This window comes from Podarcis bocagei (assembly GCF_964188305.1).
Source record: "Podarcis bocagei genome assembly, chromosome: Z".
Lineage (NCBI taxonomy): Eukaryota > Metazoa > Chordata > Lepidosauria > Squamata > Lacertidae > Podarcis > Podarcis bocagei.
This window is the reverse complement of record NC_138140.1, coordinates 41,427,933-41,538,784: the sequence shown is the minus strand read 5'-3', so window position 1 is coordinate 41,538,784 and position 110,852 is coordinate 41,427,933. Positions and strand designations below refer to the sequence as shown.

The window sequence follows — 110,852 nt, the reverse complement described above, 5'->3', positions numbered from 1 at the left end:
TGTTTTTAAAAACTTCCCTGCACAGGATTGCCTTCAGATGGCTCGGGAGTCAGATAACTCCATATCTTCCAACATTTCTTTGATGAAAATCAGGACACCCTAAGGAAAAGTGGGACATTCTGGGATCAAACCAGAAACTGGGACTGCTTCTCTAAATCAGGGACGTCCCTGGAAAATAGGGACACTTGGAGGGTCTGAGGTTGCCAAGAAAAGTATTTTTCAACCATCAAAAGCTTGAGAAGGTTATGTCAACACCAGATAGGCAGCAGCCAGCAGTGGCACCATAATAAGGTATTTCCTGCTCGTTGTAGGGCCTGAGATGCTTGGTGCTGGACGAGGTGCTATTTTAAGCATTTTTAAACAGTTTTCAAGCTGTTTAGGGCTTTGGGTTGTTGAATACCACCCCAATCTCCAAGTGGTGTGAGATTCCAGAGGTTCCAGGCAGTCACCCAGGGGTTGGTTTCCTTGGAATGAGGGGCAGTGGAGACTGTAGTGTTTTCATGATATATGGCTTAATTATACATACAGTCATGCCTCGGGTTGAAGTTGCTTCAGGTTGAGCGCTTTTGGGTTGCGCTCCGCGGCAACCCAGAGTAACGGAACACATTACTTCCAGGTTTTGCTGCTCATGAATGTGCAGACGTTCAAAATGACGTCACGCGCATGCACGGAACCAGCAAATCGCAACCCGTGCATGCGCATGCGCAGGTTGCATTCGCTTATGAATGCGAACGGGGCTCCGGAATGGATCCTGTTCGTATCCAGAGGTACCACTGTATATACAAACTGAGGCTATGGTGGAGGGGTTCACAGCATTAACACCCCAAGAGCGTTTTGCTTCTCCCAGCCTTGGATTCCAACAGAAATCAGGCATGATTCTGTCTCCCAGCTGCCCAGCTTGCTGTCCACAAACTTCTCATCACTCAGCTCTGCCTTCAATGGTCTAAACTGAGACCACCCTTTAGATCCATCTCAGCCAAAAGAAGGGAATTCGCTTTGAAACTTACTTATGGATGGTACCTAACACCCCCTTCTCTCCCCTCTTATCTCCCCGCCCCCCGTCACACTATCTATAGCAGTAGTGTCTCAAATTGACCTGTAAAATGCATTCTATGAACTGAAATTGGAGCCGCTATATGTACTTTTTATAACCCTAAAATCTTCCAATAAAAAAATTTAAAATAAAATAAAATCTGCCTTTGTCTCTCTAACTACCCGCCGTAGGCACCCCAGCCAAGGAGGGCACACGTCTGATAGTTGATCCTTTATTGAAAGCACTGACAGCAACTCCCATGGTGCTCTGGGTACACATGCATCCATACTTCTATCCCCTAGGCAGCTGGCCCCAGGTCTGTGCCTTGCAGAGCAGTTGCAGCAGCCGCAATGGGACCACAGCCTGCCCTCCAGCTTATGTACCCTCATCTGATAGGGCGTGCACATGCAACATGAGACTTCTCCTACACAGAAGCCATCCCTCTTCAAGTTCCTCCTGGTTCTAGGACACAGCAGGGCTAGGGATGGCATGGCAGGGAGTTGACTGGCCAGTCCTTCACCTGAACAGTCTCTTCTACCTCTGACACATCCTCTGCACCTCCCTCCATCTCAGACTGATTAGATCCTTCCTCATCCCCCCACCTTGGCTCTGGCCTTGCAAACAGCACCAAACCCCAGAAATCACTGGCCCCTTCTCCTGGGTCAATCCCCTGGCCCCCTACTTCCACCCCACACTTCAGAGCCCTGCCAGTCCCTGACAATGGGGATCCACCCATCTATCGTCTGGCACAGAGCCATTTCCTTTGTTACCTTGAATAATCCATGCTTAGTAATTATGATAATAATAATACTTTAATAATTTTATTATTTATACCCCACCCATCTGGCTGGGTTTCCTCAGCCACTCTGGGTGGCTCCCAACAGAACACTAAAAACAATAAAACTTCAAACATTAAAAACTTCCTAGCTGCCCTGGACACAGAATTGACCTGCACCTCCATGGACAGCTGCGCACCTGGTCTTTCAGGGGCACAGTTGCCCCATTCAGGACCAGGGAGTCCCCCACATCTAGTCGCCACCTGTCCCCCCAAAAACAGTACTTCTGTCTTGTCAGGATCCAACCTCAAGGCCATTACCTCACCAGGAAGCTTGCCTGCCTATTCCAGGAATTTGAATCCTTGCTTAGATTTTAGCACTTTCTGGATCCAATAATTAGAAGGTTCTTAACATGCAGCCTAATGCGTGTGCGTGCGCACCCCCCCCCCAAAAGAAAACCCTCACAACAGTATGCTAGTACTAACACACTGAACTGGGCCTGATAACTAACTGGCAGCCAGGGCAGTACTTTCAGGTCTGGTGGTGGTTAAAGGGACCCCTGACCATTAGGTCCAGTCGCGGACGACTCTGGGGTTGAGGCACTCATCTCACTTTATTGGCCGAGGGAGCCGGCGTACAGCTTCCAGGTCATGTGGCCAGCATGACTAAGCCACTTCTGGCGAACCAGAGCAGCACACAGAAACGCCGTTTACCTTCCCACCATTGTGGTACCTATTTATCTACTTGCACTTTGACGTGCTTTTGAACTACTAGGTTGGCAGGAGCTGGGACTGAGCAATGGAAACTCACCCCATCGCAGGGATTCAAACCACCGACCTTCTGATCAGCAACCCCTAGGCTCTGTGATTTAGACCACAGCACCACCTGCGTCCCAGGTGGTGCTGGTACAAGGTCCCAAAGGGCTGCCTCATTTAGCAGCCTAGAAGAAGCAACCTACACTAGTGACAGTCTCCTGATGGTCTTCAAGGGCAGCCCCACATACCGCACATTACAGTAGTCCAGGCAAGAGGTCACCAGAGTATGAACTAATTTGGCCAGTCTTTGGAAAATCTTTGACTGTTTTGATTGGGAAGAGAAGCTAACTTTCAAGGATGATATATGCCATTTGTGAGGCCAGCTCAATAAGGCAGAGTGAGGCAGCCATGGGGCAGGGATGGAGGAAGGATATGTGTGCTACATGCTCTTGCAATGTGCCCCCTAAGCTAGCCTACTCCCTGATTGCCAGTGTTGAAGTCAGGCTCAGCTGTCATCCTGGTCAGCTTTAATACAAGGCCTGAGGAGGCTGATTGAGGGCTAAAGTGATCTTTAGTGCCATTTGGAATGCCACAACCGCCATCTATTAATGTAGGAATTTGAGGAGATGCAGAAGAAGTCAAGAGTGATACCTCACTCCCCCACCCTGTTAAGATTTGGCATTGACTAGAACTTAAGGTAAAGGTAAAGGGACCCCTGACCATTAGGTCCAGTGGTGACCGACTCTGGGGTTGCAGCGCAGGAAGTTCCAAAAGAAGTCCAAGGGCCAATCGGAATGTGCCGGCTGCGGAGGCAACCATTCCCATGCCAAGTGTTGATTCAGAGATGCCATCTGTTGGAAGTGTTCCAGAAGAGGCCACATCGCTAAGGTCTGCCGATCGGCTCCGTCTGACACCCCCCCCTTCACCGACTCGGAAGTCCAAGTCTTCACTCCAGTCTGCCAAGGAACCAACTGCCGCTGCCCATCTGGAACCACGATTGGCCAAACCGACTCGCCTACGCGACACAAGCTGAAGTCACGGTTCTCATTGAAGGAGCTCCATGTGTCATGGAGATCGACACCGGGTCTGCCCTGTCCATCGTGTCTTGGAGCACCATCAAAAAACTGGTATCCAGAGTGTCCAAAAGGCAACTTGACTCTCACCGCGTACACCTGAGAGACTACCAGGGAAACGACATTCCCGTGGTAGGCGTTGGCCGGTTCCAGATCGCCTTCAAGGATTTTTCGGGCCTGCTCCGACTGGTGGTGGTCGAAGGTCAGCGGCCAAGCCTCCTAGGGTTAGACTGGTTTGATGCCCTCGGCCTGGAAGTCACCGGCATCAACTGCATCTCTAATGCAGAGACTGAGGGTCTGGTCAAAGACTTTGCCGAGGTTTTTGACGGCACTTTGGGCCAATATACAGGTACGCCCATCTCCTTTAGCCTTGATCCACAAGTTGCCCCCATAAAGCTAAAGCCACGCCAGGTTCCTTTTGCTCTCAAGGGTAAGGTGGATGAACAACTGGACAAGCTGCTCGCCCAAGGAGTTTTGGAGCCGGTTGACCATGCCAAGTGGGAAACCCCCACTGTCACGCCTGTCAAGCCGGACGGGTCGGTGAGAATCTGCGCCGACTACAAGTGCACGATCAACAAGGCACTTCAGCAGCACGCTTACTCGGTTCCTGTTGTTCAACACCTGCTGCATTCCTTGGATGAGGGTAAGGTCTTTGCTAAGCAGGACCTTGCCCAAGCCTATCAACAACTGCCCATCGTTGATGCCACCGCTGAAGCCCAGACGATCGTCACCCACCGAGGGGCATTCCGTTGCCGCCGTTTGCAGTTCGGGGTGAGTGTGGCTCCTGGCATCTTCCAAAGCCTTATGGAGCATCTCCTGCAAGGGCTTCCGGGCGTGGTACCATATTTTGATGACGTCTTGGTGTCCGCAGACTCACACCAGCAGTTCGCCTCCGCGCCGTGCTGACCAGGTTCCAGGAGGCCGGGCTCAAAGTAAAGAGGGAGAAGTGCCAGGTAGCCATTCCACAGGTGGAGTTCCTGGGCTATCTTATCAACGCCTCTGGCCTTCACCCAACCACATCCAAGATCCGCGCTATCCAGCAGGCCCCCATCCCAAAGAACAAGTCGGAGTTGCAGGCGTTCCTGGGACTGCTGAACTTTTATAACATGTTCCTGCCTCACAAAGCCATGGTGGCTGAGCCTCTTCACCGACTCCTCAGCACAAAGACACCTTGGTCCTGGGGTCATCGGGAGACAGCAGCCTTCAACACGGTCAAGGCTCTCCTTTCATCGGACAGTGTGCTGGTACAGTACAGTGAAGCCAGGCTGCTGGGCCTTGCCTGCGATGCCTCACCTCTTGGCATAGGCGCTGTCCTTAGTCACCGTTTTCCAGACAGAAGAGAAGCACCGCTCGCCTACTTTTCCAGGACGCTATCTCTGACTGAACGGAATTACAGCCAGCTCGACAAGGAGGCACTGGCACTTGTGGCTGGAGTGAAGAGGTTCCATGAATACCTCTACGTCAGGACTTTCAACCTTATCACTGACCACAAGCTGCTCCTGGGCCTCCTCGCCGGTGATCGACCAACTCCACCAGTCCTCTCGCCGCGCATGCTGCGATGGACTGTTTTCCTGGCTGCTCTACCACTGGCCACTACCAGCTCGTCCATCGCCCGGGGAAATCGATGGGCCATGCCAACGCCCTCAGCCGTTCCCCTCTTCCAGCGTTTGTGGAAGACCCGGCTCCTGCTTCATCGCTCCTCCTGATTGAGGATCTTCCGGCAGCGCCTGTATCGGCTGCCACTGTGGCCTCCGCATCTGCCCAGGATCGCACCATCAGCCATGTGCTCAACTGGGTGTGGAGGGGGTGGCCACAAGGGCCTTTTGCATCGGAGTTCCAACCGTTCGCAACCAGACAACATTAACTCTCGGCTCATCGCGGCTGTCTGCTGTGGGGAGACCGCGTCGTGATTCCACAAAGACTCCGTCAACGCGTCCTTGAGGCTCTGCAAGTTGGGCACCCGGGAATCATCAAAATGAAGGCGTTGGCTCGGTGTTATGTCTGGTGGCCTAACATGGACAATGCCATCACTGCCTGGGTTTCCGCCTGTCAAGTGTGCCAAGAATCTAGGCCTGCGCCACCGGCAGCTAAGGGACACACCTGGGAGACACCCAAGACACCCTGGTCGAGGGCGCACATAGATCTGGCCGGCCCCTTTCGCAGCCGGATCTTTATGGTAGTGGTGGACGCCTATTCCAAGTGGCTGGAGGTGACCCTGATGCCCTCCACCACTACCGAGGCCGTCATCCGGGTGCTGCGAGGCCTCTTTGCGACGCATGGGTGTCCTGATGTCCTTGTCTCTGACAACAGACCACAGTTCACGTCAGGCACGTTTGAGCGGTATCTTTTGGGACTGGGCATCCGCCATGCCTAAACGGCACCATTTCATCCATCCAGCAACGGGCAAGCGGAGAGAATGGTGCGCTCGGCAAAAGAGGCCTGGACTGGGGAGACTGGCACGAGCGGGTCACCGAATACTTGTTCGTGCAACACATCACCCCTCATGCAGCCACAGGGCGGAGTCCTGCCGAACTGCTTATGGGGCGCCGCCTCGAACTTTGCCATGGCTGAACCCCCAGGCTGTGCCAACGCACCATGGTCATTTGTTCCAGGAAACCAGGTCTTTGCCCGGAACTTTGTGGGGGACATTCCTTGGGTGCCAGCTACAGTAGTGGGAGTCACTGGGCCTCGCTCGTACCAGGTGGCACTACAAGACGGATGCTTGTGGCGCCGGCACATAGACCAGCTTAGACGCAGGGTTGGGGACTTGGACACTACCGTAGCACCCCCAACTGCGCTCATGGCTCCGGAAGAGACACTTACAGATGGTGAGGCTCCACCTACACCTCTCTCGCAAACTGCCGGCGTGGAGCCGAACCAAGCCACTTCAGAGAGTCTGCCAGACTTACCACAGACTCAGACCACTGCCGTGCCTGACATTCCGCCAACTCCACTTGCGGAGGTTCCATCCACAGCAGCAGATCCAGGGGACTTGGTTTCAATGCCACCTAAGGTCACACCACAGCCTCAGCAAGAATTGGGTGACCCCCCGGACTTGGCTACCAGTCCCCGGCGGTCTGGCAGATCTTCCAAGCGCCCAACTTATTTAAAGGACTATGTTGTTGGACATGTATCACTGTTGGTCTAAGTATGTGAAATGTAACCGATCTGCTTTTGTGCCTAATTGAACCATTACGTGTAGTACTGTATATAAGGAAACCATTACGATTGTAACTAACGCCTTATCTCGGTGGGGAGGGGTGTTATGTACTGAAGTTCTCACCCTGGGCCAGCAGGGGGATACTGTAGATAGTTATGCAAATGAAGGATCGAAAAGTGACATTCAGTGATTGGATAGTTTGTATGCAAATGAAGGATCAAAAAGTGACGTTCAGTGATTGGATAGTTTTAGAAAGTTGCAACAGTTACACTGTTCTGGAGCTCTATATAAGCAGGCTGACTGAGCTCTTCAGTTCAGTTCAGTTCTGGCCTCAGAATAAAGAAGAGCTGTTTGAAGAATCGCTGTGTCATCTGATATGTTCGCCCACAACTTAACAGGGACGGTTTTCACACACAAACACGACTTAAGACGGCAAAAAGATCAGTGCAGTCATACATCGTGTCGCTTGCAAAGCAGCGCTTGGTTTTGTCAACCCGATTTGGAAGGAAGATGTCTTTGGGATGGTTGGTCTGGGGCTCCGTCGCTTCAGCCCCCCTAACCCTAGCCTTGTGCTGCAAAATGGATCCCCACATCAATTTTCTTGATCCCCTCCCCTAAAAACTAGGTGCGTCCTATGGTCCGGTGCGCACTATGGTGCGAAAAATACGGTAATTATACTAAATAATTGCACTGGGCGAGAGCTAGCAGATGCAATGGAGGCCGAGAAGACAGACTTCTTAGTGGCCTTCACTGCCATCTCATAGGTTTTCATAAAAAAATATAGTTCTCGAAATTGTTTGCGGAAAGTAATGTGCTTAAAATGTGTGACCAGGAGAGACTCAGAAACAAGTTGGTGGTTCTACCTCAGCAGCCTCCGTCAGTTTGGTGACCTAAAGATGTTTTGACTGGGGCTCCTGGAACATTCCTGGACACCATCCATGCTGTCTATGGCTGATGGTACTTGGAGTCCTACAATATCTAGAAGTTGGGGAAGGCTGGCGTTGTAATGTAATGTCACTGACTTTCAGAGTTTGACAGCCCTATAAGAAATTCACTTACAGATCAATCTAGATGAATTGGATTCCTTTCTTTTTAGGTTGGCTTGGAAGAAATCCCACCCCCAAGCTGCTTTAGAAGGCAGAGGTGTTTGTCATTGGCTTGTGGGAGATCAAGCCAAGGCTTTTTGAATGATTTGTGGGTTCCTTTGCCAATATTGGCTTTGAATTCCAGAGAAGGGCAGCACATGCAAGTTGCCAGGAATCAACAAATGTAAATGAAAGAGCTGCATTTTGATTTCTAGCCAATAAATGAAAAGCGTTTACTGAATGTTCAAAGGCTGTGTTGAAAAGCACCACTTGCCACAACCAGTTAAATGATTTCCAAAGTGCCCAGAAGGTAACGGGATCCAAATATAGGCTGAGCAAATTAAGAGATTTTGTCTGATGGGGTCAATCAGTGCCAGAGTAATCCAAGGATGCCAGCAAACTATTTGCCTTGGCTTTTCATCCCCGTCAATTTAAACCAGGCATGGGGACCCTCCAGCTTGTGGGCCAAATGCAGTCTGCCAGGGGTCCTAATTCACCCTGTGTGGCTGTTTTTCTCAAGCCACAACCACCTGCCTCACACTTGACATTATATGACATCAGGTGTCAGGCAGGGAAAGCCACTGGTGGAAAGGAACAAGAAGGAGCCTTGAAGTGTAGCTTCCATTTCTCCACCCATGTGTTAGGCTTGTGTTTGCTGCTTTTAAATCTGGCGCCCAACGCAAGTCATGCCAAGGTTGGCTGCGTGCTAGGGAAGCACCCACCCATTTTAAACCATAGTTACGGTTTGCAGACGGTGTGCATGCTGGTGCACAGGGTGAAAACTGAGGGTGCTTCACTCCCCAGACAAACCATGAGTGGCAAGATAAGAACATTGTTAACAACTTGTGGTCTCTTTGGAGAGAAATAACTCATAAGCCCGAGTTCAGATGCAACACTTGGAGGTGCAGAGGAGAAAAGCACTGTGCACTGGCAGGCTGCGTGTTCAACTTCAAAACTTAGATTTAACTATGGTTTCAACTAGTGTGCGAACCAGGCCTCTATCTAAGCACGTGAGAAATATGCTGATTTATGACCAATCTGCATATTACAAACAAATGTAAGACAATCAGGCTGCGGTCACATGGGCCATCATGCAATGTGAAATCTGGAATACTTTCTGTCCCAAATGAAGTCTATTTAGGCTATACCAGAGTAAAGTTTGTCCCTGGTCATCTAAAATTTAAAGGTTTCTTTTACTGGCAGTGAATTATTCAGCGTAGCTATAAATCCCTTGAAAAAAATCATTCAGCTGCTTACCAGGCATTACTTTAGCGAAACATGTTTTACAGACACTTTTTAATGAAATAAGTACCTCCAAAATACAATTAGTATGATGGTCAGCATCCCCCAATCCAAATAATTTTTTTGAGGACCACATTCTTTGGGCTTTAACATATCTTCCACATCACTTCAGTTCCTAAATGAAGTGGAACTTAAGGGTAAATACAGTTCAATATGCTTGACTTGCAGGGGATGGCAATTTCCTTACTACCCTTTCTTTTTGCACCATGTCAGGAAAGTAGGGGAAATGCCTGCTCTGCATTCCCCCCCCCCAGCTTTAAGACAAGGCTATAGACTTCTAGAGATGCAGACTACACAGCCTTTTTATTTCAAGCACCATAAAAGGGAATAGTTTTTCAGATTAAAAAAAAACCCACAAGAACAAGCCAACAGAAAGCTTCAAGTATGATTTGCTCACACACACACCCCCAAAAAAGGCCTGGGGTGTTGTGTGCAAAGAGCAAAGGCTGCACACAATTTAGCTATTCAAAGCTCTAAATGGGGGTATCTCTGCTTCCCGTATTTATTAAAAACCCCTACAAAGACAGAAAATTAAACATTTAACCTATTACGTCCCCTCTCTGCTAGAGAAATCATTACAAATTAGCTGGAGAGGAGTCTGATTTCTAGACACTTGTTTTTTGTAGGCAGTCCATAATTTTATTTTCCAGACTGGGTCAATAAAGAACAATCTCTGTGCGCACAGCTGAATTGATTTTACTGAGTCTCAACGGCCCTTGGTTTAAGGGTGTGTCTTTCTTAAAAACACATCCAATGCACAAGTTGCTCTTTTTAAAAAATGGGTTATGGGTTGCTCTTTTTAAAAAGCACAGTATGGGCCTCAAACACTCAGGATAATCCAGCCAGAACAATTCAACACCTGTTGTTTCTCCTGATATATCCATGGCAGTCATACACAAAGCGAAACAAGCCGGTTGTATTTTTCCTAACTTCAATTACAAATCCGCTCTGAAAGTCTTCGCCACCACCCCCTTTTTAGCAGTTCTTGTGAGTGTGCTAATCATAAAAATGGTGGGATACACTTCTGTGGAAGCTCTTTTGTTGTATGAGAACATCATTATAGATGCAAAACCTACATAAAGCTTAACCTTTGCAGCCCTTTTATGCTGCTGCAGACGAGACAATTTTCTCTTGGTGCTCTTGACTCTGCTCCCAACCCACTTCTTTCATTATAGACATAGATATTAAACGTCATGCTAACGAACTGGCGTTTCTATCTGCTCCTCTCCATCCTGTATTGGTCATAAAGACAAAACTGTTTGGTTGAAATAGAGGATGGATGACACATCAGGCAAAAAGCTGGGTTTTTTTATCAAAAGGAGAGGCAGAATTTATGTAAACGATGAGCGTAACAGAACTCCAGCAAGGGACTCAGCTATACAGCTGCAAATGTGATGTTTTAAGTGCATTATACAAATGTGACACTAGATGGTAATGGTGAGCTTGTGGCAAATTTGATATATTTCCCCAAACCCTTAAAAAGCAAGCAAACATTTGCACAGCGTTTTTTGTGACCCTGTTTTTCATTGCTTTAGGTGTAGTCCTAGCTGCACCACTGCTTGGGCTGCAATATTCCCTAAAGCTTATGAAATAAAATAAAATAAAAATATATTAGGTGTCAAAGTGGACTGAAGAGGACAAAAGTATACGACAATTAGAAATTACAGTACAGAACCACCTGAATAAGCAACACACACAATGATTTACGACCCATTGAGAAAACTATTGTTTATTTAGAAAAAAAGGTTACACTGGTAGAATTTCAGATAAAAAAATTGTTTTACTTTTCTTAGAAATGTCATTGTGAAACTTTTTTTTCCTGACTAAAGTCCAGCGATACAAAGCTCCTGTAGCTGTAATATGAAAACCTAATTCTTAAATTTCTGTTTGGAATGAAGTATTTCCCAATTTCTAGAAACATTATGACAAACATATAAGGTGTAGCAGGGAACAATAAGTGAGGGTTCCTTTTTTTTCTTTTTTTCAACTGGTGAAATGCTGTGCACATAATATACAAATAATTCTTAAGCACCGCACAAAAACAATGCTCCCACTTGGTTTTAGTTATTGATATTAGAAACAATAAATAAAAACTGGATTTTAAATGAGGTAAATTCCAAAGGTTCAACAACTGTTTATTTGTTGGGTTTTCAAACACAGCAAATGTTTCAATTCCATCTGAAAAGGATTACTGAAATCAGGCAGTATTTGGGTAACCTAATGTGAAACTCTGTACACGTATAAACCTCATTTGCACGATGGCAACAATTTGCAGCACATTGTGCTAAAATATGGAACATGTAACACTTTCAGCCAGGTACTGAAAATAAATGTTTAAGAAGCTAACCAACAAAAATACAGTAATGTACAACTCAACAATCAAATCTTCAGCAATGGGAGGGAAATAAAGCAGAGAACTGAATAATTTAAGGAGATGCAGATGGGTCCTCTTCATTCGCAATCTTCTGTGCAATGTATATTCCGGAAAATACATATATGGTCACACCTCAGAATCTTCTCATTTTCAAACCTGCCTAAGAAAGAGAGAACATCAGGACAATTAAATCTATTTCATAAAGGATCAGGAGCTGAAACTAACAGAACTAAGATTGCAAACAAGCAGAATGGCGTGAAGTTGCTCTCACTCAAATAAACAAAGCACATGAAAAAGATGCCCAGTTTTTACAGTGGCATGAAGCCCAAAATGTATTAGCATGGGTCATGACATGATGCTCTACTTCCCATAGATGAACAGGAGAGAATTCTTACTAAACCCTCTTTGAAGAGATGAAACACTGCACAAAACTAAGCACCACGTGTCCCCATTGTGCAGCTACAGCCCTAGTATCAGCCCAAGAGCAAAAGTAGAAAAAGGAGTCTGTGGTAACTTAGGGGGGGATTACTTGATACAAACGGAATTTAATTTAATCTGAGAGCAACGCCATCTGTAACACAAACCTTATTTTATATATAGTAAGAGTGCAACTTTTATGTTAGAAGTGAAACGTGACAAGTGGTAAGATTGCCAGTGCCCCCCGGAATTCCTAAATTAGATAAATGGATCAAGAATAAAAAAAGTGAGATAGCTCCCTTCACCTCGTGAATGCCCAAAGTAAGCATTGTTTTGACACTTACAGAATACCTGGGCAGCCACTGATAGCTGAAGCAGCATGTTAAAGCTTGACATCTGAACATGTTGACTTTTAATCAGAAATGGACAAACTTTTACCATTATTATTTCAAGTATTAAAATACATAATTCTATCTTTTGACTGAAATGGAATTCATGATTTATAGTAATATCAGCATTTATCAAAGTTTCAATGACATTTCTTTAAATAAGTCCTATCCCCACAAATACGTATGTGGCAATACAAAGCCATCCCATATTGGTGAGACAATAACCTCAGGCAGCATGATCCACAGGGGCAACAGATCTCTGCTGCAGCAGCCGCCAGAGTGGCAGCTACAGATGTGGAGTGCTCCTGGAAACCAGATCTGTTGCCTTCTCAGCATCCTCTTGGCAAATAGGAGGCACTGCTGGTTTCCTCGCACTCCTAGTGAGAAAATGTTGGGGGTTGCCCTCCAGGATCACCTGTCCAGCATGTTTCATAGTAGGCCCTTTCTTCCAAACAACACCCTTTGATTCACACTTCAACCATCAGATAAGGTTGCTTTTTTGGGGGGGGTACCATTTTGTGGTTCGCCTCAGGTGCCAAAATATATTGGGCTGGCCCTGCCACAGTATGGTCATTTCAATAGTAGTAGTAGTAGTAGTAGTAGTAATAATAATAATAATTTATTTTTACCCCGCCAATCTGGCTGAGTTTCCCCAGCCACTCTGGGCAGCTCCCAATCAAGTGTTAAAAACAATACAGCATTAAATATTAAAAACTTCCCTAAACAGGGCTGCCTTCAGATGTCTTTTAAAAATAGGATAGCTGCTTATTTCCTTGACATCTGATGGGAGGGTGTTCCATAGGGCGAGTGCCACTACCAAGAAGGCCCTCTGCCTGGTTCCCTGTAACCTACTTCTCGCAATGAGGGAACTGCCAGAAGGCCCTTGGTGCTGGATCTCAGTGTCCGGGCTGAACGATGGGGGTGGAGATGCTCCTTCAGGTATACAGGACCAAGGCTGTTTAGGGCTTTAAAGGTCAGTACCAACACTTTGCATTGTGCTCAGAAATGTACTGGGTGCCAATGCAGATCTCTCAGGATCAGTATTATGTGGCCCAGGCGGCCACTCCCAGTCATCAGTCTAGCTGCCGCATTCTGGATTAACTGCAGTTTCTGGGTCACTTTCAAAGGTAGCCCCACGTAGAGCACTTTGCAGTAGTCCAAGCGGGAGATAACTAGAGCATGCACCACTCTGGTGAGGCAGTCCATGGGCAGGTAGGGTCACAGCCTGCGTACCAGATGGAGCTGGTAGACAGCCGCCCTGGACACAGAATTGACCTGCGCCTCCATGGACAACTGTGAGTCCAAAATGACTCCCAGGCTGCGCACCTGGTCCTTCAGGGTCACAGTTACCCCATTCAGGACCAGGGAGTCCCCCACACCCACCTGCCTCCTGTCCCCCAAAACAGTACTTCTGTCTTGTCAGGATTCAACCTCAATCTGTTAACCACCATCCTCCAACCACCTCCAGGCACTCACACAGGACCTTTACCACTTTCACTGGTTCCGATTTGAAAGAGGTAGAGCTAAGTATCATCCGCATATTGATGAACAGCCAGCCCAAACCCCCTGATGATCTCTCCCAGCGGCTTCATGTGGATGTTAAAAAGCATGGGGGAGAGGACGGAACCCTGAGGCACCCCACAAGTGAGATCCCAGACTCATCCCCCAACACTACTTTCTGGACACGGCCAAGGAGGAAGGAGCAGAACCACTGTATAACAATGTCCCCAGCTCCCAGTCCCTCTAGACGGTCCAGAAGGATGTTATGGTCGATTGTATCAAAGGTCGCTGAGAGATCCAGCAGAACTAGGAAACAGCTTTCACTTTTGTCCCTAGCTCGCTGGAGATCATCGACCAGCACGACCAAGGCAGTTGAAGGGATCACAGGTTAACCTGGCTACCTTGGTAGAATTTTTCTATTAACTGAACAACTTGAGAGTTCTTTTTGAAAAATGACTTATGTTAATGAACCTAAAGCTAGAGTAACAGAAACTTCAGTCTGCACAGCAGTTTTTGATGGTATAGAAAGCTTTCATTTAAAACAAGTGACAGAACGAATCCATGGGTTACTGTATGATTTTAGTCTTGGCTATAGAGACTTGCTCTATAGAGCAACCTCTGAGACTACTATTTGGGATTCGGCACTATTTTTTTACACATATAATGTGGTTTGACATTATATTTGTATGCTTTTTTGCAGTCATTCTCTATGAAGGAAGAGAGAGAGAATGTTTACATTTTTTAACATCAATATGATGTTAAAGGAGCTGGATTTAGGACTGCTGAGTTTTTCAGTTGGCATTAACTTGGCTATCAGCAACTACGTCTGCCACAGATCCACAACCCCATACAGTGGTACCTCGGGTTACAGATGCTTCAGGTTACAGACTCCACAAACCCAGAAACAGTACCTCAGGTTAAGAACTTTGCTTCAGGATGAGAACAGAAATCGTGCGGCGGCAGCAGGAGGCCCCATTAGCTAAAGTGGTACTTCAGATTAAGAACAGTTTCAGCTTAAGAACAGACCTCCAGAATGAATTAAGTTCTTAACCCGAGGTACCACTGTATTTAACAACTCGCCTAGAAGCTATAAGCAGTCAGGAATTTCATGCAGGTGGGTAAGCAGGCCAGAAGAGGAGGAGCCGATTGCTCCATCCCTCCTCTGCCAGTCCACCTTATTTTTGTGCTAGCTGCAGAGAAAGGAAAGTCTCTTCCTCCACAAGAAGCCCAGAAATGTAGCAGACTGGCAAAGGAGGGAACAGATCACTCTGTACCTCTTCCATCAATCCACTTGGCAAGGAAGATTCTTTCCCATCTCCAGTGAAGAGAGAAGATCAAGAAGTTATTCTCACCTTGGTCAGAACATTGTTCATTATCTGTGTTTGTCTGAAGACTTATGAGTAAATCAAAAGATTAAGGGAAATTTGGTTGTTTTAAATTTTTGGGAAACCAACAGACACAAAGACTAATGGCACAGTGAAAGGATATTGTTTCTTTTCTTCTTTTCCTCCAGTACTATCCCGTTTCTCTTTTTTCTCTGTTTTCTCCTTATCATGTCTGGACTCCTACACAAAACAAGTTTAAAACATGAGGAGAAATAATAACTTATACATAACACATTTGATTCTTCTTTCACAGGAGTGGGAAAGGCCGGGTTAGTGAAAGGAAAAAAAAGAACAAGCTATTTACTCTTCCTAATCAAAATTTCTGGTTTGTTGTATTCTACTTCATACATTAAAATGAAAGCTTGCATTCACACATACACACACTCATTAAAAAGCTACTGATCTGAACTCTATATTCAATGCAATTATTATTATTATGAAGGACAAGCTTCATATGCAACCTAAAATCCACTGAACAAGACAATGATTTTACTAACGGGGGGGGGGGGGGGGGAGGGAGTCTGACTTGCCTTTTTGCTACCAGAGCTTTTCTCCATCTTTTCAACTTTTATTGAGTCTCCTTTCTCTTTGCCGGAAGATTTTGATTTGCTTTTGTCCTTTTCCTTCTCATTGGAGTGAGGAGAATCTGAAGGACTTTCACTCTTACTATGTTTGGAAGAACCAGCTGGAAAGATAAAAGCTACATAAATAGAGCCACTCATATCACCACCTAGGCATTGTCAAAAAAAGAAAAAGCAGGAAAGAACGTACTTGTTCCATTTTCCTCTTTGCGACGTTTGGTTGAATCCTGAGGCACTTCCCGATCACTATTTGAATGATCCTAGTCAGATACAACATTAATAAATTTAATACACACAGATCTCCAAAACAATATTTTAAATATTATGCTTAAAGAGAGCTGGTTTGTTAAAAGCTGCTTCTTCCTTTGAAGTGCCTCCTTGCACCACAAATTGTAGTAATTTGCTCCCTGTTTTGTCTTAGTGAAATCAAGAAGCAGTCATTAAAAACTTTGCTGAAACCTGTCGTCATATTTTAAGAACCACAGTTTAAAATTGTTATGTATAAGTCACAAACCCTTTTTCGATCTTTCCTTTCCTTTTCCTCTTTCTTCTCTCTCTCTCTGGATCTTTCCCTTGACTTGTCCAAATCTTTCTTGTCCACTTCTCTCTCTTTACTCTTGGACAGTGTTGGAGTTGAGTGGTTAATGTAGTGCTGTTAAATTAAGGCAACATTACCAAGGATTAAAGCTTATCTGCCATGACGGTGCACTAAAATAATTCTCTTTTGCAGAAATCCAGAAATATTTATTTTTCATCTCTAGCAGTCTCTCTGCTTTTCCTTATGTACCACTCTGAAAAATTCCTTGAATATCTCGAATTCAAAGTAAAGCTGAAAAAAATATTTTCACAATTTTATTGTTTTACTCAGCATTGTGACTTACTACATACTGGAATCCTGAAATTTCAGTAACAGAAGGACAACAGACAAAAGTGGTGTTCAAGCATGCTTGCATTGTAGAACTCCAAACTTAATTGTGAATCCAGTCTATTTAAATAATGAGAAACATTAATGATGTAGACTACACTTGCTTCCTAAAAGATTTGTTATCAAGCTCATTTATAAAAGGTACATAAAACTGTATGCTACCGTTTGCCTTTATTGTTGGTGATTATATGAAATAACTAAGCTTCGGTGGCAAGAAAGAAGACAGCGCATGGAAATGTTGCATGAATATAATTTTTCATTTAAGTTCGGGGATGGGTTAGCACAGAACTCATAAAATTACTTACAATAATATTGCATAGTAGCTAGTTCCCTATTTTAAAAATAACTGCACAAAGCACTTAGTAGAAAAATAGAGCAAGCCTTGTTCCAAACTTAGTACAATATAGAAGATCTGTAGTTAGGATATATCAAAATTTTCAAAAATAAAATAAAAGCAGCCACACAACAGGGGCAGGTCAATCTGATCACATATTTAAACACATATTTAAATATGCTCAGTTTTTCTCTGTTTAAACTGACTGGCCTGGCATTTTCCCACTTTATATTCCCCACATACCTATATGGGTTTTTTCCCCTGCAGGGCAAATAGCTTCAGGGAATGAGGGAATTTAAACCGTAAAAAATACATGAAGAGAGTTATCAGATTTTCCATACCTGGCACCAGTCTCACTTGCTCACTCACTCACTCTCACTCTCTCTCTCTCTCTCTCTCTCTCTCTCTCTCTCTCTCTCTCTCTCACACACACACACACACACACACACACAAAACACCCTTCATGGCTGCTTTTAAACAAAAAAAAATTGTAAGGTCTTGTTCAAGGATTTTCCATATCCACCTAGTTTAGTCTTCACATTCTGCATTTCCCCAACTTTTGGGTTTTTCTTGAAATAGCATTCCCCACGGGAGCCATTCAAGAACAGAAATCTTTACCCGGGCCCGCTATTTCTAACCATATGCAATTATTCCCCAAGAGAACCTATTATTTCTGGCTTTTCTGAAGTACAAAAAAACAACAAAACCCCAAATAAAATATACTGGGAGCAGAGGGTTGCAAGTTTAATCTCGGATATATCCATAAGCAGATCAGTAAGTCTCCTCCTTCACCTGTCAAAGCAACTTTGCCCCTTCCTAATGGAACCATAAATGTTGCATCCATTATCATCTCATACTGACTGCCACACCTAAATCAGTGTACAGTGGTACCCTGCAAGACGAACGCCTCGCGAGACGAAAAACTCGCAAAACGAAAGGTTTTTTCGTTTTCGAGTTGCCCCGCAAGACGAATTTCCCTGTGGGCTTGCTTCGCAAAACGAAGCTTGCCCCGGGGACAGCGGGTCTTCTCTTTTGAAGCAAGGGGCGGCGGGGAGAAGCGATCTTCTCCCCGCAGCCCCAGGTCAAGCGGGAAGCGCTTCCCGCTGCCCCCGGACCTCTTTTGAAGCAAGGGGCTGCGGGGAGATCGCTTCTCCCGGTGCTCCGAAGCGGGGCGGGGGGGAGGGAACACCTGCCCCCACCGCCCGGCTTCGGAACGCTGCTCCGAAGCGGGGCGGGGGGGAGGGAACACCTGCCCCCGCCGCCCCGCTTCGGAACGCTGCTCCGAAGCGGGGCGGGGGGGAAGGAACACCTGCCCCAGCCGCCCCGCTTCGGAACGCTGCTCCGAAGCGGGGCGGGGGGGAGGGAACACCTGCCCCAGCCGCCCCGCTTCGGAACGCTGCTCCGAAGCGGGGCGGGGGGGAGGGAACACCTGCCCCAGCCGCCCCGCTTCGGAACGCTGCTCCGAAGCGGGGCGGGGGGGAGGGAACACCTGCCCCAGCCGCCCCGCTTCGGAACGCTGCTCCGAAGCGGGGCGGGGGGGAAGGAACACCTGCCCCAGCCGCCCCGCTTCGGAACGCTGCTCCGAAGCGGGGCGGGGGGGGGAGGGAACACCTGCCCCCACCGCCCCGCTTCGGAACGCTGCTCCGAAGCGGGGCGGGGGGAACACCTGCCTCAGCCGCCCCGCTTCGGAACGCTGCTCCGAAGCGGGGCGGGGGGGGGGCGGGAACACCTTCTGAAGGCGGGCGGGGGGCGAAAGTCTTTCTCCCCCCTGCCTGCCTTCCCAGGGGCTTTTAAATCGCCCCGGACAACGGAGAAGTCCTCCGCTGTCCTGGGGCGATTTTAAAATGCCGCCCGCCAGCATTTTAAGATCGCCCTGACAGCGGAGAAGTCCTCCGCTGTCCCGGGGTTTTTTAAAATGCTGGGGGTGGGAAGAAAAGCCCTTGCCCCCCCCAGCCTTCAGAAGAGGTTCGGGGACAGACTGTCCCCGGACCTGGTCTGAAGGCGGTTTCCCTAGGAACGCATTAATTGATTTTCAATGCATTCCTATGGGAAACCGTGCATCGCAAGACGAAAAACTCGCAAGAAGAAGAGACTTGCGGAACGAATTAATTTCGTCTTGCGAGGCACCACTGTACTCCCTATTCCTTCAAGAACCTAAGAGCAGCCCTGGTAGATCAGGTGGGTGTATCCTGGTTTCCCTAGAGGCCAGTCAGATGCTGCTCAGAAACCTGCAACCAGGACCAAGAGGACTTCTGCAACCAGGACTTCTGCTATTGTTCCCTAGCAACTGGTATTAATTAATACAGCTATCCCCCAAGAACCTGTCTAATGCCTTTTTAAAGCCAGCAGCCATCGCATCTTGCAGCAGGGAACTCCATAAATTGTTTTAACATGTTTCTGAAGCGTTGTGTACTATTACTGTTGGGTGTGGTGAAGAGAGAATGGCTTACTGGATAGACTATTTAGATTAAGAGGGAAGGTACAATATGGGAGGGAGGTCCAAATGAGATTTGTCAGTTAAAAACCAGTTAATGGGACTATCAGGAGGAGATGGAATTGATGGGTTCGGCACTTACTAGCCATTCAGATTTACAGCTTCTAGGTCAGACAAATCTACCTGCATTTTAAATTTTTTAGGTTAGAGCACTGGCCAGGTCTGCTTTTCACCCAACCCCAAAGCAATCCTAGCTTTCTGATTCAGGAGATTGCTTCCAAAGCCACTAGCTGCAGTAAACTTGCCCTTTGAAGGGCAATCCTTGAAGACAACACAGAAGTTTCAGCTTGTGCACGTAGATGGAACTGCCGCTTGCACAAAGAGTAAATGCTTTTTCCAACTAAAATCTCGTGAAAAATAGAATAATTTAAAAAACCCAATTTCATTCAGCATAGCTGGCAGTTGAGGAAAAGCATAGGGGGAAACGCATGTAACTGCAACAATTTGGGACAGAAATGCTAGATGCTGCTTTCCTAACAAGCAAAAACTCTTTAGAAAAATATGGCACAAATACATTATAAAAGCTTAAGTGCAATCAGGGGGATTTAATGAACTGACAGGAGGGAATAATTGCATCAAAAGTGCTGAATCATTCCAAGCACCTCGGTAAAAGACAAGCCCCCCTGGTTGCTCATATGCCACAGTGGTTATCAAACCTTTTTTGCCTTCAGGGAATACTTTCAATATTGATCAGACTATTGAAGAATGTCTACCACAGAATAGTTGTAGAGGATTCTAGCGCATGTTCTAGGAGGATTGACCATGTGGGGGCCTGATGTGCCCCAGGGATGCCCTGCTTTAGCTGAAAGTGTGACCTTGAACTAAACAATATGGAAGAAGCCCCAAAAGGCTTTGTAGGGCTTCCTAGAATACAGTCCGAAAACCAGTCGGCATATTGCACTAAAGCAGTGCAGCATGTTGCATTAGCCAGGTTTGCACAATTCATACATGGCTTGCAATGCATCTTGCGGTGCTAACGCAGGCAGGGTCTACACAGATATTAAAAAATGCTATTAAAAACTCCTATATATCTATATATCCAGTGCTTTTTTCCTAAAAAAAAGTTTAGGGATACTTCTCATTTTCCTACTCATATTGAAATACTGCCCCACAATGAGGCCAAACTTAGATCCACAAAATGTTTAGGGGTATGTGTACCCCCTCCTCCAGAAAAAAGCACTGTCTATATCTAGAGAAAGAGAGAGATCCCAATGCAATTTACCATTGACTTTGGATTGCAGTACTACAGCGCCACCTGGTGTCATATTTTTATAATGTACTCCATGTTATAAAATTGTCACAGCTGAACCTGCAAAAAGCATTATTTTTTATTTATTTTCTGTGAGTGATTGAAAGATTCAAACCTTTGCTGAAGAGTCCTTGAGTTCGCTGAGGTTGTCCTGTAGAAAATGAATGGAGATGACACGTAAGGTCGCACAGTTCTCAGAAACTCAGGAACTTGGGGAAGCAGGGCCATACCCTTGAAACAAAAAACAGCTACTCCTTCTGGGAATAAATGAAGTATTAATACTTCTCATATGCACTTAAATAATAAGAACAACCTAGCTACAAAATAATGTGTTTGCCAATTAGTTTTTTTAAAACACCCAAACCCACATTATATCTTAATTTTTTTTATTGAAGTGCTATATTTTTAAATAATAGCTATACAACTGGGTTGAGGTGGGGAGAGAAATTCTCTACCTTCCTGACTTAACATTAAACATGTGAAAAGCATTCCCCTAAATAGCTATAAATGCAGCTATTTAAATAGATGCACAGAAAACAATACTATTATAAATGAAAACTGCAATCTTTGCCACACGTTTGCCTGGGACCAAATTCCACTGATACCAATGGGACTTGCTCCCAAGCAAACATCTCAAGGATCAACATCCCAACTATCTATTATTACTCAAAATCTTTAATGAAATTGTACTACTCCATCCAGCTGCTCTACACCTCATGCCAACGTCTTAAGAGATAATTTTTTTAATGTTGGCAAGATGGCGACACACCCACATAATCCATCCCAGTTTCTCTGATGACGCATCGGTAACTTACAGTTTTAAAGCTTCAACGTACTGCAAATTCAAAGATTCCATGAGCTTAGTTGGTTTAGAAATAAAATTATAAACATGGAGCAAGGAATTGCTACCCTGAGTCTTCAAGAAGGCTACAGCCATGGTTTTGTGCTGCACTTGACTGCTGGGGGTTTTCTCTTTGCTGGGTGGAAGGTTTTGGCTGCCGCATCTGGCTTAAGCGTAACGCAGAGCTCAACAGGGTGGGAACCCACTGGAATATAAAAAACCTCGCAGGAAAGGTGCAACAGAAGCTGCCTGCTCACTGAATATACACAACTACAGGAGAACTGATCACCAAGGAGACTTTAAAACGGGGCTCCTTTTCAAGGCTCCTCCTTGGAAGGCACACCGTGGTATGAAGCTCATCAAGAAGCCTGGTGAATTCAGAGGTATCGCATATCCCACAATCCTCCAGGAACTCTTCAGTGCTACAGATTCTTCAACATTAGTGCAGGAAAAATAGGCTCCTCTCTCTGCGTGCTGCAAGACACTCGTTTGCTTGTAGCTACCACTGCACTCCAAAAATATATCTGACTGTTTAAAAACAGCGAGGCACTTTTTGGTTTTAAAAAAAAAAATCTTGACACTTCCAAATTCTATTTACAACATTTGTGCTAGGTCCTTGAAGCTTTTAATTTCTTTTTCTAATTTTTTTAAAAAATATATTTTTAAAAATTTTAATATGAAAAAAGAGTCCACCAAACCAAGAAAAATAACGCATTTCGTAATGCAATATAAAACCTCCAATGGCTCCAGTTGGCACAAAACTTGAAGGAAGTCGAACACTGGCATTCCAAACACCGAGAGCCTAAAATGGGCGCTGCCTTCCTCAGGCTATACTAACCTTTACTGTTGAGGAATGTGATGGAGAAGAATGGGTATCAACTTTGCGACGTTTTTGTTCTAGAAAAGAGAGAGCGAGAGAGAGAGGAATGAACTAATTTATTAAATCATTAATATCAACATGAGTCAGGTCATCAGTGCTTGGAAATTCACAAGCCTCAGATCTTCAAGATGGTTTACCAATTTTATGGAGCTTTCCCACGAAAAACAAGTAATGGCTTAATCTGTTAACTGGCACGCAGCTTCCATTAAAAAAATCAAAATCAAAACCTTCTACCCTATTATGTGTTACAGTTAAGGAAAGAGAAGACCACAAGAAAGGAGGTAAGCTTACCCCTTTCACACTCTGATGCTTCTGATCGGGGAACAGGTGACTTCAAGGACCCAGCTACTGGAGCCTTCTCTCCTCCTCCTCCTCCTCCTCCTCCTCCTCCTCCTCCTCCTCCTCCTCCTCTAATGTTTTCCTTGGATTTCACATCCTTGGTTACTTCTCTCTCTCTGGACGGCTCCTTCTCTTTCTCCTTTTCTGCAGCTGACTTTGACTCAGCATTGGTCACAATGATCTTGGATTTTTCATCCTTTGACGACTTCTCTTCTCTCTTGTTCTTTTCCTTCTCTTTATCAGACTTAGGTGTCTTTTCCTTGCTATCTCTTGCTTTGTCTTCTTTGTTCACTCTTTCTTCCTTTGGTTTATCTTTCCCATCCTTCCCAGGTGTTTTGGCCTCAGGAGTGGCAGCTGGAGTTTTCTCTTTTTTCTCCTTGTCTTTTTCCTTCCCGCATTTCTCTTTCTCTTCTTTTTCTTTTATAACTTTGCTACATGAAATAAAAAGGAAATCAGTACTAACACGAAATGTGATTTAATCATCCTTAATTTAAAACATCCCTCTCTATAGAGTGCAAAAACCCTTTTAAGTTCTGCTTTTCCTAACCATGTTAACAAGAGATACTCTCACTTTTTAAATTTAAGTGGTGAGTGGCATCAAAAAAAAAATTCTGGAGCAGTGGTTGCTTCAGTTAGTTAAGTGGGCTACCTCTCTTCCTTACTAATCCCAAAGGGACTGGTGGTCTTGACTGCGCCAGGGATCAGCATAATTGAATTCTGTCACATCCCTACATTAGAGGCCCATAAAGTTGCATTACCCCATCCCTACATGGCCTTATGGTCATGTGCACCAGTGGGAGGTCTCCATTTCATCCCAAGCAAAATGGAAACATTTTAACCCCAGAATTCTGTCGTCCTTTGAAGATACAGTCAAGCAGTTCCCAAATGGCTTCGTTTTGGAATGTTTTGGCTCGCAATCACCAAAAACCCAGAAGTAAATGCTCCAGTTTTCAAAGTTACTCAGAAGCTGAACATCCAATGTGGCTTTCTGCTTGAGTGCAGGAAGCTCTTGCAGTCAATCAGAAGCCGTGCCTCGGTTGTCGAACATTTTGGAAGCCAAACGGGTTTCCGGAACGGATTACATTTGACAACCGAGGTTTGACTGTACGGATCTTTTCCCAATGTAATTTGGATTCTAAAGAGAAAATGGTGGCAGTTACTCACCTGTTGGAAGCATTGCTCCCATTGCTCGTGGTCAGCTTTGGTGTTGCACTGGCAGCTTTATTAATCACTTTAACAGCACCCTGAGATTTCTCCTTTAATAATTTATCTGTTGAAAGAAAAAAAAGATACTGACAATGAATAAACCAATAGACTCACTGAAGTATAAAGTCTTCAAAACAAATTATACTGTGCTTAACACCCAAGTAAAATCGTATTTGTTTTACAGAGAAACAGTACGCATCAATAAGTATTTGTCAGTAACAAAAAAGTTACACTGCAGATAATAATAATAATACCACTAAGATTAACCTCAGCAATTATTATTCATACAGTAGTAACATGCATAAAGAACTATTATGAACACTGATAGTAGAAGATAGATAGAAGATTGATAGTACAATGCTATAAATGTCAAAAGTTAAATCTCAATGAGCTCAACAGTGCTTGCTCTTGGGTAAGGTGGTGCCTAACTTTTTCACCACAAAGAAGGCACTTTAAAAAAATCAATTCAGCATTATTTAATGTATAGCACACATGCATCTTTCCCTTCCTGATAATACTGAGCTAAACAAGTAGTAGAGCAGGTTCACACATGTATGTGCATAAAGGACCAGAATTCTATCCATGAAAGAGCATTAACTCACTATCTCAGTCATAAAGTGTTTCAACGGAGTAATTTCTCACTCTTGCAGGTCATCAGCAGTTTAGCTGATAATACAGGTATGCATGTGTAAACTGGCCCTTATCTGTTCATGTTTTTAAACTAAGAAAACATCAGTGTGAATTCCCACCATCTATACCGCTACTTTTATGGTAACTGACATACCAGTCTCCTCAGCTGTGCTTTCTTCCAGTTTAGCTGCATTTACTGTGAGTGAAGAAGGAAGCCCAGCTCCTCCGGGCCCATTTTGGACTGTTGTAGGTACTGCATTCTTGGTGGGTGGGTCTTTGTGGTGGAAATCATTTTCAGGGATCATGCAATGTTTTCTACTTTTCAACTGTCCAGAATAGCTGTAAGTCGCATAAAGTGTTAAATATGCACAACACACACACAAAAACAAACACAAGAAGTGGATAGCCGCTTGAAAAGATAAAGCAAATGATTTAACTGTAGGTCGTTTAACTAAGCCAAGTTAAATACAAACATTTAATTTTGTAGAATCGCATAGCTCTCTTCAAATCAACTGTAACAACTCAATCCTTACTGTGATTCTCAAAACCTCTGCCACCAAAATATTTTCCCCTCGTTCTGAAAAGAATAACCAATCACTGACACTATGAATGAAATGCATTAAAAGTTTTTTCTGGAACACAGAAAGGAGGTTAGCATGTATAAGAATGTAGTACAAAATGCAAAATACATGAGGATTTAATCAAAAAAGTCTGAAAGTTCAATATGTACAGAATAACACTTTCTACCCTATCTTGATATTATACTTTTAATCAACTTGCTCTTATCTGCCAACTTTGTTAAACTCTAGATGTACTATCTAAGTTTACGCAAACGTTTTAAGGACAGGACTTTTGAGTTTAGTGTGCCCAAGAAGGTTCCTGACAAATAAGCCATCTACAATAAAAACCCAAAGTTCCTCTGAAACCAACAGATACACAATCTTTCAAGGTAAGGCAAAGTCAACCTAAAGTAAAAAGGTGATCTATAAAAAAAACCTCAGGAATGCTTTCCTTGTATTATTTAGTAATGTTTTTAAATGAAGGATTTGTTACCCCATCGCTAATGCATATAGATCAGGTCTCTTCTCTTTCTCCTCTTGACAGATCTTATGGACTCTTCTCTCCAAAGCCTGGCCCAAGTTCAAAACTTTGGGGTACCATGGAAGGATTTTGATCAGCACTATCAGGATATTTCTGATGTGTGTATATTCGCCGGTTTCCAGGCAGTGTACAGATGCCTAGGAAAGGCAGAGAAAGATGTTGCCAAGAGGCTCTCAGCAAAACTACAAAACCAACAAGCTTCACAGTGTCGTTAGGTTACCTTGGTTAACTTATAATGCCACTTGTGTACCACATGCCGAAAATTTTCATAATCTAACTGGTCAGCTTTGTTCCCACCATCAAAACCAGTTGCCCGTAATATGGTGAGGAAGCCTGGATAGTTGCCACACTCCTGCATGTACACAAAGAAGATATTTAAGCTTATTCAAGAAGCATGTTAAAATGAAAGTGGTTAATACAAAGCTATTGAAATATGAGCCTACTGGGGGGCCAGATATTGGTATGGCTAAGGCTAGACAGGGGAAGTCAAGATCTCATGGGTATATTGCTACTTAAAATACAACGACAAGTTTTCCCCAGGCTAGGATTTAAATGCAGGCCTTCTAGAGAAGCTACTAAACATAGTATAACACTCTACAAACATGTATCAGTTTTTAGTTATGATACAGTCCTTCCGAATGACACCAAGCTCCTATTATCTGGGCCGGCAAAAGTTTCTACTTCCTTTAGTGGGAAAAACACCTGCAACACTGATACTTCTCTAAGTATGACAGGTTTTCAAATGAGCATTTTAAACATTTTACATACCTTTTCATATATGGCTCTATCACTATGCCACCGAGTTACAGTATCAAGCATGCAGCAGAGAAACCTCCCATATCGACTAGCTTCATTTTCAGTACAGCTGGCTACAGTATAGATTATATCAGAGAATACCTGCAAGAAATTTTTTTTTATTGACACATTACAATGCTATGAAACCAAGTTTTTATACTTGAAACACTGGATTTTATTCCAATAATTTGTTGAAGGAAATGAAAATGAAATCCCCAATTATCCTCTCCACTCCAGTCAGGTTTTGTTTCTTGTGTTAGTGTAACCTGATGTCAAAAAGCCTTACTATTACAAAAGTTAGAGAACAATTGTATAATAATTTTTTAAACACTGAAAAATTAACTTTCCTGATTTCATTAGTATCCTATGAAGACAACAACTTTCTCAGTCTTTTAAAGCTACCAAATCATCAAATAGCTTTCTGATCCAGAAAGATTAGGATTCTTTTTTTCCTGCAACCACTCATTTCAAGTTTCCATAATATGTTTAATCTCTATTAGTGAAGGAATTGACATTATTACCTATACTCTAAGAGTTACAATTCAGAGAAATACGTCTTTCAGCTAGTGCGTCTTTCCTTCCTTGATGGAAAGGGTTCATCACTATTTCTCAAAGAATAGTATTTCTCATAATAATAAACAAGAGCTACTTACTCTGTCATAACAAAGAAGTGTTGAAAAGTTTGGTGTTTTCTGTTGATGCACCAGTTCCACAAAGCGAGCGCAGTAAACAGCATCAATAGCAGAAAATATACACCGAGGAAATATACACAACTGCAGAAATTTTGTTATAGTCTCATTTTTGGTGGACTCTAATAAACAAATAAGAGGTCATCATTACGTCACCATCTAATCTTCAGTAAAATTAATTTGCCACATGCACCATGCACAAAAAGGCATTTAAATTTACTGATAAAGGGAAGAAATAAAGTGGGAGTACTTGGGTGCACAGCGTGTGCTTGCCTGATGAAGCCATCAGATTGAGATAGGTAGTCCTCAACCAGGTATCTCTATCTTCTCCCCAGAGGAAATCCCCCCTCCCCAATCTTGAAAAACTACTAAGAGATAAATGGGTACCAGTGATAAGACAGTTAAGCCTAAACCAGTAACCTACTTACTGAAGACAGGTTGAAGTTGGGCCGTAAAGAGGGATCCTATACCCATTTAACACAGGATGAGAGAATGTGCTATAGGAAGGGCAAAAGTTGCAAGGCTGGTACTCAATCTCTTGGGCATTATTACAATTGCATAGGCATTAGATCTGCAATTGCCCTAAGATATGTTTACAAGTAAGGGAAACTGCCACCCAAAGTGCCAAAATTCTGCCAACTTTTGGGTCTGCATTCAAGTAATGAATTTTATATTCATTACAAAAAAGTAAGAATGAACAGTCACTCATTTACAAATATTTATCAAATCATTTACACAGATGCTGCCAAAGTCAGAATGCTGCAATTCTGTGTAAGTGGCTGGTGATGAAAAGGTCTATCCTACTTACTTGCAAGAAGCCAATTATCCTTTTCCAGCTTCAGTCTCTGCAGCACTCTTTGCACGTGCTCTAACTGCTTCTTTTCCTCTTCAAGAAGCTTGTCCTGAAGAGCTGTACAGCGTTCTTTTTCTTTTTTCTTTTTGTTCAGAGGCTACGAAAAGAAATGGCGTGTTCAGATGTGATAGTGTGCTTACTGTCCTGCGGGTGGAGCTGTGGACGCTGGTGGCACTGTGGTCTAAACCACTGAGCCTCTTGGGCTTGCCGATCGGAAGGTCAGCAGTTCAAATCCCTGCAATGGGGTGAGCTCCCGTTGCTCGGTCCCAGTTCCTGCCAACCTAGCAGTTCGAAAGCACGTCAAAGTGCAAGCAGATAAATAGGTACTGCTCCGGCGGGAAGGTAAACAGTGTTTCCATGTGCTGCTCTGGTTTCACCAGAAGCGGCTTAGTCATGCTGGCCACATGACCCCGAAAAACTGTCTGCGGACAAACATCGGCTCCCTCGGCCAGTTAAGTGAGATGAGTGCCGCAACTCCAGAGTCATTCGCGACTGGACTTAACTGTCAGGGGTCCTTTACCTTTTAAAATCCTGCTAAACTGCTATTTGGGGGGGAAAGTGAGCAAGCACTTTATCTTGCAGCCCACTCCTTTTCCTTACAGGCGATCTGCAGAATTTTAACACTCCTAGATGCCCATTTGTGCTCATTTCTGATTGTTGGATCATCTAAAGGAAGGTGTGTATGGTTGTTGTTTCTGTCTATGATTCCCCATTCAGTTAGGTAAATGGTTATGGAAGCCTACTTCTACCATGGTGCCCCTAGCACCTACATGTCAGGGGTCCTTCTGTTTTACCTTATACCATCTGACCACATGGATAGATTCAAAACTGATCTTTCACAAAGAGCTGGCTTATTAAGCTGGTTTATTATTATTCCTTATATTTCTATTCCACAAACCATATCAACACAAATCACCAGGGTTTGATAGTCTCCTATGTAAGGTCCATTTAAATGGCTGGGAGCTGGACAGGACCAACATCTGCTGGGTTATGGCCAACACTGGCACTCCTTGTAAACCTACATACCACATTCCTCTGCCATTATTCTGCTGCTAACAGAGCCTTGTAAAGCAATTCAATGCCATTGGAAAGCTAATACAGTCATGCCTTGGTTGTTGAATGCCTTGGCCCCCAAACGCTACAAACCCGGAAGTGAATGCTCCGGTTTGCAAATGTTTTTTGGAAGCCGAATATCCAAAGCAGCTTTTGATTGAGTACAGGAAGCTCCTGCAGCCAATCGGAAGCCGTGCCTTGGTTTTCGGATTCTGTTTGAGAACCAAGGTACGACAACTGAAAGGCACTACAACTGAAAATAGTGTTATTCTCCTGTGTCTAGTCACTGTATAGCTCGATGGTGGAGAGGTCTAGAATGGCCCCAGAATTGCAGAAATGCAGTGCTCAGGCAGAATTGTATGGAATATTTTTTTTTATTTAGAGAGAAGAGCAAGGTAACTAAAAACCTCAGAGCAGAAAATGTAATTGCTTAAAAAAAAACTATTATCTAATGCTGTCAACTGTTCTTGGTCAATGGTTTTCATGAACTGATAAGATTCTTAAAAATGGCAAGTGAACATACATTTAAAATGATACATACCATTTCCGGATTGTCATCAATAGCTTTCATCTGGACTTTGAGTTTGTTGACTTCCCGTTCGTAGCTACTATGTGGCACAGCAAGGTCATACATTGTCAGTGACCAGAACGTAGCATAGAACTGTGGACTGATATCATCCCAGACCTTTGGGATGTGCAAGGAGATCACCGAGTCATGAACAGGGGCCATCACAAGCTCACACGCTGTAATGTATTTGTGAACTTTCTGCTGCTGTTTGTTTCCTTTCTCAGCCTTTTTCAATTCATCATATTTTGACTAATAAAAAGAAGACACAAGTACTCAATTATCCACTTCTCAAACAGAAAACAAAATCCCTTTTTTATTAACTCTATTAGATTTAAATACAGTGGTGCCCCGCAAGACGAAATTAATTCGTTCCGCAAGTTTTGTCGTCTAGCGAATTTTTCGTCTTGCGAATCACAAAATCCCATAGGAATGCATTGAAAATCAATTAATGCGTTCCTATGGTCAAAAAAAGTCCAAACAAAGCCAAATTTGGTACAACAACAGTTTATTAACTGCTCTTTAAAGTCACACATACTGTAAAGAGCAGTTCAAAAACTGAAGGGAAAATAAATTAACTTTATAAACAAAACATGTCTTTGTTTTTAGACAAAGGAAACAAAGTCGCGAGACGTTTTCGTCTTGCGAAGCAAGCCCATAGGGAAATTCGTCTTGCGAGGCAAATCGAAAACGGAAAAACCTTTCGTCTAGCGAGTTTTTTGTCTTGCGAGGCATTCGTCTTGCGAGGTACCACTGTACAAAACTAAGTCCAAGAAATTAAGTCAGCTAGATTTTAAACCCAGTAACCGAATGAGGAGTGCTTTCAATCTCAGCAAGGTCCCTTTAAAAGAATCAGTGGAATGACAGGTTTAATTTTCTATACATCTGTGTGTTCTGGATATACAGACTGAAAGCTAACTGAACATCTGTACTTACTGAAATGTGATGTGCATACATAGGCCGTGAAAGGAAAAATGCAGCATCGTGAGGGGTGTGGAAGTCATTACAGAGAACATCAATGGAAGGCACTCGCTTAATATAATCATCTGTGCTTAAATTGGAAGCCAAAAATCCACCAAATTGTACCAGAGTATCATGGCACTGAATAGAAAAATAGAGAAGTATTAGATCAGACTTTTCAATGAGATTTAAATATAATGTTAACATTCTAAAAATCAAGAAAATAGCTGGAAAATCACTACCTTTTGTAATAAACATGCAGTAATACTAATGAGAAAATGTTCCTCAGTAACAAACTTTATGTATTTCTTATGAATACTCAAGGCAATTTCAGATATGACAACACCATATAGTCAACTAAATCTGTAGTCACTTCTGAATCTGGTTAGCAGTACAGTACAAGATCACACCTGAAACAGAACTTACAGAAGCTATGCAGGCCAGTGGAATCTTGTCAAACAATGTGACAGCATTATGGATGGTAAGGGATTGCCATGACTGAAGCTACTTAGTTTTCCTTTTTGTAAATTTCATGAAGAACCCAAAACACAAGTAAAACAAACATCTATACCACAAAATATAAATTCAGTTTTCTGAATGCAGTATACATGGCATTTCCATGGAGGTTTGTTTAAAACAAACACAAATGTGATCGTTTTACTTGCCTGATCATAGAGTTTTCCCACCAGCTTCAAATGTTTCTCTCCTCCTTCTTGAAATATCACTCCATTTCTCTGTTGAGCCATGAGAAGGCACAATGGAAGAGCAAGATCGTGGTCCAAAAGTGCATCTTTTAATCTCTGGGAAGATTTCTTAGTGTTTCTGATCTGCCCAAAATATCCACCCTGCTCAAAGAAGTAAGAAATGTAGTTAAGATACCTAAACTGAGAAAAACAGCAGAGGATGTAAATTAAGGTGTACAGTGCCAAACCCTGTCAGTAAATAGCCTTCAGGAAACCTTGAGTTAGAATGTTTCTTCCTCTCCAATTCCCTAGCATGCTTAGAGAAATTTGACATTTCCTGGCTTACAGTAGGATCTGGGGTTAAGAAGCTTTTTCAGGCTGAGGGTGACAAACCTTCTTGGGCAGGCTTTGAGGGTCTACATGCCAGTATATGCAGGCCCTGCTTTCCAATCACAATGCATTCCAAGCATTTGCATAATGAGCTGATGATTTCGATTATTTCTAATCTGTGATCTCTCTCCCCACTCCCACCTTAGTTTCTTCCTAAAACGGCTGCAGCCAACCAGCAAAAGTGAGACAAAGGAAAAACTGCTTTGTTTCATCTCTCTTCACACCTCCCTCTCTTCCATGGTTTCTGACCGAAAATGCACAAGCAAGTCAAGTAGTGGGCAAAGTCTGGCTGCTTGGGTATCTCAATCAGCCATGCACTTGAGGCTTGGGCGTAATTCTTTATGTTTGGATAACTGAATCTGCAGATGAGCATTCTGATAGCAGCACTTGCGTGTTCTGAAACTGGAAGGCCATGTTAACATGCACTTCTCCTCCTTTCCTATGCTATGCAATGGTCCAAATACCAATCTTAACCACCGTTGAGGCAAACAGGAAAGTTCACTGCTAGCCAGGATTTCACAACACATTTGAAGGCAGGTTTCGAATCCCTGGTTAGCAGCAACCCCCTTGTTTATTGCTTTGGTAAGAAGCAAACGTTAAAAAGGTAACTGAACAATGCACTGTTTATTTGTGATTTTGGATAGTTTTCTCTCTCTATGCCATATTTAAACTAGTCCATTGTTATACTGGTGATGGGCTGCACATGCTCCAGGGTGGGTGAAGCCTTGGACAGACAGTTGGTGGTGTGAGCAAGGAGGCGGCCAAGCAAGCTGGGATCGCATCTTTGGTTTAAAGTAGGCGAGTGAGCTGGGTCTGTGAACTAAATGACAGGAGCTGTGTGGGCAAGTGGAGCGGGCGAGTGAGCTGGGCTTGCAGCAGTAGCAAGCTGTGGAGGTTTGGTGAGCAAGGGGAAGGGGAGCTTTGTGGAGGTGGGGTGAGCCAAGTGAGCAGGTACTTGAGCCCCAGTAAAGTAATAATTAATTTAATTTAAAACAAAGAGTTAACCATATTTAAAGATGGTACCAGTTAAGAATGCTTAAGGCCAGCAGTGAGAAACTTGTGTGTGACAGAAGAGGAATAATCCTGCTAAACATTCCTGTTTAACTGCTGCTAAGAATCTGAAGTGTTACACGTAGATCAGGCACGTGAACACGCTGCTCTAGATTGCTACTAAAATTATTTCCATAGTTGTTATTGTATTAATATACCTTTCAGAGGTGTATCAATTATTCATCTACCTTAAAAAATACAGCCGTACCTTGGTTTTCGAACATCTTAGTTCTTGAACGTTTTGGCTCCCAAATGCTGCAAACCGGAAGTGACTGTTCCGGTTTGCAAACTATTTTTGGAAGCCGAACGTCAGACGGGGCTTCTGATTGGTGAAGCCGCACTTTGGTTTCCAAACATTCTGGAAGTTGAACAGACTTCCAGAATGGATTCCGTTCGACTTCCAAGGTACGACTGTACAGCAGGTGAAACATCCTAAGCTACTATGTATGTATTTTTGGGACATCTATTTTTCTTTTCTCTCTAGCTTCAAACACACCTCTGCTTTCAGCTGCTCTCCACCAGTCATGGCCTCTAGCTGGTCCATTGTCATCTCTTCAGTGATTTCTATTCCAGCCATTTTTTGTACCACCTCTTTCAAAATAAGCAGGTCAAAGCTATGGAAAAGAATGAGAACAAAAATGGGCGAGGGGGCGGGGGGAAGAGAGAAAGAGTGAAACATAGGCAGGTAAAACCACTGCTCTTGAACTCTACTGAAAGTATTGTGAAAGGTCTAAGAGCCCATTACAATATCTTTCTGAAATTACTTGCACATGAAGCACAAACCACTTTGTCTCCAATCCAAGTGCATCAATGTCAAGATGTTGTAACAGCAACATGAACAGCAGACTGTATACATGAGCACTTCAATGCAGTTTCACAATGTAGTAGGCACTCTGTGCAATTTCCCTGGGAGATGTGAATGTAACCTAGCTGCTCGGTGCAAATTACCCAACTGTTTATGTCTTAGTGTATTTTGAATCCTAGGATTTTCATAAATCTTAAAGATTGCAAAGTTATATTAAACACAACTTATCAAAATATATTAAAATACTCCAATGAGGGCAACAAAAACTTCCAAACTGGCATAGTTTTTGAGATCTAAAGTAACCATGCTCTACTTACCTTTTCCCAGCCTTTAGCTGGTTTGCTACATACTGAAGTAGACCAGCTAGTTCTATAGGGTATTTTCGAAAAACAGCACCACAGAAGCTAGCTAAACCTAAAATAGATGGGAGGAAAATGAACTTTAATTACTGTCACTGAAATATAAGCTTTCCTGCGTCATGCACATTCAGTAACATCACATCAACAGACTATTTCTCATGCGTCAAAAGCAAGTTGCCCTTAGAACCTGTTTTTCACACTTCTTGGTGTGCAAATGACATTCTACCTGGTCCCTCCCTCCTGCCCTCTCTTCCTGTACTTAAGGAATCGTGTCTGCAACCATACATTTCCTGGCTCAAATTTTTATTCAAGTGCCATGAATTTACAAGCAAGTGGCTCCCAAGCTGTTGCCAACAACAGAGGTTCTTGGAGGCCCTCTCTTCTACATTCCTGCTCTTTCTGAATTGTACTAGGGCTACTCAGGCCTATGGAACTCCCATCCTAGAGCCTTGTTGATTTTCAGACAGGTGGCTAAAGCACTCTTTTTCCCCCTGTAGCTATTTCAGAATTGTATTCCAGATGGCTCTGGAATACATTTGCTCTGTGTGTTTTTTGAAATGCTGTTCCCCCTTGATTTGTGTGTGTGCGCGTGCACACACACTTTAACAACCATTAGCCACAACATGGATTTTTTTTAAAATAGAAAGGCAAGAAACAAATGTTTTAATTAATGAATTAAACACGTTAGCAGGTGCTAAGTAACAAGAGGACTGCATTTCTAATTAAAAATAAATAAAACCCAAGTACTAACTTTGAAGCCAACTGGAGATTGTGGTGTCATCGTGTTTCATCCTCTCCTTCTCAGGATTAGCCAGTGCTTCAATTATGCAATCTTTGCTGAGGCTAAGGAGGAATTCTTCCCCAAACATAATTACATGCAGTATTAAGCATTTAATTATTTTGCTTTGTAAATTTAACAATATTTTGAGACACCTGGCATACACTACTACTTGTGATATTATAGCAGAAACCTAAAACGATGAACACTTCAGGAATATATCTTTGTGCTTCCGAAGTGTTTTGAGTTCTTGTTCACTCAAATTCCTTTTTCTCACACACCTTTAACCACAACTCAAACAGGATAAAGCAAAGAACAAGGAACACCCTTAGGAGTATTTACTCCTCTTCTGTCAAAAGCTACAGCTCCCTAAATCTATGACACATGGCCAAATGAGCAGTCAAATACGGCTTGGCTCTTAATGATTACACTAACAGCAGTTCATGAGTCTGAATATTTAGAAATTTACAATATATGATAAAGGGATTACTACTACTGTGCTACAATGGCAGGATGATTTTTTTTTTTAAAAAAAAAAATGCTTTCAATTATTCAATTTGTGCAAGGAGTAGGCCTGGGCAATATGGTGACAGATTGTTGAAAACCAGCTTTAAATCCACACGTGATAACCCATTCAAAATATTTGCCCAGATGGTAAACCATTCAAAGCCAGAGGATGCTTTTGTCTCAGCACTCCCCTGCCTCCCGCAGAGGGCAGCAAATCACAGAGCAGGCGCAGGCCAGGAACTTTCATCTGGCTAGAAAGCAGCTTGCTCAGCTGAGCTGTTTAAGAGGCACCCCTGTACCACAAAGGCGCTTGCTCAGCTGAGGCAATGATTCTCATTGGAGCAGTAAAAAAAAAAAACTTGTGTAAGATATAACCATTGGGTAACTAGCAGTTCTAGGAAGTTAGCAAAAGGATACATGCCAAGACATCATAGTTCAAGGAAGTGAGGTATTTCAATGAGTCGACAACAGGGGTGATTAAATTATCATACTTCTGTATCTGAGACAAAATCTGAAAAAGAGTGAAAATGAGTTTCCCAAGTATAAGAAGAAGCCAGAAGTCCTTAAAAACTCTTAAAAGAAACTACTGTTATGGTTTTCAATCTGAAGAAAAAACAAGTAAATAATGAAACTTCATGCACACATCTGTACAGTGGTACCCCGCAAGACGAATGCCTCGCAAGACGGAAAACCCGCAAGACGAAAGGGTTTTCTGTTTTGGAGGCGCTTCGCAAGACGAATTTCCCTATGGGCTTGCTTCGCAAGACGAAAGCCCATAGGGAAATGCTGGCGGTCGGGAGCAAAGACTTTTGCCCACAGCCGGCCTTCAGAAGAGGACCTCTTCTGAAGGCCGGCGGGGGGCAAAAGTCTTTGCTCCCCCCCGCCTGCCTTCCCCCCGCCTGCCCCGGGCGATCTTAAAATGCTGGCGGGCGGGAGCGAAACGTTCGCTGCCGACCTCCAGCATTTTAAAATCTCCCCGTGTCCCGGGGAGATCTTAAAATGCTGGGGGTCGGGAGCGTTCGCTGCCGACCCCCAGCATTTTAAAACGCTGTTCCGAAGCGGGGGGCGGGAACATCTGCCCCAGCCGCCCCACTTCGGAACGCTGTTCCGAAGGGGGGAGGGGGGGCGGGAACATCTGCCCCATCCGCCCCACTTCGGAACGCTGTTCCGAAGGGGGGAGGGGGGGCGGGAACAGCTGCCCCATCCGCCCCACTTCGGAACGCTGTTCCGAAGGGGGGAGGGGGGGCGGGAACAGCTGCCCCATCCGCCCCACTTCGGAACGCTGTTCCGAAGGGGGGAGGGGGGCGGGAACAGCTGCCCCATCCGCCCCACTTCGGAACGCTGTTCCGAAGGGGGGAGGGGGGGCGGGAACAGCTGCCCCATCCGCCCCACTTCGGAACGCTGTTCCGAAGGGGGGAGGGGGGCGGGAACAGCTGCCCCATCCGCCCCACTTCGGAACGCTGTTCCGAAGGGGGGAGGGGAGGCGGGAACAGCTGCCCCATCCGCCCCACTTCGGAACGCTGTTCCGAAGGGGGGAGGGGGGCGGGGACACCTGGCCCATCCGCCCCACTTCGGAAAGCTGTTCCGAAGTGGGGCGGGGGGGCGGGGACACCTGGCCCATCCGCCCCACTTCGGAAAGCTGTTCCAAAGTGGGGTGGGGGGGCGGGGACACCTGCCCCAGCCACCCCACTTCGGAAAGCTGTTCCGAAGTGGGGCGGGGACACCTGCCCCAGCCGCCCCACTTCGGAAACCTGTTCCGAAGCGGGGCGGGGGGGCGGGAACACCTTCTGAAGGCGGGCAGGGGGCAAAAGTCTTTGTCCCCCCTGCCTGCCTTCCCAGGGGCTTTTAAATCGCCCCGGACAGCGGAGAAGTCCTCCGCTGTCTGGGGCGATTTTAAAATGCCGCCCGCCAGCATTTTAAGATCGCCCCGGACAGCGGAGAATTCCTCCGCTGTCCCGGGGTTTTTTAAAATGCTGGGGGTGGGAAGAAAAGCCCTTGTCCCCCCCCCCAGCCTTCAGAAGAGGTCCGGGGACAGACTGTCTCCGGACCTGGTCTGAAGGTGGTTTCCCTAGGAACGCATTAATTGATTTTCAATGCATTCCTATGGGAAACCGTGCATCGCAAGACGAAAAAACCGCAAGACGAAGAGACTTGCGGAACGAATTAATTTCGTCTTGCGAGGCACCACTGTATTAATGTGTGCACTTTTCCTAACGTATTATATGAGAAGAGCCCTGCTGGATTAAGCCAATGGCCCATCTAGTCCAGCTTCCTTTTCTCAAAGTGGGCAACTGGACGCCTATGGGAATCTCATAAGCAGAACCTGAGCACAACAGCACTCTCCTCACTTGTAATTCCCTGCAGCTGGTATTCAGGGGCATACAGCCTCCAAAAGTGGAAGCAGAGCTAAGCCATCGCGGCTAGTAGGCATTTACAGCCTCATCTGCCATGAATTTGTCTCACTCCCTTTTAAATCGATCCAGGTTGACAGCCATTGCTACATACTGTGGGAGTGAATATAGGGTCTTTGAAGAAGCACCTTTTCCCCCCGTCCTGACAACACAGTTTTACTGGATTGCCTCAATTTCTAGCATTTTAGAGGGAAATTATCCATTTTCTCCACACCATGCATAATACTATATACCTCTACCACGTCCCACCACCCCCACCCCCATATCAAACACATTTTAAAATATTCAACTTGTTTTTCGGAATAAGGTAACTTAAATGGGGCTACTAGAAAAGCAAAGGTAGTCAATACTTATCTTGCCACATACATAATCAAATAAAATGGTTGGGTTGCTGTGGCTCAGTTTTCCTATTTGTCTTCCAGATGGCTTTACGTTTTCCTTGGTTAGACGCCTACAAGAGTACATTCACATTTTAGTTCCTCTCTTTGCAGTCTTATATTCACATTTTTCTAGTCACGGCTTTAGATTAATCTAGTTTCCTGTAAATGTAGATAGACCTTCCCAATTCCCCCAGGGAAAACTCATGTTACAGGCAACTTTCACATACGATTTCTGTATTCAGCTTGGAACAGAGGATATAAAATACAAATAGGCAAACTGTAATGAATTAACGCTCTGGGGCAGAAAAGATTCAACAAGGTTTGTAAAGCTAGTGTATTTTCATTTTATTTAAGCTGCATTCTTTAAAATAGCACAGTCCCAACAGCTAAATTTTCTGACACACCTACTACTCCTATGGTAACCACCTGTACCCAGGGTCCTAGCCAACACATTTCCTTATGGGGTGGGATAATTACTCTCTTCATGGAGCAAGCTTCCATGCATGAAAAAGGAGCTGTGTTCGTGAAAGGACCCATTCCATGAATCAAATTCTCCTTCTGTAAATGGAAACTTCTTCGTGTACAGTAATTTATCTAACCATATAATGAAACTGATTTAATATTAAATTGTAGAAGTCTTGTCAGCCTGCCCAGCTTTCTAAGTTAAGGCAGTATTGTTTGTTAAATATAAATTACAGTTTAGGAAGTTTTATTTAAACACGGTATTACTTGGTAATAGCAGGTAGCATTTCAATCCAATACTTAGGCTGCAATCCTAAGGATACTAATCGTGGGAGCCAGCTTCATGGAACCCAATGGGACTCACTGCCCTGCTACAATTTGTTCTATAGTCTCGTCAACATTCCCCAGGAGAAAACAAGTTTCAACATAACTTACTTCATAATGTATTTGGCTCGGTCAATTGTCTGAGCTTTAACTCTCACCAGTAGTGGGTGGCTATTGTATGTTTCATTCTTCCACTGTCCATAGAGGCGATACCTATAGGAGGTTCCAAGAAATCAAAATATGTATTTAATGCCTCTCTTAGATAATTTGATGAAGAAATTCTGATGCCACATAGTTTTTACGGGTAATTACTCACCGATACTGGTATGGAAATGTTTTAAACATCCCCCAGAGTTCCTCAGACATGCATGCATTACAATCCATCAAAGAAAGAGAAGGAAGCAAAACCTGGTCGGTGATACTCAGCAAACAGCTGAATAACAACTCCTGAAAGAAAGGAAAGGAGCTATCTTATTTGAAGGCAAAATCAAAGGGTAGACATTCTACAACTTTATGAAGCAAAGTCTATGGCTACTAGTTTTACATTTTAAAAAAGGATTAAATTCTGTCAATTTTCTGTTATATATTTTTGAATTTAAAAAACAACATGGCTTTAAACCATTAAAATATGACAATATACAGAAGCTGCTGTTGCAGTACATTTCTATGCCACCTTCCCACTAGACTTGTGAAGAAAACAAAACAGCAAAAATTAATGAAGTCACTGTGGCAACAGTGGGGTCATCTGGTTTTATTTTTTAAAGACAGGTGTTAAGTGTCTACAGTCCCATTATTCCAAGGGAGAAGGTTCACCACAGTCTTACTAGGCACTACTAAATCAGGATACATTTGTCCTACTTGACCAATCACCTGCTTTTTCTATTCAGGCAACCAGGTAGAAAAGCTGTACAGTGGTGTCTCGCAAGACGAAAAGAATCCGTTCTGTGATTCTCTTCGTCTAGCGGTTTTTTCGTCTTGCGAAGCAAGCCCACTGACGGATTAGCGCTATTAGTGGCTTTTAGCGGCTTATTGGATCAGCTGATAAGCGGCTTAGCGGCTTAGGAAAAGGGGGGGAAGGGGGAAAAACCCGCAGGAACTCGCAATACATTTTCGTCTTGCGAAGCAAGCCCATAGGAGATTTGTTTTGCGAAGCACCTCCAAAACGGAAAACTCTATCGTCTAGCGAGTTTTCCGTCTTGCGAGGCATTCATCTTGCGGGGCACCACTGTATTTGGCAGCTATGACATGTGATGTACAATAGGAATAGACATTGGGGAAAGTGGGGGGGGGGGAGGCAAGAAAGGTTGGTGCATATATAACATCCTCCCACATCCCCTCACCCTGTTGGCGAACTGCTCTAATAACGCAAGCTCTGAAAACTTTCTGCACTGAAATGAATGGACATTGTATGTGAATATCTCAGTGCACATTTGAGGCCACACAAGTGTTTGGGTCTTCAACAGTACACTTGAGCCCTGGAAGCTAGAGAGGCTTTAGAAGAATTGTGCCTCTTGCTTACTTTGAAATAGTAGTATGCCACACTTCAGGGTGAAGCCCATCTAAAGTATCTTACAACATTAAAAATGTTAATACAACAAATAAATTACTATTATTATAGAAACAAAGAAGTAAAACATATTCAAAGCTTTTGAAACCTTCCTTGGGCTTCCAAGACAGCTAGAGGGCAGGCTACAGGATCAACACTGAGTTGCAGCTTTTATTATAGCTGTTCCACCTTTAAGCCGCATTACATAGACTATCCAGATATATGGTGGTCATTTCTGCCACACTTATAATCAGGATTGGAAGGGGGGGGGAGAGAATCAAGAATACATTTTAAAACAGCTCACCATTTTCTCTTTTTCCTCTTGCTTGCCTGCATCTGCTTGGTGCTAAAAACAACAACGAACAATCAAATACTACTAAAATGCAATGGTTTCATATCAAAGACAATCTTGAGCAAGTCAGGTTATTCCCCTTCCCAAGTGCAGGGATTAGCTGAGCTAGAGCAAGGTCTGCAAAATTGGATTCCTTGGTCCTCTGCTGCTGAAGAGAAAGTGGGGTACTGAATAAGGTGAATACAAAGCTGAGTAGTAAGGAGAAGATCTCTTTACTGCTGAACTCAGGAGGGGAATGGTGTTGCTCCAGCCACAACTGTCTGTAGCAGTTCTCCAGAGTATGAACAACCACAAATGTCTGGACACTCTTGTAAGTATACTTCCCTCCCTTTAGAAGCCAATAGCCAAGTTGGGCTTAATACTAAACCAGTTTAGAGTTACATGAATGGGCCTTGGGTTTGTGAATTCCCTCCTTCCCTCTGACAAGACAGCAAGAAAATTAGAAGAATCTCCTTTCTGTTTTCAACTAATAATTATAAATTAACCTATGGTTAATTACTTTAAGTAAGGTATGTTGACACACACTAGGATCAAACTGTAATTTAAGACATGACTTCTTGTTGTTAAAAAAATATATACAGTTTTAAATAACCAGAGCCTGCAGTTTTGACATAACAAGCAAACTCTGATTAGTTTAATCCAGGAACAGATGCTTCCAATCTCCTTTCTGTGGAAGCGCACCAAAGGAGAGGTTCATCTACTCTTAAATAATGTGTGAACTGCAACCTTGTCACTTTGAACTGTGCTTAACATGTTTGCAATTGAACACTTCAGACATTTTACCATTACTGGGGGGTGGGGGTGGAATCAAGTCTCAACAGTATGCTTGATGCTTTCTGCAAAAGATATTGTGCCATGCAAGTGATATTTACAGAGACATTTGTCAAAAACTTCCAAGGATTTAGATTTGCAAGTGCTTATCCAAGTAGTTAACAGATGCTTAAAAACTTGCAAGTGTTAGAAGACATATTTTACTGTACTTTCCATGGAAAGTACTGTGAATATTTTCAGCTGTTTAACAAGGAAATTACACAGGGCACTTTTCTGTAAGAAAAGGGTCAACATTTTCTCTCAATGGATTGGCAACAGTACATTATTTGTACAAACAACTTCTTATAAAATAATCCCAAAGAAACACTCCAAAATACAAATGGCATGAAAGCTTCATTTTGGTAGCTGTTTACATGCTCTTTGTTTTGTTTTGTTTTTTTAGTCAGTCGGAAATAGCATTTTAAAACCATGGAAGTGTGCATTGCTCACAATTTACAACTGAAAAGATGAAAAGTAAAATATGGAGTAGCAGGTTAGGGAAAGAATAAGTGTTACAAGACTTACAGACATCTTGTTACTAAACTTCCTATATCCCAAACATCTACTAAAGTTCAATTTTTTTTAGAGCACAGTTGCCAACATTATACATTAGCATTACTAGAGGAGAGCAGGTGTGGGCCTCTGGTTTGTAAACTCCCTTCCCCAAGCCCTTCTTTGCACATGGCAATTAAAAACTTCCAGTCATTTTCTTTGTAGCAAATCATAATTTGCTATCCAAATCTGGAAGACCTGAACATGTATACATAGCTGCACTTCAATTACCCAGGCCCTGGTATCCTCTCATTTGGATTACTTCAATATGTTGTATATGAGGCCGTCTTTAAAACAGTATGGAAACTTTAGCTCACAATCCTGCTGCCATACTCTGAACTAACTAGGACTGGGCATTAAAAAACACATTATGCTGAAGTTCAGTCATCTCCAGCAGCTTCCATTCCATATCTGGGCCCAATCTGAAGTGCTTGCCTTTATCTTTCAGGATCTTTGGGGTTTGATGCTACAGTAACCAAGCAATGAAGGGCTCTAAAGGACTTCAGGGCAGTTCAAAATCACCTCTTACCGCATGTGCCAATTCAGATCCTGACATCTTCTCCAGAGAACTTTTTAAAATCCTGTTTTAAGTATTATTGTTTTACTCTACACGTCTTGTTTTTTAGGCTGCATCATTTTTTATTGTTACTTTCTATGCTACTATCACGTAATCTTTAGCTAGTTGTATTTTATCTTGTAAGTTTGCCAAGGAATCTTTCGTTATAAAATAGCTTATAAAGGCTGTAAGTAATTGTTTCTTATTTGTGTTTAATAAGAAATATATTCTCCTATCCTTATTCAACTTTCAGAACGCTAACACCTTTCACTTTAAATAGGGACAAGATTAGGCCATCAACAGTTTCCTTTTAAAATCTTTTCAGGAGCTCTTTGATCTCCCACATATGCATGCTAATATGTACAAAGCTACAAAATATACTTCTGTAGGGCACAGAAACAGTTTTTGGGAAATTTTGTTCATTAACTATAAGGTAACCAACCTCTTTCATAAATGCTTTTCCAAGACGCACTACTTTTGCAAACAATATGGGGTCATGAGAGAGATGTGGGCCAAGGTAACAAAGCATGTTGATCACTTCCTTTCTTAAATCTTCAAAACTTTCTACTTGCTTGGGTGCTCTCTTGTTTTGCAATGGAAGAATTGGTGTCCCTTTGGCACCTTTGGGTACTCCAACCCTGTAAATGAGAGGCAGGTTTTACAGTTAGGAGCAGTAGAAGTTGCTGTTTACCGAGCCAGACCATTGGTCCATCTAGCTCAGTATTGCTTACACTGACTGGTAGCAGTTCTCCAGGGTGTCAGGCAGGGGATATTCAGAGATTCCAGTGATTGAACCTGGGTCCTTCGGCATGCAAAGTAGCTATGGCCCTTCCACAGTTTATACAATGCACTTTAAACATATCAAAGTACTTTCTTCTACAGTTTCTGTGCATTACTTGTAATTGCCACATCCGTGCACTTGTCAGATTTCCTCCATATAGTGCACAACCAACCCCAAAATAGAGGACCTAGTGAATATTAGGCACAGGGATATGCATTCAGTAAGCAACTTCTGCAGACAATTTCCATGTAGCACAAGAGGTGCAGGTATAGAATGAATTTTTTAAAAAATACACCAGACCAAGCAAAAATATTACAACAAAAAAATCATACTGTGAAAAAGCTTTTCTGCCAAGACCTTTTCAGCAACACTGCTATCGTTGCCTACTAAGGGACAGTGTGACTGAGCAGGATTTTTCTCTTTCTTTTGGATCTCTTTCCATCCACCTGCCCCCTTCTATGGCTTTACACATTAGGAGAATAGAAGGTCTGAAACTAGGCCCTAACACAGACAATGCCTACCTAAGTATTAGTACATTTGTTTTCATTTTAAGACTTGGCATCCCTAAACAACAAGCAGCCTCATTGGCCTCCTAGCTTTGGGCACCATGTGTGAGCTTTTAGAAAGTTTATAAACATTTCCTAACATCTCCACAGATGAATCAAAGGTTAAGAAGAGCTCATTTCAATCAATCACAGCCAGATTTATGCATGGTTAGCTTGTACAAATATTCTCAGTGCACATATCATCTATTCAATTTCTTTACCTTCGGTAGAGAGGTTCAATCATCACATGAAGAAGCTGACAAAGAGCAACAGCAATAGGTTTGTGTGAAGTTGCATAAAATGGAGGCATCTGATCCATAATGTTTTGTGCATGTTGCCAGTCACCAATTTTTAACATTGCTTCTAATAAGCCCAGTTTCTGGTTATCAGGTGGCTGAAAAGATAAGCAGGCATGCAAGGTTGTTTAGTGCAGAAAAACTTTTTATCCTCCCAAGGTAAGAGGAAGAACTACCGTACCCATGCTTTCTATGTACATTTGCATCTCTTACATACATGATAACTGGGAGGAAATATTAGGGCTGTCACTTGTTTAAAGGAAATCATAGCTGATTAATAGCATATGAAAAAGTAATGAGTTTTAATCAATTAAAGCTGCAACCAGACTTCCAGTGAGACAAGATGGCAAGCGTCACTGCTGCAAGGAGCTCCTAAGGACCGCCAGCACCAACTGCGCTGACTAGTTGGTCCCCACACTGCCACCGCTGGGGGGGGGGGACCAGGGTGCTCGGCTTGACAGCTAGGGAAGCTGTGCGGAACCCACAGCCCACCCCCCCTGTGGCCTCGACCACGCAGGGACCAGCAGCACCCTGATAAGGGGTCTGGAGGCCTCCGGAGTCAAGAAGAAAACAAAGCAAAGAGCAACAAGGAGCCCCACCCCCAGTTGAGCACCAGCCTCTGAATATACAAATAAAAACATCAAATATCTATATACATATATCTCCCCATCAATTCTCAATAGTGTGTGTGTATTCATATTCTTGTCTTTTATCTCCTAACTTGAATCCACAATACACGATATTTTTTCTCTTCCTTTTCCTTCTTTTAATGACAATCCTGTTAAGCCTTTAAATTTTTAATTCTTCATGGTATTTACATACATGATGCGTACATAAACACCATGAAACCACACATTGCCTTCCTACAAGAAGTATACAATCCACCCAAAGGAAGCAAACTCCTGAGCGAACCCCGCTTCAGTCAACAATGGGTGGCACCTGACTCAGAAAAGGCCAGCGGAGTAAGCCTAATACTCAGTAGAGACCTAAATTTTAAAGCCACAAGTGCTAAAAGACAAAAAAAAGGAAGACTCGTTTTTCCTAAAGCGCTATGTACTAGATGGCAAAACAAAAGCAACAATTGGCTCCATATATGTCCCAAACACAAAACAACTAGAGTTCATCCAGAAAACACTAAACAAATTCCTCTCCTTCTCCGAAGGAGAAGCAATCCCCCTGGCCAACCTTCCTCAGATGGAAACCACAAACACTTAGAGACGCCTACAAACTACTGAAAATGCTAAAAAAACATAGGCCTTTATTGACATCTAGGGAGAAAAGAACCCAAGAGACTCCAACCACACATTCCAGTCTGGATGCCACAGCACAATGTCCAGAATGGAGAGCATTCTGCTCACACAACGCCTGATCCCCCTGGAAGAAACAACAAACACTGGTAACATTAAAATCACAGACCACACCCCAGTAGAAGCTACCCTCAAAATAGGAGAGGAAGCGCAAACTACCCCATCATGGTCTTTCAGACCCATCCTAACCACAAACCAACTAGCTAGAGAGCCTCTTGAAAACTCTCCAAAAATACTTTAAGGACAATGATGTGGATGACATAACAACTCCCCTCCTCTGGGACACAATGAAAGCAGACATCTCCTCCTGACAGCAGAGGGACATGAAAAAGGGATGGCATTCACAATATACAAAATACTGCTCCAAAATCCCACAAACCCCCTTGATGCAATCAAAGAATAATAGGAGCACAACAGACTATGAAATTAACCCCATCCAATGGACTAGAATGTGGTCTAAACCTCCTTTTAAGTCCATATCAGCCAAAAGAAGGGAACTCACTCAAACTCACCTACAGGTGATACTTAACACCACAGAAACTGGTACTGATACGCCAAGGCCTCACTTCCACATGTGTTGGGAATGCCCTAAAATCCAACATTTCAGGACAGCATCCTACAAGAGGTATGCAAAATAACTAAACAGGTATTAGAACTCACCCTAGAACTGGCCCTACTGAACATCTTCCAAGATCATAATGGCCACTCACATTATACAGAGCTTATAACCCTCCTACTCTCAGCAGCCAGAAGCCTCATAGTCAGACACTGGAGGGACCTGTCAGGTTTAAACACGAACCAATGATATAAAATTGTATGGGAAACGGCCTTACTAGAAAAGCTAACCAATAAGCTGAAACTGACATGGGGACAAATAGAAAAGAATGCCTTCACCCCAGTATGGCTCCCCTTTTTCACATACACAGCCCAACAAGAAGACAAGAATCCACCAACAGCATACAAATCAATCTGGCATACCTGACCCAACACGTCCTTCCCCACTCACAAATGCAAACAAATCCCACTGCAGACAACTACACCCTGCACCCCAATACCTCTCACTACCAAGAAAATGTAATAAACCAATAGAAAGAACCTACCCAGTTGATGCTGACACAAAACCCCACAGGCACACTATACAGTGGTGCCCCGCAAGACGAGTGCCTCGCAAGACAAAAAAACTCGCTAGACGAAAGAGTTTTCTGTTTTTTGAGTCGTTCCGCAAGACGAATTTCCCTATGGGCTTGCTTCGCAAGACGAAACGTCTTGCGAGTTTGTTTCCTTTTTCTTAAAGCCGCTAAGCCGTTAATAGCCGCTAATAGCCGTGCTTCGCAAGGCGAAAAAACCGCAAGACAAAGAGACTCGCGGAACGGATTAATTTCGTCTTGCAAGGCACCACTGTACAAAAGAATATAAGCCTCCCCACCCCACCCCACCTCTCCCCTCTCTTCTTCCCCAACCTTATACTGTACTCAACACCAAGGACTCATAACAAATGTAACTGATCTGTAAGAAAGACTATACAACCTGAAAAAAGAGGCAAGGCATGTTCTTTTGTAAACCAAGAAAATCTTTAATAAAAATGTATTTAAAAAAAAAAAAGCTGCAGCCCTATGGTCACTGGGAGGATGTTTCAGACCTCCCTCTCCGAGTGTAGAGAGAAATTTGCCATCAGTGAAATCTGATCTTGTGAAGCTGCTCCCTGCTGCTATGGAAACCTTCACATCCCTTGCTTTACCAACATCAGAGCTTTAACCTCAACAGAAGTATAAAGAAGGCTTGGCTGAGGGCAGACTGGAAAAATGATCCCTGATATGGCCACAAAATGGAGGAAACATACCAGTCCTGGAGCTGGCATATTTATTCTTCCCTTCCACTGTTTCCAATGGGAGCAATACTGCTAAAGGAAAAATCAAAACCTTGGAAAGAGGATCAATACTGCCACTTTGTTCCTGCTTTTCCTCTGCTGCCACAAACCCAGTAGTGTGTTTGGGGAAACTGGATTGTCCACCTTTGGTTCTCCCCATCCTGCTTGTTGAATTGCTCTGTAATGCTGTGAACACCCGCACAGTGGTTTTGAAAACCATACAAAACTCTTCCCCTCCCCCACTCAGTATTGTCAACTATGTCTCACTGACAGCAGCTCTGTCTCAGGTCATTCCTTCCTCATTATCTGCTACCTGATCCTTTTAACTAGAAATTTGACTTTTGTCATTCTGCATGAAAAATATATGCTACGCCACACAGTCTCTTTAGAAATCTTTTTTTTTTTTTAAAAAAGATGAATATAGAAAACAGATAAACAGATATAAATACTGAATTTGAACTGTTCATTCTAGTCACAGAGTTTGGGTTTAATGGGCACACAGCTTAACAGATTTGTCCAAGAGCTCTGAATTAGTTACAAGTGCTTTTGTTTTTCAACAGCTGCATATTCCCCCCCCCCCCATCTCTCAGCAAAATAGATTTCTGTAACTGCAAAAAAATGTGCTATTTAACTAAAGTTCTGCTCAACTGAGATGTCTGGATATCTGTGCTAGATTTACAACTCTAAATATCCTTAGAACTTACTTTTTCTGTTTTCTCCTCTTCCTTTTCCTTTTCCTTCTCTTTCTCTTCAGTCTTTTCGGAAGACAATACAACCACTGTGAGTTTCCTCACAATTAGTTTGGCTTCTCCAATTTCTCGTTTATGTTCTTCAATAATAGTGTTGTCTGCTGGAAGAAGCTAAAGAGACAATTTGGAGATTCTTATAAATAAAGGTGTTTTACTTAATTGTGAATAAAGATGCCTACTGTAATCCTCAGTAAAACTCCCCAAAACAGATACCGTATTTTTCGCTCTATAACACGCACCCGACCATAACACGCACATAGTTTTTAGAGGAAAATCCGTAGGCATGCCACTCATAGGCATTCCCTCCATAACATGCACAGACATTTCCCCTTACTTTTTAGGAGGAAAAAAGTGAGTGTTATGGTGCAAAAAATACGGTACTTGAAATACTGGAGCTGAAGATTACGAGATTGAGAACAAGTATTGTGTCTCTGGGCTATATCCTTACCCCTCCGCCCACATGTGCCCACTTTCAAGTACATATATGGTTTATTAGTGTCAGTTCCTCATGATGTCTGAGCCAGAAACCAGTTTAAGCCAGGGTGGATAAAAATCAATGTGTTTTTTTTAAAAAAATAATCATTTTTTTATTTAAATGGCATTTTTTATTTAGGGTGAGGCAGGGCAGATTGATGCAGAAAAATTCAATCTCATATTTTATGTAACAAAAATGAGTCAAGTAATATTTTTTTGTTTTATGCATGGCATGACTAATCAATATTATAATAGCAATCACAAGAACCATTAAAGTTAGAAGATAATGAGGATATAGTGACTTGAGTAAAAAAAAAAAGGGTTTTGTATCATTCTGCCCCACCTACGGGGCACTTTGATACACCGGATGGGGCACTTTGATACAAAGCATAAATTATATGAGAATCGTAATTATTTACAATTTTTTTTAAAAAAAACCTTTTTTATTGTGAGAAATCAGCCTTACCATTTGTTACTCAAAACCTAAATTATGTAGCAAAACAAAGTGTTTCACACATATCATAGACTTTATGGCAGGTTTTCTTAACAAAACATCAAAACCTCTCTTAATCTTTCCCCAAGACCTATCCATTAAAAAAAAACTTTGCAAAAACTTAAGTATAAGAACTCACATTAGGTAGTCAAAAAAATAGTAATTTAAACAAAATGCTTACAAAAAATAAGATAATAACATTTAGCTTCTATTGCACATTATATCCACTGAAGTCAATAGAAAAAGTATAAAGAGATGATATTTGAGATGTGCCCTTAGAGAAATTTGTTTTTCGCAACTGCAAAACAACATCCCTGAAATCAACGCTTGCCTTATCTTCTACAATGGGGAAGACAAACATACAAGATCCTAGTTTTCTCCTGAGATATGACACTGAGATAAACTTACCATAACCAACTAGATGAACAGTCTAGAATGCAAATGTGCACAGAAATTAGCAATGAGATACTGTTGTTGTTTTTGTAAGCCACAAGTAACAATCTCAATAAAAATAATTCATATGAGCAGTTTTCACTTCAAGAAAAATAACTTACATGGACATAAAGGTCTTCCAAATCTATCAGATTGCTTTGCAAAAGTACTGCAGCAACTCGATACAAAGAAACAGGTGTCTCTCCATTTGGCTCCTAAAAAGAAAAGGCTAGCTTTAGAAAGTCAGTTCAGAGTGTTACAGAACATTAGAGGGTCCTCCATTTTAAAAGAAAGGTAAAGAGGGCGGAGGTTTAACAGAGAAGGCATCTCCCATGCAAGAACTTGCACAGTCGTGCAATAAATCAGTTGTTATATTACCACTGCTTTTAAAAAAAGTCTAAGCGCTTAATCTTCTGACAGTTCAATTTTCCTCAATTTTCTGTAATAACTTCTATAATATGGAGTTTCTCCCAAATTAGCCTAGTGTGACTGCAAAAAACATAGATCCATTGGAGGGGGGATCACAAGAGGGGAAGAACAGAACAAAGAAGATTACGTTCTCCTCTCCCTATACCCACGTTTTTCATCTCCTCCGCAGAGCCAGTTATGGTGACAGCTGCCCCTCTGCTTGAGCCAGAAACTGGCTTCAGAGGCAAAATGGTATTGTGATGAAGATAAGGATCAGCCATCACAGGGACTTGTCAGGCTCAGAAGATAAACAACCTTCACCACGGGAGAAAGATGAGCTCATCTCCCAAGTACAAAGCACTCAAATCCTAGCAATGCCAACACTGGGGAGGGAGGAGTTTGCTTCATCTCCCTTTTGGCACTTCCAAACATATTGTAGGTTGGGGTGAGAATGTGATGAGAGAATGCACGGTATGATGTCCTCTGTGACAATTTCACATGGTTTGATGCTTAAAACTATTCAGCACTGATTTGCAATCTTACTGCAAAATCACTCCATTAAATATGTATTAAATTTATCTCAATGTACAAATTTTCAAAACATTTTATTCTAATATAAGCATTTTAAAATGTATTTTTGTACTGTTTATAAAGACAAGAACTGTATAAAACAATTTGAAGGAGTGGAAAACACAAAGGATATTTATAAACTGATCTGCATAGTAGCTCATTAAGAAGCATGAACATTTAAGGCTATGAGGCTCATTAAAACCTTAGGTCCAAGTAAACAAAATGTTAGCCATGATTACCTTTTCACAGTCAGCTCAATGAGGCTTAAGTACAACTAACTGGATCCAACACAAAATTATTTCGACTAATGTTTCGTATTAAGAAAATAAGCATCAGGTAACTGAAAAACACACTAATACCAATGAATTTTAGACTACTAATACCTGCATTACCTGATAAAACTTAAATTTGAATCCAAGGATATGGCAGAGTGTTTGAGGTTCACACATGTACATGTAAGATTCTATCAAAGGTACAAAGAATTCATCATACTCTGGCCTGCATTCATAGACTTCTAAAATAATATCCAACACTCTGTTGGGATCAAGGTTGAAACACCCTACAAAAAAAAAGATTTAAAAAGTTATCACTGCCTAAGGCAACTAAAACAACCCTTTTAGCTGTATCAGAAAATGTTTTCTATCAATTCTAAACAGAAATTTATTAACTGTATTCATAATTAGGCACACCAATATCAGTACATTTACAGGAATATGGAATTTGCCCTATGTCTTTACAGGACTAGATATAAGAATTAAGGGTTGTTTCTGACCAATTTAAGTTTCAGCTGGCCTATTCAGAGTGTGACTTAGGTCAGATACCACACTTAGAAACTATAGAGACATGGCCAAAATTTCAGTTGGGCTGAATGTTCAAAACCAGACAACATTCTTTTTTGGGGAGCAAGTGTTTATAAATTAAAATTAGCATTGGGTTAAATCCAAGACATATCATAGCTATCCAGGAAAAATGTCAAACATGCCAGTGTATTCGCCTTACCTATTAAAGATTTGATATTTTCTAAGATCAGTTCACTAGTGATATTGCCAGATAAATCTTGGCCCAGTTCAGCAATCAGTTTTGCATAACCTTCATTCTCTTCTCTTAATAAATTGAATTTCTGTTGCTTATAACTACAGAAATAAGAATAAAGAACAAAAATAACATGTTGACATTTTTAAATTAAAGCCGTACTTACAGTAATACTGAACTGATATCTGCATTTATTTTTCTAGGTTTTCATATTACGTTTCCATAGATGTGAAACTGAATTCAATTTAAGAACTTGTTTATATGGTCTATTTAACCCAGGTATGGAGAACCTTTGGCCCTTCAGATGTTTGCTGAACTACAACTCTCATCATCTCTGGCCCTTGGCCATGCTTGCTAGGGCTGATGGGAGTTGTAGTTCAGCAACATCTAGAGGGCATAAGGTTCCCACTCTTGATTTAACTCTACTGCGTACAAGCTACATGCTGATGCAAGCTGCTTACAGTGAGGGGGGAAAGTATTTGATCCCCTGCTAAATTTGCCAATTTGCCCTCTGACGAAGAAATGACCAGTCCATAACTTTAATGGTAGGTTTACTGTAGCTGTGAGAGACAGAACAACAACAGGAAAACCCCCAGAAGACAAAAGTCAGAGATTAATGTGCATTAGAATGAGTGAAATAAGTATTTGATCACCTATCAACCAGCCAGATGTCAGGCTACCTGGTATCTTCACTGTATTTAACAAGCTGAGATTAGAAGCACCTGCTGTAAGGGAGAGGTTTTACCTGTAATCCCAGCTCATTTCAGTATCTGTACAAAAGACACCTGTCAACAGAAGCAATCAATCCAGCAGATTCCAAAGTAGCCACCATGACCAAGACCAAAGAGCTGTCCAAGGATGTCAGGGACAAGATTGTATATCTGCACAAGGCTGGACTGGGCTACAAGACTACAGTGGTACCTCGGGTTACATACGCTTCAGGTTACAGACTCTGCTAACCCAGAAATAGTACCTCGGGTTAAGAACTTTGCTTCAGGATGAGAACAGAAATCGTGTGGCGGCAGTGGGAGGCCCCATTAGCTAAAGTAGTGCTTCAGGTTAAGAACAGTTTCAGGTTAAGAACGGACCTCCAGAACGAATTAAGTTCTTAACCTGAGGTACCACTGTATTGCCAAGCAGCTTGGTGAGGTGATAACAGTTGGTGCAATTAATTTGCAAATGGAAAAAACACAAAATAACTGTCAACCGCCCTCGGTCTGGGGCTCCATGCAAGATCTCATCTTGTGGAGTTGCAATGATCAGGAGAACGGTGATGAAGCAGCCCAGAACTACACGGGGGGAACTTGTCAATGATCTCAAGGCAGCTGGGACCATAGTCACCATGAAAACAGTTAGTAACACACTACACCGTGAAGGACTGAGATCCTGCAGAGCCCACAAGGTCCCCTTGCTCAAGACAACACATGTACAGGCCCATCTGCAGTTTGCCAATACACATCTGAATGACCAAGAGGAGAACTGGGTGAAAGTGTTGTCGTCAAAATTGAGCTCTTTGGAATCAACTCAACTCGCCGTGTTTGGAGGAGGAGGAGGAATGCTGCCTACGACCCCAAGAACACCATCCGCACCATCAAACATGGAGGAGGACATATTATGCTTTGGGGGTCTTTTTCTGCTAAGGGGACAGGACACCTTCACTGCATTGAAGGGACGATGGACGGGACCATGTATCGTCAAATCTTGGGTGAGCACCTCCTTCCTTCAGCCAGGGCACTGAAAATGGGTCGAGGATGGGTATTCCAGCATGACAATGACACAAAACACACGGCCAAGACAACAAAGGAGTGGCTCAAGAAGAAGCACATGAAGGTCCTGGAGTGGCCTAGCCAGTCTCCAGACCTTAATCCCATCAAATATCTGTGGAGGAAGCTGAAGGTTCGAGTAGTTACACAGCAGCCTCGAAATCTGACTGACTTGGAGAGGATCTGAAAAGAGGAGTGGGACAAAATACCTCCTGAGATGTGAGCAAACCTGGTGGCCACCTACAAGAAATGTCTGGCCTCTATAATTGCCAACAAGGGTTTTGCCACCAAGTACTAGGTCATGTTTTGCAAAGGGATCAAATACTTATTTCACTTCTTATAATGCACATCAATCTCTGACTTTTGTCTTCTGGGTTTCTGGGGGTTTTCCTGTTGTTAATTCTGTCTCTCACAGCTACAATAAACCTACCATTAAAATTATGGACTGATCATTTCTTCGTCAGAGGGCAAACAGGCAAATTTAGCAGGGGATCAAATACTTTTCCCCCTCACTGTACATACCTGGAGCTCATTGAAAATACTGTATGCAGATAGCAGTTGCAAAATTATTCTTCTTCCAGCTGCATTATTTTGCATCTATTAAATGCTTATACTGTATAGAGGGGTTCACCAGTCTTCAAGCAGTGGCTTTCTGTGTGGTGTCTGTCGGAGAGTGCAAAGCACGTGTGTGTGTGTGTGTGTGTGTGTGTGTGCGCGCGCACGCGCACGCATGTGTGTAACATCATACACAAAACTTTGGATCAAAATCTCTGGTCATCTTTGACATGGATGTATCTCATGACTGTAGGAATACCTTGCCCTGCTTCAAAAATAAGTTTCACTTTTTATCTTGTAATCAATGTTAAATGGTTCTGTGTTCGTAATATTGTACATGGGCACCAGGTTTTTGTACTGCGAGATCAGGAAATTAAGTTCTTCGAATATCTGGAAATTTCAGATATTTCAACTTGAGCATGATTTACTATTGTATGTGTCCCTCTGGCTGCATTTTAGCCAAAGACTTGAAGCATTTAGGCTAATAACCTTTCTCAGCGGCCACATTCAGCATGCTGGGCTGAAGCTACAAGTTGATGCATGCAGCTTAACACTTGTATTTCATTGTTGTTGTTGTTATATTATTGTTACATTATTATTATATGCAGTGAAACAAAACATGGAGCAGCAGCAGACTTCGTGTCTGAACCAGTGTTTGTTTCTCTCTACATTCAGGAGCAAACAACAAATACAATTTTGGATTGCTGCTGAGACATACACTCAATTGGAACTTAGTTTTGTACTTACAAAAGTTTTGTCTTGATTTTCACAGATTTCTGATTAAACTGCTGAGACTGCTTGATGAGCCCTAATGATTCTAATGTTTCTGGGTCCAGACGTTCTTTTAGTATAGTATCTGAAACCAAGTACTGAGTGGAAAAAGAACACAGTAGACATTATCCATTGCAGCATCTGACCTTTGGTTATCTTACAATGAAAACAAAAATAACTCAAATTAAAGACATGAAGATTCAGGCCTGGTGAAAAACCTGTACATGCAGCTGTACTGCTTCAGGCTGTGCTCATGCGAATGAACGTTTCTTGGTACAAAAGAGCCTTCCTAGCAAGAGAATGGGAGGAGGTTTCTAACCTAGATTTCTCTCTGTAACACAGTACCTCTGAGAGAGAAAGACGACAGAGAGAAACATTCAGTCACTTGGAACCCCACTTTACAACCTAAAGAGGCACCGCTCAGACACAGGTTTAGCAGTGAACTGAGAACTAAGCCTAAGTCTCAAGGGGGGAAATTCTACATTTCACGTGTGCAGAACTGTATATATTCCACAAGAGGGCACCAAAATGAACGGGAGACTAACTGTCATCTTTTCACAAATGGCCTGTCTCATATAAATTGCATCAAATCTGGATAACGAAAATGTAGCTAAAATGTAGGGGTCAGCAATCTAATTATACCTTGCATAGAAATTTTAACATCGCCACCTAAAACTCAACATTTTCCTTTTTTAAAAGCAAAAAATATACAGAAGCATAACTTACCAAACATGCTGACACCAACTGCATGAACTGATCCCTCTTGCTTTTTTCTTCTAAGCAACTAGTTTCAATATCTTAAAAAACAACACAGGAGAGGAATTGGCATAACGTATCAACAATATCTGCCTGATATCTGAGTCTTCTATTCTATGATTTTTCATTTCAGAAAATATCCTGTAAATACGCCTATCAAACAACTACCCCAGAATTTAGTATTTCTGGAGTAGTTGTTTGATAGGTACAGCTGGCTCGTACGAATAGTTGACTATTCCAGTAATAAGGATTTATATTAGAGGGTTATTATTAAATAAATATAAAATTAGCTCATTCCCCAAGCTTAAATTAGAATGCTATTTCCTGTAGTTTTATTTTAAATAAAGCCCAGAATTACTTAATACAGTCATACCTCGGGTTGCGAACGCAATCCATGCAGGAGGCATGTTCGCAACCCGCAGCGCCTCGCCTGCGCACGCGATGCAATTTGGCGCTTCTGTGCATCCGCAAAGCGTGATTTAGTGCTTCTGCGCATGCGCGAGAGCCAAAACCCAGAAGTAACCTGTTTCGGTACTTCCGGGTTCGCCGCGGTCCGTAACCCGAAAACGCGCAACCCACAGCATTCACAACCCGAGGTATGACTGTGGTGCAATCTTGAGCATGATTCTTGAGAAGAAAACATCACTGCATTCAATAAGGCTGTCCTATGTAAGTGTGAACTGGTTTGCCAACTGCAGTCTAATGATACTAACACTCTTGTCTATTAACAGATCTAATCACACAATTGTGACCAAGTCACAAATCTAAGCATTGTTTAGCTCAGGCCTTGATAAGACAAATAATTTCAGACATGATTTACAACCCGCGTACATCTAGATTTGTATCATATTTTCTCTCTTCTGCAATGTTTTAACACAACTAGCAAACATCTATGCCTATAAAGAGAATCTATCAGCAGTTAAAACAGAAACTGCCAAGGTTGCAAAAGTCTAGGACTATTTTATTTTTCATACACATGCCTTTTAATAATTTTTTAAAGTTTTTTTTCCTTTTTCATATTTTTAATTGGAACCATTTTTCGTAAGCAACAGTTAATACATTAATTAGATTAAATTTGAAAACAGGAATAGGAAACTATTTCCCATGAACTTGATTTGAAAACCTTTAAGGCATCAAAACTGTAAATAATAATGGCACCAAACTTAGCATATACCGTATTTTTTGCACCACAACACTCACTTTTTTCCTCCTAGAAAGTAAGGGGAAATGTCTGTGCGTGTTATGGAGGAAATGCCTACGGGTGGCATGCCTACAGATTTTCCTCCTCTAAAAACTATGTGCGTGTTATGGTTGGGTGCGTGTTATAGAGCGAAAAATACGGTAACTAATTTTGTTTATTTAAAGCATGATTACTCAGATATAGAATACGTGTTCATTGCTGAATAATAACCAAGCTTTAGAAATTACTAAGATAGAATAGTCTAAGATAGTCACATTAAACCTCAACAATTGTTAGGTCAGTGGATCATTCTCCTCAAATTTTATAGTAGCTAAGAATTTATGCTTTTGGATAGGCAATCTATTCTATTACCATAAGCATATACAGTACTCAGATGTTGCTGCAGAAACTTGTTTAACATGTTCAGTGGTACCTCTGGTTACAAATGCTTCTGGTTACAAATGCTTCAGGTTACAAACTTCGCTAACCCAGAAGTAGCTGCTCTTGGTTGCAAACTTTGCCCCAGGATGTGAACAGAAATCACACGCCGGAGGTACGCGCACAGCGGGAGGCCCCATTAGAAAAAGCGCGCCTTGGGTTAAGAACAGTTTCAGCTTAAGAACGGACCTCCGGAACGAAGTAAGTTTGTAACCAGAGGTACCACTGTACAAGCAACAATGTAAGCTAACATATGTGATTTTTGGACTGCTTTTCTGTGCAAAATACTTATCTAAGCATAATGCTGGGTAGCAAATTTCTTTTCAATTATCTGCTAAACCAAATTAAAGTAGTGTGTTTTAAGAAAATGGTTTAAAATAGTCTGAACAACAAAAAACTTGCCACAAACACTGCAATGTAAAGTTGTCCTGTTCAAATTTCCAGCCAGACCTGTTCTCTTTTAGGACACTTTGATTCTGCTTCTCTGCCCTACTGCCCTCTCACTCATCAATAGACATGCAGCGTTCCATAATCACTGATCATACTCGGTCCTCATTGGACTTGTGTGGGTGAGTTCTCCCCGCCCCACCCCATTTACTATACTCCCGCAAACCTTGAGGTTTCTCCAAGCATAATGACAGTCCCTCTTGTATCTGAATGACCCTGTTTTGGCTACACAGTCATCAGCACTAAGCACCTGAGCTTGCTATTAGAAGAAGTGATTATTTCAAGAGAAGTTAACCTCATCCCTTCATGGTGACCTGGGTGCTACATACTAAATGTGACAGTGCTTCTGAAGGTAAAGGAGGGGTGAACTTACCTAAAATGCAAAATACATCTGCTAGAATGGAAGGCATGTCATCACGAAATTCCTATTAAAAGAAAAGAGTTTGATGAGTACACTAAATATGTTTTAACTGTATACATCACAGTGTCTCCCCAACAGCTAAGGAAAACAGATACAACTGTTAAGTCTCACATGTTTTTGGTTTTTATCCAAAGAGCAATGGCAAAGAGCAAGGTCATCAGCTATAAGCTATTATAAAACACAGGCTATTTAAGAACAGTGACTACAGCAGTCCCAAGAAACACCATTTAAAGCACAAAGTGAAATCCCCTTCACCCTCAAACTCAAATGTAGGGCATGAAACTGGTTAAATTATATTTTCTGAAATCCCACTGATTTCAGTGGAGAAGTTAAGTATGAACAAGTGTTCATCCCGTAGACATCAACAGCACTTAAACATGGGCTGAATTGGCTTGGCTCAACTGTGCCCTTAGTTGTTTTAGACCAGGGTCAGCAAACTTTTTTTGGAGGGGGCTGGTTCACCATTCCCTAGAGCTTGTGGTGGACCGGACCGTGCACATGCGGCAGAGGGGGCCTCTCTCTCTTCACCAATCTTCCCCAGCCCCTCCCCTCCCCCTGCCTATCATCGGCACTGCGCTATCCCAACTGCAGCTTCTGTGCCTGCCCTTGTGAGAGGTGGGTGGTGGCGGGACCAGCGGCAAGAAAGGGCTCCTTTCGGGCCGCTCGGCCCTCCACCGCCCCCCTCACTCGAGTATAAGCCGAGGGGGGCTTTTTCAGCATAAAAATATACTTATACTCAAGTGTATACGGTAAATAGTATAATTATATCAAAATGAATCAGAAACAGATTTTGTTATTAGTAGACAGCCTGACATTCAAACCTCCTACTTAGAACATTCTGGCACAAGGAAAAGAATTGTGGCAGAAAACCATTCTCCAACTTGTTCAGTTTCATTTGGAAATTTAAAACAGTGTTGAACTAAGAAGGCTAAGCAAGAAGTTTTGGTAAAAGGTACCACAAAAATATACTTACTATTACATCATTAAAAACACTGGAAGCTTGATCGTGCTTTAGGTTTCCCTTGACAACATGGTATGCAAGCTCATATAAAGCCTGCTGGATACCTGCAAGACATTGGGGGGGGGGGGAGTTGCACTGAATCATGTAATTTTAAACTCTGATGAGGGTATTTTATAGCATTCCTATACAATAATTTCACAGAATTCATTTTGTTATTTCCAATTATGTTCTAATTATGGCTGAACATTACCAAGATAGATTTCAATCCAATTCTTTTTTGCCAAAACCTGTTTTTTGCCAAAACTGATTTCAAAACAGGTTTTTTTTATAAAAGCTGAAAAAGTCTAATATATAGGTATCAGAGGAGAGTGCTGTTGCACAGTTCCTATTAGTTTCAAGAAGGCTTGCAAAAGGGAATGTTCCAAGTGACTATGCAAGAGCTCTGATCCAAAAATCAACAAATTTTATCTATTACACACTCAATGATCTCTTTTCAAGTTTATCACAGTTACTATTGCAACAAGAAAACATCGCTTAAACCAAAAAGTGCAAAGAACTGTGATCTGCTCACAGTACTAATGGATAAGTTTAACTCATTTTGAACTTTTTGCACCGTTACTTCATCCACAAGACACTTCTGAAGGAGTAAAGGAAGCCCCTTACACTTATTAGCTGTATCCTACTTCCTTCTACCATAGGCAGAAGGAAATTAAGTAGGCATACCTCAGGTTTATTTGAATATAAAGTCTCTTCGCCAGGATAGAACCCACAGCACTACTGAGTACCTCCTGAGTAAAGTATAGGGACAAAGTATTGCCCCAGCATCCCCTCTTTTATTCATGATAAAGTTTGTCCTTTTAACAGTAGTCTGGGCTGAGTGATCACTACCTCAGACAGTCCAAGGGCTGGCATACAACTATTTGGACTGTATATACTTTCTTATTTGAATAAACTTTCCCATGCATATGTTAAAATGTTTTTAAGATGTTCATTTGAAAAGTAGTTAGCTATGTGGTGTGGAATGGCTGCTATACAAAAATCATGTTTAAAACTGGTTTGAAGGCACACAACTGGTTTTGAAAGTTTCTAGATCCTGGCCTCTATAAATAGCTATCCTAGTTAATGTGTAAGATTAATTTCATTATTTTTAATAAAAAAGCCTTAAATGTATTTACTTACCTCTGAAAGTTACATTTTCAGACAGATTACGGCAAAGCTGCAAGCTAAAACAAATGAAATGGATTTTTTAAGCATCTTAGTTCCCAGAAAGTTCGCCTACTGAAAATTTATTATTTTTATTGTGTGGTACAATATTCAAAATTTTGTAACTCAGTAATACATTATACTGAAAATTGATGCTAAAGACAGGATAACGGATAAACAAATACAGTAATACCTTTGTCCTATAACCCACCCACCGAGGCAGCAACTGCAATCAGTGGTGGAGGGGGGTTTTCAACCTGGCCCTCCTCCACACCTGCTTGAATTCTTCCTCTTCAGGAAGCCAGCCTTTCCCCACTTTTGGCTGGCAGAGATAGAAGTTGTCCTGCTTCTCCCACTGTTGACTTATTGACAGCCCACCTGGGCTCAATCTACCAGGGGAGTGGGGACTATATAAAGTCCAGGGCTGATGCGGGAATTGGCATCCCAGAAGGAGCTGAAACCAAATGGGAGTCATCCCCTTGGGGAGAGCAACTTCATGGGGAGAGCAAGGGCAAGGGCTACCTGCTTAACATCATGCTAATTGTTTTTACTGTTTCTTAATATGTTTTGCTTTTGGAGGGAAGAAAAGATGTGTGTGGGAGCAGAGGAGCTGGGGAGAGTAGGAGGAGCCCCAATCACAGGGGAAGCCTGGTGTGTGTGGTGGGGCAGACACAGCACAGGTAGTTAGTGGTTGTGCTATGTGCCAGCACCCACACCCCACAACCTGGGGAACTGTGCTTGCCCTATTAGCCAGTCCTTAAGTCTGAAGCTGCTACTGTTGAATGCCAGGTAGACTCTAAATAAAATCTCCCTCAACCATGATGTGATTGTGGACAATGAGACTGATCAGGTCTGTATTACGGGGACCTAGGTGGGTGAGAAAAGTGGAGTTAGTTTCACCCAGATATGCCCACTTAGGTACTCAGGGCAGCATCAGTGCAGACTTGAGGGTCAGGGAGTGTGAATTGTGGTGGTTCGAGTCCTACTTGGATTGGATGCTTGGGGAGTGTTGTTCAGGATCATGGAGCCTTCAATGCAGGGGTGGTGGGCCTTAAGGTTCAATTTTATATTCTATGCTGTTTAACATCTACATGAAACTAGTCAGTAGGGTCATCCCAGGTTTGGGACTACATGGTCACACAGCTATGCTTCTCCTTTACATTTGCAGGTGTGACAGTGGATATGCAGGACCCCTGTCTTGCCTCAGTAATGGACTGGATGAGAGCCAATAAGCTGAAACTCAATCCAGCACAGTTAGGGGGTGGTCCCCTAGACCAGATGGATAGGAGGTGGCCTGCTCTTGATGGGGGTAAACTGCCTCTGAAGGAGCAGTTATGTAGCTTAGGGTATTTCTGGACCTTTTTCCTGTCACTTGAGGCTCAGGTAGCCTCAGTGGCATGGAGTGCATTCCATCAACCTTGGTTGCTGACTCAGCTGTGCCCCTACCTGGAAAGTGAAAGCCTAACATGTATGCTCTGCTTTTCAGTTCAGAAACTTAAGCTGGTACAGAATGTGGTGGCCATATAACACCAATCCTGGTTTGACTACACCAGGCCCAATTCAAAGTGCTGGTTTTGACATAAAGTCTTAAATGGCTCAGGACTGCAATAACTACAAGCACCACCCTCTCCCCATATGAACTGACCCAGACCCTATAATCATCTGAGCCCTTATTTGTGTTCCCACTCCCCGAGCACTTCAGAGGGTCGCAACACAAGAACAGGCCTTTTTTTTTTGTCCCCCTGTTTGTGGAATGCTCTTCCCAGGAATGTTTGCCTGGTGTCTTCATTGCACAGTTGGTTGCCAGGTGAAAACATTCCTCTTCAACTAGGACTTTGACTGCTAAAGAATCTATGGCCTTTTAAATGTTGTCAGGGGTATTTATTATTATATTTTGTGTTTTTATGTTGCAAACCATTCTGTGATCTTAGGATGGTGGTATATATATTTAATGAACAATAATGCTTATAGGACAGAGATAAAGGTTTCTCTATGTTCACAGGGTTTTGTTTTTTAAAAAGATATTATTCTCCAGCCTCTTGAATAAATGCCTGCTTATGAAGCATCCAGTACTGTGAGGGTTTGATTAGCTGCTTGTGCGTGTAAACGTGCTCCCTCAGAGTTTGTGCCCCCCCACAAACCTCCGTGTGTGACGGAGCTCCTCAGACATGTCTGCTCTAGTCACTAGTAGAGTCCGACAGTGGCTGTCTGCGGAAGCGTTTCCAGCAAAGAAGTTCCTTAACGGAAACGCGTCTCCTGGACTCACGGCGTGACAGTTTCCTGCGAGGTATGGGTCTCCCTATGGGAGACTCCGATACCTCCCCACTGCTCTCGCTGGAAGCCTCCCTGAGCCCTCCCTCCTGCTCGCATTCCCTCAGAGACCCACTCCTCCCCCTGCTGGTCCCTGCTTCAGCAGTTGAGTCTCTTTCATCCTGCCTGAGTCCCTCCACCACCTGATGCTCTGATGGCAGTTCCCTGACATCCACCTCCCCTCCAGGGCCCCCCTCACCCCCTCCCAATTCCTCCCCCCTGGGAGGTGAAGGGCTAAAACCCCGAAACGAATCTTCCTCATCTTCTGACGTCTCGAACAATTCTCTCCATCGATCGTCGTCCTGGCCAGCTGAATCCTCCTCCTCTTCCGAATCTGGGAACCCCTCCAACTCCTCTTCCTCGTCGGTGGTGGCAAAGTATTCCCTTCGGAACCTCGCTACAGGCTGAGGTTTACGTGGGAACCTCTGATGAAAAGTCTCTATTAAAACCTCGTCATTGACATCCTCTGCCCTAACCCAGGTGTTTTCCGACTCCGGTTCCCCTTCCCACATTACCAAATACTCTACTTGATCTCCCTTCCACCTGGAATCGAGGATCTCCGCTACATGGTAGCTGTGTTCCTTCTCCTCCATTGCTGGTCCCCTAGTGACCCTCCCCTCACTGTCTCCTCTATACGGTGACAGCAACGACCTGTGAAAAACTGGGTGCAGTTTCATGTGGTTCGGTAACCGGAGCCTGAAAGCCACTGGATTGACCTGCTGTATGACTTCAAACGGACCCAGCCTTTTGGGTCTTAATTTCTTACAACCTCCTTTGAATGGCAACCCTTGGGTAGACAGCCACACCTGGTCCCCCACCCTGATGCTTTCACCTTCCCTTCTGTTTTTGTCTGCTTGCCTCTTATATTCCTCCTTAGCCCTGTTTAAGTTGAGTTGGAGCTGGCGATGGATCGCTTCCATTTCTTCCACGAACTGTTCTGCAGCTGGAACGCTCCAGTTCTCCCCCTCCCCCCCTGGGAAGGCTCTGGGATGGCACCCGTGATTAGCCAAAAAGGGGCTCATCCCCGTGGACACGTTCTCTGCATTGTTGTAGGCAAATTCTGCCAACGCCAGCTTCTCCACCCAATCATTCTCTCTGTCATTCACATAACACCTCAAATATTGTTGGAGAACCCCATTTGCTCTTTCCGCCTGCCCGTTGGTTTCAGGATGACGGGCCGTCGAGAAATTAACCTCTACATGCAGTAAGCTCATGAGCTTCCTCCAGAACCTGGAAGTAAATTGTTTCCCTCGGTCTGAAACCACCCTCAAGGGAGCGCCATGCAACCTAAACACATTCTCTACAAACAATTTGGCGGTTTCTTCTGCTGTAACCGCATGTGAGCAGGCTATGAAGTGGGCCATTTTAGTTAACAGGTCTACTACAACCATGATGGCTGTTTTCCCTCTAGACCTTGGCAGATCAGTCATGAAATCTATTGCCACTGCTTCCCACGGTCTCTCAGGTGTGGGCAGTGGTTCTAATAAACCAGCCGGCGCCTGCCTCTCCCCCTTGGCTCTTTGGCATTGTTCACACCCTCTCACATACTCCCGCACATCTTCCCTGACCTTGGGCCACCAAAATTCCCTGGTAACCAGCCACATGGTTTTGTGTTGCCCAAAGTGCCCTGCTGTGGGGCTATCGTGCAGCTGCTTGAGTACTTTCTCCCTCAATTCCCCTTCAGGTATATATAACGCTCCCTTATAATACAATGCCCCATTTCTCTCCTCAAAACCACCGGGTTTGTCTTCCTCCCCTCTGAGATCCCTGAGTTTCCCCTGGGCGTATGCATCCTGCACCGTACCCTCTACCAATTCCCTTTGCCCCACCAAAGTCGCCCCACACACCCAGCGGTCCTCTGGAATGATATGGGTTTCTTCGGGTGCTCCCTCCCCCTCCAAATATTCAGGTTTGCGTGAGAGAGCGTCCGCCCTAACATTCTCTGGGCCTGGCACATAACAAATCTCAAAGTTAAATTTGGAGAACTCTTGGGCCCATCTCAACTGCCTTTGGTTGAGCACTCGCGCCGTTCTCCAGTACTCTAGATTTTTATGGTCCGTGCACACTTGCACTTTATGTTGTGCACCAACTAGCAGATGCCTCCATCTCCGGAACGCCTCATGAATAGCAAGCAGTTCTCGGTCGTACACCGTGTAGTTCCTCTCGGATTTGTTCAGCTTCCGCGAGAAGAAGGCACACGGACGCCACCCCGACTCCTCCTTCCCCGGCTGCAGAAGAAGCACCGCCCCTATGGCTCTGTCAGATGCGTCTGTTTCAACCCTTAGCTTCTTTCGTAAATCCACATGCAGAAGTTGCTCTTCAGAGGCGAAGGCCCTTTTCAGTTCCTCAAACGCTCGCTCCGCCTCCGCCGTCCATACAAACTTCTTCTTACTGCTGAGACAGTCAGTGATGGGCGCCGTCAGATGGGCGAAGTTGCGGATGAACTTACGATAAAAGTTTCCAAACCCTAGGAACCTCTGCACATCCTTCTTGGTTTTGGGTGTTTTCCATTCCAGCACTGCCTGTACCTTGCCGGGATCCATGGCCAATCCCTTGTCTGACAGGCGGTACCCCAGGAATTCCACCTCCTTGGTATGGAACCGACACTTCTCCAGTTTGACCCACAGCCTGTTGGCTTGCAGTCTGCTCAACACTTCTCTGACGTCTCTCACATGTTGCTCCTCATTCTCAGAATACACCAACACATCATCTAGAAAGGCAACGCAATTCTTGTAGAGCAAAGGGCCCAGCACGTGGTTCATAAAAGATTGAAAACACGCGGAGCCTGCTTGTAATCCAAATGGCATAACGAGGTATTCAAACGCCCCCAAAGGGGTAAACATGGTGGTTTTCCATTCATCCCCTTTCCTTATGCGTATCAGGTTGTACGCCCCCCTTAGATCCAGCTTTGTGAAAATCTTTCCCTTCCTCACCATGGTCAAAATATCATCAATTCTGGGCATAGGGAACGCCACCGGTTCAGTCACTGCATTCAGCCGCCTAAAATCACATACAAGTCTCGGCTTGTCCGCATTTTTTTTGTCCACAAAGAACACTGGGCTCCCCCCTGCTGCTTTGGACTCTCTGATGAAGCCTCTCTTCAGGTTCTTGTCAATGAACCCTCGCAACTCCTGCATTTCCCTGTCTGACATGGCATACAACTTGCCCACGGGAAGCTGTGCTCCAGGGAGTAAATTGATCTGACAATCAAAGGGTCTATGAGGTGGTAGTTGGTCAGCTTCCTTCTCGCTGAACACGTCGCTGAGATCTGCATACTGTGGTGGTACCTTCACCTTCCCCATTACTTCAGTCCCTGCTAGGGTGGCTTGGGCCCCTACTGAACCCTTCTCCCCTTTGCAGTGTTCTAGGCAATGTGCTGAACCAAAGGACACCACTCTTTGATGCCAGCCAACCAGCGGATCATGTAGAGCTAGCCAGCTCATTCCCAAAATAATGGGAGCGCCTCCCAGGGTGGCCACATTAAACGCTATCAGTTCTGTGTGCCTTGCCACCCTCATTATCATTGGGACAGTCTGCAAGCGGACTCCTCCTCCCAACAACTCCCTGCCATCAATCGTGGTCACCTGCAGGGGGTTGCTTAAAGGGATGGTCTGTATCTGGTGTTCAGCAGCAAACTCCTTGCTCATAAAATTGCAGGAGCTGCCTGAGTCCAATAGCGCCTTTATTTTTAGGGGGTGCCCATTCTGCAGCTCTAGCGACACTTCAATCACTAGAGCAGGTCGAGGAGCTTCTGGCACGGGCACTTTCACTGCTCTTTGGCCTGGCTGCAGTGCCCCAATTGTGGCAACCAGGCGTTGGCTTTTACCTGCTCCGCTCCCCCTTCTTCTCCCCCCTCAACAGCTCCCACCATCCCTTGCCATTCCTTCCTCTGGGGGCAGACTCTGGCAAAGTGGCCTGGCTGTTGGCAGAGATAGCATTTCCGGGGGCCCTTTCCCTCCTTCTTAGCTCCCTCGCTGGTTTTTGAAAATGCGCGCGCGCGCGCTGTTCCGATTTCCATCGGCTCTGCCGGCGGGAAAGCTGGCTCAGGAATGTCTGGAATGCGGAACTCCTTCCAACGTTCCCCTCTCCCTTCCCGCCTCTCCAAGGCTCTTGCCTCCTGCCGCGCTCCTATGGTCAGCGCAGATTTGGTCAGCTGATCCATAGACTCCGCCCTGGGGCTCCGTGCCAGCTCGTCTTTCACCCCCGAAGAAAGACCTTCTTCAAATAGCATTTGAACGGGTGCCGCCGATAAATCCCAACTCAGTCTGTGAATCAGCATGGTAAACTCAGTCCAATATTCACGGACAGATCGACTCCCCTGCTTACAAGCCATTAGCTGTCTGCGCACCACCCCTTCCTCAATATCGCTGGAAAACATGATATCCATTGCACGAAAGAACTTCATTGTGTCCTTTAGTATGTCATTGTGCGTTGCCATTAGGGGTCGAACCCAGTCTCTAGCCCCTTTCTCAAGATGCCCAATTACAAAAGCAACTCGCGATTCCTCATCAGGGAACTCATCGAACTGCACATTAAGGGCATATTGCATCTCTGTCCTAAAAGCATGGTAGTCCTTGGGGTCCCCCCCAAATTTCTGCACCAATCCTGGTACCTTTCTGGGGAATTGAGTGGCTCTCCCCTTCTTGTCTGCATCCTGAGCCCTTCTCTCCTCCAGCCTCGCCGTCTGCAGGGCCAGTTGAACCTCCAACGCTCGGTATCTATCTTCCAAGCTTGGACCAGCTCCAGCCCCTGCTCCTCCGGTTCCGGTTGGTTCGCTCATGATGCCTTCTCTTGCACAGGCAGCGTACAAAGACTGTCGGACTGCTGTGAGGGTTTGATTAGCTGCTTGTGCGTGTAAACGTGCTCCCTCAGAGTTTGTGCCCCCCCACAAACCTCCGTGTGTGACGGAGCTCCTCAGACATGTCTGCTCTAGTCACTAGTAGAGTCCGACAGTGGCTGTCTGCGGAAGCGTTTCCAGCAAAGAAGTTCCTTAACGGAAACGCGTCTCCTGGACTCACGGCGTGACAGTTTCCTGCGAGGTATGGGTCTCCCTATGGGAGACTCCGATACCTCCCCACTGCTCTCGCTGGAAGCCTCCCTGAGCCCTCCCTCCTGCTCGCATTCCCTCAGAGACCCACTCCTCCCCCTGCTGGTCCCTGCTTCAGCAGTTGAGTCTCTTTCATCCTGCCTGAGTCCCTCCACCACCTGATGCTCTGATGGCAGTTCCCTGACAAGTACTTTCTACATTACTTTGACCACAGGTAGGTTGTCACTGGGCACAAAGGTCTAACAGGAAAATCACAACAAATATGCCTTCAAGAAATAGCTCAAAACACAGCGATCAAATTTTTTTGAGTCAGAAAAAGGGTTCTGGAGCAGGCTTTGTACACTGATTTTGCTCAAGCAGCAAACTGAGTGAAAAATAAAATCAGTATCTGTTTACACTCATATCTACTGCTGTGATAAACACTACAGTTTAATTCTACAGAGAAATACTAAAACTGATTGATGGTAAATCTTCCATAACAATTTCACATAACAATCATCCAGCCACATCTACACAGCTGCCATCCGGTAACTTAGCAAAAAGAATAGTTCAAAACATTCTAGAATATGAACCTTCAAATACAAATGTAACCGATTCTATCAATAGGAAGACCAATGGACCTTGACCAGTTTTTGTTTTTTAAAGAGCCTGTAATTTCTTTTTCACTGCTAACCATCTAAACAGTAAATGAGTACATGCAATTACAAAGAAAAGAAACAGCAAATGGGATCTGTAAATCATGGTCTCTCACATCTCACTTCAATAATGTATTTTCTTCTTTACATTCTTAAACATGGTAATATGTTCCCTCTCTTTTTCGTTCTCTTTCAATATGTATTTAAAAATCTGTTATTTCGGCTGTTACGAGCGGAATGTATATGAAAGTATAATTTTTAAACAGCATTCATTTATGTCTATTAATTAAGTGTATATGTAATGTAATAGCTCTTAGTTATGCAATTCATAAAAACCTTCAGCATTTAGGTCATGACATAGTAGTGACATAAATGAGCTTAGGTCATGCACTCCCCTCACCTTCCACATAGGGGGAATGGTTTGGAAGTTTTGGCTTCTGCTTAACTGTTTTATCATTCTGTTTGAGCTGATAAACCAAGATAAATATTAACATGACCTAAAACCTTGTTTTAGATAAGAGTAACCAGTTTATCAATGCACATGAAGTAACAAATCATGTTTAAGCAAAAACAGAAACAAATGCTTCTAACTTCCTACTTCTGTACACTTCGGAGAAAATATGAGCTTGAAGATCTCTGAGCTTAACTATGGCTTAGTGTAACAGCCAGATGCAGCCTTATCCAAAGGCAATGTTAGCAAGGAAAACATTTTCATGAGTCAACAGTCCTAGTTTTTCTCACATCTTGAAGAAGTGAAGTTTCAACTAAGGCAGATTTTTCAATACTGCAAGAACGGCTACAAAACATGTATTTAGCGTTCTAAGGGGGAAATGGCACTGTAACTGATAATATTATTACTGTTAAAAAGCAACTGACTCACAAATATATTCCAGTCGTAAGTCTCAAGTGGTAATTCTACTTACATAAATGTGGCTTATTCTCAAATCACTGTACTTATGACTGGGGAGTAAACAACCACTGTCTGGCATTCTCAATAAAAAGAAATTAAGAGTGAGGAAAATAAAAGGAATCCAAAAGTCACCACCAAAAAAATCAAAAGAAAACTACAAGGTATGAAGAGTAAACAAAATAATGTCTTAAAGTTCATTTAATAGTCATTCATTTATTTTACTGTTTCCAGTGTACATAGGATGCAACAAAGGATACAGACCTCCAGTTAAAGCAGGAAAGAGGTCTGTTAGTTTAAAACAATTGCTGAAGCAAAGTAAATATGATTTACATTACCAGTCTGCAGGCAGGCATTTGTCTAGGCATTTAAGATTAGAAGCATCTAGTCTCCGAGAGACGCCTGATAAATATGAAATAACTACTGGCAATGAGAGGGATTTTATTTTGCTCTTTGTTCCTTTTGAAAATTCTGTGCTTGATCTTTTCAACTCTTCATTCAAAGAGGAAATACTTGTGGTATCAGAATCAAAGGATTCACCCAATAAATTCTGGCAGCAATCCTTTAACAGTAACTCTTGAAAAATCCAACTAACAAGTTAGAGGCAACTCCCTCATACAAATCTTCATTGGCAATATCACCAACAACAGGAGATGATGCCAAATAAAATACCACTGGGCAACTCAGAATTTGTATACCACCACAAAACAACGTAAGCAACCAAACCAGCCTAATGCTATTATCTGCCCATTTTCACTCCTGGAGTTTAGATTAAAAAGGTAAAGGTAAAGGATCTCTGGACAGTTAAGTCTAGTCGTGAATGATTCTGGGGTTGAGGCGCTCACCTCGCTTTACAGGCCGAGGGAGCCGGCGTTTGTCTGCAGACAGTTTTTCCGGGTCATGTGGCCAGCATGACTAAACCGCTTCTGGTGAAACCAGAGCAGCACACAGAAACACTGTTTACCTTCCCACTGGAGCTGTACCTATTTATCTACTTGCACTTTTTAGCGTGCTTTCGAACTGCTAGGTTGGCAGGAGCTGGGACAGAGCAACAGAAGCTCACTCCGTTGCAGGGATTTGAACCACCGACCTTCTGATCAGCAAGCCCAAGAGGCTCAGTGGTTTAGACCATAGCACCATCAGCATCTGAGTTTAGATTAAGAAAACACAATTTTGTATAAACCTGCTCTGTTATTATATTTTTGTCAATGTTAACTAATCTGTTATGTTAAATATGCATTTTATGAAACAATATTTCCTATTGTGTGACCTAAATCTACTGCCAATCAATTTCATTGGTTGACCAAAAGTTTTAGTACTATAAAAACTAATTCTGTCTCACCATGGGCATGCCCCAGGGCTTACAGTGCAAGTTTGATTCCGTCCTTTTTTTGTGCTTGGGAAATAAAACATGATCTGCTTCCGAAGTATGTTGTTAACTTACTAATCATGGTTTATTGGAAACTAAACAAACCATGATCTTTGGATTAACATAACATGAAGCCAGGAATTGTGGTTTGCTTCGTCAAAGCAGCAAGAGCAGCAAAACAAACTTGCTAATACACACCAAGTCCCAGTTCAAGTACCGTATTTTTCGCTCTATTGGACGCACCGGACCACAGGACGCACCTAGTTTTTAGAGGGGGAAATCAAGGAAAAAAATATTATCCCTCCCCCCAGCCACAAAGAGCAACGGACAGGCTGTGCGCAGCCTGTCTGCTTCTCCCAGAGCTTCTTGGGGCTGCGGGGGAAGCCCGGGTTCCCCCACCAGCCCCAAAGAGCAAAGAAGCCAAGACAGCGCACGGGATCCATAGCCGCGCAACCTCTCCAGCCAGGAGCTAAACCTCTCCAGCGCGGCTAAAGAAGAAGACAAGGCAGTCCAGGGCAGGCACCCACTGCCCTGGCTTCCTCTTTAGCCTTGCACAGCATCTTTAGTCTTGTGCAACGGGATGGATTGCGCCCGCTGTCCACCGGGGCTGGACTAGATGACTCCTGGGGTTCCCTTCCAACCTTGCAATTCTATGACCTCGGAAGGTGTTTGGGGTCTCCACCACTGGAGGCTTTTAAGCAGCGGTTGGGGGACCATCTGCCTGGCGTTCTTTAGCTGTGATTCCTACATTGTGAGGGGGCTGGGCTAGATGACCCTCAGGTGGCCCTCCCAACTCTATACAGTCCTACAGTTCTGCAGCAGGAGATCCACAGCCACTTAGAATCATAGAATCATAGAATTGGAATAGACCACAAGGGCCATCGAGTCCAACCCCCTGCCAAGCAGGAAACACCATCAGAGCACTTCACACAATGCCCACTCCCAATTTTCATCTGAGAGACATGTGGCTTCAGTGTCTAGGTAGGTACCCCCCTACTTGCCACACTTCCCCCACCTCACTTAAGCTGAGGGAATTCCTGCCCAGAGAAGCTCCCAGGTGAGGCAAGGGTTAAGATCTACCTCTGGTAGATCTCTTGCGGCTGGAGAGGCACGCAAGGCTAAAGAGGAAGCCAGGGCAGTGAACGGGATGGATCGCGCTCGCTGCCCTGGCTTCCTCCCACCACCCCCCACCCCCGGAGAGGCGCGCAAGTCCAAAGGGGAAGCCAGGCAGCGAACGGGATGGATCGCGCTCGCTGCCCTGGCTTCCCCTTTAGACATGCGAAGCCTCCCACCCCCCCCCACCCCCGGAGAGGCGCGCAAGTCTAAAGGGGAAGCCAGGCAGCGAGCGCGATCCATCCCGTTCGCTGCCTGGCTTCCTCCCACCCACCCCCCACCCCCGGAGAGGCGCGCAAGTCTAAAGGGGAAGCCAGGCAGCGAACGGGATGGATCGCGCTCGCTGCCCTGGCTTCCCCTTTAGACATGCGAAGCCTCCCACCCCCCCCCACCCCCGGAGAGGCGCGCAAGTCTAAAGGGGAAGCCAGGCAGCGAGCGCGATCCATCCCGTTCGCTGCCTGGCTTCCTCCCACCCACCCCCCACCCCCGGAGAGGCGCGCAAGTCTAAAGGGGAAGCCAGGCAGCGAACGGGATGGATCGCGCTCGCTGCCCTGGCTTCCCCTTTAGACATGCGAAGCCTCCCACCCCCCCCACCCCCGGAGAGGCGCGCAAGTCTAAAGGGGAAGCCAGGCAGCGAGCGCGATCCATCCCGTTCGCTGCCTGGCTTCCTCCCACCCACCCCCCACCCCCGGAGAGGCGCGCAAGTCCAAAGGGGAAGCCAGGCAGCGAACGGGATGGATCGCGCTCGCTGCCCTGGCTTCCCCTTTAGACATGCGAAGCCTCCCACCCCCCACCCCCACCCCCGGAGAGGCGCGCAAGTCTAAAGGGGAAGCCAGGCAGCGAGCGTGATCCATCCCGTTCGCTGCCTGGCTTCCTCCCCACCCCCACCCCCGGAGAGGCGCGCAAGTCTAAAGGGGAAGCCAGGCAGCGAACGGGATGGATCGCGCTCGCTGCCCTGGCTCCTCTTTAGCCTTGCGAAGCCTCCCACCCCCACCACCCCCGCTGGAGAGGCGCGCAAGTCTAAAGAGGAAGCCAGGGCAGCGAACGGGATGCATCGCGCTCGCTGCCCTGGCTTCCTCTTTAGCCTTGCGAAGCCTCCCCCCGGCTGGAGAGGTTGTGCAAGGCTTTTCTAGAGGAGGGAGAAGGGACTGACTGGCGGCGTCAGTCCCTTCTCCCTCTTGGGGAAAAGCCCGCAAGAGCCGCGCGAAGCTTGTGTGGGGCTCTTGAGGGCTTTTCCTGCCTGCCTCCTCCCTGCATTCGCTCTATAGGACGCACAGACTTTTCCCCTTAGTTTTTAAGACGGGAAAAGTGCGTCCTATGGTGCGAAAAATACGGTAAGCCATAAACCACCATGGCTTAAGTCACATTCAAATATGGTCACTGGCTATTTTATAAACTTCAACACATTTTCCCCATATCATCTTTTTTAAAAAGGACACATAGACAGGCTTTGTTACATGGTTATTCTTTTTTCAGCAATTCAATTATATAATGTTCACCAAATTACTTGTATCTATACCAGACTTTCCCAACCTAATGCCTTCTGGGTATTTCGTACTACAACTCTCATCAGCCCCGAACAGCATGCAGATGTTTGTTTAGACTAATGAGAGATGAAATTCAAACATCTGGAGGGTACCAATGAAGGTAGCACTGCACTTTGGGGCTACCTTCAGAAAATACTTTAAAAATGGTGAGAAAAGCCTTTTCTTTGCAGAGACTATTATTCTTCCTCTTCAACCTTATTATTCTGTATGTTTGATAATTGTAGCTCATAGCTCAGGGAAGAACCAAAGCTCAGTGATGGAGTACTTTCCTTGTGTACAGAAGGTCCCAGATTCAATCCAGGTAGTGCTGGAAATAACCCCTATCTGAAACTCTAGAGAGCTGCTGCTGGTCAGAGCAGATCATACTGAGCTAATGGATCAATGTTCTGACTTCGTATAAGGCAACTTCCTAGGTTCCTATGTAATACTTTTCACTCATTTACCTGGGAGAGACTTTAGGCTAATGAGCCTGTAATTTCTTATCTTCTCTGACCCCGTGCACGTTTTAGAAATTGTTGTAATATTAACACACAATTGATTGGACTTTAAGCTGGTCCTAACAACTAGTTTAGAATGTGATTTCTTTTTCTAGAAGATATTTAAAGGCACAAAAATACAGTAAGCAGCAGAGCAGATAATGAGGGACCTTTGGGGAATAGCAGCAGTCATGTTTATGAACAGAGACACTACAAAAACAAGATTTTTTAAAACCAATTTAAAATTAGTTAGGAACTTCTATCATGCACAAAACACACATCTAAACAGGTTTTGAACTCTATGAAGACAAGGGTTTCAGCTAATATTCATGCCTGACAGCAGGTATTTCTGGGAAGAGGTGGACACAGTCTAACCCAGGGGTTAGCAACCTTTTTCAGCCATGAGCCGGTCCACCTTCCCTCATACCATGTGGTGGGCCGGACGATATTTTGAAAAAAACACACGAACGAATTCCTATGCCCCACAAATAGCCCAGAGGTGCATTTTAAATAAAAGGACACATTCTACTCATGTAAAAACACGCTGATTCCTGGACCATCCATGGGCCGGATTGAGAAGGCGATTGGCTGCATCCAGCCCATGGACCTTAGGTTGCCTACCCCTGGTCTAACCTATGCTGGTACACTTTGAAAATGGAAATCTTCTGTGGCCCAAAAAAATTAAGATGTTTTGCTCACAGCTATATATTTGTATCAAACCCACATAGTGGGCTACTGAAGTCTAAAACTGTGTGGATAATTGAACCAGCACATCAAGGTGTTGTGGCTAAGATTTTATGGACCTGGAAATTTCAGGAAGAAGGAGAAGAATTTATTTATACCCAGCTCATCTGGCTGGGTTTCCCCAGTCACTCTGAGTGGCTCCCAATCGAATGAAAACAGCTCTTGCCCCTGGATCTCATTTCTTTGTTAGAAAGTGTATCTCAACTAGATTGTTTGCAGTTTTGAGGTGCCCAATAGTTTCAGCAAATAAATTGGACCGACTGTACCTAACTGGATCTAAAAATTATTTTGTAGTAATATCCTAACTACACTGTCAAAAGAAATCAGAACTGGGATGGCCACTTTCATACTTAGGTACATTAACACAGAAGGATTACTTAGAATTTCTTCATTCCAAAAACAAGTCTTGTACTATGTGAACCTTAATACCAACTGAACTATTACAAGTCACATTTGCAAACCTATCTGCACATGAAGAACACTTGCAGGATTGATAATATGATGGGACCACATCATGCATATTCCAAGAGATAGACTTTCTCTGTTTGGTGTGTTTAGTAATATGTCCCACCAAGATCAATGAGGCTTTGTTCCAAGCAATCATATACAAAGAGTGGGATCCTTACAGTCTTCATCCCTCAAAGGTAAATTACCTGTATTGAATGTGAGTTACCTTCAAGAGAGTACTGCTCACACTAGGGTGGTCCAACATGTGGCCTTTGAGGCTTTTTTTGGCGGCCCTTCCTACGACCCCCTCCCTGTTAATGACCAGCAGTAGCAGCAGCAGCAACTAAGTGTTGCACTCCATTGTCATCAGAAAGTCCTGCCTCCTACATTCCCAGCTGCGGGCACACCAGGTGGTTGGACGGCACTGCTCAGGAGTACAAGAACCTGTGGTTGTACTGCTGGCTCCCTCGATCCTCCCCTGCCCCAACCCTCCTCCTTATTGGCACATTGATCAAAGCTTAAATAGTTGGCCACCCACTCCCCACCTCCTTTCTTTCCTTCTTAAGCAAAAAGTTGGTAATAGCACAATCCTATGCATGTCTACATGCTCAACTGGACTAAATCATCCTAGAATTGTAAACGTCCCTGCAAAGAGGAAGCTCTGTTCTCATTTTGCTGCTTAAAAAAATACAAATAAATCCAGATTCCTTCATTGCACTAAACAAAAAAGTGATGCAGCAATTACTGTATTTTCTGGTCCTCTCCATTCCTTTGGCCAATTAAAAACTACACTCCAGGATTTTTTGGGAAGGGTTGGGGAGAGGAAACAAGAGTTCCACTCTCCCACAATATTACATTTAAGTTCAGGGATTTATTCTTCAAGCTTTTCAAGCTTCTTCACAGGCTGCATTTATTTACTGGCTTCACAAGAGCTTTGAACTGTTTTTTATTAGAAGCCTTCTAAAATGATTTTGTTTTTATACCCTGCCTGCTTATGCTGACAGGAACTCAATATCTTCATTGTTACAGAAAGAGACAACTGTTTGTGTATTAAATTTTATTAAATAAATGTATTATTTTTATTTAATTGTGTATTCATTTATATATCCATTTGAATATATTGTGTATATTAAATATAATTAACTATATTGCAAGCACTTTAATTTACAATTTGGAAATTAAATTCAGTGTGTGCCCACATGTTCTGCATTGAAATACTCTTGTGTCCCACTAAGTCTGAGAGGTTGGACCACACTAGCTCAGGCTATAGGCTGCAATCCTAAGTAAATCTGGAATTAAATTTAATTTATGTCAGTATGATTTGGATATGAATAAACATACTTGGGACTGGGCTATAAATCGTGGTCTGGGATACTGCATAGCTGCTTGATTTCAATTCAATTCAATTGATTTAAGGAATTTATATTCTGTTTAGTTGTTAGCATTTGTAAGTTGATAACTGAAGTACAGTGGTACCTCAATTTACATACGCTTCAGGTTACAGACTCCGCTAATCCAGAAATAGTACCTCAGGTTAAGAACTTTGCTTCAGGATAAGAACAGAAATCGTGCTCTGGCGGCGTGGCGGCAGCAGGAGGCCCCATTAGCTAAAGTGGTCTTCAGGTTAAGAACAGATTCAGGTTAAGAACGGACCTCCGGAACGAATTAAGTACTTAACCCGAGGTACCACTGTATCTGCTTTCTGCATAATGACAGCTCTCGATCCACAAAGTCTTCAAATCCCACTGCAGCTAAACTACAAAAGGCAACTTTTATAGCATGACCCTACTAAGCACGTTTACTACTAAGCAAGCCTGACTGACTTCAATGGAACCCACTCTCTAATGAGAGGGATTAGGGTTGCTGTCCAACCCCATTACACCACCAGCAAGCGGTCCGATTTTATTAGCAGAAACCCCACACTAAGATGTACAAAACTGGAGCCAGAAAGACCATAAACCTCACTGGGGAAGGTACCAAAAGGCAGCCCCTAAGCAAGCTAAGATGGTGGGGGAAAGGCTTACACTTACAGCATCCAAGCTTCACGCTTCTCTAAAGATAGCTTTCTATTCAGATGGTTGAAAGAATAAATTGTTGAACAAACGAACAACAATGCGACTGCAGGAAGGAAGGTCCAGCTATGGTGGGGAGTGGGGAACATTACCAAAAGGCGAGGGCTGGTTAACGTAACAATAATGACAATAATAACGGGGGAGAGAAAGAAAGGAAAGAAAGGGAAGGAAGGATGGGCCCAGGATAACTAACATTACACAGCTTTTGACGAACGTCTGCCTCACGATGGAAACGGGAAAGGCGGCGATCGTAGGGGAGTGGGATGGTTGGGGGGGGGGGGTCCCACCGAGAGACAAACCCCCCACCCCGGCGAGCGCGCCTGTCCCGTTTCCATCGCGCGGCAGGGAAAGGAGCTCAAAGCGATCTGATCTCCGAGCAGAGCGAGAGAAAGAAGGACCGAGATCTAAAGGTCTGGGCCGGGGGGAGGATTAGCGCAAGAAGAGATGGGGGCGGGCGCGGCGCTCAAAGGAGCGAGGGAAGCCCGGAGTCACCTCAGGGCCTAGCGCTGGGAAGGGGCGGCGGAGATCGGGGGAGGGGGGAGGGGGATCGCGCGCGGGAAAGTGGGGGGTCTCGCCCCCACAGCAGGAGCCGCCGATCTGAGGGCTTGGGGGAGTGGGATCAGGCCCTCCATTGCCGACCCTCGCCGATCTTCCACCCAGCGCACCTTGCCAGCTCCCCCTCCCACCATGTCTTTTCCCCCCTTACCACCCCCCACACCGCTGCGCCTCCCCCCAGACCCCCACGCCCCCCCGGACTCACAATTCGATCTTGCCCGATTTGTCCCAGTTCTTGATCCACTCGGCAGGGAGCGCCGCCGCCGTGGATGCCCCCGATGTCGATGCCACCGCTGAGGCCGCCGCTCCCGCCGCCATCTTCCTGGTGTAGTGCCGAAAGCCCGGATGCGAGAACGGCGGGCCCGAGGTCAGAGGGGACGGTGGGGGCGGCCATGACGAGCATGACGGGAAAGTGGGCGGCGATGGAGGAGGAGGACGAGGACGACGACGACGGGGAGGAGGAGGAGGAGGGAGTGGATGCTTTTGAGGGCGGGAGAACCTGGGCTTCCTTGGCGGCATGGCGCGGACTAGGCGCAGGGGCAGCGCGGGGCTCCGCCGGGAGGGACGGAGAGGGCCAGCAGGCCAGTAGACCATGCCTTGCCTTCAGTACAACTGCAGACCTCTTGGGCCGAGGCCTGCTGTTTAAATAAGTTCCCCGTGCGCCGGGTCATGTGATGGACTTTGCGCGGGGGAGGGGGCCTTACGTGGACGGCGCCCCGCCCCGCTTTTAATTCAGTTTTGCACACCTGCGCTGCTGTTCTGGGGTTAAAGTGACCCATAACAAGTTTCCGCACGCTAAGCACAAAGTCTATCTCCCCTCACCCTTCGCCCCCCTTATTCCAGGCAAAGGATTGCGCTTTAACATTCCATGCCCTAGCTTTATTATTATTATTATTATTATTATCATCATCATCATCATCCCAAGCTTTCCCACGAAGATTTGCTCTTTAAAGCTGAATTGGAGCTAAGGTCAATTCAGATTTTCCACGGTTTTCTTTCCATTTGCTCTGATTTAGTGTTAAAAAGAGGGTTTTCACATGGAAAGCTTTGGAGCAAAAAACAACAACACAGGGCTCTGACACAGAGCACAGGAGAAGTACCGTAAGTACTGTATGGATAAGCCCCCAGCGGTAAACAGCCGGTTTTCCCCAGGGAAACAATGGGTTAAACAAGAAACCTCTCAGACTTCTGGGTATGTAGATTGCATGTAACCCACCCACCATGGCACCCCAAGGTAAAATGTGATCTAAGAATACTGTTACAGAACTGGGGGGGCTCCCCTTAAACACTAAAATTACCGTATTTTTCCATGTATAAGACTAGGTTCTTTCCCCTAAAAAATTTGGAGGCGTCTTATACATGGGGGCCATCTCCCCCCCGTTTTCTTAAATAGGAGTCTTAAATGGGGGTGTCTTATAGATGAAAACATTATACAGGAGGCAGCAACTAAAACCATCCCAATGAAAAAGAAATGCAAGAAAGCAAAGTGGCTGTCCAACGAGGCCTTACAAGTAGTGGGGGAGAGAAGGCAAGCAAAATGCGAGGGAGATAATGAAAGATACAAGAAATTGAATGCAGATTTCCAAAGAATAGCAAGGAGAGACAAGAAGGCCTTCTTAAACGAGCAATGCAAAGAAATAGAGGAAAGCAACAGAATGGGAAGAACCAGAGATCTGTTCAAGAAAATCGGAAATATGAAAGGAACATTTCGTACAAAGATTACCATAATAAAGGACAAAAGTGGTAAAGACCTAACTGAAGCAGAAGACATCAAGAAGAGGTGGCAAGAATACACAGAGGAACAACAACAACAACAATAGATGAAAAAAATACGGTAATCAATGCTAGGATTTGGGGTTATTTGTGATAGGAAGGGATAATATAAGGAATAAGCAAAGGAATTCCTGGTAGCTTAATAAAGCAATAGAACTTCTTGCACCAGGTGTGACCAGTGACTGGAGATTTGGAAGGTTGCCAGTGAACTGCTCTGAGGAAGGGGCTTCTGGGAAGAAGAAAGAGGAAGAAAGGCTGAGATCCATCTTGGTGAGGGAGAAGGAACGGCTGCCTGCAATGCTTTGGGTCATGCAATAATATTTGAACCCTGTTCACGCAGACTGAGAGCGTAAATAGACAAATAAACCTTATTTCTTAAAACACTAGAGTCTCCACAGTGTCTTCTATTCTCCACACAGACCCTGGGGTGTTTGTGACCCCATGTGCTCTGGCCACTGCTTGGCAGAGAGAGGGAGCAGACACCTGGCTTTTGTAACAATATAAACAAACATACTCCAGAATGTAATCATTTGTTGATTACAAACCAGTTTATCATTTGGAACATTAATGAGCCTTTGAAGATGTTTGCCGGAAGCAGAGAACAATCCAAATCATACATTTAAAGCACATTTTCTCTGGCTAAATGTGATCTGGCAGGTGGTTGTTACAGGGCCTTTTCAGTCAATTATGGCAGAGGTTTTCAACCTTTCTGGGTCCAAGGCTCCCTTGACCAACTACATTCACTCTACAGCACTCCCATGGGGCTCAGGAGCCCAGCTATGTCACCCCTTGCCTACAGAGCTGGCATCCTCTCACCCCTTTTCGAACACCCTCCCTTGCAGTGTTCCCTCAGATTCCTCTCTCCTTGGGAGTCCTCTGGGCAGCTGCTGCCGCCCCTGGTCTCTGAGCAGCCCCCCCCCCTTTCCAAAGGAGAGGTGTCTCTTCACACTGCCCCACAGCAGTGTTGCCTAGCTGTCAACTTTTCCCTTTTCTTGCGAGGAATCCTATTCAGAATAAGAGAATTTCCATTAAAAGGGGGGAAACGTTGACAGCTATGGTGTTGGAAGGTTTTTTGGCAAATATATGAATGTTGAAAGTAAAAAAAATGTACATTCATTCATTTACCACTTAACATGGGCAAAGCCAGGGGGGCGGGGAGGCAGGTGTGTCCTCTAAATCAAGTAAATAATAAAAATACTTAACTAACCAAGGGCAAAACACTGCGGGGGCTCAAGGTCCCTCCACACAAATCCACTAAGTGACCTTGAGTGATGGAAAACACGATACGTGGGAGGGAAGAGTTCTGCCTGAGCATACATTTACTAATGTAGGGTTGTCATATTTCAGAAACCAGGACACCCCGAAAGTTGTTGATATTTTCGTAGGTAATATATATTTTAGATCGCAGTCACAATTCTTTTATTGCCATTCCTTATGGCGACGTGCCTCCTTCCTTCATTTCCCTTTTTTCTCCTTTTTCATGGAAGTGCAGTCCGCAAACACACCAATAAACCAACATAGGCAAGCTGATCCTATATGACATCCTGCTCGATTTTGAGTCGCTGCCTGTTACAAAAGAGCGCAGCGCACCGCCAACCAAGGCAGGGGATGGGGACCTGACTACAATTCCCATCACCGCTGGTCACTGGCGGCGCAGCGCTTGGGGACTGACGGGAATTGTAGTCCGCCCGTGGCCTCCACCGCATTTCCCCGCACCTACGCTTCCCGCCCTGGCAACTGAGTCCCACCAGGTGCCGCTCTTCCGCGAGGCGCTTCGCCCGGCATCGCGGCTCGTCGCCGAGGCCGCTGGGTGGCGCATCCGCCCGCGCCCGGCCGCTCTTCTGAGGAGACGAAGGGGAGCCGCCGCCATTTTCCCCGCCCCTCTCTGAGGCAGCTGACGGTTTCTCGAGTCACAGGAGCCGCTTGGCCTCGCGTGTCCAAAGGTAAGGCCTACGTTGCGGGGCCAGGCATGGCCTTCCTCGGCGAAACGGGCGGGGTGAAGCGCCCGAGGCTAGGGTCAGTGGCTAAGCGAGGAAAGGTGGCGAACCCCTAATTTCTGGAGCGGGGCCGCCAAAGCCGCACCTCTTGTTATAATAAGCAAATGCAGAGGAGGTGGCCTTGGGGAAGACTCAAGGGGGAGTAACTTGGCCCACCCTCTCACGATTTCAGCCCCCTTTCAATAGGATTGGCGTGGGTAGGGCCGGCCCATCCCATGAAGCAAGATGAGTCGGTTGCCTCAGGCAGCAGGATGCACAGGGGCGGCAGATGCCTATGTGGATCTTTCTTCCCACCTTCCCACCCCGCCCCGCCCCCGATGCAGATTATTGCTTGCCTATCAGGAAGGAGGGGCGTTTTGTGGTTCGCCTCATGTGCCAAAATGCCATGTACTGGCTCTGCGTGCGGGTGTCCCACACGCAACCCCCTATTTGGACAGTTCCCTCCTTGCTTCTCCACCTTACCCCACAGATCTGTGGGACTCTGAGTGTGGGACTTCACTTTTGCACTCCTGGAGCCTTTATCCTGTAAGACTTGAGTATGTGCATATGTGGAGGGAGGAGAGTGTGCTATCTTGAGTACATCCTTCCCACCCACCCCGCTACTTTCCTGGAAAAGGGTGTTATGAGAGCAGAGTAGCTGCAGTAATCTCGGGGCTTTTTTATATATTATTATTCCACAATCGCTTCCCTCAAGCTGAAGATGACAGGTAGCTGGGTGGTGGCACTGCCACATGCATGTCGTGTTTTCTTTGGCTCCTGGTTCTTAGGCCGCTTGCTCGGTTTTGACACATAGAATAAAAGCTGTGCAGGATAAAAGCAAGATGCTTCCTTGTAGTATGCAAAGAAACGATGCCCCCTGGGAACCAGGATGGTTGGGTGTGGCTGCTGGACACACCTGTACACATGACAAACTCCTGAAGCTGAATTCTCCTTTGATAATGCAACCCAAATCCTTTTCTTCCTATAGTACAACAGGAATGTCGATTACTCGGAATGTAATTGCTCAGGTTTTTAAATAAGTTGTTTGGGAAATGCAGCTTAGCTAATTTTTCTTCACCGCTCAAATCTGTCAAGGCATGGGAAAAAATAACTTCCATTCCTTTGAAGAGAGGTGGGGTACCTGTGACCAGCCATATGTTTTGTCGGCCCCAATCAGCATGGCCAGTGATCAGGAACGATAATGCTGGAGCATGACATGCTCCCATCGCTCATCAGCTGATAGCTAGTGGGAGCATGCCTAGCTCCAGGTAGGAACAGGTTTACAACATTTGGGGCTTTTTAGCTTAGGAGAAAAAGCAACTAAGAGAGCACACAATGGAAGTTATAGAATTATGCATGGTGCAAAAAAAGATTTTTCTCCTTGTCTCATAATACTAGGACCTGGGTCATCTGATGAAGCTTAATCATAGAAGATTTAGAACAGACAGAAACACAGAATTGTAGAGTTGGAAGGGACCAAAAGGGTCATCTAGTCCAACTCCCTGCAATGCTGGAATCTTTTGCCCAACATGAACCTGTCATTAAGAGTCTCATGCTCTAGTGACTGAGCTATCTCTGTACTTCTTCAAACAGCTCTTAACCAGGAGTGAGGAACTCCTGACCTATGGGCCAGACTGGGCCTACAACACTGTTTTCCCCAAGGCACACCCATCTATGATGTCTGGTCTGCTGTGGGGTGGATAAATATGATATTTAAAAGGAACAATCCAGTGCTTAAAGTGAGCTGATAATTGTTTCTTTGCTTAGAGCAAGATGCAGTTCCGTGGTGAGAGTGCACCTTGCTCCAGCAGCATTTTGTTAAGAGGAACTCGCTTAGGTAGCTGATGCTTCTCTCCCTGCACCCCCATGGGTGAAAGAAAGAGGCACTTTGCCAGCCCTATGCCATGTGCTTCCGAAAAGTGGCTGTCAGGTCAAGTGCTTGGAAACTCCTCACAAGGGATTTTGACAGATTAGCCAGACAACCCACCTGTCAACAACCCACCTGTCAATAAGGTGATGCCATATTGATGTCATGTGATTGAGAGGTGGGTTGCGATTTTGAATCGAGGCCTAAGATACTTGACTCTTGTGGCAACCAGCAACTGATGGGCATCGTACATCTTGTCAACCATGTGAAAGAGTGAATAAAGCAGCTGAAGTAATTGAGGTTGCTATTGGTACATGCAATGTTAAATTTGATATATTGAGTGAAGGAAATAACTGGATGTCTCTGGTAATGCCCACCAACAACTTCTTTAGTATTTGAATGCTGTTTAAAATCTCTCATCTGTAACATGTCCACCATGACCGAAGCTTTTAATTTGCCGAGAAATTATGCACACACAGCTGCAGAAAAGTAAAATGCATCAGTAAACAATTTTTGAACATTTTTTCCTGTGGATGGCACATTACTGCAATATTTGAAAGACGCTAATGAAAAAGTATGTGTAGTATGCTTTCTTAAAAATTTAAAACAGAGGTCAGGTGTGTATTTGTCTTTGCTCCTCTTTCTTCCAGAAATTTTGTGGACATAATGATTTCAGAAAAATCTTGTGCCATATTTGTGTTACTTGTGTAAACCAAATTATTTATCTATGTATAAAGTTTATCATTTGCTTTTCAGCTGCAAGTTGCCCAAGGCAGTGTCCAATTTATAAAACTAGAAGAGCTGGAACAATAAAGCCATTAAGCTGGCACCATTGACAGGGCTATTCTATGCATGTATACCCCGAAGGAAGTCCAGTTGTGTTTAATAGGACTTACTCACTGGTTAACCCAGTGTTTCCGAAACTTGGGACTCCAGGTACTTTTGGAATACAGTTCCCATCATCCCTGACCACTGGTCTTGCTAACTAGGGATGATGGGAGTGATAGTCCAAAAAACAGCTGAAGACCCAGGTTTAGGAAACACCAGGTTAAACTATTTAGGATCCCACATGTTTAATTAGTTAATTAATGTTTTAATTAGAAAAGTGCCCACAGATTAAGTCATCACCTGTACTATCTAATTTCAATGCATATGCTAGCAAAAGCTACAGCTGCCGATGACCTATTTATGTCGATAACAAATATTGAGGTAAGCTACCTGAAGGCTAGAAGGAGGAATTATTAACCAAGAGCTCAGTCCTCTCAAAAATTAGTCCCATTAAAGTTGTTGGGATTCATTCCCACTAAGGGTGCAGGCTGAATATTTGGAAAGTATTTGGAAACCATCTTGGCTTTTCCCACCTGGCCTGAGAGTGAAGGGCCCTGATTGACTCCAGCTACAAAAGCTGAGACTGCTGAAGAGGCCAAAGGCCATCTTGGTAGTCTCTTAAGTGCAGAACCAGGCCATCAAGCCTGAGCTTCCACAGCCGCCAGTTGCCATGAGCCACCATTGGCAGCATTAGCAGCAACATCTGCAAATATGTTCTAGACATATGATAATACTTTGTTCTCTTGTTAATTATGCTGTTTTAAATACACATTTCATATTTGACTTCCTTTAGTAATGTTTTCTTTTGAAAAGTTTAAGGTAACTACGCGAGACTATTATTTGTAGACTTTAGTTCTGCATTTAATACTATTCTTCCGCATAGATTGGTGCCCAAATTATTAGGCTTGGGACTTCCACCATTCTTGTGCAGGTGGATATTAGATTTTCTATCAAACCGTTCCCAAAGGGTCAGGTTGGGTTCCCACGTCTCTGCAGATCTCATCACGAATACGGGAACGTCGCAGGGGGGCATGTTGAGCCCGCTTTTATATACACACTGTACAGCTGACTGTGCCCCCAAATACCCCAGTAATAAGATCATTAAGTTTGCAGATGATACAGCGGTAGTTGGTTTAATCACGGCTGGAGAGAGGGAGGCGGCCTATAGGAAGGAAGTTGAGCAGTTGGGGGAGTGGTGCAGGAAAAACAACTTACTCCTTAACTTAAAGAAAACAGAGGAGATCATTGTGGACTTTAGGAAATGTAAATTGAATATTCAGCCTCTTATTATGGAGGGGAAGTGCGTGGAACAGGTCTCGGTGTTTCAATTTCTGGGAATGGAGTTGAGAGACGACCTAACCTGGGGAGAAAACAGCAAAGACCTGATGAATAGAGCACAGCAGAGGTTATATTTTCTGAGAATCTTCTGGAAAAACAATCTCTCAAAGGACCTGTTGATGGCATTTTACCATTGCACTGTGGAGAGTGTTTGGGAGCTGCACGGCCAGGGAAAAAACAATGCTGTCCAGGGTTGTGAAGACTGCAGAAAGAATAGTTGGGTGCACTCTTCCCACCTTAGATCAAATCTATGCTGTCAGGTGCCATAAGAAAGCGGCAGAGATAGCGCAGGATAGTACGCACCCCGGAAATGATCTCTTTCAGCTTCTGCCTTCTGGAAGAAGGTATAGGTTTATTAAGGCCAGGACTAGCCGCCTGAGAAACAGTTTCTACGCAAATGCAATTCTGGTTCTAAACGCAGCATAAGGGGTCTCTATAGTATAGTGTATTTTAAAATGGGGTTTCAGAGTTTTTAGGGGTTTTTGAATGTATTATGTAGTTTTTCAATTTCATTGTTCTGCGTGGGACAATGACAATAAAGATATCGTATATCGTAATCCCTTCGTTAGGTTTGCAAGTAAAGAAGCTATGATAGACTCAGTGTTTATTTTCAAATCTCATTATGCTGGTCCAGATTTAACATTCAAATAAATCATTTTAACAAATGTATTTAACAGCTGTTTAGATAACACAGTGAATGGTATGTCAGAGCCTACCTTGAATTTATAGTATCTGAATTAAGGCTTAACCAGAAGTGTCACATAAACCTAAGAAATTGTTAAGTTCTTGAAGAAGATCATCCCTACACTGTAACAGCAAGTGATTACTTGTTGGTGTTTTCTATTTCTTCAAGAGTGGGACAACATATATTTCTGCTTCTGAGAAAGGCTTGTGGCAGTCAAGGAATCTCATCAGTTAGCTGAGTACAGGTAACCCCCAATTTACGTGGGGGTTACATTTCAGTGAAATCACATATACAATGGTACCTCGGTTTATGAACTTAATCTGTTCCGGAAGTCCCTTCTTAAATCAAAGCTGTTCTTAAACTGAGGCATGCTTTCCCTAATGAGGCCTCCCACCGCCGGTGCCCTTCCACCATTCAGCTTCCGTTCGTAGACCAAGGTAAAGCTAACCAGAACACCTACTTTCGGTTCTGCAGAGTTCGTAAACCGAACAGTTCATTAACAGGGCTGTTCGTAGACCGAGGTACCACTGTATTTGAAACACCACTGAAAAAGCCTGCATAGACCCAATTCTGCCCCTTTTTGTGACATTTTCAGCTCAGTTCTGGCATGATGCACACAGTCACACACATACCAGACACACTTAAAACAGTCACTGCCTGTAGTCTCAACTACTCACTGAACGTTAAGGATTCATTCACCACCTTACATTATGTTGGTATATGCCAGGCTTCCTCAGCTTTGGCCCTCCAGATGTTTTGAGACTGCAGTTCCCATCATCCCTGACCACTGGTCCTGCTAGCTAGGGATTGTGGGAGTTGTAGGCCAAAAACGTGGAGGGCTGAGGTTGAGGAAGCCTGGTATATGCTGTTATCTACAAGACATACCTTTCTGCATTCTGCATAAAACAAACAGGTTAGTCCTTAGGAAAGTGAATCAACTCACACAAATCGGACACATAGCTGTCACCTTTCAGATTTGAAAATAAGGGATCAGCAGCCTCGAAAATAAGGGATCAGCAGCCTCACCTGTCCCAGGGACAGTTTACAGGATATCTAACAATCCGGGACAGCAGCGGGAAACGGTGCTGGAATAAGGGAATTTCCCACCAAAAAAGGGAAGGTTGACAGCTATGATCGGACATCAGGAGTGATACTTAGCTTTAAGCCCACCCCTTTCAATCTGTAAAATAGAAGGTAATAATGGAGACGTTTATAGGTTTGTTTTAAGGATTACAGCTGGATCTGAGGTAGCCAGTGTGGTACCCTCCAGAAGTTATTGAACTACAACTCTCATGATCCCTGGCTATTGACCATGATGGTGGCTGGTGTCAATGGGAGTTTGAGTCCAACATCTGGAGGTCATCATGTCTACTCTGAATATGAAACACTTTGAACTCTCAAAAACCCATATAAAAGTTAAGTATTAAATTTCATACCTTTAGAATTCTAAACTTAAATGTGTTCTTATTTAGGAAAACGCTTGAAAACCCTTTTCTTGAAGGAGGGATGACATGTAATGGACCAGATAACTGTGAAGCTCGTGCCACTCCAGAGGATGATCCTGACCAAGATCTTGCTAAAGAATGCTCCAGACTACAAACATTTACCAATTTTCCAAGTCACTGTCCTATCTCCTCCTCAACTCTAGCCCAAGCTGGTTTCTTCTACACTGGAGAGGGAGACAAAGTAAAGTGTTTTAGTTGTCATGTAGTCATTGAAGGATGGCAAAATGGGGACTCGGCAGTTGGAAGACATAGAACTGTTTCTCCAAACTGCAAGTTTATTAATGCCATTAAGATTCTGAAGAATGATACGCATTCTGTTTTCCCAAACTGTTCACACAGAACTGAAATCAGCCTTGCAGCTGACTCTCCCCAACCCCCTCTTGATCCATCCTCTGATCTCTATGCAGATTATCTTTTGAGAAGTGGGCAAGTGGTAGATCTCTCTGGTTCTCTGTACCCCAGAAATCCTGCCATGTGTAGTGAAGAAGCCAGGCTGAGATCTTTTCACAACTGGCCCTCCCATACTCTTATCACTCCGAAAGAGCTGGCCCATGCTGGACTCTATTACACTGGCACTGCTGATGAAGTTGAGTGTTTCTGCTGTGGAGGAAAACTGAAAAACTGGGAACCTTCTGATCGTGCTTGGTCAGAGCACAGACGCCACTTCCCTAGGTGTTTCTTTGTCCTCGGCCACGATGTGGGAAATGTTGGAAGTGTTTCAAATCAATCTGGTGATACCGGCCTGGATAGAAGTGACATACATAATGCTGACCTTCCCCAAACTCCATCTATGGCAGATTACGAAAACCGAATCAAGACTTTTGCAACATGGAGGTATTTGGTTAGCAAGGAACAACTTGCCCAAGCAGGCTTTTATAGCCTAGGTAAGCTGAATACAGAGCTTCAAAGTTTGTATTGCTATCCCTCAAGGGGTAAAACGTCATTATATGATTAGTAGTGCCTAGCATGGTTTCAATGAGCTCTTAATAAAATTAGCAAAATGATGGAATTAAAAGCAGTGGCCTTTTTCAATTCTCTTACTGTTTTTTAGAGCACCAAGTTTGACTAACGCTTGTTAACACGTTAACACTAGTGTGTAATTCTAAATTTGGTGCTTTCTAAATAATTCAAACAACTGAGTCACTGTTTTTGTTTTTTGTGCTAAATAATCTTCAAATGAAATATTTGTTCAAGTGCATAATTATTATTATGTCCTTTGCATTGGATATACTTTTCATGTACTGTACTTGATTTAGTGCAGATTCTTTTTCTTCCAACTTACTTAAAATTCACTCCATCCCAAGAACTTGGGATAGTTAAAAATATGTTAATGACAGAAATTTACAGTTGGCCTGTTCTTAGAAACCAAAAGTCAAATTGAATGTAAAAGTCTTATGCTGCATAGGAGAGTTTAATAGGCTACCTTAAATGATGTGAGTTACAGATAGGTAGCCGTGTTGGTCTGCCATAGTCAAAATAAAAAAATTCCTTCCAGTAGCACTTTAAAGACCAACTAAGTTAGTTCTTGGTATGAGCTTTCGTGTGCATGCACACTTCTTCAGATACACTGAAACAGAAGTTGCCAGACCCTTCTATATAGTGAGAAGGTGGGGAGGGGTATTACTCAGAAGGGTGGTGGGAATGGGAGATTGGCAGATAGCTGAGCTATCTGAGTAATACCCCTCCCCACCTTCTCACTATATTAAATGATGTGGTGGGACATAAATATGGACATGCTGGTTTTCAGTGATGCACAGTTCATTTGTGCTGAACTTTGGTTCCGCCCCAGAAAAATGTGAATATCTGTATGTTAATTTGTATAAATTCAGCCTTGTGTAGAGGAGAAAAGTGTTGCCTAGCCACTTGAAAATAAAATAGGGGGTTCTAAGAGAAAAGATAAGGAATGATAGATAAGTTTCCTTTTAAAATACAGCTTGTCTACCTCAACTTACCTGCTGCAATGGGTGCATATGTGTCTTGGGGCACACACTAGTTCATCTGAGGCAGTTGAGAGGCATGATCAGCAGCACCCCATGTAAACTGAATGTGCACCCCAGACACTCCAGAGTCTGCAGCGCAAGCATGCTAGACAGATTAATGTGGAAGGTGAAGGTGAAAAGGCCTGAAAATAGTTGATTTAATTAGGGCAAAACATGCCCCCATTTTGGATCATTTTCTCCAGGACTGCTCACCTGGCACCTGGCATAATCTTTCATTCAATTCGAAGAAATATTTGCAGAGGCAGATTTTATTAAGAGCTTATACATGAATATATTCCTACTTCTCCACAGGTAATGGTGATAACGTTGCATGCTTTCACTGTGGTGGTGGATTACAGGAGTGGAAGACAGATGAAGATCCTTGGGAGCAGCATGCAAAATGGTTTCCTGGGTGAGGCACTTCATTTCTCCCTATGTGTATTATCTGTTATCTGTGCTAGTGTCTATATATACATACTGTACATTGTATACTTATGTTAATAAGTACTCTTCATGTGGTTCCATTCCATTTTCAGGAGACTCTGCAAATGTAGATTACCTATTTGTAAAGTGGTCTGTGATGTTGGAATTTAAACCAGCTGCTCTGTGACCTCCTTTGCAAGCTTCTCACTAATCTATTCTTTAATATTTCCCTTAACATTTTATTTTTGGGAGGGGTGCAGAGACATTCCAGACAGCAGCCTGGTAGGAAAGGGAGGTCATCTCAGAAAGAGTTGTTCTGTCTGTCAGCTCGGAGGCAAAGTTATGTGGGAGATGCAGTTGGGAGAAATTGGATCTCTAGGGCTTCTGAAACCTGGGCAAGTTTTGGTGATTGCTTCCTGCACTGTCCCTCTCCCTATGATGGAATGGAAACAGTCCAACAGAGACCTCACTGCTTATGTTGGTAAATAGGATCTGTGATTGATGCTTCCAAAGCCTCTTCTTTCTGGGGAAAGGGTGAAAAGAGAGCTGTACCGTTAGCAAGCAAATTAAAAGATGGAATATAACATGGTAGGTCGGGAGCTTGTTGGTTTGTTGTTTCCAAATCAGTCACTCACTGCACCTGTCAATGATTTAAAGCAGTAATTTGGTTTTTAACTTCCAGGTAATCTGATCAGTGTACATTTTAAGGAATTATGTTAACTTCCACTTCCATAACATATTAAGAACTATTTTTCATAGGCTACTATGTTCTTCCAGATTCACTATAAGTGCATTCTTCCATGTGACTGTTTTAGGTAATATCAATTTTATTTAGTTCAAATATTTTCCATCTAGGTGCAAATACCTGATAGAAGAAAAGGGGCAAGACTTTGTGAATAACATTCATTTAACACCACAACAGGATTCTACAGTAAGTGTGTGTCTTCTCCACTCTCCCCACCCTCCTGTCCCCAGGAACCATGCTTTCTGGATACCTCCATTGAAAATCTATTTTAAGATAAATGTAATTTTGAACTATAAATTCACTGAACCAGTCAAATGAATAAAAGGGCTTTGGTTACTATCTTGCCATCTTTCTCCAGCTGCCCTATGTTTGAACAGATGGTGCTTCCATATGTTGTTGTAAAGGTTAATTACTATATGCTGCATTCAAGTTACTTAATTTATTATTAGTATTATTAGTATTAGTATTCGTATTAGTATTTATTAGTTGGCTTCTTTTGCCAAAAACAACTGAAAGTGATTTGCCACCAGAAAAACAAATAAACAAGAATCCACATAGATAAATGAAATGAAAAGAAAAAACCATCCCTATAAAAATGTAAAAATTAAAAATACTGTTTCAGTGTGAGATTCCAGGGGTTCCAGGTGCTTACCCAGGGTTTGTGCTTCATTTGGGAATGAGGCAAAGTGGAGACTGGAGTCTTTAGGAACTGACAACACCTCCAGCTTCCACCTCCATGTCCTTAGTCTTGCTCAGCTGCTGCTTCTGTTGCTGCTGTTGTTGCTGCTTCTGGTGGTGGTTCCTGTCAGGCAGTGGCAGTGGAAGCATGATGGTGATGGGGAAAACATGGATAGTAAATGAGCATAAGACTCCATTTAGAATTATTGGTCCAGAATACATGCTGTTCTCAGCAGAGTAACTTACTTGCTCAAATTTTAAAAATGGGCTTGTATAAATCGCAATACTAATTTATTGTTTTTAGTGCTTCAATGTAATATTGCTAGACTATGATTATCTATGAATGTACAACATTATTAAAAATAGCACTGGTCGTTCCTTCAGCCTGAAGATTACAAATTACAGATTGACAAATGGGGCTGTATCCAATATAGTCAGACTCTGAGTAGACCCACTGAAATTAATGGAAATAATAATAATAATAATAATAATAATAATAATAATAATAATAATAATAATAATAATATATTATTTGTACCCCACCCATCTGGCTGGGTTCCCCAGCCACTCTTGGCGGCTTCCACAGAGACCAAAAATACACTAAAAAGTCACACATTAAAAACTTCCCTGAACAGGGCTGCCTTAAGATGTCTTCTGAATGTCAGGTAGTTGTTTATCGCTTTGACATCTGATGGGAGGGTGTTCCACAGGGCGGGCACCACTACTGAGAAGGCCCTCTGCCTGGTTCCCTGTAGCTTTGCTTCTCGCAATGAGGGAACCTCCAGAAGGCCCTCGGCGCTGGACCTCAGCATCTGAGCAGAACGATGGGGGTGGAGACGCTCCTTCAGGTATACTGGACCGAGGCCGTTTAGGGCTTTAAAGGTCAGCACCAACACTTTGAATTGTGCTCGGAAACATACTGGGGGCCAATGTAGGTCTTTCAAGACCGGTGTTATGTGGTCTTGGCGGCCGCCCCCAGTCACCAGTCTAGCTGCCGCATTCTGGATTAGTTGTAGTTTCCAGGTCACCTTCAAAGGTAGCCCCCACGTAGAGCGCATTGCAGTAGTCCAAGCAGGAGATAACTAGAGCATGCACCACTCTGGCGAGACAGTACGCGGGCAGGTAGGGTCTCAGCCTGCGTACCAGGTGGAGTTGGTAGACAGCTGCCCTGGACACAGAATTGACCTGCGCCTCCATGCATGGACAGCTGTGAGTCCAAAATGACTCCCAGGCTGCGCACCTGGTCCTTCAGGGGCACAGTTACCCCATTCAGGACCAGGGAGTCCTCCACACCAGCCTGCCCCCTGTCCCCCAAAAACAGTACTTCTGTCTTGTCAGGATTCAGCCTCAATCCATTAGCCGCCATCCATCCTCCAACCGCCTCCAGGCACTCACACAGGACCTTCACCACCTTCACTGGTTCTGATTTGAAAGAGGTAGAGCTGGGTATCATCCGCATACTGATAAACACCCAGTCCAAACCTCCTGATGATCTCTCCCAGAGGCTTCATATAGATGTTAAAAAGCATGGGGGAGAGGACGGATCCCTGAGGCACTCCACAAGTGAGGGCCCAGGGATCTGAACACTCATCCCCCACCACCACTTTCTGAACACGGCCCAGGAGGAAGGAGCGGAACCACTGTATGACAGTGCCCCCAGCTCCCAGCCCCTCTAGACAGTCCAGAAGGATGTTATGGTCGATTGTATCAAAGGCCACTGAGAGATCCAGCAGAACTAGGAAACAGCTCTCACCTTTGTCCCTAGCTTGCTGGAGATCATCAACCAGCGGGACCAAGGCACTTTCAGTCCCATGATGAGGCCTGAATCCCGATTGGAAGGGATCCAAATGGTCCTCATCCTCCAGGCGTGCCTGGAGTTGTTCAGCAACCACTCGCTCAATCACCTTGCCCAGGAATGGAAGATTTGAGACTGGGCGATAGTTGGCCATACTGGCCGGGTCTAAAGATGTTTTTTAAGAAGCGGTTTAATGACCGCCTCTTTCAGCGGATCTGGGAATGTTCCCTCACAGAGGGAAGCATTCACCACCCCGCAGAGCCCATCGCCCAGCCCTTCCCGGCTTGCTTTTATTAGCCAGGATGGGCAAGGATCAAGAAGACAGGTGGTTGGTTTCACACGTCCAAGCAGCCTGTCCACATCCTCGGGGGTAACGGATTGAAATTGATTCCATATATTTTGCCTGTGCAACCAGTGGCAGACTTGGGTACTATGGTGCCCTGTGGAAGTTCAAAATTTGGTGCCCTTCCCAACCCTCACACTGCCTTACCAAAGGTAAGAAAGAGAAACCCCCAGGTTTCTCTGTCCTCCATCAATCGCGGACTGTGGGTCAGGGGAAGGAGTAGCGTTGTTAATCCGGGAGGATTGCTCTTTCAGAGCTCTGCCAGCACCGGCGATCTCCGGCATTGAATGTGTTGGTCTCATGTGGGGGCACCAAGGAGAGCTTGGCTGTCTGGCTGGTGTACCAACCACCCAGCGCACTGGCAGCCACCCTGTCAGACCTGCTGGAGGTGGTGGTGGGCTGGGCCTTGGAGTTCCCAAGCTTACTGGTTTTGGAAGACTTCAATGTTCCATACCAATGCCGCTCCCTCCTCACAGGCTCTGGACATAGTGACTTCCATGGCAACACTAGGGCTTTCCCAGTTTGTTTTGGGCCCCACTCACCAAGCAGGCCACACGCTGGATCTGATCTTTGGTGCTGGCATAGATGTGATCATGCTCCCCTCTGTGGAAGTTCCATGGTCAGATCACTACACTCTGAAAGCCAAGATTGACTTCCCGCTCCTCCGCTGCTCGGGTGGCGAGCCTATTTGGGCTCTCCCGCAAATGCTGATGGATCCTGATAGAGTCCGTCAGGCCTTGGGGGACCCTGCTCCTCCTGGCGACTCATTAGATGACCTTGTTGAGGACTGGAATAACCGGCTCTTGGCAGCCATTGATGAGATCGCACCTAAGCTCCCTCTGCGACCCCATCGAAACCGGGCCCCTTGTTTTACTGTGGAGCTTCGGAAAATGAAGCGGGATCTCAGATGGCTAGAGCGAGTATGGCGATGGATTCATGACGGAGCTTCAAGAACATCTTATAGGACGCTTATGAAAGCCTATGAGATGGCTATGAAAGCTGCTAAGAAATTTTACTTCACAGCTTACATTGCATCCGCTAGCTCTCACCCGGCACAACTTTTTAGAATAATTAGGTTGATAACGTCCTTAGGAGGACAGGCAAATTCAAGCACAAATTTGACCCACAGCTGTGAGGCATTTGCAAGCTTTTTTGCGGAGAAAGTCCTGCTGTTCCGCCGTGACCTCCCTGCCAATTTAGATACAGTGACAGAACTGGAGGCCCCTCGACTATCTTCAGGTCCAGTGTTACTCCCTGCTGATGTGGATAGATTCCTCCAAGTTAGTAGGCCCACCACCTGCCTCCTTGATTCATGCCCGTCTTGGCTGATCAGGGCATGCCCAGATGTTGCACGGACCCCCTGGTTGAAATTATCAGTTTGCCCCTTGGCACAGGGACATTCCCAGGGGAGCTGAAGGAAGCAGTGGTGTGTCCACTCTTAAAGAAAACTTTACTAGATCCTTTAGACCTATCCAGTTACCGCCCAGTTTCAAATCTTCCATATCTGGGTAAAGTAATTGAGAGAGCGGTTGCTGAACATCTTGGTAGGTTTCTGGAGGAAACATCAGCTTTAGATCCATTTTAGTCCGGGTTCCGTCCTGGTTTTGGGACAGAGACGGCTCTGGTTGCCCTAACAGATGATCTCCATAGACAACTGGATCGAGGCGGGTCAGGACTGCTGATTCTTTTAGATTTGTCAGCAGCCTTTGACATGGTTGATCATGATCTTCTGGACCACCACCTCACTGACGTGGGGATACAGGGCATAGCCCGTAAATGGCTGTGCTCTTTTATCTTTGGTCGGGAACAGAGGGTGGCACTAGGGAGGGAGATGTCGTTGCACCACTCCTTGGTGTGTGGAGTGCCACAGGGCGCAATCCTCTCCCCGATGCTTTTTAACATCTTTATGCGCCCCCTTGCCCAGATTGTCCGGAGCTTTGGGCTGGGTTGTCACCAATATGCTGATGACACTCAGCTCTATCTGCTGATGGATAGCCACACCGACTCAGCCCCGGACACACTGACCAGATGCTTGGAAGCTGTGGCTAGATGGTTTCGTGGGAGCCGATTGAAACTAAATCCTTAGAAGACAGAGGTCCTCTGGCTGGGTCAGGATGGTATGGGGATGAGGGACCAACTCCCTTCTCTTGCGGGGGCCCAATTAGTGCTATTGCCTTCCATTAAGAGTTTGGGTGTAATCCTTGACGCCTCCCTTTCCATGGAGGCGCAGGTTACAGCAACAGCCAAGGCGACATTTTTCCACCTTTGCCGCATCAAGCAGTTGGTCTCTTACCTTTCCCGCCCTGACCTGGCCACTGTGATCCAGGCCACGGTCACCTCCAGGCTTGACTACTGTAATTCGCTCTACGCGGGGCTGCCCTTGAAGCTGTCCCAGAAATTCCAGTGGGTGCAGAATGCTGCAGCGAGGCTCCTCACGGGGTCTGTGCCATGGGAGCATATTCACCCAGTGCTTTTCCAGCTGCACTGGCTCCCGGTGGAGTACAGGGTCAGATTTAAGGTGCTGCTTTTGACCTTTAAAGCCCTTCATGGCTTAGGACCCTCGTACCTATGGGACCGCCTCTCCCGGTATGCCCCACGGAGGACCTTAAGGTCCATAAATAGCAACACTCTAGAGGTGCCAGGCCCTAAGGATGTTAGATTAGCCTCAACCAGAGCCAGGGCTTTTTCAACACTGGCTCCGGCCTGGTGGAATGCTCTGCCTCATGAGACCAGGGCCCTGCAGGGCCTGATTTCTTTCCGCAGGGCCTGTAAGACAAAGTTGTTCCGCCTGGCCTTTGGCTTGAAGTCAATTTGATTCCCTCCCCCTCTTTTTTTCCCCTTTCTCCTCCTGTGATGAGGCTGCATTTTAATTGTTTTAGTGTTTTAATGTTGTATTTTAATCTTGTTTTTAAGTTGTATTCATTCAACTTGTTTTTATTATTGGTTGTTAGTTGCCCTGAGCCCGGTCTTGGCTGGGGAGGGTGGGGTATAAATATTTTTGTTGTTGTTGTTGTTGTTGTTGTTGTTGTTGTTGTTGTTATTAAATCCACCCTTGGTGCAATCCACCCTTCTCCACTGTTTTTTTTTTAAAAATAACTATCATTTGGCTCCTCCTTGAACCATTCCCAAACACAGTAACTTCTCAGAGGGAGAGGTGATTTCACTCTCAGTACTGAGTCCTGCAACAGCCATTCCTCTTGATCACTGTGTGACTTCCTTTCCTAACAATAGATGTAGTTGGTACTTGAATTTGCTTATTTCTCTTTCTTTCGTACCACATCTCTTAGATTGTAAGCCATTATTTTAAAATGTTGAGTGCTTTGGCGGTAAGGTTGATTTAAATGTAGCAAGTAAATTGGGGGGGGGTGTATTGTGTTTGTAACTGTGGTTTGTATTTTTGTGTTTTTGTATTGTAAACCAACCTGTGATCTTTGGATGAAGGGTGGTACAGAAATTTAATAAATAATAATAATAGTAATAAACTGCTCTAGCAGAAGATTTTACAGAACAACACCAGCAGTTCTTTTCTATTCTGCTCACAGTTCATTACATCCATTCTAATGTCAGTGTTTCTGTTTAGATAGAGGAAACAGAGAAGTTTTCACATTTTACAGGTATGGATACAAATGTTTGTAATTGACATGCTCAGTTTGTTACTCAGTAAGCCTAACAATGGTCACAAGGTCTTCAGTAAACTAAGCTTCCTGTATTTGTTTGTGCTCTTCCTCTCCTTGGATTTGTAAGGGAGATGGCAAAACCACAATCAACATTACCATAAAAATCTGGTTGAAGCATAGAAAGATTCTCCTCCTCGAAGAGAGACTTTACATTCCTTCAGTGGAGTCTTTTCTAGTCCCAAAGGAAATCTGAAATACAGTTTGCAGCAAGGAACACTTGGGGAAGAGGGAGGGCAGGTAGAGGCAATTAATGAGTCTTGCTCAAGTTTAAGGAGAAGATAATAGAGAGGAGCCAGCTCCTGTGTGAGTTCCTGGGAATAATACATCTGGAAAAAATAGCATAGAGAAGCCTCAGAATTTGAGTCTGAAAAGATGAACGAAATTGGGATGTGATGTGCACCTAGCAGAAGGAAAATTTAGCAGATAGCCTCACCCTGAGCTTGAAAAGTCTTTCCAACAAAGGATTTGGACCTGAATGTCTTCACATAACAAAAAGCATAGATCGCATAGTTCTTGGGCCAGCCTGACTCGTGTCAACTAAGTGCCATGCCACAGGACTAGAGCTCAGCCATTAGGGCACTCTAGGAGCTCTACCTGCACTTCAGGAAACTTTCATTCCGGTTTTAATCTTACATGTATCTGAACAATGATAAGTTGTACAGTAAACTATGTTTTCCATTAAGTATTTTAAAGTAATTCAGTATATCAGGACACCTGCTGTATTTTTATCTCAGTTAATTTCCTTGCTTTGATTATATTTTCATCTTCTGGTTTTGCAGATGAGGAACTTTTACAGAACCAGCTGGTACAGAATGCAATGCACATGGGTTTCAGCCTGGATGAAATTAGGAGCACTTTGGAAAGGAAATGCCATCTGTCCGCAGAGGGCTACAGATCTATTGAGACATTGGTCACTGACTTAATCAGTGCCCAAAGAGATAATAACCCTAGTGCATCCTGGGAAAGCACCTTGCAAAAAGGTGAGCACAGTATATGTCCAAAGCATATATGGGAGTTGAGAACAAGAAAGGTTGCTCTGGATGGGATATATTTTTGCTTGAGGGCAGAGTGTTTGCTCATGGATACATGTAGTGGGGTTTTGGTGACCAGAATTTTGGGCAGCAGCACCCTTCCAACATTTTATTGCACATTACTCCATTGACTGACTGCTTTGACAGCTGTTTCCTATCTCTTTTTTGGTATGCTCTTGGTGTTCACTGATTTATCATTTTTAAAATACTTGTCCTGCTATTCCATTTAACATTCCTTCTGATGTTGGTCTAGGAAGACCCAGCTGCTCAGTATGTTGTTTAGAAGTTTGTTGGGGGTCAATATTTAATTTTAGAGATGCATTAATTTGCTGCTATTATGCATTTGCATTTTTTATTGTTAAGACCTTGTGTATTACTTGAGGATTACTTGATTTTATTGTATATTTATCGAGATGTTTTCATTAGTTCATTGTTTTTGATATATGTATAATATGTAACTGGTAGAGGATTATACATTTCTGTTGTTTATTTTTTGCTGTTGTAAGCCACCTTAATATGGTTTGACTATGGAAAGATGACATACAAATTGGTGATCAGTTGAATAATTCCCCTAACTTTTTGGTAATCTTTGGATAATTTTCCTTTATTTCTACAAACATGATGGTAAGCAAATATTGTTACCGCTTTTGCTTTATAGTTTAAAACAAAATTTATTTATTTATTTTAAAAAAAAACATAAATTGGCAGGTGTACAAAACATTTTGTATGCCAAAAATGCATAGTCTCTAAAGAGTTAGGCTGGTAGTCTTATCCTCATAATGTGGGGGTAAATTAGTTGTTGCTTTGTTTATTTAATGTACCTTTCACCCAGTCTTCCAGAGAATTTTCAAGGTGACTTCTAAACATAGAATCAAACAATAGCTAAGGCTGCAAACCTAATCCCATTTACCTGGGAGTAAGCCCCACTGAATTCAAGTGGAGTTCCTTCTGAATAGACATGATAAGATTGTGCTGTAAATTAGCAGTCTCAGTGAAAAGAACAAGAAAATAGGCAAGGAAGAAAGCTCTCAAATGGACTGTAGCGACAAAACACAAAATTATTGTTTGCTGAAAGGTTGGTCAAAAAACAGTTGACCTGGTGCTATGTTATTTTCCCTTTGATACAGGAGTCTGTCCTCTACTGATCTAAAGACTAACTGGCTCTCTGTTCTTTTTGTTAAACAAGTGAGAAAAAGTGATTTAGGGACAGTTTATTGTCAGCAGTTCAAAACTTAAACTGAGGATGACTACTGTAGTAAAATTCCAATGGAATTTTAAAAGGCATCCCAATAAACAAAAATAGGAAAGGCAATATACTGGGAACAGAGGCTAGAAAACCTGGTAAATGAGGACAGTTGCAGCTCATTAAAGGTTCACAACTTGTACTCTTGTCCAATATGCCACATCAGCTTAATTTAAGTTGTCAGCTATCTCTTTTTTTATCAATAGTTGTCATATTTGTTTAAGGAGGGAAAACATTTCAAGAATTTTTTATAACTTTCTGTTTCCTTCTTAGATCTCAGTGCTGAAGAGAAATTAAGAAGTTTGCAGGAAGAAAAGCTTTGCAAAATCTGTATGGATAAAACTATATCAGTAGTCCTCATTCCTTGTGGACATCTTGTTGCTTGTAAGGACTGTGCTGAAGCGGTTGACAAATGTCCTTTGTGTTGCACAGCTATTACAAAAAGGCAGAAGGTATATATGTATTAATAAAAGCATCATACTATGCAACTGGAAAACTCCTACCATTACAGAAATAGATTGACTGCATATGCAGTGTTAATATGTAAATGGTTTTAAAGGAAATTAAGCTTAAATTGAATGCACTGATTTACTCTATGAATTATGTAGCTGCTAAATTGTGCGTACTTTGACTCACTTTAGTCCTGATGGCCTGACCCCGAGAACCACAATGTATGTAGAGGCATCAGAAAGCTGTCCTGAGATGGTATATAGGGCAATAGTTAGTTATGTCACCCACCACCACCTGCAGTCTGAAGGGATACAGCTCAAGCAGAAGCTTACTTCCCCAGTAAGAACTAGGCTAGAGTTGCCCTGAGGTCTAGCCAAAGTTTTGTCCCATGAATGGCAAAGTGTTTGAATAATGTTTCACACCAGGGCAGAGAGAATCGGTAGATCAACATTATTTTATATCATTTAGGATGCAGTGGCAAGTTGATTGCACTTCATGTGTCTTTGTCATAGAAATGGAAAGCACATTATATCTCTACAACATTCAGTTTTCATAATGCATGTATATAAATAATTTATGTTGTTGCTTTATGTCTAGACCTTCTAGGATGTTTGGGGAGTTTCAGAACAATAGCTTTTTGTTGGTGTTTTTAACTCTAATGACTCTTTAGTCTCCAGTTGAGAGTTGAATTGCTGATGGGGAACCTCTCCTATATGTCAGAAGGCTTATTCCAGTGATTTGAAGGAAATAGTTGAAAATTAATCCTATTTTGTACAATTTGTATTTCAAAATATTTACATCTACTAGTGTTAAATGTCAGGTGGTTATGTTTCCCCTTCCACCAGCTCACTTATTATATTTGTTACTGGTGTCTCTTTCTTGTTGACTTTGCAAATGGATTTGTTGAATTTTGCCATTCTGTAGATCTATATATATCATGCTGCTTACTATCATGGTTAGATCTGCATGAACACTACCTGAAAATATGTGTGACATCTTATATGCATAAATCTATATGATTTGGGCTTTTTCCATTAAACTGCAACATTACAGCTGCAGTTCTGCCTGAGTTCTACATTTGGAAATGCTGTTGACTTTATTGGGAGTTACAAAAGAGCTTAGGATTGCAATATTTGGGCTTGATTTAAAACACTGTTAGGACCATTTCCTTAAGTTGCTAGAAGGAGCAGCATGGTGGCACAGATAAGTCTCTGAGCCCCAGGGCTGGCAGCAAGTTTTTGTAGTAGCTGTAGGGCACCATGCCCTGCTGCTCTGTGGAGCTGCATTGTGGAACAGGCTTTAAATGTATTTGCTAGCTGATCTGAAAACAATCCAAAGGATAAATACCTCCAAGATGTGCAGTAATCAAACAGGCTTTTGTATAATATTTGGTTTCCCACTTACTTTAGAGTTATCTACAAGTCACATGTTTTGAATATGATTCACATTGGTTAAGCTCAGTCAACCTAATGCTGTTGTTCATTGTAGTTTGTGTAAGAGCACATAGCCTATCAACATTAATTAATACTGTGCAGCAGCACTGCTAGTTAAATTATACCCTTCGTTGGTAATTTATCCATCCTGATGGTTATATCTTTGTAGCTTTCATTCTTATCCATTTGTGTTTGCATCATAATGAGAATATGATCTGTATCCAAAAGGGATATCCACAGCATTTATTCACCCTCTCCACTTCTTTCACTTTATTTAAAAATATATTTTTTAATTTTATTACAATTGATAGCAGCTTTAAACTATGTATATTTTGTGGACAATATTGAAACACACTTATGCAAACAAATAGGTTTGGAATCTAACTGTATAATGAGTTTTGATTGTAAATATTGTTGATCTATAACTATAAAATAATGGTTCACCACCATCTGGATTGAGTGGAGCAAATATATGCCAATGTCTTGACAGGTGATATATTTTTTTTAAAAGTAGTATAATAATGTAATATAATCTTAGTACTATTTTGCAGTTCAGCTCTGACGATTTTTAATAAAGTGATTTTATATTATATATTGAAATTTATTTCTCACATTCATAAGGGACACCACAAATAAGTCCAACTCCTGTCTTTTCTCTTCCCCTTCTTATTCTTTGGCTACAGTAGAGTTGAGAAAATTAGTGCTTCAGTTGGAGTTACCATCTCACTTCCCATCAAAGAATTCATACAGGGGAGAACCACATCAATGCTTGGGATGTGGAAGGAGCTTCAGCTTAAAGCAAAGTCTCACTAGGCGTGAAATAATTCATGGTGGAATGAAACTATAAAAGCAGTGATTGCTAGCAGTCACTGAATCAGAAACGGCTGTGCTACAAGGTGTGAATCTACACCCATACGTGTTTCCAGCACTCTTGTATATCCCTAGGCACACTCCTAACAGGTTTAGAATCTTACTGGAGTTAAAACATGCATCCACTATAAATATGTGTTTCTGTTCTTATCCTTATGCCCCTTAAAGATGTTGCACACACCAGAGGAGTTATCTTCAGCCTTGTCAGACCCAGGACCCACTGTTAACCCAAACATGCATTTGGGGACCCGCTTCTTAATCTTCTACCATATATTTGTATACTGGTAGTGCTCCTCTTGCACCGCACCTTGATTATACCTTTGAATCAGATTGTGACCCACTGGTTGCAACTGGTCCCAACCCACCAGTGGAAGACCACAACCCCAGAGGAATAAAGAAAGATTGGTTTATTATAATAAATGGAAGTGATAGCATATACAGCTGCTGTTTTCAGGCAGCAAGCTTACAATAAAAGTCGATAGCAAATTGGGCAGCATGCACACCTTGACCATGAGGGTAAAAAGAATCGCTGTACTATCCTAAAGAAAGGTGTGGAATGGGTATATCTGTCCTAAAGAAAGCAGAACCTGTTAGGGATCAGAGGTCTGTACCTTTGGTCTTGAGTTCTGCTCTTCTCAATAGTCTCAACCTGCAAGACTACAGCATCCCTCTCAGCCCTTTGGTCCATGTCCAGCAAGGCATGAAGCAGGGAATTCCACTGGAGCTTTGAACTACCCAACCATTGAGAATTGGGGATTTAAGTATTATTTGGAGCCAACATATCCTTATGGGAAAGGGATGAGTGAGGGTTATAACAGCTTTATTTTTAGTACCATTGTTTGTTTCTTACAGGTTCCTGTATGTTTACTATTTTGAAGTTGAAAGGAGATGACCCTGGTGAGAAATGACTTGTTGGTTATATTATATTTCTCCTGTTTCAGGAGTTTACCATTGGAGGAAGATTCTGTAGTCTATGGAGAATGCCATTCTTTCCCACAGGAGGTGATAATTAAATTTTGCTGGTAACACGGGATTAGTGTACTGAGGTTTACATTAAGCTTTAAGAGGTCAGGATATTTACCCATATATTCCAGAACACATCACAAGTTACAATTTCTAGCATTGGTTCATGCCACAATAGCCACACATTACTCAGAAATACGCCCCACAGAATTCAGTAGAGATTGCTTACATACTAGTATGACTAGGGTTGCAGCTTGAATAGGCTAGTCTTATCAGTGTCACACAGAACTTTTAACAAGTTACCCCATCTGTTTCTAGAGCAATGGGAAATTATTTTCCCAAGGATCCAGAAATACGCCCCACAGAATTCAGTAGAGATTGCTTACATACTAGTATGACTAGGGTTGCAGCTTGAATAGGCTAGTCTTATCAGTGTCACACAGAACTTTTAACAAGTTACCCCATCTGTTTCTAGAGCAATGGGAAATTATTTTCCCAAGGATCCAGTTTATTCATTCCTTCGACATCTTTCCAGCCATGGCAGGCACTGTAACTTTCCCAGTAGTTTGACTTTACCCCCAAAGGTGCACTCCGCCATTGTCTCCTGAGAAAGACTGATGCCAACCAGTGACAGTAAAAACAACACAGCCCCAGCCCTTTCATTAAAAGCATTCAGGTTCCCAAAAGGCTGTTGGAACAAGAAAGTCTGCTGGCAGAAGGACAAGAAGGAGGAAGTAAGTGCAGCTTCTCCAGGGAGGGAGTTCCAGAGTCTGGGAACAACCACCGAGAAGGTCCTCTTCCACATCCCTATCAAGGGTGACTGTGAGGGTGGCAGGACCAAGAGAGGGTTCTTCCCCAGATATCCCCAAACCCAAGTAGGTTCATATGAGGGAATATGGGCATTCAGATAGCTTGGACCCAAGCCAAATAGGGCTTCATAGCTCATAACCAGCATTTTGAATTTTGCCTGGAAACAAACTGGTAGCCTGTAGAGCGATTATAAGAAGAAAGTTGAATGCTCGCTAGAACCATCCCCTTTCAAAAATCTGGCTGCAGCTCTTTGAGCAAGTTGGAATTTCAGTGCACTTTTCCAAGGTGGCTGTCACATAGAGCATGTTACAGGAATCAAGAGAGGATGTAGCCAAAGTGTGTGTGTCCCTGCCCATCTGCATAAGTCTTTAAAGGGCTGCTTGGCTATTGTTTGTTTCTGCTGTAAATCATTATGTGTTCACTGCCTTTTGATCTTGAGGCGCTAAGCAAAAACATCCTTCTTCTCACAGGCCTGTTATTTTATATTGTAAACTGCCCTGTGATCCTCACATGAAGGGTGGTACAATAGTAGTAGTAGTAGTAGTAGTAGTAGTAATAGTAGTAATAGGAGCCTAGATATCAGCCTTTGTATTTGATGCTCTGCTGGGAGCAGAGGAGAAATACAGCACTCCACCACCAGCCTGCTCTCTATTATCTGCATGCAATTCTTTATCACCTGTGGCTATCAGATTAGTGCTTAAATACAAGGCTTGTTTATTTGTTCATGGGTTGCTATATCCTTTGACTGCACCTTCAGTCTGCCAGCCTTGATAATCAGCCAAGAAAAGTTCATATAAACTTTTGACTCCCCACCCTGCCTGTTCCTATGCATGAATATTAAAATGCCCTTGTTATAAATTTTAAAGAACATTCCATATGAACTTGACTTCCTCCCCCCCCCAAGTGGACTGAAATGTGAAGTCAATATTAATATTTAGATTTTATGTACAGTCGGCTCTGCTTTGTAGCTCTGCTGTCATCAGCTCTTGCAATAGATTCTTATAATCTTCAAAGGCTTGGATTTCAGCTTTCATAGAAGCGGGCCTATTATTTTGCAGGCACAGTTATATGGATTCAAAATTTCAGTGTTGCAGAAATGCTTTTGATGGGTTTGAAACTTGTATGTTATGTAAAGTTAGCTGTCTTATTCACAGCTTGAAATTGCAGGGGACAGAAAAAGGACAAATTTCTCCTAATGAAGCTCTAATGCAGCATTCCAGTAACTTAAAAAAAAAACCCTCTCTCTTTTTACCCCATTTATATTTATGAAATAAAATATATCCTTCCTACAAAAATGCATTGCTGTTGTTTTTCTAAGTACTTTCCAAACATCTGTACCAGCACTACATTGTCAGCACAATCCAATGTATGTCTACTCAGAAGTAAATCCCACAATGTTCAGTGCAGTTTACAGCTGAGTAAGTGTATATTGGAGTATAGAGCCTATGAATGTGAAAGAAAAGGAAGTGATCTTAAATCTTTATTTAATGAACTCTTTTTTTCCTATATATCAGTTACCTACAGACATGTAATTCTAAATTTCACATTTCTATTATTGAGAGAATGAGAGGGAGACAGTGAGAAAGAAACAGGCAGGCAGGCAGAGATAAAAGCTATTTGAAGGCATTTTGGAGTGTTTCTAAGTTTCTATGTGTAATAAGAGAGAAGTTTCCTGGCAGCTTATTGTCCTATTCCCAGTTTTCCCCTGTAGTAAGAATGGTAAGTGTGTTTTAAACTGTACCCTCAGTTTGTCAGGGGCAATAGGTGATCCTAATGTGCAGACTCCAGGACATATGTATTCCTTAATAGGCAAATCAATGTGATAAAAGATTGTCCAGTGATAGCAAGGTTTTTTTTTTTGGTGGGGGGGCTGGGGGATCTAATGTAATAGAGCAGGCCTGTAAGTCAGAAGACGTCAGATCAGGTTAGATGCATTCATATCCAACCTTCCTCTAAGGAGTTCAGACAGTACCTAGTTCAATCCCTGCCTCTTCCCTTTTATCCTCACAATAGCCCTGTGAGGGAGGTTAGACTGAATAACAGTGACTGGTCCATAGCTGTCAACTTTTCCCTTTTCTTGCAAGAAATCCTATTTGGAATACGGGAATTTCCCTTAAAAAAAGGGAAACGTTGACAGCTATGGACTGGTCCAAGGTCTCATTGTGAACTTCTTGTCTGGCGCAGGGGTGTGTGTGTGTGTGTGTGTGTTGAATCTGGGTTTTCCAAGTCCATGGGAACCTGTTCCAACTCCAGCTTGCATCAGCCTGGCCAATGGTCATGGTTGATAGAAGTTGCAGTTCAACACCACCTAGAGGACCACAGGCTCCTGACTGCCTCTGCAGCAATCTGCATGGTGCTGAAGAGGCAGCCTTGTGTATGGAGTCAGTATCTTGAATGACCTCTGCAAAAGGCATTGGGTCCCTTTCCTCATTCAGTGGCACCCAGTGGTGAAAGTTCTCAGCTGGGTGCTGAAGTGTCTCTAGATGTAGGGCTACTTCCAGTCAGAAGGATGATGATAACCATAACTCTTCAGTTTGCTGACACCAGCTTGCCACATAAATTGCACCATGCCAGCCCATTCCTTTCTAGTGTTACTAGCAAGGATTAGAGCCCAAATGGGGACGGTTATTGAATCGCTCGCTAAAGGGGCAAGGAGAACCATTTTGGATTCAGAACACAGTGAACACACAAACTGGGTGAAAGCTAAATACTTCATTAAATGCCCCACATAAAGCTACAAAGCACCAGCATCAATGGGTGTGATGCCCACAGCTGGAGCTTGCTGGTACATAATGCTTTCTGGATAGCCCAGCCCGTGCAGAGCTTGTCTGAGACCCGGGGTGGCAGTCTTGTTAGAATAAAGTTATAAACTCAAACAAAAAAACAGCCGGCAAGCATAAGATGGCAAGGGAGTTCAGATAAACCAGTTCATTGCAACATTTCCAACACAGTATATCTTACATGCTTTAGAAACTCAAAAGTTAGTAATCACTAATCATTCGTACCCAACTACTGTGCGGCCTTTGGTCACACCGTTCATCGTCTCATCAACTAGTGATCCAAATAAAAGATTGAATAGTTCAGGACTAGAAATAGAAGCACAAAGGGAACATTGGGAAGGTTGCCGTATGTTAATGCACATATAAGCATAAATATAAACTCAAGATACCTGCTTTCTAGATTTCTGTTCAGCAAAACACTCTATAATTGCATTTTGGTCAATAAGATCTGGGATGGAATGTTCGATGCTGAGAACGAGAAGATCATTAAGGCGTTCATCACTCATGGTTGACTGAAGTGAGTTCCAATGCAAGATAACTCTAGCACCAGACATGTGGTGTTAAAAGGCTCTCAAGTCGATGAGATGCGCCACCACCTAATCTGATCTGATGCTACATTCTCAGGCCCTCCAAGTGTCCCTGTTTTCCAGGAACAGTCCCAGATTTACAGAAGCTGCCCTGGTTTCTGATTTCATAGAATCATAGAATCATAGAGTTGGAAGAGACCACAAGAATTTGATTCTGGAATGTCCCACTTTTCCTTAGGACATCCCTATTTTAATTGGAGAAATGTTGGAGGGTATGGAGTAATTCGACCCCCAAGCCAAGGAGATAAATAACTCTACAACCTTTAGAAGACATCTGAAGGCAGCCCTGTATGGGGAAGTTTTTAAATGTTTAATGTTTTATTATGTTTTTCTATATGTTGGAAGCAGCCCAGAGTGGCTTAGGAAACCCAGTTGGATGGGCGGTGTATTATTATTATTAAATAGGGCATCCTTATTTTCATCAGAGAAATGTTGGAGGATATGCATGCTAGTATGCAGTAACAGAGGTCCAGATTTTACTATTGAAGCCTTGCAGCACATACAGACAAGTATGAGCGTCTTGCTCATTAAGTCGCTGGTCGGCTGCGAGGCATGGGGAGTTCTTGGCAAGAGAGCGTAAGCCTCCAAGGCCAGTGTACTTGGCTGCCCCTCTTCTGCACAGGCTTGCTGAGTTCAGGGACTGCTTAGTCCATGGAAAATGAAAGTGTTTTAATCTGCTTTGTCAAGTTTGCTCTGATAAGGATAATACTTTCTGACAAAAATATCAGATGATATCTGATGTGGTTTCTTCCTATTTTAACAACACCCTGATGCTTGGAAGCCCCAACCTTGAGACACTTCAGGAGCTGCTGGAAACAGAAGGTTGTTTAGGCTAACTGATAAAGGGGGAAGCCTCATAGAAAAATTCCCTCCCTTTATATGGTGGCAGCGGAATACCGTGTTAGCTGGGGATTCCCTTCCCTCAGACGGTGTGGCTGGGAGTTGGTCATGACAATCTGCTTCCCATTTTGGCCTGGTGCAAGCTGCAATTCTCCCTCCTGGCAAACTGGAACAATGGTAGTGTTGCTGTAGTTGTAATACTGCTATATAAATTGATATAGGCTTAAAAGTGATATAAAATGATTTAAAAACAACCAAAGCGGCTTTGTGTCTTGAAATTAAAAGACCATAGAGGGTATCCTGGGCCCAAATTGTTAATTCATGAAATAACCTTAAACCTGGTCTGGTAGTGTACGGGCAGTCAGCACAGTCTTAAGATAACTTGAACTTATTTCAGCTCAGATCCACCTTCAATATTAAACCAAAATAAATATTTAAATCAACCTATGCTACACTCATTATTTTCACAACGAAAAAAAGGGGGGGAACAAGAAATGACATAATCAAAGTAACACAAATATTGTGGAATTAAAAATGCAACTAGCCTTGCTCTCTGCCTTTTATTTTATTATTATTATTATAATAATTATTATTATCTTATAAGTAGTGACTGACCCAAAGTGAGTTTCAGGGCTAGGTGGGAGATTTGAACCCAGGTCTCCCTGGTCCTAGTGCAACACTTAGGTAGCCTAGTCACAGTCATTATGAAAGTTCATCAGTACACACAGCTGCCAGTCAATGCCAATGTCACTGAGCAAGATGGACTAAGAATATGATAGTGTCCTATGTTACTATGCTGTGTGTAGCAAGCATCAGTTATTGTGTTATTAAGGGTGCAAGGTGATTTATCTGTCCAGAATGTTGGTGCTTCCTCACTATTTAAATATCAAGTAAGTGCAACAAATGATCAAATTATCTGGTATTACCAGCTTAAAGCACTCAAAACACACAGTAGCTTTAATCACCCATGAATCATGTCAGGTCACAGTGTAATGACAGAGTAAGAGAGTTTCAAGGTGGAGTTGCTATATTCACATGCAACTTCCTTTGAACGGTGCGGAGTTTGGAAGCAATTGTTTTCAGCTGTTAGAGAAAGGTTCCTAAAGATAGCACAATTCAGCAGTAACAGAATCAGACTCCACACGATAAAGAGAAAGCATCCTTTTATGAACTAATTTTCTTGGGGGGGGGGATAAACCCTTTAAATCTCTGGTCTTCAGCTTGTGGGTCAGAACCCACTAGTGGGTTGGGGCCTAATCCAATGTGGGTCACTCCCCACCGTGCAAATATCTGGCGAAATATTAAGAAATTGGTCCCCCAATGCATGCTTGGGTTTAAAGTTGGTCTTGGATCTGAAAAGGTTGAAGATATCTGCTTTAAATGAAGTGACATGATTTACCAGAGAGACAGAGTGACATAATGTTTAGTGAGCGCCGCAACCCCAGAGTCGTCCGCGACTGGACCTAACAGTCAGGGGTCCCTTTACCTTTACCTTTAGGATTGGGAAGGAGACCCAAGTTCAAATCCTCCACTTTGCCATGAAATGAACCGAGTTACCCTTAGGCCAACAAGCAGCCTAACACACATCTAGGATTGTTGTGAGGATAAGATGTGTAGGTAACCTAGAGCTCAAAGGAGGAAATCTGCAGATGCGAGGGAAAAAAGGAAGTAGTACAGGAAGTAGTAAGTATTTAAAAGCATTTATAAACCACTTAATATTTGATAAATCTCTTAACAGTGTTCAGTACAAAAACAAATCATTATAAAATACATAAAAGCATATAAAAACAAGTAGAGCAGGAATTCAGGACACTCAGTTGCCCCAGCGAAATGCATATGGAATCACTGCAAATGTACAGCCTAATTTTCCGCAAGCATATTTTACTCTGAAACAAGCCTTTCTACGTTCAATGGGACTTTCTTTTACAAAGCACTGCAGCAGATGTACACAGTTAAGTATCTAAGTGTCAGCCATGTGTCTGCTCAGGATAGTAGTACCGCTGTATTCTGCCTATTCAGACCACACCTGCAATACTGTGTTCAGTTCTGGGCGCAGTAATTTAAGAAGGATATTATTGACAAGATGAAACATGTGCAGAGGAGGGCAACTGAGATGATCAAGGGTCTGGAAACCAAGCCTTATGAGCAATGGTTGAGGGAGTTGGGTATTTTTAGCCTGGTCAAGAGAAGACTGAGAGGAGATATTAAAGCCATCTTCAAGTATCTCAAGGACTGTCCCGTGGAGGATGGGGCAAGTTTGTTTTCTGCTGCTCTGGAGGCTAGGACCTGAACCAATGGGTTCAAGTTACAAGGAAGGCAATTCCGACTAAACAACAGGAAGAACTTTCTGATGGACAGCGCTGCTGGACAGCGGACCGGCCTCCCGCAGAAGGTGGACTCTGCTTCATTGGAGGTTTCTAGCACTGCAGAGGGTCCCTCGAGGTCCCTTCCAACGCCACAATTTTATGATTCTGCAAGTCCAGAGGAGCGCAGCAGAGCTTTTCCCAGCCTAATTTCGGGGGCACGTGCACTCAGAAGCAACCCCAGGTTATTTGCACCATGGGATTGTCGCGGAGCAGGGGTGGGGTGGGGGGCAACCTTCCTTATCTTTCCCCTTCCTACCGGATATTTTGCCCAGGGTGGGGTGGAGAGGGGCGGGGTATTGCACGGGATCCCTGGGCGCTGCGCGCGCCCCGCCTTGCTCATTATCACCATCCCTCCGCCTCTTCTGGGCGATACGTGCGGACTCGAGCCTCCCCCGCGCTCGCAGGGGAACAGCCAGGGGCGTGGTCGATGGCAGTGATGACGTAGCGAAGCGAAGCGGAGGCGGAGAGAGCTGGAAAGCGAGAGGAG

General features: G+C 43.7%; 2 protein-coding genes and 1 long non-coding RNA gene across 7 annotated transcripts; 2 read left to right on the top strand and 1 right to left on the bottom strand.

The window, feature by feature from the left end:
* Positions 1-10,886: 10,886 nt before the first annotated feature.
* Positions 10,887-78,039, bottom strand: LOC308579171 (THO complex subunit 2-like). 4 transcript variants are annotated; one of them, XM_081179984.1, is made up of 40 exons: positions 77,586-78,037; positions 60,135-60,178; positions 58,968-59,059; positions 57,947-57,998; positions 55,479-55,549; positions 54,729-54,850; positions 51,631-51,764; positions 51,024-51,190; positions 49,776-49,868; positions 48,210-48,365; positions 44,257-44,429; positions 43,152-43,347; positions 40,744-40,785; positions 39,210-39,340; positions 39,005-39,106; positions 38,094-38,178; positions 35,734-35,827; positions 34,783-34,863; positions 33,990-34,086; positions 33,364-33,481; positions 31,410-31,589; positions 30,721-30,885; positions 29,761-30,036; positions 28,122-28,263; positions 27,278-27,435; positions 26,598-26,726; positions 26,050-26,181; positions 25,782-25,966; positions 24,883-25,067; positions 24,057-24,162; positions 22,965-23,323; positions 22,845-22,931; positions 22,512-22,570; positions 20,948-20,983; positions 16,345-16,482; positions 16,021-16,090; positions 15,780-15,934; positions 15,353-15,429; positions 15,217-15,264; positions 10,887-11,718 (listed from the first exon to the last, which is right to left on the bottom strand). In XM_081179984.1, the coding sequence occupies exons 1-39, from the start codon at positions 77,972-77,974 to the stop codon at positions 15,237-15,239; spliced, it is 5,106 nt and encodes a 1,701-aa protein (XP_081036110.1). In that variant the 5' UTR covers positions 77,975-78,037; the 3' UTR covers positions 10,887-11,718; positions 15,217-15,236. The 4 variants fall into 4 exon arrangements, with proteins under 4 accessions (XP_081036110.1, XP_081036109.1, XP_081036108.1 ...); XM_081179983.1 differs by having other exon boundaries at positions 22,845-22,934; positions 77,586-78,036; XM_081179982.1 differs by having other exon boundaries at positions 10,887-11,714; positions 22,845-23,323; positions 77,586-78,039.
* LOC308579173 lies at positions 51,944-79,536 on the top strand. Of its 2 annotated transcripts, XR_014004331.1 has the most exons (4): positions 51,944-52,721; positions 76,394-77,235; positions 77,613-77,747; positions 79,323-79,536. It is a non-coding gene; the product is annotated as an uncharacterized lncRNA (long non-coding RNA). The 2 variants fall into 2 exon arrangements; XR_014004332.1 differs by lacking the exon at positions 51,944-52,721 and having other exon boundaries at positions 75,854-77,235.
* A 1,006-nt stretch (positions 79,537-80,542) lies between these two features.
* Positions 80,543-101,739, top strand: XIAP (X-linked inhibitor of apoptosis). The gene is made up of 7 exons (XM_081179894.1): positions 80,543-81,096; positions 87,320-88,236; positions 89,644-89,743; positions 90,610-90,685; positions 96,896-96,929; positions 97,772-97,972; positions 99,540-101,739. Exons 2-7 carry the CDS (start codon positions 87,354-87,356, stop codon positions 99,731-99,733), a joined length of 1,488 nt encoding a protein of 495 aa, XP_081036020.1. The 5' UTR covers positions 80,543-81,096; positions 87,320-87,353; the 3' UTR covers positions 99,734-101,739.
* The last annotated feature ends 9,113 nt before the right edge of the window (positions 101,740-110,852 follow it).

Excerpts from the sequence above, each read along its gene's own strand:
- LOC308579171 (XM_081179982.1), bottom strand. The coding sequence starts at position 77,974 with ATGGTCTACTGGCCTGCTGGCCCTCTCCGTCCCTCCCGGCGGAGCCCC. Across the intron at positions 44,430-48,209 it reads AAGAGGAGAAAACAGAAAAA|CCACCTGATAACCAGAAACT; the intron begins GTAAGTTCTAAG and ends TTATCTTTTCAG. Across the intron at positions 34,864-35,733 it reads GAACTATGATGTCTTGGCAT|ATTGCATAATTGAAGCACTG; the intron begins GTATCCTTTTGC and ends GCCTCAGCAAAG.
- XIAP (XM_081179894.1), top strand. The coding sequence starts at position 87,354 with ATGACATGTAATGGACCAGATAACTGTGAAGCTCGTGCCACTCCAGAG. Across the intron at positions 90,686-96,895 it reads CACCACAACAGGATTCTACA|ATAGAGGAAACAGAGAAGTT; the intron begins GTAAGTGTGTGT and ends GTTTCTGTTTAG. Across the intron at positions 96,930-97,771 it reads GAAGTTTTCACATTTTACAG|ATGAGGAACTTTTACAGAAC; the intron begins GTATGGATACAA and ends CTGGTTTTGCAG.